The sequence below is a fragment of the Simochromis diagramma genome, unplaced genomic scaffold (genome assembly GCF_900408965.1).
Source record: "Simochromis diagramma unplaced genomic scaffold, fSimDia1.1 OVJJ01000302.1, whole genome shotgun sequence".
Classification (NCBI taxonomy): domain Eukaryota; kingdom Metazoa; phylum Chordata; class Actinopteri; order Cichliformes; family Cichlidae; genus Simochromis; species Simochromis diagramma.
Window position 1 is genome coordinate 4,244,478 of NW_024386792.1, and position 113,854 is coordinate 4,358,331.

At 41.8% G+C, this 113,854-nt stretch overlaps 5 protein-coding genes across 7 annotated transcripts; 3 read left to right on the forward strand and 2 right to left on the reverse strand.

Moving 5' to 3' along the window:
• Positions 1–18,781: 18,781 nt before the first annotated feature.
• On the forward strand, positions 18,782–50,398 carry si:dkey-27h10.2 (serine-rich adhesin for platelets). Of its 2 annotated transcripts, XM_040023892.1 has the most exons (11): positions 18,782–18,800; positions 18,959–19,013; positions 19,757–19,972; positions 20,121–20,270; positions 20,857–20,898; positions 21,795–21,874; positions 22,163–22,250; positions 22,365–22,475; positions 28,438–28,680; positions 30,828–30,912; positions 49,560–50,398. In XM_040023892.1, exons 2-10 carry the CDS (start codon positions 18,986–18,988, stop codon positions 30,887–30,889), a joined length of 1,020 nt encoding a protein of 339 aa, XP_039879826.1. In that variant the 5' UTR covers positions 18,782–18,800; positions 18,959–18,985; the 3' UTR covers positions 30,890–30,912; positions 49,560–50,398. The 2 variants fall into 2 exon arrangements, 1 of the variants encoding a protein (XP_039879826.1); XR_005694782.1 differs by lacking the exon at positions 18,782–18,800 and having other exon boundaries at positions 18,853–19,013; positions 28,438–28,684.
• On the reverse strand, positions 41,649–44,098 carry LOC120728766. The gene is made up of 2 exons (XM_040023891.1): positions 42,415–44,098; positions 41,649–42,188 (listed from the first exon to the last, which is right to left on the reverse strand). The coding sequence occupies exons 1-2, from the start codon at positions 43,810–43,812 to the stop codon at positions 41,799–41,801; spliced, it is 1,788 nt and encodes a 595-aa protein (XP_039879825.1). The 5' UTR covers positions 43,813–44,098; the 3' UTR covers positions 41,649–41,798.
• Positions 50,399–50,664: 266 nt separating the features above from the next.
• On the forward strand, positions 50,665–89,242 carry frem3 (Fras1 related extracellular matrix 3). Its single transcript, XM_040023889.1, has 24 exons — positions 50,665–61,413; positions 62,249–62,338; positions 73,088–73,234; positions 74,704–74,934; positions 75,010–75,135; positions 75,376–75,627; positions 79,318–79,467; positions 79,554–79,763; positions 80,176–80,373; positions 80,478–80,642; positions 81,019–81,201; positions 81,294–81,424; positions 83,304–83,462; positions 83,592–83,895; positions 83,976–84,107; positions 84,206–84,537; positions 85,148–85,340; positions 85,431–85,535; positions 85,856–85,983; positions 86,074–86,208; positions 86,303–86,429; positions 86,526–86,713; positions 86,812–86,958; positions 87,692–89,242. Exons 1-24 carry the CDS (start codon positions 56,397–56,399, stop codon positions 88,247–88,249), a joined length of 9,408 nt encoding a protein of 3,135 aa, XP_039879823.1. The 5' UTR covers positions 50,665–56,396; the 3' UTR covers positions 88,250–89,242.
• A 404-nt stretch (positions 89,243–89,646) lies between these two features.
• smarca5 (SWI/SNF related, matrix associated, actin dependent regulator of chromatin, subfamily a, member 5) lies at positions 89,647–99,732 on the reverse strand. Its single transcript, XM_040023890.1, has 24 exons — positions 99,462–99,732; positions 98,353–98,481; positions 98,100–98,266; positions 97,902–98,002; positions 97,462–97,562; positions 97,162–97,341; positions 96,512–96,667; positions 96,279–96,410; positions 96,091–96,159; positions 95,892–96,001; positions 95,546–95,772; positions 95,270–95,391; positions 95,008–95,160; positions 94,761–94,893; positions 94,464–94,612; positions 94,251–94,373; positions 94,043–94,150; positions 92,894–93,007; positions 92,682–92,804; positions 92,438–92,570; positions 92,229–92,347; positions 91,671–91,883; positions 89,830–89,940; positions 89,647–89,720 (listed from the first exon to the last, which is right to left on the reverse strand). Exons 1-24 carry the CDS (start codon positions 99,531–99,533, stop codon positions 89,655–89,657), a joined length of 3,111 nt encoding a protein of 1,036 aa, XP_039879824.1. The 5' UTR covers positions 99,534–99,732; the 3' UTR covers positions 89,647–89,654.
• Positions 99,733–101,615: 1,883 nt separating this feature from the next.
• Positions 101,616–112,216, forward strand: usp38 (ubiquitin specific peptidase 38). Of its 2 annotated transcripts, XM_040023893.1 has the most exons (11): positions 101,616–101,964; positions 103,154–103,844; positions 107,089–107,224; positions 107,602–107,731; positions 107,884–107,985; positions 108,388–108,546; positions 108,738–108,928; positions 109,017–109,110; positions 109,214–109,320; positions 109,515–110,847; positions 111,459–111,632. In XM_040023893.1, exons 2-11 carry the CDS (start codon positions 103,163–103,165, stop codon positions 111,630–111,632), a joined length of 3,108 nt encoding a protein of 1,035 aa, XP_039879827.1. In that variant the 5' UTR covers positions 101,616–101,964; positions 103,154–103,162. The 2 variants fall into 2 exon arrangements, with proteins under 2 accessions (XP_039879827.1, XP_039879828.1); XM_040023894.1 differs by lacking the exon at positions 101,616–101,964 and having other exon boundaries at positions 103,163–103,844; positions 111,459–112,216.
• Positions 112,217–113,854: the final 1,638 nt, after the last annotated feature.

Sequence of the window (113,854 nt, forward strand, 5' to 3'; positions counted from 1 at the left end):
ATAGCTACGCGTCCAAAAGTCTTGGATGTCCTTTGTATGCAACACAAACACACCAAAACAATGGAGGACATGGAGACGATGGTATACCTGGTGCTCGGTCCACAGCTTTTTGTGAGACAGGGTTTTTTTGTGTGGTGTGTTTTGTGCAGCCATTTCCCTCATTGCCAGGTTATAAAAAATGTGGTCTTGGTTGTTGTGAAGAAGTTGCTCGCGTGACTCATCAAGTGATGTAATTAACTGCCTAATCGGTGGCATGCAGTGTGTTGACACCACATTTTTGGGTCGACTCAATTGGCTTGGTTCTCCAACCGAGCAGGTACTAAAATAGTACCTGGTACCAAGTACTACCACCAAATGGAAAACCTTCCAAATTGAATCAAGTCGAGTCGAGCTGAGCCAAGTAGGTACTAGTGGAAAAGAGGCTTAACTGACCACCACCAGAGGTGTTCCCAAGTCAGCCGAGAGAGATAATATCTCTCCACTGTGTCCTTGATTTGCCCCGGGGCCTTGCTCCTGAAGGACATGCCTGGAGTCATCTCGGACACGTCCTTGTCAGATGCACCAAAACGGTATCCTTTAGATCAGGGGTCTGCAACCTTTCACATCCAAAGAGCCAATTGGACCCGGTTTCCACGCAAACGAAAACACTGGGAGCCGCAAATACTTTTTGACATCTAAAATGAAGATAACACTGTATATATTGTTTTTTACCTTTATGCTTTGTGTGAACAACTAAGGTGTGTTGCTTATGAAATCCTTGAAGTGCTAATGAGAAAATTACATTTTATTTATGTAATTAACACATTTTGAACTCTTAAAGAAATATAACATAAGGAAAGACACCCAGCTGAACTAAAATGATCCAGCAAACAACAACTGTTGTGAGCAGCCACCTTTATATCGCCTTTGGGCTTTTGGAGCCTTGACCTGACTTTTAAAAAATAATTGGAAAAAAAGCACTATGCTGCTAAAAGATGAAAAATAGATATTTGCAAAATTCTGCCTAAATATGTATTTTACCTGTTTAATGTGTGTGGCGGGGTGTGGTCTGCAGCACCGCTGCAGGGGAGGCAGACGCACCTGAGCGGCACCCGCAATCAGGCCTCGCCGCCTTTACGTCTATGCTCTCTATGCTGTTGTGTTGGTATGTGTCGGCTGTATGCGTACAGCAACTGTGTGTGAAAAGTGGTCAATAAAGAGATGCTGAAAAGCATGTTCATGCAAACATCGTTGGGTCTGCCGTGGTATGTTTACAATGGAACTTCTGCTCCTGAACCTCTGCGCACATCATCTGCAAATCGGGGCTGTACAAAGTCTCTTTCATCTTTACGCAGGATTGTAAGCTGTCAGCTGTGAGGCGTGAGCGGTGTTTGTTTTTAACATAGTTCACAGTGGAGAATAGCTGCTGACATAATGTGGATCCGAAGGTCCATAATTGGCCTACCTGGGGTCGAAAGTCTCGATAAATGCACGCCGTTTCGGCGGGTATATCGGCTTCCGCGAGTGTGACGCTTATTTTGAGCGATGAAAAAATAACAGAATATAATTGTATTTTTGTATTTCAATATGACAATAATCTTCCAATTTAGACATACAAGTTAAAAAAGAACTAACATAAATAAATTACACTTCAGCTAAATACTTCTAATTTATTTTCCCAAACCACGTGGAGCCGCACTATAAGAGCCGCTCCGGAGCCGCAGGTTGCCGACCCCTGCTTTAGGTGTAGATGAGTACCAGCTCTGGTCTGAGTCACCCCCAGATGATGAACTCTGTATCTTATCACTAAGGGAGAGATCAGCCACTCTTCACCTTCTTAAAACTATACAAGCAAATACATTTAATGTCATGTGTGCTTAATATTGCTATTTTTTTTTTTTTGTATTGTCACCAGTTACATACTCCTCATGATTCCCTCAGCTTGAGCTAGAAAACATTGCGCATTCAAAAGTGCAAGGCCATTTTAAACTTTTTTTTATTCTTGGAAAAAGCTAGGCTACGTTTTCTTTTTTTCTTCTCTTTGTTGTTTAATGTCCTCACCTGCCATTCAAGAGAAAGAAAGCTATTACACTGAGCAGCACTGAATTTGGTTGGCGTTATTCTGGTATGTTTTTCACTTTGAATCTGGGTTTTGGATAGCCGCTGTGTTGAAAATCACTCATTGTTGTGTGGTCTCTCTCTCATTTTCCATTGTGTGGTCAAGAGAATTGAGAGCGCCTCGTATAGTGCTACATCCTGCCCTGTCAACAGAACAGGGGGGCCTCTAACAGTAACCAACAGTCATTCGAAGATGAGGTTTGTGGCTAGTTTCCACCCACAACGCCAAGCTGTCTCTGATTAGACCTGGGATCTAATTTGAGAAGGGGGCTAAGAGTAAGGTTCGGGCGTGGGGGTTTGTGTGGCGTGGCCATCATCTCCAGGAGGACCTCAGCTCGAGGGCTCGTGTGCTTGACTTTCTCTCAAGAAATACACCCTGATGGCGTAAAAGATCTCCATCCTCAGTCTGCTCTTTTTTTGAAACCTCCCAGATATGATATTGAGGGCAATACCCTCCACCCAAAACACCCACCCACACACACATCACCACATACAAATGCAGGCTCACTTCGACCCTCTGACCCAAGTGCTGTATTTCTGTGCACTGTGTCACCTCCCCAAGTGTGTGTTCTGGCTCCAGTCTGGGTCATGCATTGTCAGGAATGTTGATGAAAAATGACAGACCATTATTACCACACCATGACTGTCCCCTCCTCTCTACCCCCTCGCCTCACCACTGATAGAGGGATACAGATGATGAAGGTTCATTTTGTCGAATATAGATTAAGTTTTGCATCTTTTTTCTGTTCAGCAGCCATTTCCTCCTGTCTCCTTCATCCTACTCCATTAGGTTTTTATGGACTCGAGTTTCTCTGTAGAGGTCATTGTAGTGTTAATGTTTTGCAGGGAGAGGAACAAAGGGCCGAGCGTGTAAAAGAAGCCCGGGTTCCTGAGGGAGGAGACCAAGCAGCTGCAGGCAGGGGGTGTGAAGGTTTAGGTTACCTGCTTACTGTCTGAATGCACTGACTCTTCTCCTCATGACTCGGGACCACCTGGGTAGCCCGTGCTGCTTCTGGAGAAATCAGATAGCATGCACACAAGCAAAGAGAGAGATAAAAGGGCTCGCACACACAAAAGATAAATGCCGGTCATACACTCTTTGAGTGATGAGTCCATGTATCTCAAGTCTCCACTGACCCATATGCGCTCATCACAACTCCCAGGGTCTTGGGTGGATGTCAAGAGGTGTGGTGGTTGTCAGAAGTGGTTGACCCTGCACCGATTCTCTGATATCTCCCGTCACACGTCGCTGCCCAGGAAGTGCTTTTCTTTCTCTTCAGCCTCCACACACTTCATCATGCTGTTTGACTACAACAAGCCTCTAACCACAGACCTCTGACCAGTGTGTGTGTGTGTGTGTGTGTGTGTGTGTGTGTGTGCACGTTCTCGTGGGCAAACCAGCACTTGGGTGAAATGTAAACTTTAATTTGCACCAGAAATAAGTATATTTCTGCTCATCTGACAGCAGCGTGTTTCAGGTTTTATGCTTACAGTAAGTGAAACAGTGGGTAAAAAAACCACTTATACATAAAACTTACAAATAATAAACACAAAAAAAGCCAAACAGTCCAGACAATCATAGAAGGGAAGAGCCCATAAGGAAGCACACATTTTATTTCATGCCAAACTAATCCATTCATTTTCCATTAAAGTCTCCACTCATCTTTTATCATCTGTTATTTAAAGTAGGTAAAACTATATTAAAGGTTAATCAAAGGACAATATGAAGACAATATAATAATGTGGAAGAAGTTATGCGTTGGATGCTGGGATTTTTCAGCTGAATTTGACAGTACAGTGAATTTCAGCTCCTCGTTATTATATTTTATTATGTTGCTTTTGCAGCTCCGTTTTGTGGAAAAACCCTTCAAAGATAACTGTACAGTACCCTCTCAGAACCATGCAACAGAATGGGGAGAGAAGCAAACAGCTGATGAGCACTGAGCCTCTAAAGACCAAGACCCGAGCACTTGGTGCAGACCAAAACCAGTTAAACAACAGCAACAATAATTAAATATTAAATGAGAAATTTGCCAAGAAATCCACTCTACAGGGCTTATTTAGCATGTTAAAATTCATGACAGTAAAATACAAAACATTGCATTATTAAACAAGTATGCCTCACTAGGAAGGGTTTCTAGTAGAAAGCCTCTGTTTTTCTTAAAAGGACATGGCAGCACAGCTTAGGTTTGCAAAGTTGAACAAACCACAAGACTTCCAACAAGACCAAGTCGCAATGTTTGGCCTTGGCAAAGCTCCTCAATTGGAGAAAACCAAACACTGCGCTAGCACAAACAGCTCACACCAACTGTGAAGCACGGTGGGGTGATGAAGGGGTGATGATTTGGATTTGTTTTTGCACTCACAGGGTCTGGGCACCTTGCAGTAAGTGAGCTGACCGTAAACTCCACTGTACACCAGAGTCAAATGTGAGGTCATCTGTCTGAAACTGGGTCATGCAGCAGGTCATTGGTCACTGACCTGCTGGGGGGGTATTTGCGTATAAATGCATCCCTCCAAACCTCAATAAACTGAAGCACTGCTTTGAAGTAAAATGGAACAAAATTCCTCCACAACAATGTGAGAGACTGATAAAGTCACACAGGAAACAATTACTCCAAGTTACTGTTGCTAAAAGTGGTTGTACAGGCTATTGAATCATTGTTGCTAAACAATAACAGAGTGTAACATGTGTTTAAGAACCTGGTAAGAACTAAACGATTCTTTATTACTCCATTATATCCCGATGTGTAAAACCTTAAACTCTTTTTTTAAAAATGTGCATACTATCCAATTGTTTATTAGGAGCCTGCATATTGGTGGTAACCAGGAAAAGTATAGAAATATAAATGGGTTGGAATGCCACAAAGATGGTATCTATCTATCTATCCTGTAGTGCATTTATAGCACACGTGTTCATACGAATTACTTTATTTCAGTCGGCCATAATTTCCAGCCATTAAAAAGAACAAGTAAGCTGAGAATAGGTCCTGTCTTAATATCTGGAAGCATTTAAATATTGTTTTAGCTCAGCAAACACTTCAAAGTGGAAAGAGTGCTGTGGTTGACCACAGGGGAATAAATATGGTTTGTGATCAACTCACTAATTACCTTCTGCAGAGTAAATATGAGTTAGAAAAAAGAAAAAAAAAAGACTTTGCAAGCCACCCTGGTGTAAATGGTAGCTGTTACAGATGAATGTGGTCTTCAGATGCTTTATCGTCTGAAGCGCGTGAGCACTGTTTGTGGATGACTACACTCTAGCGTTCATAATGCAATATCATCACAGCTCTGGCCTCCTCTCCTTGTTGACTAATGTCTCGCTGGACACACTTACATCGATGCAGCTTTTTTTGGTGTTTTACGCCATATCTGCAACCGAGGATCATCACAGCCTCTGTGCATGTGCTGATCTGCAGTGACCTTACAAACCTTTGTCCCTCCCACACACTTTAGTCCCATCTGCTGTTAAAGAGCTTCATTTCATGCTATATGACCTGCAAATGCTGTGCTACAGAAAGGAGGTGGTGACATTATGACAGGTTTTGTGGTGGTGCTACGCACACACACACACACACACACACACACACACACACACACACACACACACACACACACACACACTGCTGTGCCTGTCTGCCTGCTGTAGACAGTCACAATCTTGAAGTTTCCTGCCAAACCTCTGTTAATGTTTCCCTTGACCACGGTCCAGTTTGGAACATGTGGACTGTGGCTTGACATCCACTTGCGCACAGGATCATGGGTCAGGATCATGATGTGCCTTTCATGCACCTTCCTCTCTCTGCAATGTAATGTAAACAACTTCAAGTGTAGTACACTGGGCTGCTTCCTGCTGCTATGTGTGTGGCATGCTGCGTACGTCAGCTGATGGGACATAAAGTGAGTCTGTTTGCGCAGTTATAAATACATGGACTGTGGATGGAAGCAGCCAAATTACCAAGTAATTTGGCCTGTTTTGATTTAGCTGTCGAAGTGTGGCGTGGAAACTTTTGCAGAAATTGATTATGACACGAAGCTGACAATGACATGAAAATCTCTTTTTGGATGAGTGAATTTTTCTTTGAAAATGGAAGCCAGGACTGAATGTGTGTTGCAACATGTTTTGCCTGCAGATTGATGAAATCAACACAGCACAAGAGCTATGAGAGGAAAAAAAGCTCGTGTTTTCAGATACAGACGGACTTTAGGCATTCATAGTATGTCATGCTTGCTTGTTTTCTATATTTTATTGCACACAAAACATGCAAAAGACCATTTAAAAAAAATCCCAAAACAAACAAACCTCAGTGAGAACGTTTACCTGCCTCTCATTGTTACGCCTTATGTTTCAGACATCAAACCATCAAACACACAACCATATAATGCTTCACAGGCTGAATACCAAGCTGCAGTGTTTATGAGGGTTTGAACCAAGCAGCCAATGCACAGTCATGGTAAAAAGAAAGCACCCCCCTCTGTCAGTTCTAATGTTTTATACGTCCTTTACCAGGTCTTTGGTAAATGCAACCTGCATTAAGCCAGAATGCAGAGAAAAACTAAGTACACCCTATGATTCAACAGCTTGTAGAGCCACTTTTAACAACAATAACTTGAAGTAATCATCGTCATGTATGACTTTATCAGTCTCTCATATCATTGCAGAAGAATTTGTGCCCACTCTTCTGTATCGATACCATACAACAGCTGGGATAAGCTGGAGCCCCCCCACAACGCTGAAGTGGAAGGAAATGGTTGGTTTCACAACATTCCTTCATTTCATTGAGGTTTGTGATCATTTGTTTTTGCACAGTCTGGACTCATTACAACACCTTGATTCTTTTTTTTTTTCAGTGATTCTGCTCTAGATTTTCTGCTGTGCTTTTGATCACTTTGCCAAACTTTAGCTGTTGGACATGTGGCCTCACATTTCATTCGATTATTTTAGGATACAGAGGTCCTTGTGACTGCAAAGCAAACCCAAATCAACACTCCACCATCACTTCTTGATAAATGGTATGAGGTACTTGCATTTGGTTTTCACCAAATGTGGCCAAACATCCCAACTTTGGTATCATCTGTCCAAAGCACATTGTCCCAGAGGTCTTTTGGTTTGTTCAGATGCAGCTTTGCAAACCTATGTTGTCATGAACTTGGTGAGACCAGTAGAGTTTCTCTAAATGTTGCACAGTGTGACCTTGGGGTGAATTTGGAAAGATCTTGGCAAGATCGCAGCGTTGTGTTAATGCACACCTGGATGCTTCAGACCAGCAACCTGCTAAAACTTACCCTCTTAATTCCTACGGAAGCAGGGTGTACTTACTTTTTTCCCCCAAAGACAGTTTAATTTCTTACTTGGGTAAGAACGCTGGAAAAAGCCAAACTGTGGGTCACAAAAGACAAACATAAAAAAACCCAATATACATTTTACCTCAATCTTCACTGCGCATGTGCAGTACACATAAGTGTTGTGTCACACTTGCAGCAACGTGCTCTGAAATCTGAGGTTATTTACAGGTTTGATGCAATCCAGGTAAGTAAACATTTTCAGACTAGTGGCCTATGTAAGTAGTCTAGCTGCTGGACTGGGAGCGGCAAAATAAATGCAGATGCTTCAGTCATTTCCTGCATCCCTGTAATTTTAAGAGATACGGGGGAAAAATATGGAAACCTACTCATCCAGTTACCTGCTGCGCTCACAATTTGAGCAGCCAGCATCACTGATTATAGTTTATGCGCAGTGCCGAGACGTCTGCTCCATGAACGCTCTGCGTATGTTTCATGCTCAGTGTAGCCACAGCCTTACAAAGCTGAAGGCGATCTTCTTCCATCTGCATTGAATCCACATTTTTTGCTGCTAAGTCACAGTCATCATAGTGTCATCAGTCTCTCTCATCTACGGTGCAGGATAAGGGCCAAAATTAAGCTAAAATTAACCCAGCTGACTAATGTCATTTTTGATGTTGTTTTTAAAGATCTCCTAAAATCTCCTCCATCTGTGAATGTAACATCAAGACAACCTGAAACTGTGTCTGCATTTAGTCTACATTGTTTTTATTTCACTCTCAGCTGTCACTTTCCATGTGAGCAACCTTGTGCAACAACAGGAATTCCCCCTTCCAGAAGAGACTGTCTAATATTCTCTGTATTTAATAAACTCATTGCAGTTTAACTGAAATTACTGTATTCAATTCAAACAGCGAAGCTCAGAGAGGTGTGATGATCAGCAGCATCTCTGATTTGGAGTCAGCAAAGCCTTAAAACTCGCTGAAGTGTATCTGTGGCCAGACAAAGCCAACGCAAAGAGAGAAAGTGGCAGAGAGCACGGAGCCATGACCCGGAGGTCATTGGCAGTAGATAATCTGGTATGAGAACAACTGATAGCCTGTCAGTAATGATGGGGCCTAATACTGGAGAACAAAAAGGGAGGGGAGCCGCAGAAGAAAGAAAGAAACCTACTGAGAACTCCCCTACGTTTTTTGTCATCTGTGTGCCAAATTAGAGGGAGAGGGAAGAGTGGGGGGGCAAGGAGAGCGAAAGAGAGAGTGCAGATGGACCACACCGACTGACTGGTCGGACTAATGTGGACGTTTTCTCTCCAGGGTCAGATATATACTCTTAATTAGCCAGAGGAATGCGACGCATGAGAGCGGAACAAATACGTTACCGTTTTGGCCGGAATTTCCTTTCTTTCTGCGGCATGTGCTGCTTTAACCTGATTAGGTATGGCACTTATCAGCAGGAGATGAAAGCACACAGAACATCGGTGATGCATTGCTGGACACTCTACTCTGCTTCCACTTCACCCCCATTTCCAACCCGACCCTCCCCGAGGTCATTACTGGCTGCGCCGTGTGTCATGGAATGAGGGAAACTGGGTCGGTCATTTACTGTAAGGCTGACACCGCGCCCTCGTTGCAGGCTCTTGTTTTGGGAACGGATCAAAAGGAAGTTTCGAGGGCGATAAACAAGCGGGGAGACTTTCAATAAAAAATCATTTTTACTGAAAGAACTCAAAATCAGATAAACAAGTTTCACAAGGCGGTGACAGGGCCGCGCTTTTGTAAGGAAGCGAGACGATTTCCAGTTCGCTCGTATGCGGGAGATTACAGTTTACTGAACCTGGCAGCAGCGAGTCAGAGCAGATTTCGTGGTTGCACTCCAGCGCACAGAAAAGCTTGTGGCAAGGTTAGGCCTGGCTTCCTGCTAATGATGGATTAGAAGGCTTTAAATGGCAGATGAAGCTAGTTGGTATTGGCAGGCTCGGTGTGGTATAGCTTTAATCTGCCACATTTGTGGTTTTCTTAGGAAACAGGGCAATCCCAAGTTTAGCTGAAGCCAGGGGTATTTTTCCTGCATTCATCATCTTTGAGACCATTTGGCCTGAATTCACTCAGAGCTGTTTGTTGGTGGAATATAAGGGGAGTGGGGGGAGACTCACGCTCCATGGTGTTAGGTATCTACTCGGAAAGATGGCATCACTTTGATGGCATCAATCTTGCTCCTCGCAAGATTAAAAAAATCTTTATATTTTTATGCACTTTCTATCACAAAGAAGAAAAGTCCCACCCAACATATTTTTGAGTTGTTGCTTTGTGTAAAAGGATCTCAGCTTATTATGCAACAACGCGCTGAAGAACATGTATCTGTGTTTAAACTGTGTGAATGAATAGTTTCTGCATGAATCTAAAATTTCTGTTTTGTTAACCAAATATGGTTTTAATCTGCAAACAACTTTCCAACTGACCCTAGCAACAACACGAAAAGGTTTTTTTACTAGTTAATCAGAATTCTTTAAAAAAAACAAAAAAAACAACCCTTATTTAAACAGAACGTTAAGCTGTTGAGCTCTCGCATCACTAGCAGGACGTTGGTGGATGCCGTCACTTGCTCGCTTCTGCTTACTTTCCGCACTCTTGGCAGCGTCCCACTTGTGGATAGTTGTCCAACAACTCTGGCAACCACGAGCTGACAGATCAGGTGGTCCTTGTCTTTCGCTCGCTTCCCTCTTTTTATTCAAATTAACGTCAAACCTCAGCTTTTTTTTTTTTTTTTTGCTTTAGCAGCCAGGTTTCTCTCTTACAACAACAACATTATCGTCTCAACAATTCACTTTGAGGTAAATGTAGTCCTTTTAAAGATAAATGGGAACGTTGCACGAAGGAAAAAGCGGGCACACAGGTTAGAATAAGTTTGACTTAATCTTATTTGATTTTGTTATTTGATTGGTTATAATGTCTAACACCACTGCTTTGTGTTTTGTGGTTTAGAAATTGAAATTATTTTTAGTGCAGACATTAACAGAAAGGGTTACTTTAGTGATAGCATAGGAAACCCACTGGCTATCCAAGGTGTGCAGAGAACAGGTAATATAATAATAATATAGTGCAAGAATTTTTGATTCTGCATGTTCACATTCAGATATCTGTTTACAAAAACTGCTTCCAGTGTACTCTGCACATATCAGAATAACACAACAAAGATGGCTAATATAAAAAACCTTTACCGATATGGCATTTTGATAACACCTGACTCAAAGCATGACTTCATTCAAATGAAGCTTCAGATTCTCTTTAATGCTACAGTCACATTTGGAAAAACAGTGGCTGGAAACCCCAGCATGAGTAAAATTATTTGGACCTTGTGCGGTGAACTCATGATTTCGTTATTAGGCCTGTCCCCACTCGCAATCAGCTGCTGTCGTAAAAGTAACTTTGCATCAAGATGGCTATAAAATGGCAATAACATATAGTGAGTCTGCTAGGAGTTTGTAAATGAATGGGATTAGGTTGACAATTACGTGCAATCAGTTTGTAATATTCATACAGCGACATGTGATATGTGTCCAGCAAGTCTAGCAAGAACATCACTGATCTGGTAAAAGAATCATAAACAATGATGTTGTTTCTGCAGGAGGGCAATTCAACTACAACTTGACATAGGTGCTCATCAACCGGTATATAACCAGAACACAGCAAGTTGAGTCGAGTCCACTATTCTAAAGAGACTTGTTTCACTAATTGGTGCTTGATTGCAACATCTTGTCAACCTGAATCACAAGACAATTATTATTAGATCTTCCCCGATCTGTCTGAGAGTGATAACAGGCTCTACTTCTATAGTTTGGAGACCAGCAGTTGGCTTGCAATCGAGAGCGGTAGCTCAGAGTTTGAGGATGTTGCACGCTCCTCTGGGCGATCAGTTGGTCACCGCAGCTACTTGCAAATGTGGAAAATTTCTTCTGTTTCTGTTTTCCTGTTTTTTCTCCAGTGTGACTTAAACATAAAGGAAGTACTCGAGCTATTTTGTTTATGCGAACATGAGCGAACATGAGCAAACATGAAAACGTTATTTGCCCATTATTAAAACATGGGCATGCCAAGAATGAGAGTTTTTGAATTGTGTGTGTGTGTGTGTGTGTGTGTGTGTGTGTGTGTGTGTGTGTGTGTGTGTGGGACACAAATGTGTTAATCTTCATGTTGAGGAAGGAGACGATGGTCTTCCAATTGATGGGCTCCTGAATTCAGGCTAAACATGTATTTTTCAGAAAAACCTCAACACAAACAAAATCAATCACCAGCTGTCACACAAACCGGCAGCGAAGTGGAACGCCGTGATTATACGTTTTCCTTATCAGAGAGCACGCTTTCTTAACGTTCATGAATATTCCTTTCGTGCTAAATAGGTTTGCAGTCTGTCTCCCTTCTCCTTTTGTATATATCAGAATGTGAATGATGTCAGATTTTACTATTGCTGCCGTGTGCCATATGCGAGCTATCACTTCAGAATGCGAGACCAGCCTTTGCTTGTGGCCAGCAGCACATCTGCTCACCTTCTGTTGTGGGCTTCACTAAAGTGTGTGTGTGTTTGTGTGAAGCACATAATATACACACAAACACACGCGTGCACATGACACAGTCACAGGTGGAGCCTCAGCGTGAGTGCGACAGCGAACATATCTTTACATCTTCCATGAACAAAGTCTATCCGAAGTATATTCCCAGCTACTGATCCCCTGTACCACACATCTTGTACCTAAAAGTATAAGCATTAAAAGCGCCTCAGAGCTGATGGTTGCACTAATGACCTGGATGGATAATGTGTGTTACGGTAAATGAAAATGAGGTCATACCCCCTCATTTTGATTTCGTACCCCACACAGAGCATGTTCCCAGCTCCTCCTTGTACTACTACTACTAATGCGATTCTTTATCTTTCTCACACATGCTAACACTAACACACAGGAACACACACATCCTTATGATCTGTATTTGCTCAGGAGTTACTGGAACAGGCCACACTGAAGTCTGGAAACAGAAGGACATCCAGCCTCCAGGTCTCACGGTTCCACTGATTGACCTGATGAAGACCAAAGGCTTCCAATCACAGAGTCAATGTGTGCTGCGTGTCTGTATGAGTAGAGAATGTGTGTGGGCAGGCCCGTCATTGTATGTGTGTGTGTGTCGCCTCCTGACCACACACACGGTTTGGATGAACCATTATCATTTGCACATTAAACTCTTGGAAAACACTCCAGGAATTGGTCCTGGTCCTTCAGCTGGCGTCTTTCTTTAATCTCGGACATGAAGGCCAAAATCAGAAGCGCGTCACGTGTGTTTGTACGTGTGTTTGTACGTCTGCTTGTACGTCTGTTTGTACGTGTGTATCAGTGGTGATTTGCGCTTGTTCAAACTCTCTCCCTAGTGTCTGAGACACACAACACGGCCTCAGTCTTTCGATCATCACACCAACAAGAGGGAATTAAACCTCCTTTTCACATGGGCTCAACAAACTCACAGAGACCCATCAACAGATCACGCGTCCTGCAGTTGTGCACGTGTGTAAATGCACGCATGCACCAACAAGACCAAAAAAATGAAAGAAATGCAGTCAAAATGCATAAATCAGAAGACCATTTATCTACATATGCAGTACATAAGATATCCTTACGTGAGTCAGTGGGTGAGTAAGAAAAAAATGATGCATGAAGCAATTAATATTCATAAACACCACTTTTTCAACATGAGTAGAAGGGGCCTCTCTAGGAAAGTCTGAGAGAAAGATGACAGAGGAGTAAATGATGGGGCACAAGTGGGGAACAGATCTACGCAATTAACACTTAGGCTTTGCAGGAAAACATATTTTTCGAGAATATTAACATTTTATTGACCTTTCAGGCCACACGTAAGCTGAGAATTATTCTGACATATTTCAGATGTCAGAGGTTAAGGGTAGTGCAACGTCTGTAGCTTGAATGGATTCACAGTAAGGAGGGATAACTGTGTAGCTAATGGAAGGAGACGATCATATCTGAATATGTTTCTGACACAACAGCAGCACATCTCTGCTCCTATTCTCTGCAAGGGTGCTGTTCGAAGAACCACGTCCTTCCTCAAGATAAACAGTCATCAGTAAAGGCCACATGCCTGCCACATGGTTAAAAAGACAAATATCACCAGCTGTTGCCAAGGTTGACAAAAAATTCTTCAGTTGCATTAATTAAAAATGCCAAATCAAAGAGTCTATATGAAGAAGAACTCATCACACCTACCCATGACGTGTTCAGTGTGTATAAGTTTATTATTACAAGTCCTGATGTCTAATGAATAACTCAAAATTTATTTTAGTGCTCTGGGTTTTTCATTTACAATCACTGAATTAGGCACACCAGTTCCACTGCACTTTAACACAAATATCTAATCCAATATCCAATCACATGGCAGCACCTCATTGCATTTAGATACGCAGACATGGTCAAGCTGACCTGCTGAAGTTCAAACTGAGCATCAAAATGAGGAAGAAAGTTGGTTTAAGCGGCGCTGAACATGACATGGTTGTTGGCACTTGATGGACTGGTCTAGAAAAAGCTGATCTGCTGAGATTTTCCCCACAAAACCATCTCAAGGTTTTACAAACAATGGTCCAAAAAAGAGAAACCATCCAGCGAATGGCAATTCTCTGGGGCGGAAATGCCTTACTGATGTCAGAGGTCAGGGGAGAATGGCCAGACTGCTTCGAGCTGATAGGAAGGCAACAGTAACTCAAATAACCACTCATCACCACCAAAGCATGCAGAGGAGTGTCTCTGAAGGCACAACACGTCAAACCTTCAAAATCTGTGAGGAATGCTTCCAGCACCTTGTTGAAGCTGTGCCGCCAAGATTTAAGGCCGTTTTAAATGCAAAACTGGTCCAATCCGGTTCTAGCAAGGTGCAAGTAATAAAATGTCTGTTCACTGTGTGTTTTCAAATATTGAAATCCATCAGAAGTTAGACATAGTGCTGGAATGTAGTTTTAAAAGTGAATGGGAATTACTATGTGAGCAGGCATTAGCCGTATATTACAGTTGTCCCTGAATCTACACCACAAGTTCTTTTCACATTCTCAGATGCACTAGAGGCATTAAAACTTTTAAACCAGATGAAATGAATGAAAAGAAGCTAATACATTCATAAATCACAGCACCATATCAGATCTATTTATAAGAGAATCTTTCAATTGAATTCAGTTGAATTCAGGTTTATTTATATAGCGCCAAAACACAATATCAGTCTCCTCAAGGTGCTTTATATTGTAAGCTACCTCCAATAATAGAGAGAAAAACCCAACAATGAGGGGACTCCCTATGAGTAAGCACTTGGCAACAGTGGAAAGGAAAAACGTACGTTTAACAGGAAGAAACATCCAACGGAAAATGGCTCAGGGAGGGGCAGCCATCTGCTACAATCAAGTGGGGATAAAGGAGGTAGACAGGACAACAGACACCTAAACACATCATTGGTCAGGTCCAGTAGTTACCTGAACTAACCATGCCCACTCGCGTATCTGACATTAGGTATGGTTTGTTTCTGCCTCCATTCACTAATAAAGGGTTAACTTTTGAAAGAGAATGGCAGAGTGAGGGAAAGATTTCATTTAAAGTCTTTTTTTCCGTTAGCACCTCACAAGCTCTTATACTTATTTAAAACACACACACACAGTGTGAAAATATTAATCAGCCGTGGTGGCATTCATATCCTCTGGCTGGCACCGTTTACCCCTTATCTGTATAATCCTATGATGCTGCTTACTAACTGGAAGCCTGTATTAGACCTGCCTGTACCACACACTAACATTTCCACCTCAGCTCTTTTTTCTTTATTACAATATTGCACTAGAACCTTTTTTGGCAGTTACACTGCAATTGTTGCTGGCAGACAACACCTTTTCCTTTCAAATGCCTAATGCCTATTTATATAGGTGTTTCTGATGTTTCACTTCCCCATCAAACAAGGCAACAATGCCAATACTGTAAGCTGCTTTCATTCATCAGCTGAGTGATAAATCCACCCAATAGTGTGTGGGTGGTATGGGCTATGTTCTCTGGGTGGTCATATTTGGGAAACGTGAAGTCCAATAAAGGTGTATAATTTGGAGGGCATTTTTATCCACCCTCTACCAGATGTAAACAAAATGTCCTGAGGTAAGCAGCTGTTGCAACACTAGATGGATACATTTACAGGCATTGTCTTCATATTCCCGGTTGGCGTGGAAGTCTTACATTTAACGAATTCCTCTGGTAACTCTTCACAAACGGAGCTCAGTGCTCCCTGAAAATTTCCATTTGGCAGAAGATTCACTTTGTGGTGCTCGAGCTCAGGAGGTAGCCGAGCTTTTGCCACGATGAATTTGTCTCACGTCTCGTGTGCTCTTGTTGAAATCGCCATGCCGACGGTTTCCTGAGGGTTTCAGCGCTGGTGTAACTGTATGTAACCGGTTAAACGGCTCAGCGAGACCCTTTGAGTGAGATGACTGACAGAGGGCAGCAGGGAAGAAAGAAAGGAGCGAATGAGTGTTCTGGCTTCTTGACCTCTTAGCATAAGAAGTCTTCTAAGTTCAAACTCCAGCGATTACAAGCTGAGCTGGTATTTAAAGTGGGCCTAACCCCTCCCAAACCTACCCCCACCCCCCTCGCCCTCTCCCTCGCTCCATTCACTTCAGGCTCGTGTGACTTGTGTGTGTGTGAGACAATGTCTGCGACTTCAGTATGAGAGTACATGCCACATGAACCTCAGTGTGTGTGTGTGTGTGTGTGTGTGTGTGTGTGTGTGTGTGTGTGTTGTCGTTTAGTAGAGTAGGTGGGCAGGGTCAGGGGTTGCTTAGTGGGGTTCTGGAGCCAGTGGGCCTTCTTCATTGTTCAGGCTGGAGCAGCCAAAGGGGGGCAACGAGTATTGATGCTGAAGGTATTGCCTGCTTACGGTAGGGGGTTAGCAAGAAGTGTGTGTGTGTGTGTGTGTGTGTGTGTGTGTGTGTGTGTGTGTGTGTGTGTGTGTGTGTAGACCTTTTGCTGCAAGAGGAACCCACAAGGGGCGGGAAAGGGAAAGTAATTACAGATGATATAGGACCAAAGAGAGGAAATTGATTAAAGAAAATGGGTGACCAGGAAATAAGCGGGGATCTTTGTTTCCCCTTCAATTAAACTGAAATGTCTCAGTGGTCTCTCTCTTTGAGCTTCACATGGTGGAGCTGGACTGTGGGGAACCCAAGCAGAGTGTGTGTGTGTCAGGGGAGGCGGGGTGGACTGTGGGGGGATCTCCGTCAGGGGAGGAGGCCTTGCAGAGGTGATGCTGATGGATGCATGTACTTGCAGCATTCTCTGAGGAGAGCAAATATCCTCCATGCGTTACTGTAGTCACCATATTTATGAGAGGGAATTCTTTAAGTTGTCTTTTTTAATATCTATATTGCACAACAACAGTCACCTCAAGTGTATTACAAGGTAATATTAGATGGAGAACCTCCAGTCACACACAAAGGTATGCTACAACTCATAGACAGAAGCTGCTGTCCTTTTTTTATGTTGTTGGGTTTTTTTTAAAAGTAAAATATAATTACATACAAAAAACGACATCACGTGCTGCATCAAAAACATGTAAGAAAACTGCAAAAAAAAGAAAAAGAAAAAAAGAATTGACTTCATGTCCAACCAAACCTTCGGGCCACCGCTCACGCTCTCTTTCTCGTGTACTGTTACTTCTCTGTTACTTGCTTGGCAAATGCGAGTATACAGTATGAATAGTTTTACAAGGCCAAGGGAGAAATAACAGTGAGGGGAGGTGGTGGTGGTGTGTGTGTGCGTGTGTGTGTGTGTGTGTGTGTGTGTGTGTGTGTGTGTGTGTGGGAGGGAGGGGGGGGGGGGGGGGGCAAGAAAGAGAAAACAGGTTGTCAGTGTGGTTGAACAGCAAAATAGCATTTTCTCCCTCGGGCTCAGCCTCCACAGATGTTTCATTCAGGCCCCATGGCAGGGCCACTCTAAAAAGTGCTCCAGTCCGACACAATTCAGCCCCTTTGTGCGCTGAAGGAGAGAAGCTCAGCCCACTGTTTACTGCTCATCCACCCCCCCTCCTCTAACCCCCGTCCTCATGTTAGCAGGCGGAACAATTGGGGAGGGCCTTGCCCAGAGCTGGGGCGGTGTGGCAGGTCAACAGAATGGGCTGTGAATCCTGTGCCTCTGAATCCTCTGGGTGGGTGGTCCAGCTCTCTCCCCTCTCCGTGTCTCTCACACACACATGCCCTCTCCTCTCCTCCTCTCCTCTCCGCGATTAGCTCATCCACTAGGCCGGGCCTGATGCTGTTGCCTGGGCTCTGTGATGTGGCGATAGGTGGCCCAGAGAGGAAGCCAGACATGGGTTTTTCTGCAGGATTAGTGGGTCCAGAAGAGACCCGGTCGACGGGAGGGGGAGGGGGGCGCAGCGGCCCACGTGGAGCCTGCCAGTGACTGGGTGGCAGTTAACGCTAATCCTGCTGCTGATTACCGCTGGCATGGGGGGAAATAAACAGTAATAAATGAACCCACAAGGCTGAGCACACATACGCCTTCGCAACACAAGGCAAGTCAGGCTCACGCACTTGCACAATAGCGCACACATTCAGAAGCAACCAAAAACATGGTGGCATTACAGAAAGAAAAGATTGCTTTCGGTGATGGTATGGGTTGTCATCTGGTTGTTTGACGAATGGCAACAAATACAGTCACGAGCTTCCTGGAGCTCGTGGAGATTCAAACGTTAAGTTTTAAGTCACCAACAGACCGAAAACCTCGAAGACATTAACATAGGACAATGTTAAAGTGCGAAATCAATCTTTCATCTCTCTTAATCAGCAAATAACCCAATCTTCCACTCTCACTATAATCAAAAACATCACTGTCAGACCACTGGACTCTGCTATTACCACAAACATGCCTTTACCCCCTTGACAAACTGCAGGAAAAACCTAACTTTTTTTTTTTTTATTCATGCATTTTGTATGCCCTTTTACTACATAATTAAGCTTCCATCAGAAAAGATGCACCTTTTTCCTGCATTATCCCCTTAGTCACAGTGACATCTAGTGAGCATAAGCCAGAAGTGACAATAATGAACAATTGGTGAAAAGGCTTATATTTAGAAACACACAGTTTACCCAGAATAACACATGCAGGTGTTAACTGCTTGGAGAAAATACACCGAAACATAAGTTCACAGGTCTAAAGAGGTGAATCTGAAGTGAGATGTTCGCTCACAGTCGGCAACAGGTGTCACTCTGCTTTGTTGTTCACAGCTTTAGGTTTATGGGGAACAAACAGAGTTTTGTGGCAGCAGGTCTGCAAAGAGAGTCGCCTCTGAAGCAACAGAGCAACAACGTTTCTTCTCGTTTACGGCGTTTGAGCAACGCCGCTATCTCAAGTAATGTGGTCAGAGTTTTGGTTGATCCTCTTTTTTCTGTACAGGCATGCAATGCTCTGAAGCATTAAGGAAGAACCGCTGCATATGAAAGCACAACCTTTAGACAGGAGGCATATAAATACGGATATTTTATATTTATTTCTGTTTGGCTTTTCCAGCTGCTGCTGCCATCCAACAGACTTACAATGCCATCAAGTTTCTTCTTTATGCTGGGTAAGACTGTTCATATATATATATATATATATATATATATATATATATATATATATATATATAAATGTGTGTGTGTGTGTGTGTGTGTGAATGAGAATGGGGTGTCCCTCAATAGAAATTCTTCCATCTGGGTTCAGATCGTAATTTTTACAATGTGAATTTAATAAAATCACATAATCTGACAGAACATTGTTTTTGCAGATTAAATGTGAGAGTGTTGTACGTTGCACTTAAACCACTGTGTGCATAAAAAGGTTCTCAGGCACGCTGCCTTAACACACAGGAAGATTCAGTTCAATAAGGCTGCGCGTGTTTTATATAACGGGAACTAGGTCTTATATCCTGCTGTAGTGCTTTTGTGCACGATTTCACATATGGCTGTAGAAATGTGTAGAAATGAAAGTTTTTGTAACATCTGGGGAGTAATTTCCCAAGTTGTTAATGCATTGTATTAAAGTTATTTTCTTGCTATATATAGGTCGTATTTTTTTAAGATTATGAGCTGAAAGTGGACGTTTTATAGGTGTGTATTGTACTACCTGTGAGTTTCATACTGTGTTAAATGATAAGGCACTCTGAAACAGTGGGTCTAATGTGTGTTGGGTAAAAGGAACTGGGGAAAGACAAGAGGAAATGCATAGAAAGGCCAAAAAAGCTATGCTGAAACTGAATTTAATGATAAGGTGATCAGGTTTGATATATTGTTTTGACCTATTAGAACATTATATTTATTTTTTGTGTAGGTTTGGTTGTGGGGACCGCCATAGCAAACAAAACAACACTTGAGACAGATCGTATCACCTCCATCACCAACACCACCACCACCAGCACCTTCATCACCAACACCAGCACCTTCATTACCAACACCAGCACAATGAGCACGACCATCAACTATGATCGAACTACCATCAAGACAAGCAACTTAAGTACTGAAATGAACGTCAGCACTAAATCTTCTGGTGAGAGCTATTATCTGAACTCCTTTTACAATAAAGCCTATACTGTAAAGCAGTTCTTTCAGAGATTTTAACCCTTGTAAATGGTCCAAACTTCACAGTTTCTTATTTTTCTTAACATAAAAAAAATGTTTTGATTGTTTTGTTGTAGGAAACAGCGCAATAAGTGTTGCTACTACAGGTGGAGCAAAGCCCAGCAGTCAGACTGTCACTGAAACTACAAGGCCCACAAAGCCTCAAACCACACCTGCACCGGGTGGTTCTGTGACATCTCAAACCACAAAAGGCACATTCCCGAAGAGTAAGCTGGGACTGATTTCTTACATTACCAAAATCAGCATGATTATTCATAGCTCTCTGCATGCCAATAACTGTGTTGATTGTAATAAATCCTTCATCTGCAGATCAAACAGATGAAACAGTTGTTGCAACAATCCAATTGAAAAGGTTCGCACGATTTTGCAGTTCTCCTCATTTCGACAGGATTAGCTCACAGCCTCGTCATGCAACCGTTTTTAGTGGAAAACCTCAGATAAACCCTGGCGTGCTTGCATCGAGGCAGGTTTTGCAGCTAAACATCCAGATATTTTCTGCAGGAATAAAACAAGAATGATGGAGGCAAACATAAGTTCCAGAGGCCAGAATTGGCCTAGCAAAGATACGAATTTGGTCCACTGGACATCTTTGTGGCCCTTGATCTTAAATGAGTTTCCCTGAGCTAGAGGAAAGAGTTGCTTGAAATTGCTTGAAACAAAAGTGCAAATGATTATGAATATCCTTAATGTCAGCTGTGGGTGTTTTTCGATTGGATTATGGATAGACTAACGTTTTATGACAACTCATTGGCAGGTTTTTTATTTCATACAAGCGTCTTGTATATCTCACAGGTTCCACGTCCAGTCCAAAGACAGCTGGCTCTGACAAAACTGGTGAGTTAAACATACGTCAGCATGTCTGTGCCTCACAGAGGCTAGAACTTTTCTGTCAAATCTAGTGTGTAAATCTACAGTCACATGCCACTTCATTAAGTCCACCTGTTCTTCTGCTCATCGATCAAATATCTGCTCAGCCAATCACATGACAGCAACTCAATGCATTTAGGCATGTGCATGAACAAGAGAGCGTCAGAATGGGAAGAAAGTTTTATTTAAGTGACTTTAAATGTCACGTGATTGTTGGGGCAGGACTGAGTATTTGGGACAACTGCTGATCTGGTGGGATTTTCCCCACACGACCATCTCTAGGGTTTACATAGAATGATCTGAAAAACAGAAAATATCTAGTGAGCGGCAGTACTCTGGGAGAAGGAGAGGATAATAGATTGACTGCAGGGAAAAGCAACTCAAACTATCAGTTTGTACTCGACACAAGGTGTGCAGAAGAGCGTCTCTGAATGCACAACACATTAAATCTTGAAGCAGAAGGGCAACGGCAGCAGGAGGCCCCATCAGGTGCCACTCCTGTTGTATAAGAACAGGAAAGTGAAGTTACAGTTTGCACAACTCAACAAAACTCGAAAACTGAATTTGAAAAATGCTACCTGATCTGTGGCGTTCTGGTGGCAGGGTCAGCAATATGCTGTAAAAGCATGGATCCATCCTGCTTTGTATAAATGTCAGAATGGACCAGAAACTTCTGAGGAATGTTCTCAGCACCCTGTTGAATCTACGCCTCGGAGAATCAAGGCATCACTGATTGCATAGTGTAACTAATGAAGTGTCCTGTGAGTGTAGGTCTTTACTTGGAGGTCTGTGGGTCACAGTGCATAGCCACAGTGTTGGCAGATGTGCTTCACTCTAAACATGAATTGTATTTCCTCCTTCAGGTATCATCATTCTAGTCATTATCATCCTCGTGGTTGTGGCATTTTTACTTGTCTGTTACGTGACAAAGAAAAGAAGAAGAGTAAGTAAAGAAGCTCTACATTCAATACCCAACAAAGAATGGTTTGACTGGGTTTCATACTGTTTGCTAAACATGTAGGTACAGACAGCGATTTATTCATAAAGACTGGGAGTGTGCGGGGAACTGATATCCTTGTTTGGTCCAAAGATTTTTTCAAAATGTGTGGTATCATGGTCATATAACTGCAGCTTTTGTTGCTCAGTTTAAGCCAGGGATCTGTGTTGCATGTAAAGAAAAACATTTAAATAAAGGCACTAATGTGTTCCCCTGTGTTCTGGATCTCCTCAGCGCTACTCGGTTGATTTTTCCTCCAGACAAGATGAAGTCAACATCCCTCTCAGCACCGTGGAGCCTGTTGATACCGCACCTCAAAATGGTCAGTTATTAGCTGGAGACAATGTGTCGCCTTAAATATAACATTGTTCTGTTTTTTGAACCAGGTTCCTCCATCTGAATAAATAAACATTTTTCCTGTCTGAATATTTTTCAGGTCTGAAAACCTTCGAAAGTACAGAAACTACTGCGAAAGAGCCAGAAGAACTGGAGGCAAAGCCAGGAGGAGCAGATGAAGTTAAACCCGAAGCACAGGAGGAGCAGAAAGGTAAGAACAAACCTGTCTGGATCTTTTTCACAATATTTGACTTGTCACAATAGGAAACCCAGATTTTACTCATAACTTCAACAACGGTTTTTTTGATATTGTACCAATAATTCACTTTGAATTTTTCACACCAGCGCCTTTCCTGCTATGATGTGTTAAAGAAAATGGTTTCCGCGTGTGTGAAACTCAGATAAACAGCATGTGTTTGGTGGATTAAAAATGGTGTGCGTGTATAACGGTGTTTGCCACTTCCTCTTTCTTAAGATGTGTTAAGAGAGCAAAAAGGAAGTCCTGTTCGTGACACCGCTCCTCACACGTTACCGTAGCAACATCCACGGATGCTGTAAATATTGAAATAGTGAAATCTTTATGTGTACATGACTCAGACGTTGACTTAACTGTTAACACGAAACTTAAAATATGAAATGAAGTCAGTTTGTTTAGAGGGAAAATCTGATGCAATACACACCAGTCTGACTCACACAGTTCTCCAGTATTCTGAAATGTGTGTGTGCACAGCTAACAAAGTTTTCTAGTTTAAAAAAAGCTCCCACAACAGATGCCCTGCAGTACTTTAGCCCACCACTTGATGGAAATGGGAGCTAAGTTAAGAAACAAGGAGTATGGTTAGTTTCCCTTTACAGCAGCTGATACCCAAGTAGATGCAAGATCTAATAAATAAATAAATCCTGAGGTTGTGGAAAGCTGTATCCCTAAGCCTTTGTGCAGGGAATCATGGAGATGAGCTTTTGCTCTTCTGTGACTTTTATATACAACATTGTTCCCTTTTTGTCATGCACTTGCTCATTAAAATGTTGTTGCTTTAATATTTTCGTTTCCTTGTAAATGAATAAAGTTTGTCCGATCCTAGTATTCTCCTTGTGTGACATTGTGGCGTGTCTCTCTGCCTTCCCCAACAATGTCTTGTCCCAGTTGTTGTGAAAAGGGTCTGCTTTTTGTTTGTTTCCCCCTCTCGTGTGACAGTAAAAGTGAAATTTTGCCACCTGCGTTTGATACTAATGTTGTCTAATCTCTGTGACAAGAATCTGTAGCACCTACTAGAAATGTACACTCACTTGCAGACATTTGGGGAACTGCTACTGTTGGTTTTGTGGGCAAAAGAGGTGTCAAGACAGCAAGTTAGTTTCATTGTTTGTTTAATTTTTTTTTTTTTATATCTACTATTTTAGGGCTTGAAAAAATCATTTTAAATTTGAAGAAGGAAAAGTTGATTTGGGGGGGGGGGGGGGCAATAGTTGAATTCGGTGTGAGAGGAAACAAGCATATACGTCCTTTTCAGGCTTTGGAAATTGAAGCCTGCTAAACACATGTCATTTCCATATAGGTAGTTTATGACATAGTACTGTGTAAAAAATCTTGTGCCCGTCGTTGCTTCTTCTGTATTTTACTGGAAACAGGTGCAGCAATTTAATGAAAAATCCACAATCATAAATGGAAATACAGCATATGAGGCAAAAAAAAGACCTCTTGAAAGCAAATTTTAAACAAACTAGAAAAAGTTGCATTTCCTGCGAAAATGCAGTGTGAATGCCGTGTAGTGGAATCTGAAAACAGCAGAAGAAGGAGAGCTATCTGTTGAAAACACTGTGTAGAAGCTGAATTCTGCTGAAAACTGCTTTTTTTTGAAAGACTACACTGAAGAGTGTCAAGAAAGGAGATTACATGTAAGCAGGGAAGATGTGCAGCATCTGTCACATGTAGTACTCGAACCCTTGCCACCAGAACTCACGGCAGCTGTACTGCCCAGTGCGCCAAACCAGTTCTGGCCTCAAACATAGATATGATGAGAGAGAAAAAAAATGTGCACTGTGCAGAAGAAGAAGAAGCTGAAGTTTGTGCTAAAAACAGCTTAAGAAGCTGGAATTTGTGCTGAAAAGTAGTGAAAAACTGAAAATTTTGCAAAAAGAGGTGAAAAGCTGAAATTTGTGTGGAAAAGAGTTTAAACAGTGGAAGTGTTAACTGAAAAAAATGTTGCCATAAGCGGGATTCGAACCCGAGCCTCCTGGTCAGAGAACGACTGCCCCTCTCACTGAGCTAAAACGTGGCTCAGCCCGGCAAGCAAAACTAGTGATCACACTGATAATGTGGTCCCTGTTAGCAAAATGGGCCAAAAAATGGCATAAAAAGCTGAATATCTGAAAAAGTATAAAAGCTATCATCACCAAAAGATATAGCAGAAATAGCAGAACAGTTTAAAGTTTGAACAGTGAAAATCGACTGAAAACTGAGGGAGTAGTTAAGACATGGAGCAACTAGAATAATAAAGGATAAAGAATAAAGAGAAACAGGATCTCAATAGTGTGAATGCCTGTGAGGCATTCACACTATTGAGGTGTAGCTCAAGATCAGCCTATTTTCTTGCATGTCAGATAGAGTGGTGTATAATCTTGTGCAGAGCGGTGCACAGACACAGATCTAACACAGACCCTGAGTAGCAGAAAATAATGACTGTGCCTCACAATGACAGGCATCTTAAAGCCACACATTGAGATAAGCACATTGTTGTGACTTTTGCAAACTGCGTGTCGTGCAAAAGGGGTATGGGCTGACGTTTTTAGGAGACTTTTCACTTGTCTTGTCTTGCTGACCACTGAGAGAGCTTTGCACTTCCAGAAATATTGCATACTGATTCAAACGGTGCATTTGTTACAGTTTATTTTGGTTGGGTTTAATATTTTTCTTCAGGATCAAAATTGCTGTACAGCTATTTTATATAGAAAGATTTAACTAATGACACAAAAGCTGACTCTTATCACCCATTATGATCTTTTATCAGGACCGAGTACTCCTCTGGCCAGTGAGTTGGCAACATTTTTTATCATTTGTATTTGGACCGATCACAAATACTTCTCTTTTTTTCTCTGTACAGTGGCCATTTTTAAACAGAAAACTGTGTTTTAACCGTGGATACATCTCAAATATACAGATCAAATAACGCTCACACAGAAAGCCAGAAATAAGCAATAGTTACTCACGTGTTGTCGGTGTGTTTAAGCATCAAATCAAAGCAGGCAGGATTTACTCACAATTGACAGCAAAAGCAAGGAAAGCAGCTGTCCTGGCTCTCTCTGAAATGAACCAATCAAAGGTCAGTTTGATGGCAAGTTACTCTGCACAGCCCTTGACCTGAAAGGCAGCATGTATAAAAACTGCCATCAGTCTAGAAACGCACAATAATTTGCTCAAATGTGGGTATAATAGCTTGGGAAGTGTTTGAGGTGCTTTTTTCAGCCATCCCACTGAAGAATCGAACACATGTGCTTCTATTTTTCAGCATTTAGAATCAGACTATATGTGTTAACTTGACGAGAAGCACTTTTTTTCCCCCTTTTTTTATGTAAATATATAAATAGTGATTGTACTGTACTGTGAGTAAGTCAATACTGTGCTTGAATGGAAACACAAATCCAAGCTGCTGTTAACCAGCTGCTTTTGCTGCACTCAAAGAAATATTTATGCCCAAAATCCTACGTAAATGTCCCGTGTAACTTTGTAACATAACTACAATGCCAAATGGAATCTGGTCAAATGAAACCTAGTTGACTGGTATACATGTCAGCTAGGTTTCACATTTCACTGTGTTATTACATCTTCCAACAAACCGATGCATTCTCATAAACTTATAATAAATCTATTAAAAATACATAGCAGTGGGTTTGTGGTTTGTGGAAGCTGCCCCACCATATTTGAATTCAGTGGCCAGGAATGACTCCTCGCTTCTTACTAATGGCATTTTATATTTGTGGCTAAAAACCGGCCACATATGTAGTAAGTTGTGCCTCAAACTTTAAACTCAAGATATTAAGCATAATAACTATGGTTTATCATTAGAGGCGGGGTCTTTTGATCCTTTTCCTCCTCACCTAAAATCTCATCTACTGAACTGAAGTCAGGGCTCTAACACAAATGCTAATTAATTACAGATATTATTGCACGTTCTTATTCTCAGTAGATTAGACATGTAATCTTACTGTCTCCAGACAGCTGACAAGTTTGCTATATAAAAACACCAGCTGGCTATAGGCTAACATTATGTCAGTTAATATTAGGCTTGAGTGTCCTAAAAATCTCACCTTTCCTCTGATAAACAGTTACATACTCACGTCATATGAAATTTTATTTAATTAGTGGTGGAGTCCAGCAATTTTAGACCCACTTCAAAGGTTTCACTAATGCTGGCAAACAGCAGGTAACACAAGCTAACAACAGCTAACAGAGGCTAACAGTAGCTAAAACAGTAGCACTTACCAACAGCTCAGAATATCCCCAGCAACAATTCAACTCAGTATGGCTGTCATGGTCAAAAGTGAGCTGATTCACATTGCACTCCTTACACATAGTTTTAGAGTCCTTTTCCAGAGTGAATAAAGTTTCTCACCCAACATTGACAGCTGAGGTAAACAGTAGACCGACAGCCTTCCACAAGTAGGAAAAAACTGAGTTATAATTTTTTTTTGTTGTTGTTTTTATCGGAGAACTGTACATGTGCAGCTTTTTCAATAACAAGGTATTCCTCACTTTATACTATATTTTACTCTTAAGGCAAAGGCTTATGGTGAGCTGTATGTGGGGCTGAACAGAAATGAGAAAAAGGCTTGTAAAGATCGGCTAGGCAGAGCTCAAACTGGAAAGGATGTGCAGCAGATTAGGGTGGTTAAGGATAGACATTGAACTCTTATAAAAAGTGAAGAGAGTATGTTGAGAAAGAGTACTTTGAGGAGCTGATAATTAAGCGAAATGAGAGAAAAAGGACAACGGATGGAGGACAGTGAATCAGGAAGTGCAGAGGACTTGCAGAGGAGTGGAAGAGGCAGCTGGTCCAGATGGACGGTATGAAGATACGTTTAACCAGGACGTTTAATGTGTGTGAATGTGTGTGTGAATGGGTGGATGACTGGATATGTAAAGCGCTTTGGGGTCCTTAGGGACTAGTAAAGCGCTATATAAATACAGGCCATTTACCATTTAACACAGTTCTGGAGGGAGAGATCATGCCTGAGGAATGGAGAATGGATGTGCAGAGCTGCGTCACTACAGAAGATAAAACTGAAGAATCATACCATGAAGCTAGTTGTTGAAGCTAGGGTTAAGAAGAGAGGTGATGATCAGTGAGCAGCAGTATGGTTTCATGTCAAGAACGAGCTCTACAGACGTGATGTTTGCTTTGAGAGTGGTGATGAAGAAGTACTGAGAACGTTAGACCTGTTGTTTGCAAATAGATGTGTTGCCCCCTGGTGGCAGTTGAAAAAAAAGCAAAGAGTTGCGCATTGGCTTCATGTTTAAAACCCAAACGAAATAGTAGTTAGAGGCTGATTCATGCCAGGAATCCACCTGTGAAGAATAGTTTAGCAAAGGCTCGAATAACGACTGACCAGCCAGCTTAGTCATTCCACAATTACATCTTGAAGAACAGCCATCTTCCTCTTTCCTTAATTTCTCCTTTCCCTCTCCCTAAGACTGGGTCAGATAATAATGGGGCCGCCCTACTTTCCCACAGCCTCCAACAGCTGCATGGCTGTGGCTCATTAGGAAGTGATCACTAATCAGCTGCCTCATTACCAACATGGTGGCCCTCTCAAATGCTTTTGCCCAAGAAATATCATGCCTGAGGACAAACTACTTCAGGCTGTTTAAGTGGAAATGCTGTGATTATGGGGCACCTAAATAATTCAAACAGCGGTTCTGCAATGTCATCTAAATTTAAAGGAAAAAATGAAGAAATGTTTCAAGAATTTCACACAGTTAACTTATTGCAAAAGTTTAACATTCTGTCGAAAAGGTATGACACAAATACACGGGCATTCCAGTATTTTCAAACTCAGTCCGTGTGTTTATTCTACTTATCCACATTGTTTCAGTTTCCATTTATTTTAATCACTGTTTTTTATCTTGAGAACCACAAAAAAACAGCTGTGCTTTCTGCTTTTGTTGTCCTTTACAGCTGAGACTGATAAATCTGTTGCTGATCCCAGCACTGAGTCTGCAACTCCAGCTCCTGCTCCCGCTCCAGACAGCTCTGGGGACAAGCCCAAAGCGGATGTAGCTGAGCCTCCTGCACCTGTGGAGTCCACTGTGGAAGTCAAAACTGATGATGAGGCCGCTGTCTCCAACAAGACTTCAGTGGAGTCCCTGAAGGAGACAAATGAGAACAACAGCAACAACGCTGGCTTCATTCAGACGAGAAGTTGGTATTTAGATCATTTGTTCCCTCTAAACATTCATCACAGGTCCTTCACCTTCGGAAATCCTAAAATACAGTTTACAGAAACGCCCGTATAGTACACTGAGTATAATGCAGGCCTTCAAACACTCAGGTCTCATGGATTTGTCTTAACAAATCCCAAACTCGCTCACGAACTTACTGTTCTGCTATATGGGGTAAACGTTCAGCTCTTCCGCGTTCATATCCGAGTTACAACAAAATGCAACATTTCAACACACTGCCATCTAACAGAGAAACAACAAAAGCAGAACTTTCGTGCATATTGTGAATTCCTTCCTCTATTTACCCTGAAAATCTAGATTACTGTGAAACATTGGAAGGTAGATGAAGACTTTTTCTTTCAGCCTGATATGTGCACACAGTTCTTAGTCAGTGTAATTGTGTAAAGGATCTTCTCTAAAATGAGTGTGAAAGAATGCCCCTTCTAGTGGTTGGATAGTGTAAGTAATAGGGAATAACAGCATGTGTAGGTGTGATCTTTGCGATCAGCTGAACTCGAATCAAACTGATCTTCTAAAAATTGTCTTTTTGTGATAAATTTATTTAAGCAAAATCACTTAAAGAGTCCTGTGACAGACTAGAGGTGTGTCCAGGGTGTACCCCACTTCTTACTCTGTGGCATCTGGGATAGGCTCCCCCACTGTCAAAGTAAACCAGGAAACACAGGACAAGCACGGCGACCGAGAACTAACCACGAGACACGGCTGAGAGGGAAGACAGATGACTAAACATAGAAAGAACAAACCCTACACTAGAGATGTGACACACTAAACATGGAAGGCAAAGGGACAAAACCTAAGAACCAGGAATCCCAAAGACACAGACATGACACTGACTGAGGAGACAGGGGACGTGGGAACATGGAGCATAGAAGGCGCACAGAAGCAGACACCAAGAGAAAATCATAAATAATGAAATCAATGACTATAAATAACACAAAAACACTCTGTCAACAACCATGACACCATTCAAATTTGGCTTAAGTCCATCAAGGTCTTCAGTGTCAACTTAATTATTAATTTATTGGTTGGAAAATGACAAAAAGTCGTGTGTATAGTCAACTTAAATTACTGGAAAAAGATTAAAAATATCAAGAATGATTGATCGGTAAAGAGATAGAGCTATTTAAAACTATGTTTTTACTGCCATTGTTTGTATTGGCACCATATGGGCATACAGGCAATGATATGGATATGTGGATTTTTAATATCATGTTACTTCGGACCTCTAACCTGTTCTTCAAGGTCAAATAAGGTCAAACTTTCACAAAATGTCTTTAAACAGTTAAGAAATGACGCTGGCATACCCAGAAGAAAAAATGTTTAGATTTTATTTAGATAATATCTCTTAAATTTGTGTTTTAAAGTGACACGTTGCTGGTTTTTTCCCCAAAATTGTTATTTTATTTTTTTTATATCTTCTGGACATCAGGTCTTGTTTGATCACATAATGGCTTAGTGGGGCGGATAAATATTTTGTACATAACTGTGGAAGTGAACTCTAACCTCCAACCCATCACTGTCAGGTGATGGGTTGTCAGTTTAAGTATTTTTCAGTTTAAATACTGCAGCATTGTCCTGTTTTCATGTGTCATTAAAAACAAATCAACCCAGTTTCAGTATGGTATTAATGCTACTTTCAGTTCAGTGATGAGCACCACCTCCTTGTTTGTGAGCTCTGACTTTATTTTTCTAAAACCTGGTTGCCTGTTTTCTGTTCAATGTAATGAGAGGACGTCCTTTGTGGTGATTTTGGGTAGTAATGTCCTGTTTACTTAATCAATATCTACTCCTACGTAATGTTTGTGTGATCAAAGTAAACATCTGTCACGTCGCTCTTATCTGATTTTTGCTGCACTGCAAACTTCTTAAAGCGCATTTAAACAGAAAGGCGAAAACAAAATGAATATGTACTAAATACAGCGTTATTCCCTTAAAAGTAAATGCTCCCCAGAGAGTGAGTTGCCTCTGCAGAGGTGTGCGCTTCTTGTTTTATCCTTGATTTGACTTCTCCTCTAGTTTTGACCGTCAAGCAAGTGGTTTTTGACATGATACTGTGCATCCACAACGCACCCACAGCTACACCCTGTTTCTGTTTCTTTTGAATAGATTTGATCTTCTGGGAAGTTCCTCTCGACTGTCCGGTGGGAGATATTGTGGCAGCCTGGTAACCGTGCCGTTCCTCAGAAACTTGGTAAGACTACATAACACTACAAGACAAATGCTGTGCTGCAGCTGCTCCACCGCTCAGCCAGCTTAGGTGTTAATAAAAGGACAACTCCCGCCACCAGCTGAAAGTCAACCACATACGACCAGCGGGCGTGCAGTGTTACAGCTTCCTGTCCTGAAGTAACTTATTAAAAATAGAAATACCATAACCATAAAATCTAAATTTGTCTAATGTCCAAGTCCTGAAATTGTAAATCATCTTGACAGCCTGACATCCAGCGGCTTATAAATACTCATGATGGGAAACTGCAACCAAAACCGAGCATAAGTGAAACATGAAGTATTACATACACAAGTTAGTTAAGTTGATTGTTGAATCAAAGTCAATTTTGCAAGCTGCTGACTGGATCGCCATCATTTCCACAATTAGGCAATAACAGAGAGACACACCCAAGCCAAACACTTCTATCAAAATGTGTTTCTGCAAACTCTGAGTCATGCTTGACATCACTCCTTTATTCATCTGACGTCTCCCGCTCTGTCTTTCGCTGATGGATGACATCCTTCTCTCACACGAGTAGTAACACGGATCCTCTCGGTCTAATCATCACATGCTTTGGATGTAAGGCCCACATCTGCACCTGCAGTCCACCCTCTCTTCCTATCAGCTCAAAAATTCTCCGGGCTGCAGCCAGAGGCCTGAGGAATTCACACTGCTCTTAACAGCTGATGATAAGCTCACATCTGAGAGGCTAACTGCTCGGGAGCTCGGCGTTTTCAGTCACGGATCATTTCCGCTCTCACAGAAACAGCAGCTTCAGAAATGCCGGGAATGTCCATTTCTGCAAAGGCAATCGCTTCTAGTTCTGTCTCTGATACTTGCTCACATGTTTAGTGGGTCTTTAAGATAAGAAAAATGAAGGCAATCAGCATGACTGTGAAATCAGCTATGCATTTACACAATATTACAGTTAACTATTTGATCATTGGCATCCAAACCTCTGTTTCAAAACGTGCTTATTGTGCTCTCCGTAGGAAAAGTGCAGGTTTTCCCATTATCAATGATGAATGGGACTGAGACTGCTTTCATTTTGCTAACAGCAGCTGTGATTTTTCTAAAGTGTCACGTCAAAGTACATTCTGTTACAAATCTTTTCTTCAGTAGTTGGCAGGCAGCTTTGTTTGTGGATTTAGACTCTGTGGTGGCAATTAGTTTTTCTTTTCCTGTAACTGAAGTTCATTTTTTATATGCCTGGCTATGTTGGACCAATGAATTGCTGCTCTAATTATATTGCCGAAGGCAGGAGTGGGCAATTAATTTTCCTAAGGAGTCACATGAGAAACTGGGACTGTTGCGGAAAGCTGCGTAATAACAATAATAATGTCAATAACAATATTAATAGAAAAATGACATAAAGCATATAACTAGACACATACTAATACTTAATTCAGTTCAATACTGAATTCAGTTCAGCAGTGCAGCCCTCCACAACAGTCCCAGAAAATATACATGCAAGCTCTCTAACTCTGCATAATACACCAAGCATAAAAATGCAATCAGTTTGATGCCGTGTGCGTTCATTAGTCTGAGAAGCTTAGCTGGATGTGGTCTAGTGTTCTGAAATCAGCATTATTTTAGGCTTCAGAGTGAGTAATGAGCATGTTTAACAAAGCACTTACTAAAGCGCTTACGGAGTCTAAAACTCACAGAACCACTTTAGCGTGTGCCATCCATAGCACCTTACTTTATTCAAAGTGCAATGGAACAATGTAACTGTCTCTAGAAATATGTAAATTCTGCATAACAGGAAAGCCAAATATGACTATGTTTTATAGACAAAGTTTGCTTTTATAAGTTACCCTGCAGGATTCATTTACAATAAGCATGACATACAACATAAAAACATTGTTTTCTATCTTAGTCATGTCAAGAAGTAATTATTATTCTTTTTAATTCATGGTCCAAATGGATGGCATAGATCAAACAGCTAGCATGTGTTTGTGCAGAGGTGCCAAAGACTGCAGTTCATGGAATGGTCAGTCTTAGAGACACGTTAAAATACCCACCTGTACAGTAGAAGTGTACATGAAAATAATTTTAAAAAAGACCCTTTGGTTACTAATTTTCCCTCTTCTTACTCACCTGTTAAAACTGCCTAATCTGCACACGAGTGACAGGTCGATGTTACCAGCTGCTTGCGAGGCTTGATCTTTAATCCTCTAAGTTTTGAAGTTTGGAGGATTTTTATGCAGTTATGTGCCAAATAATATCACTTGCTGTGTTTTTAGTATCACTAGCAGTCTATATAGTTAGGCACAAAGGTGGCAGACATCAAAAGTTTCTCATCCAGAATGCTCTGTTTTATTTTGTTTTTTCATAAATCCAAAAAGTACTCAGCTCTAACCCAGCACGTTTTAAAGGTGTACTTGAAGAGAGATGAAAGGCTTCTAAGAAAGCAACTACATTTTTATACCTAACAAGTTGAGAGTGAGACATGATGCCTCAGATGCCAAAAGACACCCTGTGTGAATCTCTTAGCTGGCCTGGGAATGAGAACAGGCAGTCTGGAGAACCATCAGAAAAAAGAAAAGTGAAGACTGCACTGATCCCCACCTGGTTTGGGAAGTGATGAGCAAGGTGAAGTTTAAAGGCTGGAGGGGAAGATAATGGACATGAGCTGGCAGGTCATAAACTAAACCAGCATAATTAGACCTGAGACTTTGCTGTGTTATTTTCCAGTCAGAGCAAAGCTTTCATGTCTGATGGTTAATGTTGGTGGAAACTGCCGGTACCGCCTGGGAAGAATATTTCACGGTGAGGAAGAGGCAGAAGTGAAAGAAGGATAGACTCCGATTTTACTCTTTGAGACAAGCAAAGCTAGTAGTTAGCGGGAAGCAGCAGAGGCACTTACTGGAAAGGTGGTGGTTTAGAAACAGGTCATAAGAGATGAAGAGAGATGAAGATCTGTGGCTGAAGATGGTGGTTTGCCTTTCCTGAGCTTTTGTGTGTGGAACACAAAGTAACACAAACAGTACAGAAGAAAATAAAATATTAATACAACCTTTTTTCTGTTTTTTTAGAAGCTGTCTCTATTTTCTTACAATTTTCTTGGGAGACATATAAACATAAATTTGTGGCGGGCTGGATGACAATAGCGCAGTGCTGAACACAGGGTCTTTATCTCAGTAATAACAGTGAAGGAAAGCTTCCTGCTCGTGAGGTTTGATGTGGTTCAATCTGGCAGGTCAGCCGTTACACCTGGGAAGCTTTGCAGAAGGGAGGGACTGCTGGAAAACACCGACAAGCCCTTCACACTGCGAGAAGAAACAGCTGGCGGAGGCTGGATCAGGCCCTTTTTCCCCACATGTTGTGCTGCTAAGCACCAAGTTTTTGCTAAAACTTTTCAACTGCAAAGTCACAAGACAGCAATTACACCTGTGTTATTTGCACTGCGTTTGCAGAATGATCCTGTGCATGCAGCTTTGAGAGAATGGTGGAGTGAACGGTTTTACTGCAATGATTTATTATGAGATGAGAGAAGTTTCAGGAGCATTGAGTTTATGCGATTTAAGAAGGCATGTTTAAAGTATCTTGTGGTAAAATACATTCATCGTCTAAATGTCTGTAAGGGTTGATCGTATCTGCATAACATAATGGATTAAAATAGCAGTAAATGAGCATTAGTGGATGGATGGACTGATCACAGAGCAGGGGATTTTCTTTTTGTTTAATTATAGTCTTGCTAAATCATAAGTCATCTATATCAAAGTCTCTCACGATCGCCAAAATATCCTTAAATTAATTACTATATCAGATTTACATTACTGTGCAAAAGTTTTGAATCACTCATTTCTTTATATTTTGCTCGGAAAATGGGAAATAGTCAGAGTGAGTTATTGGAACGTGTGCAAAAATGGATGGAAATACAGTATGTTAAGGCAAAAACAGAGTTTGTACAATTGTAGCAATTTTTATTCTTCAACACAGCCTGAACTCTCTCAGGTGATCTTTCTTCTAATTTCTTTAAGTTGTCTTCAGGAATAGTTCTCCAGGCTTCTTGAAGGACATTCAAAGCTCTTCTTTGGATGTTGGCTGATTTTTGTTCTGTTCTCTGTCGAGATGATCCCACACTCTTTATTCATGTTGAGATGCCGGGCCTGGGGAGGCCAATCCGTGACTGATAAATGTTCCATTGTGTGTTTTTCTATCCAGGTATGCTTTTACTGCATTGGCAGTGTTTGGGATCATTGTCTTGCTGAAAAAGCCACTGCCAGTCAGATGCTTTCAACATGGTATTACATGGTGGATTAAAATCTGATGGCACATTTCTTTGTTCATATTTCCATAAATTTTGAAAGATCCCCAACACCACTGGTTCAAATATAGTCCCAAACAATGGAAGGAGCCAGCATCGTGTTTTACAGATGACTGTAGATACTCACTGTTGTACCTCTCTCCTGAGCTCATCCTTACTTACTGAACCAAAAACTTCACATTTGGATTCATCACTCCATCAGATCAGTTGCCACTAATTTTCAGTCTTGTGGGGAGGTTTTTTGGCACAACTCAGCTTTTTCTCCCAGTTCCCGTTCCTTAAGCATTGCTTCCTGACAGCTACCCATCCACTGGGACCATTTGTGATGAGGCTTTAATTAACAATAAATGGATCAACTGAATGACAGCTGTGTCTCTCAGGTCCTGTGTCAGGTCTTTGCTGGATTTTTTTCTTATCTCATAAGTTTGTTCGTTTTGGTCCATGATTTACTAGAATCGCCATTTCTCCTGGAGTATTGCTCAGAATTGAATCAAACTTCCAAACAATGATCACCAACTCACAGTTTTATTTTCAGATCGTCTTCATAAAATGATAGTTTACAAGTTAGCGCATCCAATATAGAAACAATCTGTAAAATGTGCTTCTAAAGTTATTAGGAATTGAACTCGTATTTTTAGGGACATTAAAGGAAATGAGACTGTGCTTTAGTTGAATTCTTTAAAATGCTTGGAAGGAACTGACCTATGGCAGAGGTCAAGGTCAACAAATCATTGACTAACCATTCCAGCATACAAGTGACTGACTCTTCCTGATGAAATGTAAAGAGGATAAATCTGTCAGTAGTGTTTGGCCTTTGACCTTTGGAGATGACATTTTCTGTAACACCTTTCAAATCTCTTAGAAAAATGTGCTCTAAACAAAACTGAGTGATGGGACATGTTTTTGTTTAGTGTGCTTGTTTGGAGTGAGCCTCTTTTGAGGTCATAATTTGATTTGGTAAGAAGGCTCAAACACTCGCAGACGAGGTCATCCAGACTTTTTCAACCTGAAATCAGGGCAAAACTTTAAAGCATGACGTTGCAACACTTACAGCAGATTAACACCATGTGCTGTGTTTTTATATGTAGAACTTCATCATTGATCTTTAACAAAACCACAGAGTTTACCCTCTTTCTTTGGCTGCTTGACTTTAGAGGTTCTGGGTTTAAATCCTTCACAAAGGTCATAGGTCACATAGTCCTTATTGCAGGGTACACAGTGACTGCAGAAGGATAATGTGGCCTCAGTGTCAGAATGAACTGGCTCACATTCTTTGCCTGTCACTGAGCAAGTCTCTGCAGAACTGTGTTCGCAGCACCCGTTGCGATGAGTCGTCCAACACACATTTAACAATTCATCTAGTCACTCTACTCTAAGTGGAGCTGTATTTCTCCATCATACACCTATTTTTTACTAAATGATATTAAACTGGAATCCTGCTGAAGAATATACAAAAGCAACAATGAGAGTGAGTGCTCTGTTAAGGTCAGGGCAGCTGCAGACACTACAGCCAAGTAGCTGCTCCTGTTATACTTTTCCTTGGAGGAGGCATGCATAACTGGTGGGAGTGCAGTCCACAGACAAACAGGCACACAGACGCCAATACAGAGCCTTGCATTGGCCCTTTGACGATGATATTAACATTGCACTGACCCAAGAGAACTTGTGCATACTCCCAGACATAGAAATTAAAAAATACTGGAAACGTCTCATTTGTACTTTACCTTTGGCCCCGACCTCAATCTTTTTATTTTAAGAGTTGTCAAAGAATGCCTGACCTTGACCTTCGCTATTTACACTTGAAGCATTTTACACAGTGTCACATTTTCTAGATTCTTCTTTTGTGCTTTGAAAGTGGAACCACAAAACATTTAAAGGAACTAATTTAGGAGTTTATGTATGTACCATGCTGCATTTCACTCAAAGGACAGGACAGTGGGGAAAGCACAGTGAAAACACTTTGTGGAGAAAGCAGAAATAATAGCTTAGAACTACTGTGAATTGAAGTATCCTTGGGCAAGATGCTGAACCCTGAGCTGCCTCCAATGCATTCATCAGAGTGGAAGTGAGAGTGTGTATAAGGTAAAAGCGCTGTATGAATGTGTGTGATTGGGTGAATGACACGAGTTACTAGCCCGTCACTAAAAATGTGGTGTCACAGTGGGTCAGTTTTTTGCAGTCTGTATCTGTATTGCCTTTACTCTGCCTGGTTACTAGTTTTTTAGCAATTTGATCAATGGCAGCTGAACGTAGTTCATGAACTTGGCATGATAATTGATTCACAGACTTATTCATGGGAGATTTTGTATATATGTAAAACATATGAGATTGTTAACTTGGATATACAGTGGGGCAAAAAAGTATTTAGTCAACCACCGATTGTGCAAGTTCCCCCACCTAAAATGATGACAGAGGTCAGTAATTTGCACCAGAGGTACACTTCAACTGTGAGAGACAGAATGTGAAAAAAAAATCCATGAATTCACATGGTAGGATTTGTAAAGAATTTATTCGTAAATTAGGGTGGAAAATAAGTATTTGGTCACCTCAAACAAGGAAAATCTCTGGCTCTCACAGACCTGTAACGTCTTCTGTAAGAAGCTTTTCTGTCCCCCACTCATTACCTGTATGAATGGCACCTGTTTGAACTCATCATCTGTATAAAAGACACCTGTCCACAGCCTCAAACAGTCAGACTCCAAACTCCGCCATGGCCAAGACCAAAGAGCTTTCGAAGGACACCAGGAAAAGTATTGTAGACCTGCACCAGACTGGGAAGAGTGAATCTACAATAGGCAAGCAGCTTGGTGTGAAAAAATCAACTGTGGGAGCAATCATCAGAAAATGGAAGACATACAAGACCACTGATAATCTCCCTCGATCTGGGGCTCCACGCAAGATCTCATCCCATGGGGTCAAAATGATCATGAGAACGGTGAGCAAAGATCCCAGAACCACATGGGGGGACCTGGTGAATGACCTGCAGAGAGCTGGGACCAAAGTAACAAAGGTCACCATCAGTAACACACTACAACGGCAGGGAATCAAATCCCGCAGTGCCAGACGTGTTCCGCTGCTGAAGCCAGTGCATGTCCAGGCCCGTCTGAAGTTTGCCAGAGAGCACATGGATGATACAGCAGAGGATTGGGAGAATGTCATTTGGTCAGATGAAACCAAAGTAGAACTTTTTGGTATAAACTCAACTCGTCGTGTTTGGAGGAAGAAGAATACTGAGTTGCATCCCAAGAACACCATACCTACTGTGAAGCATGGGGGTGGAAACATCATGCTATGGGGCTGTTTTTCTGCCAAGGGGACAGGACGACTGATCCGTGTTAAGGACAGAATGAATGGGGCCATGTATCGTGAGATTTTGAGCCAAAACCTCCTTCCATCAGTGAGAACTTTGAAGATGAAACGAGGCTGGGTCTTCCAACATGACAATGATCCAAAACACACCGCCCGGGCAACAAAGGAGTGGCTCCATAAGAAGCATTTGAAAGTCCTGGAGTGGCCTAGCCAGTCTCCAGACCTCAACCCCATAGAAAATCTGTGGCGGGAGTTGAAAGTCCGTGTTGCTCGGCGACAGCCCCAAAACATCACTGCTCTCGAGAAGATCTGCATGGAGGAATGGGCCAAAATACCAGCTACTGTGTGTGCAAACCTGGTAAAGACCTATAGTAAACGTTTGACCTCTGTTATTGCCAACAAAGGTTATGTTACAAAGTATTTTTGTTATTGACCAAATACTTATTTTCCACCCTGATTTACGAATAAATTCTTTACAAATCCTACCATGTGGATTCATGGATTTTTTTTTCACATTCTGTCTCTCACAGTTGAAGTGTACCTCTGGTGCAAATTACTGACCTCTGTCATCATTTTAAGTGGGGGAACTTGCACAATCGGTGGCTGACTAAATACTTTTTTGCCCCACTGTATATTAAAGAGTTTTGATTCATTTCACACTACTTTCTGTGCTGTATTCAGCTGCTGTACATTACAGCTCAGCCTGCATAGATAAACCCTGTATACTAGTCCCCTGGTATGACCATCCCTGCCCATGTCCTTTTCAATATTAAGGAATCAGAATCAGAAAGGGTTTTATTGCCAAATGTTGAGCGGGTTTACAACATTAGGAAATTGCTGCGGTGCTTCAGTGCAAACATACTGTTATAAATTAAGCTTAAATAGACATGAAAATAAAAATGAGAATAAGAATTAAAAGTGCTAAGTAGATAGATAGATATATACATGATATATACATGAGTGCAGGTGGTGATCAGTGCCAAACATGGAATGATGCAGTGAACACAGCGTAGGGTCATGTGTTAGTGGTGGGAACAGTCATACGGTTATTGTTCATGTGTTCAACAGCAGAGGGGAAGAAACTGTTCTTATGGCGAGAGGTTCTGGTGCGAATGGACCGGAGCCTCCTGCCTGAGGAGAGCAGGTCAAACAGACTGTGTCCAGGGTGAGAAGGGTCAGCTGTGATCCGAGCCAGTGTCCTGGAGGTGTACAGGTCCTGCAGAGATGGGAGTCTGCAGCCAATCACCTTCTCAGCAGAGCGCACAACACGCTGCAGTCTCTGTTTGTCCCTGATAGTGGCTCCAGCGTACCACATGGTGATGGAGGAGGTGAGGATGGACTCGATGATTGCAGTGTAGAATTGCATCATCGTCCGTGTTGGCAGGTTGAATTTCTTCAGCTGCCTCAGGAAGTACATCCTCTGCTGGGCTTTCTTAATGACGGAGGTGATGGTGGGCTCCCACTTCAGGTCCTGGGTGATGGTGGTACCCAGGAAGCGGAATGAGTCCACAGAGGTGATGGGGGTGTCAGTCAGGATGATGGGGGGGAGTGGAGCTGTGTGCTTCCTGAAGTCCACAATAATCTCCACTGTCTTCTGGGCATTCAGCACCAGGTTGTTGTGGCTGCACCAGGACACCAGACGTTCAACCTCCCTCCTGTAGGCAGACTCATCCCCGTCCGAGATGAGTCCAATAACGGTGGTGTCATCTGCAAACTTGATTAGCTTGACAGACTGGTGGGTGGAGGTGCAGCAGTTAGTATACAGGGAGAAGAGCAGGGGAGAAAGAACACAGCCCTGAGGGGAGCCGGTGCTGATGGTCCGGGAGTCCGAGACATTCTTTCCCAGCCTCACATGCTGCTTCCTGTCCGTCAGGAAGTCAGTGATCCACCGGCAGATGGGATCAGGCACATTCATCTGGGAAAGCTTGCCTCGGAGATGGTCTGGAAGGATGGTATTGAAGGCAGAGCTGAAGTCCACAAACAGGATCCTGGCGTAGGTTCCTGGGGAGTCCAGATGCTGCAGGATGAAGTGTAGGGCCATGTTGATGGCGTCATCTACAGACCTGTTGACTCTGTATGCAAACTGCAGGGGGTCCAGGAGGGGGGCCGTGAGGGTCTTGAGATAGGAGAGAACCAGGCGCTCAAAAGACTTCATGACCACAGATGTCAGAGCCACGGGTCTGTAGTCATTTAGTCCAGTGATCCTAGGTTTCTTGGGGACAGGGATTATGGTAGAGGACTTGAGGCAGGCAGGCACATGACATGCCTGCAGTGAGGAGTTGAAAATGCCAGAAAACACTGGGGCCAGCTCGTTTGCACAGTGTCTGAGGGTGGCAGGAGACACACCGTCTGGGCCGGGAGCTTTTTGAGCATTCAGACTCTTAAACTGCTTCCTCACATCTGCTTCATGAATATGAAGAGTTGTGGTGGGAGGAGGTGGTGTGAAATCCTCTTTTGTGTTGGGTGAGGAGGGGGGTGTTGTAGGCAGTGTTGCCACAGTTACTTTGAAAAAGTAATATATTACGGACTACTGATTACTCCTTCCAAAAGTAACTTAGTTACTTTACTGATTACTTTATTTTTAAAGTAACTAAGTTAGATTACTAGTTACTTTATTAGTTACTTTCAGAAGCTGCCAATAACACTCCCCACTGCCTCAACATAAAAACATCAACCGATTTTGCCAATACTCACTTTATTGGAAGTGTATTTTAACAGTAATGTCAACAATATATCTCCTGACATTTGAAGTTGAACTTAAAACTTTTTTCCTGACAGAAATACTTGTTTGTATGAAAATAAAGACAGTCTTGTTACTTCACTTAACATAAATACTTTTTATAAAAAAACAAACAAACAAACAAACAAAGAGTCTTTCTTGACTTCCCTTAAGATACTTTTTATACCATCCACATGTAAGCACTATTGTCCGCTTTTGTAACTTTGGACTAATCTTATGAAAAAAAAAAAAAAAGAGACTGCAGGTCCAACTTAAATTGCCTTACTTCCTTGCAGGTAATTGTTTTAAGTTAATCAACTTGAAAACTTTAATAAGTTTATTAAGTGACTTTGATAAACTTAATTCAATTACTTGTAAATAGTTATTTAAATTGGATTCCCCATTCTCTGTTTTTTCAGTATATGTTGTCATCGCATGTTATGGGGGAAACAGTAGAGTGGAGCGAGTAAACCAGTGGTTGTACCTCATTAACAGAAGCTTCTCAAACCTTTTGTCAGAAAGTCGATTTCTTTTAGGCGTGAACACCAAACCTCCCAGACTAAAAAGTCACTCCACAGGAGCACTTGATGGGGTTGGAGTGTTATACTTTAAAAAAATTGTCTTTATGCTTGAAAATTTATGCAGAATCTGAAGGTCGTAGCCTGACATCAGGTAGTCCATGACTTCTTTTTCTGCAGAATAGGTCTCCTCCTCTGGCTCTGCCTCAAAAGTGAAAAAGTCCATCTCACCTTGGCTGCTAGATGTAGTAGCACTGGGCACACTGGCAGGGTTTTTTGCCAGAGGAGCAGTGGTGCAACACTCTGCTGTCAGAAGCTGTTTTACTCGCTCCCTCCTTCCTGCATCTCTCAGCCATCGGAGTTTGAATTTTGGACAACTGGCAGCTGCAAGAAGGGCATCTTTGTCATCCAGCACACCGGCGAAACGAGTCTGAATAGCCTAAAAAACATAATTGATATTTTTATGCCTACAATTTATTATGTTATTGAATTATTTGCAAACCATGCCTAATATGAGATCAGTATTATGGATTTATTTTGTTTTAGGTTACTTGTAAACATTTTAATTGTTTTAATCTTATTTGTCAATGATAATTAATATTCTGTTCCATGTTTGTGAATTGTATGAAGCAAAAAAATCTGACTAATTTCAAGATAGAGCGTACCTGTACAATGGCATCTGGAAGGCCTGCAGTCATCCTGGAGAGGTCATCTTTCACAGCCTGGGTCTTCTGCATCAGAACTTCAAGTGTTGGTAGTAAAGTTCCATATGGACAGTCGCCTTGTAAAATGTCCAGTGCTGCAGTCAGAGGTTTCATGGCCATGCAGTACTCATGCAGGAACTGGTATTCTTGATCTTTGAAGCACTTCAGTCCTAGCTTTGTGCACAGAGTATTCAGCTCACCCATGGGGATTTCTGCAATTCTCTTTACAGCATCAAAAAAGGAATTCCACCTTGTGGATGTTGGTATTAGGAGCTTTCTTTTGCTGATTTCTTCCACTGTTTCTGATGCAAGTGTAGATCTACTCGATTTGGTCCAAAGAGCTGTGCATTTTGCTGTGCTGCTCCTATACACAGCCCTGCTCTCTGCATTGGTTGTTAAATGTTTCTCCACATCACGTGTGCAAATTATGTTGATGGTGTGCGAAGCACACCTGCGGTGCGGGGGAAGAGACAGCTGACCATCACTTTCATTCTCAGCCGAGAGGATTTCTGACAGATCAGAAAAAGTGACATCATCGTCTTTGGGGCTGGACTCTTCCTCCTCCGTCTCATCATCGGACTCCGTGACAGGATGATAAACTTGAAACGCCTTAACAAAGTTGGATCCATTATCAGTAACTGTTGCAACTACTTTGTTGAGTAATCCATAAGAGGAGTGGATGTTTTCGATTTCTGTACCAATGACATCATACGTGTGTCTACCACGAATTCGCCTACATGCTAATGCAACCTTGTGACGCTCTAATGTGGTTCTACTGATCCAGTGGAGCGTTACTCCCATATAGCTTCTGTTGTTAGCAGTCCAAATATCCGCGGTAGTTGAAACAAAGTCAATCTCATTCAGTGTGGCCTTCAAATTTCTCTCCATTTCTGTAAACTCCTTCTCCAAGTAAGAAGTAAAAGTCGTTCGGTGAGGCAGCTCGGCATTAACAGAAGTAGGGATCTTTTTTATTATGGCACGAAACGAGGGCGAGTCAACAGTGTTTATAGGTAGCATTTCTTCTACAATATACTGCGCGACCAACTTCTTCAATTCTTCATCACTTACTGGTTTTGCACCAAAGTCCAACTTTTGTTGTTTGGGGGGTGTAGGACCTTCTGCGGAAGTCACGGCTCTCTGCTTCGGACCACTTGGTGGGACTCTCTCTGTGAGTTTGACTGTGCTGTGCTGCGACTCCAAATGTTTCTTTAAGTTTGACGTAGTGTTTTTGAAGGTAGATAACACTTTTTCGCCAACACAGAGTGTACAACGAACCTTAATATTTAAATCTTTAGTTGACAGAAACTCAAAATAGTGACCATATTTCCAGCTAAAGAACGAACATCTCTCTCCCTCCATTGTTGTTTACACTTTTTTACGTCGCTGGCTGCTTGTGAGCGGGAAACGTGACCTGTCGCTTATGTGACGTTTCACGACACGTATGCGTTTGTCATCCGCTGAGACGAAAAGAAGAAACCAAATCTTTTTGCTTAAAAAAATAGTAACGCACAGTGGTTTGGACAAGTAACTTTAATCTGACTACTGTTATGGAAATAGTAACGCGTTAGATTAGTCGTTACTGAAAAAGTGGTCATATTCGGAGTAACGCGTTACTAAGCAACGCGTTACCGGCATCACTGGTTGTAGGTGAAGTGTTTGAAGGTGGTGATGGCTCTGTGGAGGGGGGAGAGGTGGGGGAATGAGTGTCCAAAGTGTCTCTATTGTTGGGGCCGTTGGAGGTGTGAAGGCTGCCTGATGGCTCGTCAAAACGGCAGTAAAAGTCGTTGAGGGTGTTGGCCAAGAGCAAGTCATCAGTGGAGTGGGGGGTTTTAGGCTTGTAGTTGGTGATATTCCTAAAACCTTTCCACACAGAGGCCGAGTCATTCTCTGAGATCTGCTGCTGCATCTTCTCAGAGTGCTGATGTTTAGCAACGTCCACTTCTTTAGTGAACCTGTACTTGGCCTCTCTGTAGCAGTCCCTGTCTCCGCTTCTGAACGCCTTTCTCTTTTCCAGCCACAGCTTTTTGAGTTTAGGAGTAAACCAGGGTTTGTCATTGTTATAACTCACCCTGGTGTGTGATGGCACAATGCTGTCCTCACAGAAGTGGATATAGGAGGTGACAGTGTCCGTAAACTCGTCCAAGCTGTTAGAAGCAGCCTTCATTGTGTCCCAGTCTGTAGACTCCAAACACGTGCGAAGCTCCTCCACAGCCTCGTTGCTCCACAGTTTTTTGGTCCTCACGACAGGTTTGGAGAGCTTCAGCCTCTGTCTGTACGCGGGGATTAGGTGGATCATAACGTGGATCATAACGTGGTCAGAAAGTCCGAGTGAATGATGAGGATACTATATCACATTGTTCAGCAGTCACTTCTTCAAGCATAGCTGTTATGAATCTTGAATGATGTAAGCATCTTTAGACACAATCAATAGTGTAACTGCTGGGAGGCGGGGACAGTCACACTCAGACACGATACAGTTCAAATTCAGCTAATCTGAAAGTGGCCATGCTAGCCTCTGTCTAAGGCTATAATTAGGTTAAGACCTATATGTTGACATACCGATGCTCCAAAGGTCACGTTTGTGATATTCATTATCTTAGTTTAGCTTGTTGCCATGGTAACATATATTAACTGATGCAGAAAACAAAGGTGAGGGCATGTATTAAGTTTTCCTGGCATTTACAAACTAAAGCGTTCTACAAATGTTAAACATGACTGATCAAAGTTATTATGGCTAATTTAGACTAGCTGGACTTTCAGGGATTCCAAACCCTGCATTAAATTTCTACAGGTGCAAAGAAGTAGAAGTAGAAACCAACACTGTGAGCCTGTCTTACTGAATGGAGGAAAAATAGAGTGTTATCTGGACCAAATCTGATATCTTCTGATCTGTGGACCAACAAAATTTACTCTAAAACAATGAAGGCAAGAGATGCAACCATTTTCATGTCCAAAACTTAATGTAGCTGACCTACGATTCCCCCAGAAAGCCTACAACATAATGCTTCCTCTCTGGTTGTCCTCTCCGGGCTGGTTTTTAAACATTCCTCTTCGGGCTTAGAGCAGTTGGCAGGGCTGCTGTGATCAGTAGGGCCTGCTGACAGATGGACATTCATCCACCTGCTGGTATCGCCTCCGGCATCAGCTTCACATTCCTCAGGCGGTGTCAAACTGTCAGAAACACACTGTGACTTTATTACATCTCTGTTTCTCATCAGTTAACACACGGTTTAAAGTGAACTTGGGTCACATGACAGATCCTAAAAAGTCGAAACTTTGTTTTGCTTTTATGTTGTGAAGTGAGTCAAGCTTTTAGTTCTTCTATATCGAAGCATTCAAATGGAAAAACTAGACTCTTTTAAAATCTATGCAGACCTGCAGACTATAATCTGCATATTACATTGACAGACACTAATGTTTAATTTATGTTGTTGTGGTTGTGCGCATTTGTGGAGATATTTGCCTACAGGGAGCCTAAAAAAGGGGCTTTCAACTGCCACAAACATGCTCAGTCTGTAAAAAAACTTACTGCGTGTCGCTTGTGCATCTGTCAAATGCTGACATTTTGAGTGGGCCAGAACAGAAAAGGAAGAAAAGCTGAAAAGAAAAGAAAACTCCAACACAGATTAAAAAAAATAAAAAAGACAGCATGAAGAGTATGTTATAATCAGTGTTGGGTAAGTTACTTTAAATTAGTAACTTAGTTACATTACTAGTAACTAGTAATCTAGTATCATAAGTAACTCAGTTACTTCAAGTTACTCGTTACTTTCAAAGTAACTAGTTACTAGGGAAAGTAACTTTGGTTTTACTCAGAATTCTCTTGTTAATGTGTTGCCTCCATAACTTTGCCAGTCTTTTGACTAGAGACCAGCCCGCCATTATAGGGAAAAATCATAAAGCCTTTGAATGAAAACAAACGCTGTTGTGACAGTGATATACACTGTTTTGATGGTATACAATCGTTTGTTGTAAGACTCAGATAATTATTTAATAAAAACTAGACATTTTAAATGAGAATAAGAGAGAAACGTATTTCCTTGTGCCCCCCTCTCCCTGTTAATGCCCTACCTGGCCCCCTGGCAACACTTTGCTAGACCCGCCCCTGCACAGTTACCAGCTGTCAGCTATGTAAAAAAGGATCCTGGTGTTATTTGTCTCTCAGAAACAGTTCATAACTTCCCTTCAACTCATTCATGTCACCTAAAAGGTAAACCTGTTTCTCCATCACCTGTTCAACTCTGATGATTCAGTAAGGACATCTCCTGGTTTCATCTTCATGTTTCCCTCTCACCAGATAACCAAACAGATATCATGACCAGCAGCTTTTACAGCTATGGCTCCTGCAAACATCAGCTGATACTAGAAATTAATATTAAATAAATTCTAACAACAGCTGATCAAGCTTAAACATGCTGCTGTTGTTTAGCGCAACATCCTCTGTGTTCCTTTTCACCTCAATACGAAACGCGTGATATTTTCTCTGAATACGAGACGATTCCGTTTTTTTGGCAACTCTAATAATTAACCTTATGAACAAAATAAAGTTCAACATCATTAACATCATAGCACCCACCCAGCTGTATAGAAACTCCATCATGCTAGCTAGTACGCAGTACGAAAAAGTCAGAATAACGAAAATAAACTCCACCTAAACTTGGGTTATATCTGACACAGATAGACTGCAGGTCATAACTTCTTACCTGAAGTTCAGTTCACACTCGGACCAGCGGCCGCCTCGGGTCTCTTTTCCTTGTGCGTCCCCTTTCTCTCATCCACCTGCTGGCCTCCACCACTTGCTAATGTTACTGAATCTGTGGAAGCTCCGCGATAGCTACCACATGAAGTAACGAGTAACGACCCTATCTAAATCCCAGTAACGACTAACGCGTTCCTGATTTTGGCATAATAACTAGTTACCGTGCTCGTTACCACAATAATAACGTAGTTACTGTAACGCGTTACTTAATAACGTGTTAGTCCCAACACTGGTTATAATTCAATCTTCTTCATGACAGGCCACAAGCAAGAGTAGAGACCGGCTATAGTACAGACTTCTGACACTTGCCCCATCTAAGGCAGACACTTTCTTTCAACAGGCTGCCAACACTCGACTACCACTGAACCATAATTTCACTATAATGGATACACACCACAAACTTGATGTGTAGCGACTACTAGCAGCACTAATTATTGACCAACTGGCAAATATGCTAGCTAGCCAGGAACCCCGCGCCTTTATAGCGCTAGTCAGCAGCAGCTCCTCGTGTCCCCAGGTGTTGTTTAAGTCACTAAAGACGTGTTCAAGAGGGAAAAAATCATTAAGCTAATCTAAGTAAAACTGTTGGTACCACAACACTAAAAAAGCAAAACATTAACTTCTAGAGCTGAAAAAATGAAGCAAATGTAGTCGTATAGATCCTTAAATGACAACTTGAAACCCAAAAATGAACATGCTTGCAGTCTGGTAAATAAATAAAAATGGTATCTTTGACTAATTTGTAACTAGTGTTTTTATAGCTGAACTTAGGTCACGTTTAAGTTTGGTTTAGGTCACGGGAAGCTTTAAAGGTTAAGGCAGAGTCATTAAGGTTGCACTTGCTTGTTTTTCTGCATGTACATGTGTTTTAAGCATGTTTTGTGCTAGCACCCCATCAAATATCACTGAATTACAGCTGCACCCTACTAATCAAATTAGCTAAAACTGCTAGCCACTTAGCAAACTGTCCAGCTCTACTCTTTCATCCAAAATATAATCATATCTGGCATAAATTCCAAACTGGAGGCTTCAAACCATTGATTCAAAAACCATGTTTGATGTCTGTCTTTTATAAACATATATTTAAATAGTTTCGTAGATGCTAAAAATCTACATTACTAAAAATTTCTGCTGTTTTAAGCTACCTTATGAGAGCAGCTCACCAACTTCAATAGTTCTACCATATGAGATAAGTTAGTGTTTCTTATCTTACCGCATCGTATTCCTGTACTGTAGTCATTGAATGTGTGTGTATTCTTCCATGAGTAACGATATTAAGATTACTATTACTATGACTTGCTGATTATGTTGTCTGGGTGGAGGCACTGCATTAAAAGTAACAGTGTGTTATAAAAGCCACAGAATACACAAAAGATGAAGGTGCTGCAGTTAGTCTGCAAGATGTGAACTGAAACTTTGTCTGAGGCTATTTTTATGAAAGCATAGTGTAAGTGTCCATAGATCTCTGTGATTATGAACCTCAAAGCCACAGATTGTAATATTTTTTGTCATTATATGAGGTGATGTTGTGATTATTTACAGGTAAACTATAAATCGCCATCATGTTCCTCTGTGAGCACCGTTTCTCTTGGTTCAGGAAAGTTAACCTTAGACTAATCAATCTGTCAGGTCTGAAGCATTTTATCATCCAGGTATTTTTGTGCAAGTCTGTATAAGTCAGTAGTCCTAATAAAAACTTCACAAAAAACACACAACTTAAGGTCATGACACATGGTGTAACCTTTTTAGCTGTTAATTGTGTGGGTGAGGTATCATGAGAGTCAATGAGCAGCAATTATACAAATGGGATTTTGAATGGATGGTCATTATCAGAAGAGAAAAGTAAAGTTGATGTATTTAAATTTGTTTTGTTCGAGTAGTCACGGTTCTTGTTTGAAACCAATTTTTTAATTGTTCTTTTGAAGCTAACCACCATAATTTGAAAATTGATGTATTCAAGTAAAGATTCTGAAAAGACCTTTTATAAAAATTAAAAGTCAGCTCATTATTTGGACAAAGATTTGTAAAAACTCTAAAAATGAGCCCTGCAGTGCTGGTGTCACTTGTACCTCCGGGACTTGGTTTGTTTCTGTTTAAACACTTACTAGTTAACCATAAAACACAGCAATAGATGTAGAGTTAGCATTATGTCAGTCATCCTTTCCCTCAAACAGATGGTTCTCCATAGGGATCAAAGGTCATGTCAAAGGCCACATAAACTTGGCCAAAGCAGAAGTTACAAGTGGAAAAAGCAGGTGATTGCAGAACACGTGACTGTGGGAAAGGATGCACTGTTTTCATTGCTCTGTTTCTTTTTTCTCACTCTCTCTCTTTATTTTTTTTGCAGACCAAAGAAAAAAAGAGGTCGTCGGGGAAAAGGATATTTCTATTCAAAGTGTATTCACTGATAACTGTGATACAAGCTTGTTTTTTTGTTTTTTTTGTAGCATATACAGTAATGTGGAAAAGTCTTGAGCCAACCAATATTTCTTTGTATTTTGCGAGACAGATCGGAAACATTTTTTATTTTTAAACATGTCCAAGCATACGTGGACATACAATATGTAATCAAATACTGAGTTTGCATAATTCTAGTGAGGTGTGAAGTTAATATTTGGTATGACAACGGAAAGCTTTCTTGTCATTTCTTAAAGTAGCCTTCAGGAATAGTTCTCCAGGCCTCTTGAAGGACATTCAAAGCTCTTCTTTGGATGTTGGCTCGGTACCAAACGACTGCGTTTGGGGACCGCTGGCATAGTGGATAAAAATCTGATAGATGTTTCTCTGAAAATGTCAGGTACTACGACTGGAGTGAAAAAACAGCCAATGTCCAAAGAAAAACTTTGAAAGACCTTCAGAAAGCCTGGAGAACTATTGATCAAGACCCTGCTACCAGAACGTCTGGCTTCTTGAAAGCAAAATACTTTTTAAATTGAGGTGTATCTCAAGACTTTTGGACAGTGCTGTAAGCTTTTTCAAAGTTAATTGTTCGCTTTTCGTTGTTTTAGTAATTACTGAACTTGTCTTCTGAATATGTATTGTGGCTTTTATTCATCACTGTTCAGGTCATAACCCCTACAATAGACTGGCGCTCTGTCCAAGTGTGTACTGCACCTCTTACCCAATGGCTGACAAACACCAATCAAACCATTTTGTTTGGTTTACACTTATTGTTAACCAATCAAACCATTTTGTTTGGTTTACACTTATTGTTAACCAATCAAAAACAAACAAACAAAAATGTAAATTTAATTTAAAACATTATACATAATCCATTTGAGAGGCACACAAAAGCACTTACTACACGTTTTTGCCATATTGTAAAAAAAAAAGTGTTATAAATTTACAAAGTGAGTGTGAAGCAGAGAATATGCATTCAGATTTGCTCACTTAATAAATACACTGGCTGTAAGTGGTAATCATTTCCAAAATGGTTGTTTAAGAATCACCCGTTTCAGGCATTCAGAAATAATGTAAAAGCACTCCTAACTAATGGATCTATTAACTAATCATTTAAGCACAATTTTAAACTAAAACATGCATATTAAGGTTTTCTACATTGGTATTACTGGCCTTTATATAAATAATGTAAATAAATCCATGCATAAGTGTGTATATATACAATGATTGGCTTGATATGGTCACTGCTACTTCACCAAACAAAGTTATTTGAATGCTGGCTCCAAAACTCTTTACTCATTTTTGGCATGTATTTGTAAAATATGAATAATATGAAAATGACAGAGGCTTGTCAGATCTGATCAAATTGTGCTTTCCTCAGTTTAAGATGAAGTGCTTTACAGAAGCTCCATTTTGCTGTTTTACGTTCTTCCTATAACAGTGTGAAGCTTCGTGTTGCACTACTTGTTATGACGTGACTTTCGTTTGAATTTCATTTCATTTGTATTAAATAAAAACTTTTTTTCTTTGTCCAGAAGCCTATTTTTCTTCCCCCACCGTTAGCAAACAGTAATTAACATTTGGTGAGGTGTAACACTGTGCTGCACATAGGTTGATACCTGCTTCTCCTTTTAGTGTAGTGAGGCCATGATTAGTACTAATTAAATCTGAACATATTGGCTGAAATGAGAATCATATTTAATGGTGCTGTACAGCAAATTTACATCTACATGAATACGATTACAGATGCGGCCGTGCAATTTAACAAACAATAAAGCCCAATTAACTGCCATGTCCATTTTCAGCTCATCGCTAATAGACTGGCCTATATTTATGTTTCCTGTCTAAATTCATGAGGCACATAATATTCTTATAATTTCCATCTACAGCAATGAGCTGCCCAGTGTTTGGGGCCGATCCAGCTGCTATATCCAGCCTGTTTCCATGGGCTTCCGCTCCCCTTTAATGACAAATGACAGCATCAGCCTATATCAATCTGCCCCACAGGATGCTTTAATCCGCCATTAAGCAGATGAAATGTTGCACTGAGCCCACAGAGCAGCAGTGACGGCAGGAGCGGTTCTAAAATTCATATGCACGCCCCTCCGGCCTGACCGCAGTCATGGACACCCTGCGTCAAACCACCCAGTGCAGCAAAACACAAACCTCTTCCTCCTCGGAACTGGATCCAAAGGTCTCAGTTATCCCCTATTTATACGCAGTGTATATTTACAACGGGCCGGATGATTAGGATGCTAGCGAGTAGCGCAAGAGCAAAGAGAATGTGGGGGAAATCTTCCTCGGCTATTCTGAGGAGACAAGGGGTTTATCAGGGGTGAGCCACCTCTCTGATGTCAAAGCTTGTTTTCAAAGAATCTGTCAGAGCTCCTTTACCAAGGTGCTTATCACCTCCTGCAGCTGATCCCTAACAGCTTTTTCTTTTATAACTTCTACATAATCAGATAATTTATGTGAGGCTGAGATCTAGACTGCAAAAGACACCAGGGAGAGAGAAAAGAAGAGAGTCGGTTACACTGAATCAGTGGACAAACAGCAAGAGCGTCATTCACAAATCTATGTGTAACCATAGTTTTTAAAACCACCTACGTTGAGATGTTCAGGACTCAACACCCTTGATCTTTCTTTCATCTATGTGAGATGAGAAGGTGGAAGGTTTTCCAACGTCTGTGTTCGTGTGGAGCAGTTAGAGCTGATCTGATCTGCAGCAACAGTGTGATGTGATCAAGTCAGAGTCTGTGCCACGAAGAATTGAGGCAGCTTTGACGGGAAAAGGTGGTTCATGCAGGTAGTAGCTTAATAAAGCCTGGTGAGTGTATGCTTGTATGCCAAGAGATGAGGAGAGAACCACGAGGCACAACCGCAATCTGATTCAGAACTAAATATACGGTTGGACAGGATGCAGCACATGATCGTCACCCACATAGCTGTCCTCAAACGGGAGCCTTGAATTATGCCAGAAAATCCAAAATGTGAAACAAATGATGCAGCAAAATGTGATCTGATGTTAATAATAATGTACTGAGATATCCAGTGTTTCTGAATATCTTCATACATCAGGTATTCTGGTAACTCCACAGACACTTACACATCAAAAGCTGGAGAGAGCTGTTTCATCTACTTTAAAAATAGTTGAGATGTTCATGCCTGAAAAGAGTTGCGGGCACGCTGAGAATCTGAAGAATGAGCACTAAAACTTTCAGCTTTCAAAAAAGCAAAACACCCATTAAGGCTTATGTCAGCGTGTTAAGCTGTGGAATGTTAAACTAGTTCCAGTTTACTAAGTCGCTTTCTTGACCCATTTTTTAAAACACTTCCCATCTTTCTTTCTTTTTAAAATCAAAGACAAACGCAGGCGAGGTTGATGCCAAATAAAAAGATACATAAATTTAAAAAAGAAATTCCCTACAGTTGTCAGACCTGTTGCAGTGTCTGGTGGTTCTCACACAAGTGAACAAATAAATAAATAAATAACTTGGGATCATCATACAAAACAAAAAACAAAATCCCAGCACTGCTATCACCTCCAGCTTCTGTGTACGGTGATTTTGTCAGCTATAAAATCACACACAGTCACCTCTTAACTGGATTACCATTGGAGCCAAGAAAACAGCATGCTATGATTTACTCGTGAAAGTGGCTCCTTTGACACTTTCCTCATGTTTAAGTCAGCCATGCTTAATGCTTATAATTATGTTTAGAGGGAAGAACGCAAAAAGGAGACACTTTTAAGTGTAAATCATGGTACGTGACACAAATTTAAAGTCAAGACATGAAAGACAAAATCATTTATTCATATATTTCATGTGAATCCATCCATTACTCGTTTGACTTAAAACCAAAAACGCCCTCCTCACGGTGGTGCTAGAGGGTTAGTCCGCAGAAGAAGACCTATCCTTTTCCCGGGGACCTTGAGCGTCTGCACAAACTTCCAAGGCAATCCTTCCAATAGTTGCTGAAGAGGTGTTTCATTTTGAACCAGCGAGCTAACAATGTGAGCCCTGGAGCGTGACTAAAACGAGGGGGTAAAGTCAACAGTTTGTGCTGAGAGCATGTCAAACTGTGAAACGTGTTTACTAAAGAGCTTTGCATTCCCTGTTCTCTGAACATGATGACGCAGACCAGGAATTGTGGGAAACTGAGGAAAATAATCAGCAAATCCTGGATTTTGCTATCGTTGCTGTTAGGGATAAAAGGACGAGGGCTTTGTTTTCCATTTATCACGATGTCATTAGTGCTGCTGTCATCACAGGCTTCCCCCTGGATGAAGAGATGATCCTGGGCACCAGAGGCTGGCATCACACCAGCTTCTTTCTCTGTTTATCTTAAACACTCATTAAAAGCATGTCGTGTCTTCAATGTATAATTTGGAGAAATGCAAGTTAACCAGTTAACCAGCTCGACAGACACCTTAAGCAGCTGTCATCGGGTGATTTATACACGCCTGTTTCATCAGTCATGCTTCCAGCCCAGCAATCAATATCAGGCTTTTCTAACTATCTGAATGGGAAGTTCTTGTTTTTAAGTCTTCACTTTTTTCCTCACTATGGGAGGAACGTGGAGAGTAACAGAATATAAAAAGCTTACTGTGTTTGTTTCTATAGTTACACCATTTGGTGCATGTCCCATTTTTATTCTTGGCCGGTCAAGCGAGGAGGGCAAGATTTATTTAGAGGATGCAATGAAAAGTGTGATACAGAATGCTGGGATGCTTATGGCATCTCTGCTATTTGACCCACACTTAGAGGAAGGTTGCTGAGTGGTTCACAGCGTTGTCCTAAAAGCTTTACCGCCACCGATAAAAAAGCAGCACTTTCACTGAATAATAATTCTAGCAGCTCTGAAGGTTCATTTTTCACTATATTGAAGCATAAATTGCACTGAAGTGTCCTACCTAGCAACAAATTCTTCCATACAAGCAACTCATTATCAGTCCTTAACTGGATAAATTTACTGGTGTGTTAAACTATTTAAAAAGAAGATTTTTCCTAGTATGTAGAAATGTCACAGTCAGCAGTTACAATAAAACGAAACTCAAACATTTCCAGCGTTGCAGCTGGAAGGAAAGTGTGAAAATGCTCGAGCGCTGCACATGGATCACTTCATCAAGTGTCAGGCTCAACTTAAAAGATGACCCATAAAAGGCTACTAGGTATTTTTATCTTAACATGACCTTGTGCAGCATACTGAATACACATTCTCACATTCTCGCTGCATCCAGTGTGAGTGCTCGATGTGTCCACGCTCTGCTTTGTCACTGCAGAAAAAGAACGTCAAATTTTCTTCACCTGCTTATTCTGCTGAAACTTTCTTTTGCGCACTCAGTTTGCCGAACACCAGTGTTCGGTTGCATGAAATATGCAGATGCTATAATCACAGACGAGGGGACTTTCCCTCATTTGAATCTTATTTAACCTCAAAACACGCAGCCATTCATTGCAGAGATTCGGTTATTACAAGCGCTTGCTCAGCAACTAAACTTTATGAGAAATGAAGCCAGAGATGTCCCGTGCTATATTTATGCGGCGTATTATATATTTATTTCCATCACAGGTGGCTTAGGTGGCATATTTTCAGCTGTATAATGTTTTCTCTGTGTGTGTGTGTGTGAGAGAGAGAGAGACCAAACAGTTTCCAACACCTGTTGTGCCAGCTGATGCCAGGTTATTGTCCCCATGTTTGGAACAAATGGCCCCTCCGGAGCCGAAAGTTGCCTGAACTTAGAGGCCCTTGACTCTAGAAAAGAACAGAAATATCTCCACACGTCATCATTCTGCACAGACACGCCTTTGGTTGAGATACTAAACTTTATTCTTCTGATACTCTAAGAATCCTGTTCAGTGTCTGAATCCCTGCTGACTGGCTCATCTTTGATATAATGATAGTTTGTTTGGGCATATTACATTGCCTTCTCTTAGTCCGCCCTCCATGGTAATATAAGGGATTGGTTGATAGGATAGGTTACACCCTTAATAATGAAGTTGCGTGTGATATCACACAGGTCAGTGATCAAACATCAGAAGACATTGTTCATTTTAAAGTAACTAAAAACAAATCGATTAAATAGCTAAAGAATCATTTTATCGCTGGGTAAAGGCTTTATTACTGTTTTTCTACTATTTCTTAGCTTTAACCCTTTTAAAGGGAACATTAACTGGGTTGCATTCTGACACATTTGCATATTCACACTTGTGTCTAAAAGAAAAAACTTGGAGGAACAAGATATCAAATTATATTCAGTTGATTTTTTAATTAAATGTATTTATAAAATGATGCATCATATGAAAAAACATGGATATCTATCTATAGTACATCACATTTCCCAACCTATACAGTATAGTGTCAGGGGTTTTAACTGTACAGATTCCATATAATCAAATAAGACTTGTTTTTTTGAATAGGATTTTATCCTCCAACCCCCACCCCAACACCCTTTTTTTAGTGAGAGAAGAGGAGAAGGGTAGGTGTTGTTTGGGGCAATCTTGTCCAATGGTCTTTCTTAAATTAGCTTTGGGGGCTGGAGGCTCCCCTCCCTGCACTGACAGAAGGAGGAGCCTGTGCAAGTCACAGACTACTGTTTCATTCACCTGCACAGCCCTGCAGCATTCACCACACTTGGGTCTGTGCAGCCACACAAGAAACACACAGAGGAGATTCCAGCCAGCCCAAAGTTTCTTTTTTATGCTTTTTTTCTCACTTAAGAAGCATCAGCCTCCTGCTGCTGCTCACTTGTTTTGACTAAATTACAAGGCAACTAGCAGCAGACATGGCTGCTTGTCTGCAAAGTTGCAAACTTTGTAAAAAGAGTTGCCTTCTTTTGGCTTTTTCTCTCAGCTTCTGTTTTGCCTCAGTATGTGCAGGGCCTTTTGATTCAGCTCACCTCTATCACCGCAGGGCCGGACCTAATGAAGATGATATCATTGTTGCTAACAATGGGATCAGAGTGCCTTTTGGGCGGTCCGTGTTTCTGGACCCTGTGAATGACCTGGTAACAGAAGTGCAGCCTGGTGACCGCTGCCAAATCACAGTCCTGGACAATGATCCACTGGCCCAGAAGCCTGGGATGCTAACCCCTAAAAAGTTTCCCTGTTCATTTGGATCTGAAGAAGTGAAATACACGCATTTTGGATCAAGGAGCCCCAGTAAGGATCGTGTGAAGCTGCAGCTTCGTTATGACTCTCACACAGACACAGTCATTGTCCCCTTCATGTTGGAAGTAGAGGTTGTTTTCCAGCAGCTTGAGATCCTCACCAGGAATATGCCCCTTAATGTTGAAAAGCTCAATGGAGAGAGCAATCCTATTGACAAAAAGGGCCTGGAGTTTTCCTATGAGGATGGTGTCACACAGTGTAAGATCAGCACTCTGGTCGGCGCTGGAGGTCTTCCCAGGTATGGCACTCTTTTGAACAACCCTTCCAATGGCCAAATGGTTGACTGTGATGAGTTTGTGAAGCAGGGTATTCGCTACAAGCACACGGCTAAAACCAACTCACCAAACAGAGACTATATTCCAATGATGGTAGAGCTGCAGGATAACGAAGGAAACACGATAATGCAAGAGCATTTCCAAATGATGGTTAGAATCAGAGAAGGTGCAGAGAACACTGCTCCCAAACCCAGCTTTGTAGCTATGATGATGATGGAGGTTGATCAGTTTGTGATGACAGCTATTACCAGTGACATGCTGTCGGCTGAAGATGTCGAATCTCACCCAGATGACTTAATCTTCAACATCACGTCTCCACTGAACCCTCAGCAGGGTTATATCATCAGCACAGATGATCAGAACCTGCCTATCACCTCCTTCTATCACAGGGACATCAAAGAGCTTAAAATAGCCTATAAGCCACCCTCAGATGACTCAGAACAAGAGAGGATTTTTCAGCTAGAGTTTGAAATTATAGACACCGATGGTGCAGTGTCAGATCCATTTGCTTTTATGATTGTGGTAAAGCCTATGAATACACTGGCTCCTGTTGCAACCAAAAATACAGGGCAGCTATTGTTTGAAGGGCAATCTCGAGCTCTCTCCAGCTCTCAGAATTTAGAGATTAGTGATGAGGATAACCTGGAAGACGTGAGAATCACAGTCATCGATGGTTTAAAGCACGGAGACCTTACCATGCTCGGCACACGCAGGAAATTCTTTACACCTGCCGATCTAGACGCTGGCATTGTTGTGTACCAGCATGACGGCAGCGACACCTATAGCGACAACATTATTTTTAGAATGACTGACGGCAGTAATGAAGTGGAATTTTTGTTCCCCATCACCATTGTCCCCACTGATGACGAGCCCCCTATTATTAATGCAAACACTGGCTTGGTGTTGTTCAAGAATGAAATCATGCAGATCTCTCCATTCATCCTAAGTGCAACAGACATCGATTCAGAAGACTCCACTATTAAGTTTGTCGTGGAGGCACCATACTCCACCATAGGGCAACTCCTGCTTAGGCAAGCAGAGCTACCGTCTGACCCATCTCTGTGGAAGTTCAGCGAGACAGATGAGATGTTTGAGCAGGTGGTGACTGAGTGGCTTCAGCAGGACATTCTGGATGGAAAGCTGTTCTATCGTCACATCGGGCCCCACAGCACCACCACTGTAACCGATCACTTTGTATTCCGGGTCCAGGACGATAACGATCCTCCCAATCAATCAGGCGAGCACACGTTCACTATCAAAATCCATCCCATTGATGACCTTGCCCCAGAGCTTTTCCCAGGCACCACCCTTCACATGACAGTGCAGGAATATGAGCTCACATACTTTAGGAAGAAATTCTTGTGTTATACTGATCTTGATTCAGATGACAGAGATTTGAAGTACACCATCACTAAGCCCCCGACTGACACAGATGAGAACAATCCAGCCCCCTTGGGTGAAATTGTACTGACTGACAGCCCTGACACTGTAATTACAGAGTTTACACAAGCCCAGGTTAATCACCACAAAGTAGCTTATAAGCCCCCAGACCAGGAATTGGGCATCACTCCAAAAGTGGCTCAGTTCACATTCACTGTGGAAGACACAGCTGGCAACACAGCAGATGGACTGTTCACCATTTTCCTACAGCCGGTTGACAACAAACCTCCACTTATCACCAACACAGGGTTCACTGTTTTGGAAAGAGGTACATATGTCATTACCAGGAAGGAGCTGCACGCCACTGACACAGATACAGATGATGACAATATCATCTTCACGGTGACCCAGATTCCCCAGTATGGTCAGCTGCAGTATTTGGGGATTGATATGTCAAATGGCGAAACATTTGTGCTCGAAGACATCACAACCGGTCGTCTAACTTACATGCACGGAGGAAAAGAATCTCTCACTGATGTCATCAAGCTCTCTGTAAGTGATGGTTTCCACAAGGTACCAATTGCCATCAGGATCACAATCGAGCCAGTTGATGACAAAAGGCCCACGATTATGCTCCCACCCGGCCTGCTCGGAGCCTCCATAGATGTACTGGAGAATGGAGCCACGGAGATTACAAGTAACGTCATTCAGGGCCACGATGAAGATACAGATGACCTCATGCTCACTTTTATTGTTGAAGAACCTCCGAGACTGGGTGAAATCCTGGTTAATGGTGCTCCTGCTGAGAGATTCACTCAGGAGGACATAATTAACGGAGTGGTTGTGTATGCTCACACATCTGGTGAAATAGGGCCAACCAAAGAGCACGACTCCTTCAATCTTACTTTGTCTGACATGTCAGAGCAGTGGGTCGTTGGTGGCAACAAGATCCAAGGTGTGACAGTCCATGTGACAATCCTTCCTGTTGACAGCATCCCACCTGTTGTCAGCGTCGGCGAGCAGTTTATAGTAGTGGAAGGGGAGAAGAACGTCATTACTCTGGAGCAAATTCATGCCGAGGATGTTGACACCAACAGCGAGGATATCTTGTGTACCATCATTGTCCAACCAACTTCTGGTTATGTGGAGAACATCTCACCGGCAGCAGGCTCAGAGAAATCAAGAGCTGGGACGGCCATCACCGCATTCGCCATTAAAGAAATTTCCCTTGGCCACATCTACTATGTCCAAAGCATTCACAAAGGGGTTGAACCTGTGGAAGATCGTTTCACGTTCCGCTGCTCAGATGGTATTAACTTCTCTGAGCGCCACTTCTTCCCCATAGTCATCATTCCAGCCAATGATGAGAAGCCTGAGATTTTTGTCCGTGAGTTTGTGGTAATGGAGGGAATGAGTCTGGTCATTGACACCCCAATTCTGAACGCAGCTGATGCTGACATCCCCAAGAATGAGCTGGACTTTGAGATCATCAAACCACCCAAGCATGGGACAATTGTTCAGCAGCTCAGCACTGGCACCATCCCTGTGGAGAAGTTCAACTTGGAGCAGCTCATAGAGGCATCCAACATTGTCTATGAACATGATGACTCTGAAACCAAGGAAGACAGCTTTGAAATCAGGCTATCTGATGGAAAACACAAAGTGGAAAAAACAGTTCCTATCGTGGTCATTCCTGTTGATGATGAGACACCAAGAATGGCCATTAACGATGGCCTCGATGTGGAGATCGGAGAAACAAAAGTGATTAGCAACAGCGTTTTAAAGGCAACAGATCTTGACTCCGACGACAAGGAATTAACTTATGTTGTGCGATACGGCCCTGGCCAAGGCTACCTGCAGCGTATCAGCAAATTTGGAGACGTTTTAGGAAATATCACCCTGGGAATGAATTTCACACAAGATGAAATTGACAGACAACTCATTCAGTATGTGCACACAGGCCAGGAAGGAATCCGTGACCTGCTGAAATTTGACGTCACAGATGGTATAAATCCACTTATTGACCGTTACTTTTACATCAGCATTGGAAGCATTGATATGGTTTTTCCAGATGTTGTTAACAAAGGTGTGACTCTCAAAGAAGGTGGAAAAGTAACTCTCACCACTGACCTCCTCAGCACCTCTGACATCAACAGCCCTGATGAATACCTCAGTTTTAGCATCACGAGAGCGCCTAGTAGAGGGCACTTAGAGTGCACTGACCTCCCAGGTGTTCCTATTTCCACCTTCACCCAGTTGCAGCTTGCTGGCAACAAGATCTACTACATCCACACCTCTGATGATGAAATTAAAATGGACAGCTTCGAGTTTGAGGTGACAGACGGCTACAATCCCGTCTTCCGAACCTTCAGAGTGTCCATCACCGATGTGGATAATAAGAAACCTGTCTTAACCATAACGAGGCTACTTGTGGAGGAGGGAGAATCCAAACTCATCACACCTTTTGAACTTACTGCTGAAGACCGGGACACTCCAGACCACCTGCTGCGCTTTATAATCACGCAAGTGCCAGTACACGGTTTGCTGCTTTTCAACAACACCCAGCCAATTACGACTTTTACCAAGCAGGACCTGAACGAGAACCTTATCAGCTATAAGCACGATGGCACTGAGACCAGTGAAGACAGCTTCTCTTTCACTGTCACCGATGGCACTCACACCGACTTTTATGTTTTCCCTAACACTGACTATGAGACACGCAAACCCCAAATGATGACTATTCACATCAATACGGTGGATAACGGTGTCCCCCAGATTTTGGTAAATAAGGCTGCCGCTTCACTGAAAGTCCTCCCAACTGGACACCTGGGCTTTGTGATCACCAGCAAGGTCCTTCGATCAGAGGACCGGGACAGTCCCCAGAAGGTGTTGAAGTACACGGTGTCCGAGGCTCCACTGCACGGCTTCATCATGAATACCGCCGTGGGCAATGACAGCATCAAGACATTCACACAAGGTAAGATGATGTCCCATTTTTAAACCTTGTAACAACGTTTTTCAAAGGTAAGTTTTACTCATCAGTGTTTTAGAGTTAATATTGGATTAGAGTGGATGTTTTGTGTGGCACAAAGGAAAGAATTGTTCTGAATTCATGATGCCAACAGCTTTGAGTTAGTATAAAGTTGACAGAACACCAGATATTCTCCCAGGATTTATTACAAAGACTTGTTATTATAGAATTTAATAAGATGCATAGAAGCACAAATCCAAATCCTGAATGTGTAAAACAGAAAGACAGCTTTTTATAACCGGTGAAAAAGCAAAGAATAAAAAATATTCAAATAAATAATATTCAGTTAAAACCAGTTGGCTGCATTCTTATACTAATATAATGTTTAACTGGTTACTACAGACCCCATAAAACAATTTTAACCTCCTAGGACCTGGCGTCCACATATGTGGACATCAAATTTTGGGTTGTCTAGACCAAAATACATAATTTTGCTCTACAAGGGCCTGATTTCCACTTATGAGGACGTTATGCTGCCACTGTTCTGTCAAAATTTTCAAGCGAATGTCCTCATATGTGGATCTCATTTTTCTCAGAAACAAAAATCAGGAAAAAAAAGTCACGTAACTCTTTGTTTTTGCATTCATCAGGTCCCAATCAGCCCAAATGGTAAAGACAAATTAAAATTGCATGCTCTGAAAGGGTTCAGGTCTTAGGAGGTTAAATATATCTCTGTAAACTATATTTTCTGACTTTGTATTTATACAACCTTATAAAAGTGGTTTAGTCGTCACAGTTATCATTTTAGCTAATTGTTTCTCCATATTTTTTATGCAAACAGCTGATATCAATGACATGAAGATCTGTTATGTGCTGTTGGATGGGAGCAACGCCACCAGTGATATCTTCTACTTCACAGTTGAAGACAACGGTAGGACCCCTCTAATATTTAACGTGCAGTGGCTTCAAGCCACTTTGAGTTTGACTTTTAATGGCTGCTTAAAATTTAAACTTCTTGCTCTCTGTCGGTCACCTAAGTGTTTGCATCACAAAGGCTTAAGGCAGTTGGCCATGACTGACACCCAGTACCGAGGCGCCGCCTCTGTTCGCCCCACTGGAAAGGGCAGCAGGTTTAAAGGACAGGGGTCAAAGGGGACTTAAGTCAAACACTGAATGTGGGTTAGTAAAAGTAAAAGACTACCACATGCTCTCAACTGTATTGTTATTGAACAATAGGGTCCTTTCCTTTGGGGCGCTTCTCTGGGCTTTCAAACGCCACCTTTCATCATCTGCCTGAAGTGACACAGTGAAATGTGCATAGGTATGCTGATATATCTGGTTCCTCTTACAACAAGTCTCACAAACATTTTCTTTTATCTTTCTAAGTATCCACTATTCAATGACATGACTTGTGAAATAAAATCTGCAGAATATTTTGACATTATGAAGATTTTCAAATTAAAAGATTCTTAAATTTCTTTTTAATAAATAACCAACTTTATCCAAAATATAAGAACTTCATATTTTTTGTTAGCTCAATTTCTTTCTCTCTCTGTTTTTACTCGCTTACTCTGACATAACATTGAAGCACTGAGGCTTTCTGTAACACTGCCTTACTATTAAAACATTATTTATATCCACCCCAAGCATAATGCGACAATCTGACAGCCGACATCGTTTACCCTAAAGAATTCTCTTAAATGAATCGGATATGCATGGTATATGATGGGTCAGGGTATAATAAAATCACTCGTTGCCTTGTCACATTCACCTCTAACAGCATTACATATTTATAGCAAATGCAAAGCGATAAAATGCAGCAGGTGGGTTTTACTATTTTAGCATTGGCTGTAAAATATGAAACAAGATTTAGAAAGGCAATCAATGCTGAAGGGAAAGTTTAGTCTATAATTATGCTGTTTGGAGGGACATGCTCCACCTCCTAACACCACCATCACACCCATTGAGAAAAAGGAGGACGTGAGTTTGTCTGTTTTTAGTTTAGCTTCGCCTTAATGCCTCCGTATTAACTCTTACCCTCAGACTGTGAGTGATATATTTATTTTTAATGAGAATCAGTAGCACTGACATTAATCAACATAGATTAGATAAAAGTGCCTTAATCCTATAATCTTCATTTAGGCCAACATTTTTCCACATGTGGTTTAATAAGATGCCAAAAGCTAAGAATTTCTGTCTTTAAGTGTGGGTTTTACCACAGGAAGGGAACACAAGGGCTTCAATTAGCTCAGCGCTCCCTTTTCTGTTTGCTTACACGCTTTATTTAAGCTTCCAGCCAACTCAGCTGAACCAGGTGCAGTGGAGCTTATACTGGGACATAAAACCAGACCTTGTTTCTACATGACCACGGCTGACACGTGTGGCAGCGCCACATCATCTGTGTGATGAACTGCATCTGTATCACTGCACTTAATGGATACACTTATCAGTAAAATCATCACCATACGTATACATAACTACACACACAAATACACAGACACGTCCAGGAAAAGATCAAAGAGATAATACATGAGAGCGAGTCGAGCCAGCTGGTGGCCCGCTAATGTGAAGTGTTGAAGAGGTGACCCCTGAGGGATGTGGCTTTATCCTGGACATGTAGGGGCATGTGAGTGGAGAGCACAGTGATGGTCAGGCTCTCTGATAACAAATCTCAGTGGGTGAGCTGCTTGTGTGAGAACCGATGGTGGGTCAGTAGAGATTAGCACCCAAGATAATCCATTTTTCACTGGCCTCAGGGAACAAACTTTTGTACTTAAAAAGAAAATCCAAATGCGACTTCATTAACCTAACCTAAGGTTAAATAGAAATCTGTGCTTAAACACCACAAAAACACTATTAAACTTCTTTATAATGAATTCTTATCTAATCAAAGTAGTTCTAGATCCAGACACATCCTTTCAAAATCAGTGGGTTTTAAACCTCCTTTGTAAACTCCAGTAATTCTTAATCCTGAATCGAGTGTAAACATACCACTTCTAAACCTAGTAAGTTTTACACAAATACACACAATCTGAATGTGGCCTCACGCTCCGGAAATACCCCTCAGATGCACTGATATGGGAAGCTCCCTAAGGGTCTTAGCAGCCTTTAAAAGATACCTGCCACTACATGCGCTCCAGTGATGCTTCTTCACGAGCAGGTCAAGAATACACACTCGGATAATTAACATATCCTCATGTGGAACTGAAGCAGTTTGGCATTCCTCTATAAGCCCTGCAGGCTCAAATGTTGCAAGCATACATGTACATATGTAACTGCGAGTCCGTGTATCTGCTGATACAGAAAATTAAGATCTTAATCAAACATAAACCAAGGATGTGCAGACCAGTGACATTGTGTGTGTGGGTATGTGTGTGTATGTGTGGCCAGGCAAAGCTGAAGTATGGCTCTTGTAAGAGCACGTGTGTCAGTAAGTTGGGTAAGTTACTTTAAAAAAGTAATTAATTACTAATTACTAATTACTTAGTCAATATTGTATTTAAAATACTTATCTAATTACTGTGTCAGAAAAGTAACTTAATTACTAAATAAGTAATTTAACTAAATACTTCTTAAAATCCCTATAAACCTTGAGTGGGCAAACAATAGAAATTAAACTCTTTAAATAATAAATACATTTTTTTAAAGATGGAGACTCTACAGTACGCAGCAGTAGCATCTCTTCCACAATGCAGCCTGCAATCATTTTTTTAAGCTCACCTTCAGACGCTTTCTGTGCTGCTGAAGTAAAATCGAGTTTTGCCTGCTTAGCAGGAGTTGCCGCGGTGTTACCCATGGATGATGAACAAGGATCACTCAGAAGTGTTCGTCTATGCTCTTGTGTCAGGCGCTTCAGTAGATTACTCCTGCTATTAACAGCAGCCGATAGTTTTTTCTCCCCAGGACATAGCTTACATATTACTGTAATAATAAGTGATCCGACCAGTTACCATGTAAGTGAAGAGACGGGAATATGTCCATTTCAAAAAACAGCCACTCGCTTCAGCCGAGTCCGACATCTTCCGCTTTAGAATACGACTATAAAGCAAACTGGTGCGAAATGACGTACAGCTGCACTACAGCGATGTTAAAGCGGCAGAGTTTACTTCTACGTTTAGGAGACAAATTATTGAAATTAAATAATGATATTCAGCGAGTTTAATTATTTTACAATGTAACGCAAATACATTGTAAGTAACTGTAATTAAAATACCTAAAAATGAACAGTAATTTGTTACTCTACTTTTTCAGTGGAAAAGTAATTTAATTACAGTAACGCGTTACTTAGTAACGCATTAAACCCAACACTGGTCTTAGTAAGAAGTCAGGAGCAGACACTCAGTTTGATTTCAGGGGTCTCTGTGAGGATCAGTCATTAGCATAGAGTTAGCATAGCAGTCAGTTGTTAGAAAAAAAAACCCTCCTCTGTAGCTAAAAAGTTTAAATCTACAGTGAAAAACATTAAATACTTAAAGGTGTAATGGTTTTTCAAGTCATTGGTTTACTTTTACAGCACCTCACCTTGCTACAAGTTTAACAATAAGAAAGATTTTCTCAAATGCTGATTTGAGCAATAAAAATATTTTAAAAACATGACAACGTCATCAGTACTGATTGTCCACACCACTGTCCAGCCTCACTGTCACTCTCCTTCTATGCATCTTCTGTGTTGTGGAAAGTTAAATAGGTGCAGAAAGTTGCTTTAAAGTCAGGTGGAGACTGGAGGCATAAAGAAAAATCTTTAATCGCAAAATTTTGAATATCTTATGATTATTTGCCAGCAAATCCCGTCTAAAGTAGAAAGAAAGCAGTATAATTATCATCTGCTACTGCGGTCATTTTAAAAAACTAATGGCTTCTTACTAAGTACTCAGAATACCAGACTTAACAGAACTGTGATGATGATCTTAGAAATAAACTAGGATTCAACTTGGGCCATCCTCACACCGTTTGCAAGCAGTAACTTGCACTCAAGTGACCAACTCTGGAATTTCTTACAGCCGTTCAAAGAGTGGGATACTGAAGCAGTAAATACCTGCTGTGACACAGCTCACATATATCCCCATCCATCAGGAATGGGTCCAGTGAGCCACGGGCTAAGAAAAGAAACCCTTTTGTGTCAGGCCTGTTAAACCTTGTAAATGTAAAGATTTTGGAGTGTTTTGGAACAATAATTTAAAAAAACAACAACAAAAAAAAACAAACATTTCATTCTTCTTAATCTTTGGTGCAAGTCAAAGTGCACCCCAAACAGAAGACAAAAACCAAAGACAGAACAAATAGCTTTGCATTCAGATAAGTCTCTGTGGGGTTTTTTCTAGTTGCAACAATATAGTCTCCCAGTTCTGCAGGGGGATCATGGGCCCTGGTGAGTTGAGTGTTATGTGATCATTCAGAGCCGGGGAGAGGAATGCACTTCCTATGGGACTCCAGACTCCAGGGCCACAGACAGAGCAGGGCCTAGAAGTGAGGTGGTATCCCAGGCAGACAGGTGTGTACGTGAGAGTGGAGGCTCCAGAGGGATCCCCTTTCAAAGCCTGTGGTCACCCCACTCCCAGCTCTGCAGAAATCTAACCCAATCTCAGATAGCCCGATAACCCACAGATTTCCAGCGTAAGAGTTGCCCGCTCTGGAGGGGGCAGCTCCCCAGAGGGGTGCAATGATATCAAGCCAGAAGAGAAAAGGGGAAATTGAGGAAAAGGAACTTGAAATATTTTTAAAAGGGCAGCATTTTGGTCACATTTCTTCAGTACTGTAAGGGTACCCTGCTGCATGTGGACTGCAGGCTGGCCGACATGGACATGCTAAACCTCTGCTCCCTAACAGTGTTTTGGGATCTTACATGTCACTCGTGTCAACAGTCACCGGGAGATTTACTGGCTAATGGTGCCACTGCCGGGGCCCCCGCGACTTAAAGAAGCTAAGGCCTCTCAGTCCTCCTCCACCGCACCCCGTCCTGTTCTCACTTACCCTCCTTCCCCTTTCCTCTTCTCTAAGAGCCCTTCAGGGTATTACTATTCTTTTTTCTTGTTTCTATCTCACGTTTCCCTCCGGCCCTTTCACTGAACACTGCTATTCCCTCATTCTTTGTCTCTATTTCTCTTTTTGTTCTTTATCTTGAGCCTTGATTTATGGCGACTGGTGGACTTCTGGGGTGCAGAGTTATGATGTATAGCTAGAGCGGTTATTCTTATCTGCTCCCACGTGGCAAAGCTGTCACTGAGTTACTTGAACTCTGTGCCATGTTTTTTTTTTTCAGCCGCACTAGTGACTTTGCTGCAGAGAAGGAAACACTGATTTGTTGGATTGTTGGTTTGTTTATACATGAATCACTGTGGTCTGAAGTGAAATGTCTCAACAGCTTTTGAATGGATTAGTTTTGGTACATTCATGACACACCAGGAAGAGTTTGAACTTCCTGGTTTCAGGCGAGGTGCCTCAAAAGATTAATCAGGTGCAGTTTTTCATAATTTTTTGACTCAGTTGTCTTAACCAGAGCCTCCTTATATTTCAGCATTACACCTGTAGCTGATGCTACACCTGATGCTAATTTTTCTGGTGCCACAAGGGACCATGTATGAACAACAGGGTGGAGGAAAATGATGTTCAATGCAGGGAAGCACTGACTGTATGTGCACGTTGCACCAATACGGGAAGCTGCTGATTAGTGCTAAGCAGCAGACCAATAAAGCGCTAAAAGTGTAGGTGACAAAGCAAGCCACATTATTTATCACATAATTGCGTAAATCAGCTAAATCACTAAAACCCCATATGCAATCAAGGTACGCCGTTCAATGTCATTCAGTTATTGTGATCACACCGAACAGGCATTTAGTATTTAATGCATTTAGTTAAAGAGACTGATTATGTATTAATACAATTTAAGTAGATATGTCCATGTCATCATAATAATGTTGGTCCACGATCAACAATCCAACTGACTAAGTCATGTTGTGTGAGCATTCGGTTAGCATTAGCAAAGAATTTGATGAATGCTATTAAAAACAATCACTAGCAAACCAAAATGTTAACCAATCCCCAATTATGGGCACTGAATAAGCCAGTCTACTGGTATTTTTCCGTGCTTTCACACTGGTTTTATTTTTTGTCCCCTGAGGCAGCGTTCCAACATTTTAGCCTGAAATATCCTTCAGTACAGCCTTAATCTAGATTTAGATTGATCAATAGTGTTGTTTTGTTCATTATTTTTGCTTTTGAACTTTTTGCATGATTTGACATCTACATGTGAGTGCTGTCTAAGTTTGCTTGTTTTCGTTTTGTTGTCCCCGCCTACTGGCACACATGGGTCAAAGCTATTTTCAACTTCCTGCAGAGATGTCCTTAATGTCCTGAACAGATGCTGTGATGCAGACACTTCGATTCGTTGAATCATAGCACACACTGAAACTGAACGATTAAAGTCATCATTGCATCTAAGAAACCTAAATTTTAGATGAATCTTACCTGATCTCCTTTTTTGTCTGTTTACCCAGATGTTTGACATCCTCTAGATTTAACAGACCACACTTAAAGCCAGTGATATTAAATGCTGAGCATAGCTGGCAGGAATCTCACCAGTATTCATATGAACTGGATGATTGATGACGAAATGCAATAACGTGACGCTTGTCACTCAATCAGGATATTCTTAGAAGGTTGCTCTTCCTTGCATCATGCTGGTGAGCTTCATATTGACCTTCCTCTCAAGTGATACCTCCAGCCTGACCCACTGTACCACTGCATCTATGTATGGTTCAGGCAGTGCCACTGTGTAAATATGAGCTGAGGGAGAATGCGCCGTTAAAGGACGCCTTTGCAGAGAAATTGTGAGGCTGCAATGTCCTGTAAATAAGCCATGATGTTGTGCTGAGTCATCCTGTTATTCTGTAACTGCTCTGTGTTTTCTGATGCACATTCTTAGTGCTTGTTAGGAGTTTGTGTCACTCGGCTCGTATAACAGAACACATTTCTTTAGCATTCTTTGCCGTCCAACTGGCATCAATCAAAGTGAAGCTAATTTATTAGATGGCTGCTAACAGGAAGGTTTGGAAATACATGGAGCCTATAAAACATTTCATCCCAGCAGAAATTATAATGATTGTCAGTTTAAAAAGCTAATGGAAATGTGAGCTTAGTGAGTCAGTCGCCGAGTGTATTGGATTTGATAGCCAGACTAATATAGCATGAGTGTCATAAAAATTGCAATAAATCAAAAGAATTAATCATAAAGCACAGCAATCTGGCTCCTATGTTTGCAGCTACTTTTTGTGCGGGTCTTTCTATTTTGGGCAAAGCTAAACCATTTTCATTTATTTCTGAAGTGCTATGTGCACGCCTGGCATCCCGACTCTTGGTTTGCTCAGCCTCATGCCAGCGCCGGCCTCAGCGTCTGACAGCACGCACAAAAGAATTCAGAGAAATGTGGAGGCAGGCAGGCAGGGAGGCACGCCATGGCGGCAGATCTGGCCCACCCAGACTGCGGCCTGCTGTCCTTCTCAGTTGTTCATCCCCTTTTTGCGAACAAAGCCGACACAGGGAGGAAGGGGAACACAGAGGGGGAGGAGGTTTGTGGAGTACATCTGTCACTCTGCTACACATAATCTGGGAGTCTGGCGGGAAGGAAGGTTTTGCGAGACAGGGAGGGACAGACTGACAGACTAAGGGAGATCTTCGCTTTGATGTTCTTAGCCAGAAAACAGTAGTGCTGCTTTCTGCTCCTCCTGAGCATATATTATAACAGCAAATCACATTCTTCGTACTGTAGGAGTGAGGTGCAACGGAAAAAGGAAGATGTGAAACAGCCATTTCAAACAGCAGTGACAGCTGTTATTTTGGATAAAAAGATTATTAAAAACAACCGTGGATCACGCTGTGGATAACAAGTAGGCAATGCCAGATGTAACTCTGTGGTGGTGTCTCTTTATGATTGTAAATGCAATCATAAAGAGACACCACTATACGTCCCCAGAGCAGGGCTGTGAAACACACAGCACGACCGTTATTCGGCTGTGTAATGGGGCCTGTTGTTTTAAAAGTACAGGATTTGCATTTATTCACTTCTGCAGGTTATTTACTGTTGGAAAAATGAAAACGTAAAATGTAAAAATGAAGCTAGAATGTTTGTTACTTATGATGGCAAACACATCATGTCAGCAGCAACATGTGTAGTGTGTTTCAGATAGTAATGTAATAAGATATAAAACATGTTACATTTGTCCCCAGCTTTCCCCATATATGTACAATTATATTTATATCTAGAAACAGTCACAGAGGTGTCGTAAAATGTAACTTTTCAGTGTCATTTGAATACTGTAGAAATATGTCGTTGCAATGTCGATGCTTGTTATTCAACAGCCTGTGAAATATCAGCCCAGCACACTTGGTCTGATTCATAAAAAGCCCTTTGTTTTACTCCTTGTAGTAATGCAGAAACCTAAAGCTGCCTGATTGCTTGGTGCCAAAACAATAGCAGTTTTTTGTCTTTGCTGTGTTCATTCAATAAGCCCTGATGAGAGACTCTGAATGAGCTTCTCCTCATATCAGCTCCAAATAGGGCCAACTGCCAGCAAGCACTTTTTTTTTCCAGCACAGAAACAATCTGATGATTCAAGTCTTTTTTCTGTGTGTGACTGTACATCAGGCTGGAAATGGTGCATTTTCCTTCTTGGGTGCTGAGAGCAAATGTTGTCTTTAAGAGTTTTGCTTGTTTAGCAGGTACTGAGTCGATTCTGCTCAGAACACAACAAAGTCGAATGTTTTCAAAAACCCGTTATTCTATTAACACTTGAAGAATTTGGGTCAAGCAAAAACAGACATGATACTTGTTTCCTGTATTTTTAGCCATGGCTGCGGGAAACCTGAGCACGAGCCTGGTGCAGAGTGCTCACCAGGCATTGCCGCTCCATTTTCGCAAGAGGATAGCCTGCATTCATGTATCCATCCGTGTACGCTAAACAGAATAAGACTCTTTCTTTAACTTGAACTCAGTTGTCCACAGTCTGTTTTCGAGAAAGAAACGAAAAGTGATTATTTATGTTTACTATCCCACATTTTCCAGACAGTCATCATTACTCAATCAAACATCAGCTGAATCTGATCATGCTTCTGCCTTTTGGTCCATGTGGATTGTTTCTATTGTGATACGACCTGGCTTGGCTTCAGCGCTGACATGTGGGTTCGAGGAAGCGGCCCCCTTCCCATCCTGAATACCCACACTCAGCTCCCCAGTGTTTTCATTCTCCCCGGTCACATAGCATAAAGACTGCAGCCCCTTTCTTCTTCACTGAGGCAAAAATGAGCTCAATGGTGGTTCAGTGTGAGGACAAGGAGAGGCTCCTTTCTATTATCCCGTTGTTTGTTTTTGTTCATGCTCCTTTGACTGGTGTAATGTCTAGTTCACATTTGTTTTATTTTTTCTGACACCTGTATCAAACCTTTAAAAAATCTTCCCAAAAACTTCTGCTTCTTCTCATTCAGTCAAGTCCTCTCACTCCTCTAAGCAACTTTTTTACAGAGTTAGGTCAGCGGGGCTGCTCTCAGTGTGACCAGCCGAGCAAAACTAAAGCGAGCCAGTTGTCTCTAACCTCTCTGATCCAGAGAATCCGCTGAGCCTGACCCATTTCAAAAGTCACAGGTCACCAGGCTCGCCTCACTCAAGGATAAAGCATTAAGCTATTTTACCGCCATTGCTAAAAAAAAATATTTCAAGTATGCAGCAGAACTTATTCGCTGACATATTTCTGAAGCTGTCTGCATTAAGTCAGTGATAAAAACCAAGCTGGCAGTTAGAGGGATTACATGAGTCATGAGATAGTGTGGATTAAAGACGGGATCTATGACTCTGACCTTTTGATATTTCATGTCAAATGTGTTTCACTTTTGGAGGATAGCCTCTTTCACTCAGTATTTACTCAGGCTCATATTGTGCGCATCCACACATTAAATCATCCTTAAAACAGGGGCAAGAAATTAATATTCCCCAAGGGGCCACATGAGAAACTGGGACTGTTGTGGATGGCCGCACCCATAAGTAGTTCTCCACAACAGTCCCAGTTTCTCATCTGGCCCCTTGGGGAATATTAATTGGCTGCCCCTGGCTTAATGTATGATAAAAAGTCAGAAATTAGTAGAAAGGGGTAATTGTGCTCACTTTTTTTAAAGCCAGAAACATGTAATCATTTGTATATGCTCTTTGAGGTCACTAATAATATCCGACTCATCTCTATGTCCTGGAAATGCCCCACTCCACTTCATTATTTTCACAAGGGAATGCTACAGAGCATGAACAGTGCATGGCAAGTTCAATAAAGATAAAACTCTATGAGTTTTTCAAAAGCAGACAATTTCCATTTTATCTGAGTTCGCAGGCATCCTACTGAGGCCTGAGAATAAGAGAGAGCTGTAGGTAGACGTGGATAAGAATCCATTGAAATAACAAGTAATGCAACTCCTCCTGGTGAAGTGAGCTTTAGAGAAGCCCTGGTATTAAGTTATCATGTTTCCCTTCCTAAATTAAAATATCCCTTTGATTCCTTTTATCCTTGAGCCCAGAGCAGATTGCAGTTTATATGCCTCAGTGAGTACCGATAGGAACAAACCAGATTATTGTAGTCTCCATCGGAAAGAAGTTTCAAATGAAATGCTAATGCGTTAGGTTCTTTTTCCCCCTGCCTCTCTTTAGGTGGAAATAAACTAAATCCCCAGCCATTCCGACTCAACTGGGCCTGGATCTCTCTGGAGAGGGAATACTATTTGGTGGATGAAGATGCCAAATTCCTGGAGGTGACGCTGAAACGCAGAGGCTACCTGGGAGAAACTTCTTTTGTCAGTAAGTGCTGACAAGTCATTTATTTAGCTTCTAATTAACTGCAGGAAACCTAATTAAATTTGTATGCTTTAGAAATGAGTGAGTTTTTTGTTTGTTTTTACAAACATAATGATTGCTTTTACTATAACCTGCAGACATAAACAGGTTTTTATGTGTTATGCTACTGTCTGCTTCATATTTTGGATGCAAATATTGTATTTTCTACTCCATAACATTTATTTTAAAGCTTCAGTAGCTTATTTTGGAGATACGTTGACTCAAGCTACCAATATATAAGTAATTAATATCAACAGCTGCAATGATCCAATAATATAATGGTAACAATATAATGGTAAATGGACGGGTTAATGCTTTTCTAGTCTGCTTGAGCATTCAAAACACAGCATGTCTCATTCACCCATTCACAAACATAAGAGCGTTTTTGTCTCAGTGCTTTCTATCCAACATTCACGCTCCAATGAACGCATCAGGAGCATGGCTCAGTATCTTGCCCATGGATACTTTGGCATGCAGACTGGAGCAGCCAGAGATCAAACCACCAACCGTCTGAGTAGTAGATGACATGCTCCACCTCCTGACCCACGTCCTCCCCAGTTATATGAAGTGCCATCCTCATAGTTACTTTAGCTTCTTTAAATATACAATAAATACATCATCAGCTACGTAAACTGGATTATAACTTTCACTTCATTAAAAAGTCCAGATACATTTTTTCCACATGACTAAATTTAAAATCTTTCCTGGAAATGATCCTGAGCATTGTGGGATTCACTCGTTTTTAGAGCCAGCTTCAAGTGGCCCTTCAAGAAAGTGCAGTTTTTGGTACTCCCATAATGGCCTTATTTTTTAGCTCCTAAGGGGCCACTTGCTTGTCACTCATAAAAAGATATGATGGATGATGATACCACACGACCCTTTATTAAACTGACATTTTAACAATGAATTATTACCCACTTTTAAAGTCTCTGTAGACTTTCATGTTATTTATGTGTTTTTAAAGGTCAGACCTGCAATAAAGCATGACCATAGCTGCCTTTAGTTAAAATCTCTAAACATTCCTTTTAAGGCTGCAGGGCTTATCCTCAGCTTATCCCTGCAGCCAAACCAAGAAAAACTCCACACTCACGCTGCAGACATGTCCCCAAAGGAGCAAAGCTTTTGTTTTCTTCTTTGACTGCTGCTCCATTTCCTGTCCTGTCTGTGACAGAGGTTCAGTTGAATTCATGTATGACATTTCCTAGTAAGGCTTGCATGCTGGCCACTCACTCGCTGTGCAAAGGAACGTAAAACTCGAACTATCTTTTTCTTATTCTGCGGTGTCAGCAGACAGAATATTCTACCTGTTATTGTTGCATCAGATTGAAATTATCATGTGTACTGTTCAAATATGAAAGCCTGTACTTTGACATAAGCCCCAGGAGGAAGCACTGGGGTAAAATATTGCTGCCACTGGCACTGCTTTTCCTCAGGTATTGCCACTAAGGACGGCACAGCAGAGAAGGACAAGGATTTCCGTGGTAAAGCCCAGAAGCAAGTTCAGTTCAACCCAGGCCAGACCACAGCAACCTGGAAAGTGAAAATCTTCACAGACCAGGACTTTGAGACCTCGGAAACATTTGAGATACAGCTGTCAGACCCTGTCATGGCTGTACTGGAGTTTCCTGACGTCGCGACGGTGGAGATTGTGGACCCTGGTGATGGTAAGAATCTGGTTATTTTGAGTTATTTGAACAAAATTGTTGTTCTTGGCCTTGATTTGTTTTTCTTCAAAACAGAATCGACCGTCTACATCCCTCAGTCAGAGTTCAAGATAGAGGAGGATGTTGGAGAGCTGTTGGTGCCAGTGCGACGTTCGGGAGATGCCAGCCAGGAGCTCCTGGTAGTTTGTTACACTCAGCAAGGTGAGATCAATCTGTTTTTATCAAAACATAAATAAATGAAATTTCAGGAGTGGAACCTTTTCTTTCATTACTTTTGACTATTGGTGATATATTAGAGCAAACATTTCTATGTTCATGTGTAGGGCTGATTATTTAATTAGTATTTATTTTGTGTTATTTTTTATTTTCCCTTTTTACTCCAATGACTTCCTGCTGTTAGTTTCCCTGCAAACTGATCTTTCTGTTCCCATAATTCCTCAGGAACAGCCACCGGCACCATACCCAGCACAGTCCTTTCCTACTCTGACTACATCACCCGGCCCGGGGACCACACCAGCGTGCTGCGCTTCGATAAGGATGAGCGCGAAAAAGCCTGTCGCGTCATTATCATCGATGACTCCCTTTACGAGGAAGAGGAGAGCTTTAACGTCAGCCTCAGCATGCCCATGGGGGGCCAGGTGGGCGCCAACTTCCCGTCTGCCAAAGTCACCATTTTGGCAGACAGCGATGACGGTGAGTGGGAGCGTTTGATCATTTGAGAAAAATAATGATGAACGTATGCTGAGCTGAGCTCGTTCTTTTTGGACCCGCATCAGACCCGGAGTTGAAGATGAAGAGAGGGATCTCCATCAATCATCTGTTTACAGACAGAAGGAGGGACCTCGTGAAACTATTGCACGTACAGTGTGGAAAATGATTATTTGATCCCCTGCTGAATTTGTAGTTTTACTCACAAACTCACAAATTTTACGCTAGTTTCATTTTAACTCAGAGAGACAGAATATCAAAATCAAAAATCCAGAAGAAAAACACACTACATAAAAGTTATGACCTGATTTGCATGTCATTGAGTGGAATAAGTATTTGACCCTGAGCAAAACACAGCAGTAAGATGCTTCTTGTAGTTGGTCACCAGGTTTGTTGGTGTACTGGTAAATATTATGAACAGTGAGTAAATACCATACGCTGACATCCTTTGCTGCAGTTAGAGAGCCACAGAGGGTGGCAGGTGTGCTTGATCCTGTTGCTTACAGAGTCTCTTTGCTCTGTGTTTGCATTTGCGTGTCTGCTCGCTATTAATCCACCAAAGGTGCGCAGACAGTCTGATCACCACAATCACCAAAGCCTAAAGACCTGGATGCTGCGCCTGCATCAGCGGCTCGACAGTATGGCTGTGTTTATGCTACAGTTATCCACTATACTCAGCCTGTCTGGGCGTCAGATACAAGATAACAACAGACAGGTGCTGAGCGGGGAAAAGGCGACCTCTGTGAATGTTATGCTACACTGTAGCCCGACAGATCAAAGGACTTTAAATCTCACCGTGCTCCGCGGGCGACCCTCACCGGCATTTAGGAAGGCCCAGGGGGAAACAGAGGGCACCCCTTTGTCTGAAGGGACCAAAAGGCAGGTGGTGGAGGGGGGGTGGGGGGAGGCTATTATGCAGGGAATCCAAAATGACTGGCATGTTTTCCAGCACTATGTGGTCTGTATCTCTAAGGAGTCTCAACATATTAGCTTGAGAAAGAATCACAATTCTAACATTCATTAGAGCCTCTTGTACTTTCTTTTCTGAATCATTGATGACAGATTTATTTTCCTTTCTCACATTCACCCCGTCTCTCGCGCCTTTCGCCCGTTTCTCGCACTTGCTTGGAGTTTAATTGATCTTTATATAAATATAACCATTGTGCATTCCCAGACACGTGAAGAGACAAGAGAAGAGTCTTTATTGTAAACCTCTATTGTGATCCTTCTTCTTCTTCTTGGTGGGTCCTGAAGTACCACCGCGCCACAAATCTGCTTCAGTGCCTGTAATGTGTGCGTCTCTGTTAAACAATCAGCCCCGCCTGAGTAAACTTGTGGTTTGGGACCTTGCCAACGACGAGCCTCTATTGTTACTGTTTGTCTGGATCTTCCTCCCACTGATTTTAAGGTTGCCATGTTGGCACTCACTTCACCCTCTCACCCTTATTTTGGTGCTAAATAGAAGCCGGAAGGCTCTGAATGCATCCCAGCAACCATTCCCTCAGCTTCAGTTGTCTCTCGCAGCATACATCGACTTCTAAGTAAACTTTAAGAGCAGATCTGCCGTTTCTCCTCAAGTAGTAATTACTGAGAGGGAAATTATTGAGACATCTGACATTCACTCATAGTGTCCCGAAATGTTTAACAGATACAGTGATAGATTTTTATTGACTTTTGTTACATATCAGCTCTGGTCAGATGTCTTCACTGAAAGCTGTGGGCTAAACTGCAAACACTAATTACACAAAAGCAAAGAAGACTGATTAAAGTACTTGTACTTCTTGACATGAAATTGTCCACTTGTAAAAATAAGAATATTTTACTGTTATAAATGTTTCTCGTGCAGTTTTGTCAGAAACCACTAGCACCCCAGATGCACCTACAAGATTTCTGATACCAGTGATGGAGCAGCCGAAGCAGTACTGAGAGCTCAAGGCAAAAGTTCCTCTTTAAAGCAAGTGACAAAGTCTCTGCAAGACAGCAGAGCATGTGGCAGTGGCATGAACCACAAGTTTGTCAGTGGGGAGACTGTAGCTCATGTCCCAACTTTGTGGCTTGGACCGTGTTTTTACTTTGTCTTTTGTTTTGTTTTTACTTACTGCCTGGGAGTTACACAACAAATCCCTTGGTTAGTTTCGGGTTACATTGACAATGCATACTGAAAAATGATGCTTGGGGTGGTAGACAAGCATGTGTAACGAACAGCTAGTGACACTTGTTCAATATCGCTACAACCTCATGTGGCAGAATGGAGGCATTGACGGTGAAAATGGGCTACATTTTTTTTTTTTAATTTAAAAGAGAAAAGAGTTTCACTTTAATAGTTAAATTCTTAGTTTTGGAAAACATGCAAGAATTTTCACTTATACTCCCTTCTTGGTGGGAAGTGAAGCCAGCAAGCACTTTGGTGACAGTGGGAAGGAAAAACCCCTTTAACAGGAAGAAACCTACAGCACAACCAGGTTCAGGGAAGGGCCACCAGTGAAGTGGGAGGTGAGACGGGACAAAAGACATGGTAGTGTGACAAGTGGTGTAAAACACAAGAAACACCCAGTGCATCATGGGATGCCTCCACAGGTCAAAGCAGCGTAACTAAAGGAGTAGTTCAGGGTCACCTGATCCAGGGCTAACTATAAGCTTTACCAAAAAGGAAAGTTTTAAAATGGGACAATTTCTGACAGGTGAAACAAAATGCTTTATTAATGCTTGAAATGTGTGTTAATAGTGTATAGATCAGTTAGAAGACATCGGTATGAAGATTTGACAAAACAAGCATTTAAGATTAACTAAACAAGTGGTACGACAAAACAGCTAACACATTAAATTATTGAAATCATGCAGCAGAAGAATATTAACAACTGCAGTATTACAAGATGCAACGCGATTTTTCACAAGCTGGCAACTTGACTTGGCTCTGTGAAGTGCATTTACGAATGTTTATGTCCTCGAGTTTCTGCTGAAAAGATGAACCTCTATATCTCCACGTCTATCTATAGGTCAGATCTCTAAGAGCGCTGGCCGGACGCAGTGTGTTGAAAACCTGCTTTATACACAAGTGAAGAGAGATGAATGTGTTCCAGCGGTCTGAATTCTTGCCCTCTGTCTTTACAAAGGAGACGGTTGCCTCTCTGTCTCTGCCACCACACCCCTCCCCTCCTTTACCATGCTTCTTATCAGCTTCTCTGTCATCAGACTCCAGGAACGTCCCTTCGCTTACCCATCATTGCCTGTGCACATACAAGCACACAGCTTATTCATCAGGTGTACCCTCAACCCTTTGGCGTTGAGTTCAGAGAGAGCTGTCGGGATTTAGATAAGTGGGGGCGGAAGGTTGAGGCAGGATAAGATGGATGACAGCTCTCTTCCTGTGCTGAGTAAAAAATGGGGGCATTTTGCTCAGCTATTCACTTCAATCTGTCCCTGAACCTGAACTACAAAACATGTAGTCTAAATATCCTCACAAATTAACTGCCAACATCCAAATGTCTGGGCTTATGCTGTGCCACAAAAAGATCTTTGTTTTAAGAGCCTGTAGAGAAAACACAGATTACTTCCTTCACTTTATGTGGTTTTGGAAACTACTTTGTCAGAATATTTCCATTAAGAAAATACTGACCGCTGATCATGGCTCAATTATTTACTAATTTTCCTTCCTAATATTCCCAACTCTCACAGAGCCTTCACTGTACTTCGGTGAGCCTGAGTATATCGTGGATGAGAGCTCAGGCTATGTCGAGGTAAAGGTTTGGAGGACAGGCACTGACCTGTCCAAAACCGCTACCGTCACCATCCGCTCCAGGAAAAGCGACCCCGTTTCTGCTGAAGGTAAAAATCAGACGTTTGACAGAATCCACAGCACTCAATCGCATTAAATAACACCATCATTTAATGGCTTCTTCTCTGTCTGCCAGCTGGACAGGACTACGTTGGCATTAGCCGCAACCTGGACTTTGCTCCAGGGGTGACAATGCAGACTTTTAGAGTAACCATCCTGGATGACTTGGGCCAGCCCGAACTAGAGGGACCCGAGACCTTTGACCTTGTGTTGCGGATGCCCATGAATGCGGTGCTAGGAGAACCAAGCAAGACGACCATCACCATCAATGATACTGTCACTGACTGTGAGTATCAGGTTTAGAAATCAAACCAAAGTACGGATTTATAAATCTGCTAAGCTTTTTTTTTGCACTCATAATCTTTTCAGAAGATATTCTATATTCATATTACTTATAAAAAAGTTCATTATCAGTAAATAAACAATGACTTAATGGCTACTCTGGCGCACTGTTATGTAGCTTTAAGGACAAATAAAGACTTTCTGAATACTTTTCATGTAAGATGTCATATGCTGGCTCTTAACTATTATACATATGTACATTATGAAGCATTTATTAAATGGTTTTACACATAAATTGTAGGACAAAAAATATCAGATCGCTTTAAAAAAAATATGGATTCTTCATAGCATGAAACACTATCTTCTTTTAAATTTGTGAAGACTTTCTTGTAATTGATTGCTTGTTGGCTTCTCAGTGCCTAAGGTTCAGTTTAAGGAAGGAAGCTACAAGGTGGATGAGTCTGATGGGGAGGTAACAGCCACAGTGTACCGCAGTGGAGACATCAGCCTCAGATCCACTGCACGCTGTTACACTCGCCAAGGCTCTGCTCAGGTCATGATGGACTATAACGAAAGGCCCAATACTGATGCATCAGTCATCACCTTTCTGCCAGGTGACACCCTCCCTCTGATTTGATCTTTCATGTATCATTTGAGGTGTATTTATACATATACATATATATAATATTTATTCTCTGTACCCTAATTTTCTCCCCAGGTGAGAGTGAAAAGCCGTGTGTGGTTACCCTGGTAGACGACTCCATCCATGAGGAGGATGAGGAATTCCGCTTGGTGCTGGGAACTCCTAAGAGCAAGTCTCCTTACGGAGCCTCTATCGGGGAGCAGAAGGAAGCACTGGTCACTATCACGGATGAGAAAGACAGTACGTGTTTTCTGGAACTAAATATATTGTAAATAATAAAACAACATTTGCACAAGTGGGAAAAAATGTATCAAATATCTTGGCTGAGGAAAAAAAAGATACCCCTGGCCCAAGCCAAAGAGTGTGTATTTGTACTAAGTTAGCTAAAACTGATGTAAATAACTACAATAGAATAGCTCAATTATTTTGCTGCGTCTCATAACATCTGCTAACAACAGAACACGAGAATCTCAGTACCTTTGCCTTTTTTAACACTTCTTATTCCCATAAACCACATTGTTATTTGGTAAAATCTGAGTTCAGATCAAAGATGTTCAAAAGAAAAAAATATGTTCATTTAAATGTTTATAGTACGTGAATACAATTTTTCTTCCAGAGCCGATCATCCGTTTCTCTGAGATCAAGTATAGTGTGCGTGAGCCCCAGGTGAAAGGCGAAGTGGCCACAGTGAAGATTCCTATTCTTCGTTTTGGTGACACTTCAAAGGTTTCAGTAGTGAGGGTGCACACAAAGGATGGGTCTGCAACCTCTGGAGAAGATTATAACCCGATGTCAGAGGGTGAGAACCTGGTTTTAGCGGCTACACAGTGACTAAGTAACTTGCATGCTGCCTCCTGATATGACTGCACACGTCACTGTTTGTGTTTTAAGATGTGGCGTTCAAGGAGGGCGAGAAGGAACACTTTGTGGAGATTGAGGTCCTGTATGACGGTCAGAGAGAGATGAGAGAGGCCTTCACTGTGCACATGAAGCCTGATGACAATATGGTGGCTGAAATACAGGTGAGACGACGGCCACGTGGGATGCACGAGCAGATGCGCATAAACAAATATAAACCCAGAAGAAGGTTGTGTATGTGCGGGGTACAGTACTGCAGATCTACACAGGAGCCCTGTCATGTCAGCCTGTGTTAAAATAAGCAGGCAGCAGCTGGCAATGCTGTCAGCACGCCTGAACCACAGATATATAAAAAGCAGGAATGAGATGCTGAGGGGAATGTCCCAGCAGAGCCAAACAGAAGACAAACCTATAAACAGAACGGCGACATTCTGCCCATATACTCTACAGCAGGCATGTACAGCTCACGTGACAGAAATAGGTGATTACAGTACAATTTGTGTGTTGAAATTACACTGTATCATTTAAAATGACAATGTTTTATTTCGGTGAAATTAAACTAATCTCGAGGGCTCCACAGCAGATATTATAATAGCAATGTTTTGAATTCACAACTAATTTGTTTATCAAGAGTTGATTGATAAACATGTTTAGGAGCAAATCAAAATCCATTGTGGCATAACTATTAATCTCCAGCACCCAGTGTATTTGCAGTATTACTCAGAGTGTATTTCTTTGTGAACAGTGCATTGAAAAGACAATTTTGTGAAAACAGATGAGAATTTCTTCGGGCTGGCTTCATTCAGATACACTCATCAGATATTTTAACAAATACACCCGTTCAACTGCTTTTTAACACAAATATCTAATCAGCCAATCACGTGGCAGCAACTCAATGCATTTAGGCATTTAGACATGGTCAAGACAAACTGCTGAAGTTTACACCGAGCATCAGAAAAAGGATGAAATTTGATTTAAATGACTTTTAATGCGGCATGGTTGTTGGTGCCAGGTGAGCTGGTCTGAGTATTTCGGAAACTGAAGAGCATCTTAGGTATGCAGAAGACCACACCAGGTGCCACTCCCGTTGGCTAAAAACAGGAAAGTAAGACTACAATTCATATAGACTCTCTTGAATGAGTGTAATGAGGACCCAAATGCAGACACAAAGGCAGACGAAGGGTTAAACAGAAAGCGAGCCCTTCGAGGCGTTGGAACAGATACAAACGAAGATGAAAACCCAAAACATAAACGGGAATCTACACTGAGAATAACAATAGGGAAACTGGAGCACAGAACAGGGATACACAATGGAGGACATCCAGGGACAGGAATTTAAAAGATACATGATTGGAACATAACAGATGTTCTGACAAGGGAGACTGACACTGTATACACACAGGAGGGTGATTAGGGGTGGAGACACATGGGAACACAGCTGGACTAAATACATCTAATGACAAGGGGAAGTGAAACAGAACTTAATACACACAGGGAAAGACTCACAATAAAACAGAAAACACACACAGAGACACACAAACTTGTACACGAGAGAGAGACATGACAGAGCTGAGAGAGAGGGAGAACGAGAGGCAATGACATGGAGAGGACTTACAGATGAGACCAAGACAACCTAAAAAGGGAACTGACTAAACATGTAACTAATAACTAGAAATACAAATGATTAAACACACATAGGGAAAGTTGCAAAGGACTAGGTGAAGAAGAATCGCAGTATAACTACATCATTCGATTTGCAAGGTGTACCTAATAAGGTGTCCAGTGACTGTACACCAAATTGTGGTAATGACTAATCACACTGCATTGTTTTGAACCAAAGCATTCAATGAGATAAATATGTTACTTCTAAACCTTTGCCACACTAGATTATGAGTTAGAGTATGTGCTTTTTACACATGGATACACATTAATGACACCCATAATCTAATAGTCTAAATGGCAGAGCTATAGGCTTATTTAAAGTGTTGGGTAGTTGTTTAGGATGACAGCCAGTTGACTCTGCGTTTTCTCTCTGTTTCCCAGATGAACAAGGCCATTGTATACATTGAGGAGATGGACAGTGTGGCAGATGTTACTTTCCCTGCCATCCCCCAAGTGGTTTCCCTTCTCATGTATGACGACACATCTAAAATGAAAGACAGACCCTACCCACCCAATGGATACCCTGTTGTTTGTGTGACGGTGAGTGAGACGCTGCTTTATTTACTCTAATATAAAATCAAACAAAGCACTTTTTCAGTAGTAATTATTATATAAAACATATTGGTAATGCTGTTTTTAAAAATGTAAGGTTTATCATATTGTTTCTAGGCCTGCAACCCTAAATATCATGACTTTGATAAAACGGGTTCCATCTGTGCCGCGGAGAACATCAACGACACGCTCACTCAGTACCGCTGGCTCATCAGTGCTCCCACCGGATCAGATGGAGTAACCAGCCCCATGAGGGAAGTGGACACTAACACTTTCTTCACCAACACCAAGTCCATCACCTTGGATTCAATCTACTTCCAAGCCGGCTCTAGGGTTCAGTGTGCAGCAAGGGCTTTCAATGCCAATGGAGATGCTGGCCTGGAGCTCGTCAGTTCTATAGTTGTGATCAGCAAAGAGGAGGGTAAGAAGAAGCCAGCAGAGATTTACAGACAAAATACTGGATGTAGAATTATCTGGTTTAGCTGACCCTACCTTTTGCAGGTATGTGTCAGCCTCGTATCCCGGGTACTGTTGGAGCTGAACCTTTCTCTGCAAAGATTCGCTACACGGGTCCAGATGATCCAGACTTTCCCAACCTCATCAAACTGACAGTCCACATGCCTCACATGGACGGTAAGCGGAAAATTTTGTTGCAAATCTCAATATATGCCCTTATATAGCCAATGTGTGTGACAAAAAAAAACAAAAACAATCTTTTGCCCGTTCATCAGGAATGCTGCCAGTGATCTCCACAAGACCTCTGTCCAACTTTGAGCTTACCCTGAGCCCGGATGGCACACGTGTGGGCAACCATCGCTGCTCCAATTTGCTGGACTTCAATGAGATCCAAACCGGCTACGGCTTCATCACAGACGCAACAAAGAACCCTGAAATAATTGGGGAGACATCGCCCTATCAATACAGCGTTGTCATGCGTTCAGCCAACTCTCTGCGCTTTTACAGGAATCTCAACTTAGAGGCCTGCCTCTGGGAGTTCACCAGCTACTATGACATGTCAGAGCTGCTGAACGACTGTGGAGGATCCATCGGAACCGATGGACAGGTAGGAAAAAAAGTTAAATAAGTGAAGACGGTAAAATGTGTTTTAAACTCACCACATTTTACTCAGTCTGAACATTTTTTTTAAGTTTGTAACATTTACAGGAGGGCCAGGATCCAAGGTTTTCCAGCAGAAAGCTAGATAGTAACATTATGAATGAGATATTGTGATTCAACTGGTATTAGCTGAATTGCCTGGTGAGCCTGTCACTAGCTAGCTTGCTAGCAGTACCCCATGAAGTTGATTGTGTTCATCTGGAGGTCGCGTTATTCATCCAAGTGACCGGCTGACTAGAGGTTTCTCCAACCTTATAAATGATACAGCTGCATAATGACTGAAGCTCGGGCTGTTAGCTCAGTTTTGTTAGCCAGTGGTGTTAGTTTTGGTCATTATTGCAACTGTAGCATTTGTAAGGTTGGAGAAACCTGCAGCCAGCTGAGATTGAAGAAGTCACTTGGATGAGGGACAAAAAGTGTGTTTCACTGAAAAAGTCCAGATGAGCAGAATCAACTTCCTGGGATTTTCTTACCTGGATGATTAAAGACACTCACTAGCATTAGTTCCCAAAGAAATAGTTATTATTCACGACGGTGCCTTTTCCCTGCCCATTTAGGTGCTGAACCTGGTCCAGTCTTATGTCACCCTGCGTGTTCCTCTCTTTGTGTCTTACGTCTTCCACTCTCCGGTGGCTGTCGGAGGCTGGCAGCACTTTGACCTGCAATCAGAGCTCAAGCTCACCTTTGTGTATGACACAGCTATTCTGTGGCAGGATGGCATTGGCAGCCCACCTGAAGCTGAACTACAAGGTATCTTCATAGCCAACGCTGTTAGTCTTTACTGAGGAAAAATGTAAATTGGTGACGCTCATTGGAAAACGTTCCCCTCTGTACTCGTAGGAGCCATGTACCCCACCAGTATGCGTATAAATGAGGAGGGCCGTCTCGTTGTCAACTTCAAGACCGAGGCACGCTTCAGGGGGCAGTTTGTCATGTCTCATCCAGGTATGCATGTACAGTGTACACACCCTAAACCCATCTTGTGGGGTCATTCTGTACAAGCCGCCTCCTATTGGATTACCCTGTGGTCCACATCCTGTCATTATCTATTTATGGAGTTCCACCTCAGGGGTCTTCCTGTTTGAAAGACCCAGAGGTCATTCAGCAAATGTCAAAATGACCCAACAGCGTTTACTTTTAGGCCGCAAGTAGCACAGGCAGTGTGAAAGGTCACTCTATAAATAAGGAGGTAGACACTGTTACTAGCTTAGGTTGGGCAAATTGCATTTGTGAAGATTTATGACTGTATACATGTTTGTTTTCAGGAACCAGCGTGTCATCTATGGTGATATGTGCTGACCACTCTGGGCTGACGTTCACTCTAGCCCTGGTCAGGACTGAGCCTACATACAACCAGCCCATGCAGCAGTGGAGCTTTGTCTCTGATTTTGCTGTGAGTCATTTAACTGTGAAAGCATCCTTCAACTGGTAAAGAAATAGCAAACCAAACAGCCCCATTCCTCAATGTCTGTCCAACCTCTAGGTACGAGACTACTCCGGGACTTATACAGTAAAGCTGGTCCCCTGCATTGCATCACCCAATGGGGAGTTCAGCATCCCTCCTGTCTGCCACCCAAGGGAGCCGCTTACTTTTGATATGGACATTCGCTTCCAGCAGGTTAGAGCTGATCGCTCTTAAAGGCTTTTTCAGTGTGTTGTATTTACACTTTGATGCATTATTTATTGCCTTTTTAATGATCCTTGCTCGGCAGGTGAGTGACCCGGTGGCAGCCGAGTTCAGCCTCAACACACAAATGTTCCTGCTGTCCAAGAAAGAGCTGTGGTTGTCCGATGGCTCCATGGGATTTGGAGAAGGAACCGATGCTGCTTTTTCAGAAGGTACTACACTACTGCCATCTAGTGGTGTTAAGTAACATCACAGTGGGAAACCATGACCCACAGGGAATGTCACATGTCATCTGTACTTCAATTCAGGCTCCATGATTTATGGCCGTGTGATGGTGGATCCAGTCCAGAACCTGGGTGACTCCTTCTCCTGCAGCATTGAGAAAGTCTTCCTCTGCACTGGAATGGATGGTTACGTTCCCAAATACAACCCCACTAACAAAGAGTATGGCTGCCTGGCAGATGCACCCTCTCTACTGCACAGATTCAAGATCCTGGTATGATGCAATAGATCACAAAGTATGATTGGATACTGTGGAAGTGAAAAAAGTAGATGGGGTTTCTGATTTTTCTGTGTGTGTGTGCCGTTCTGCAGGACAAAGCCCAGCCAGAGACTCAAGCTACATCATTTGGTGACGTTTCTTTTAAGGCCACACTGGCGCAGGACACACCAGGAGCTCTGTCTTTGATCAGACAGCCAGGCACTGACGGCTTCACACTGTCTTCCTCTCCACTTTTTCAGGTCTGCATTATTCTCAGATACGATATGTTCATATATGGAGGCCCAAAACTGGAAAAAAAAAAAAAAAAAAAACAATAAATAAATGAATAATTTAAGTAAATATGGTGAAAAACATAGACATGCTTTTCCATGTTGATCCTTTGAATGACAGCCCCCTCATGTTAAAGTAGAAATTGATCAAAAATAATGAGATAAAAATCAATAAATACACATAACGTAATAATACAAAACTGAATTTTAAGTGGTAATGATAATAAATATGGGAATTAATGCAAAAGCGATGGAATAAACTGGCACGGCCTGCAATATTTTTTCAAATTCTTCTTCTCAAAGTCTTTGTTTCGCATTTATGAAACAAAATTCAATCAAAGACACAAGCTTTGGTTACCATAAAGCTACAAGCAACATATGTTAAATGTGAAGGGTGAAATGAATTTAAATGGAAATATAAATGTTTTTAAAAATATTTTGATATTAATGATCGCTGTATGTGTGACAATGTTTGTGACAAAGTATTGTTGCGACTGGCCCACCCGTTAAGAACGAGGTATGTGCATACATATGCTACAAATATTATAGTAGGATTAATGGTTGTACATTTAATGATAAAATACTTTATTTATTATTATTATTAAATAGTTTTGGGTTTTTTTTTAATTTGGCACTTCTGGTCCTCCGTAGTTGTTTTGCACAGGCCCAGACTTACAGAGAATTACACATCTTGTGCTTTCAGGTGGCTGCTGGTCGAGAATGGTTCATCCACACCATCTACACTGTCCGCTCCAGAGAAAATGCCAACCGAAACATTGGCAAGCGCAGCGTAGAGTACCTCCATCACAGCATCTCCTCTGTTGAGCAGCCCCGCTCCTCCACCCGCCACCGCCGTGCCGCCCCCTCTTTCTCCGCTCCTGCTGTAGCCCAAGACATCGGTATCGAAAATAATCGGGGCACCAACATCCAGCACATCGCTCTGGACCGAAGAGACCGCATTGTGGTCAGCCAGCGCCAGCCTTGGCTCCCTAATCGTGACAGTTTCTTAGAGCGCCCCCTGCTGGAGAGTTCAGGCAGAGAGCCGAGTGATACTTCCACTATACCTTTGCTGGTGGGCGTCGCAGGCCTGATCCTCCTCATCTGCCTCATTGCCACCATCGTCATTCTCCTGCTCCGGCGCAAGAAGCGTGAAAAGAAGAGCCAGTACCCTCCTTACGCCACCTCCTCTTCTTCGGCCTACAACGGCTACAGTCACAGCCCAGCAGGCATGTGGGGTGGCTCAGACAGCTCAGAGGTGTAAATGTGGGCCCGGCTCCAGTTCAAACATCTGTCCCCTATTAAAGGGACTTTGATAAGTCTCCTCCACCAATGTGCCTTCGATGCCAAACTTGTGTAGCACTGAAAAGAGCCCAGAACAGTCTGTGGACAGCAAAGGATGTCAGTACTCGGGGCCCACAGGCGTAATTGCACCAGAATAATGAGGCTTGCTGATCTCTGATAATTGTTTGTCTTTAATTTACTGTACGTTCGTGCCTTTATTACAACCTATGCAGGATCATGGATATAAGTAGAAGCCCCTCAAAATATATCTGTTTCATTTAGGTTCCAAGTTGTAAAATATCGCTCTTTATCCAGTGTTTGCAAATGCATGTAATGTAACTCGTGAGTAAATGGCATCCTTGTTTAAATCTCATAAAAGCAATTATTTTCTATTCAGTCTTTTTTTTTTTGTTAATTGCTGTATTTCACCATGTTCATTATGTTTTTTTAGTGGAGAACAAAAAGGACTGAATGTTAGTCAAAACTGACCTTAATGAATGATGTGATTCTTTTTCCTTCTATAAGAAGCCTGCAATACTACTACTGAGAAGAGTACTACTGTGGTGTCACTGAAAGGGATTGTAAATGTTATTTTAGTCTTTTGAAAATGCAGAAATCCACTTTTTTTTTTACATTTTCTAGATAAATGTGGCTAAAATCAGATGCACACCTATCCGTGTACATATCAATGTAGGACTATGGGTAAAAGGAAAAAAAGTATTACTACACCCTGGTGAAACTTGAAAAAAGAAAAATCTGTCTGGTTTGTTGATCAAGGCCTGAAAACAAGTGCAGTATAAAAACTATACTTTTTCCTTCTACAAGTGACAGCATATTTTAATGTGCCAACTATTAGTAGACTTTTATGGCTTATTAACTTTGTGAAAATTTTCCAAATACTGGATGTATGTAAACTTAAACTGCCAAACTGAAAAGAAATATTTTATGAACGTGTCATTTATCAGCTTTTTTGTTTGTTTGTTTTTTAAAAAAGGGGGGAGATTTATTTGCGATGCTCAAAAAGACATTTTCTACAAGATACAAGAACAGATGTTTTCTTAAAAATAAAAAAGGGTACATATTGTTTGTTTCAAGCAATGGAATGTGGTACAACCAACAGGCATAAATACACATATTTCAATTAAGTACTAGTAAAAAATAAGGACTAGCGAACAAAATCTAACCCAGCACAGCTGCAGTGTTTAGGTAAGTGACAACAAGGCAGGCTTGTAAAGAAACACTTCCTAGAACCTAAAACAACCATATCAGTCCGTCAGGGATTTTACACAGTACATTATCACAGCCTGCAAACAAACACAGACACTAGGACTAATGATAGCTGGCTGCCGTCTTTAATTCTGTTAATGCGGGTTTTTCCAGCAGCTTCACAACTTGAGCTTTTTCCTTCGTCCTCGACCGTCTGGAGTTCCCTCTGACTTTCGTTTCTGCGCCTGGGAGGGAAAAAAATGGATTAAAAAAATAATAATAAAAGGATGTTGTCCTTAATAGACAGCTTAAAATAGTTTGAATTGTTTATTATGGGATGAATTTGTAGCTTACTGAGCCGGTCTTTGGGCCCCGTTTCTTCTTTTCCGCCTTCTCCCTCTCCTCCAGCTCCATGTTCTCTCTCTCTATCAGGGTGATCAGGGTGTTGCATCGCCTCTGGAGCTCCTACACGATAAATGGGGGGAGAAAATAAAAATTGCATTTTTAATTACAGTGGGGCAAAAAAGTATTTAGTCAGCCACCGATTGTGCAAGTTCCCCCACCTAAAATGATGACAGAGGTCAGTAATTTGCACCAGAGGTACACTTCAACTGTGAGAGACAGAATGTGAAAAAAAAAATCCATGAATCCACATGGTAGGATTTGTAAAGAATTTATTCGTAAATCGGGGTGGAAAATAAGTATTTGGTCAATAACAAAAATACAACTCAATACTTTGTAACATAACCTTTGTTGGCAATAACAGAGGTCAAACGTTTACTATAGGTCTTTACCAGGTTTGCACACACAGTAGCTGGTATTTTGGCCCATTCCTCCATGCAGATCTTCTCGAGAGCAGTGATGTTTTGGGGCTGTCGCCGAGCAACACGGACTTTCAACTCCCGCCACAGATTTTCTATGGGGTTGAGGTCTGGAGACGGGCTAGGCCACTCCAGGACTTTCAAATGCTTCTTACGGAGCCACTCCTTTGTTGCCCGGGCGATGTGTTTTGGATCATTGTCATGTTGGAAGACCCAGCCTCGTTTCATCTTCAAAGTTCTCACTGATGGAAGGAGGTTTTGGCTCAAAATCTCACGATACATGGCCCCATTCATTCTGTCCTTAACACGGATCAGTCGTCCTGTCCCCTTGGCAGAAAAACAGCCCCATAGCATGATGTTTCCACCCCCATGCTTCACAGTAGGTATGGTGTTCTTGGGATGCAACTCAGTATTCTTCTTCCTCCAAACACGACGAGTTGAGTTTATACCAAAAAGTTCTACTTTGGTTTCATCTGACCACATGACATTCTCCCAATCCTCTGCTGTATCATCCATGTGCTCTCTGGCAAACTTCAGACGGGCCTGGACATGCACTGGCTTCAGCAGCGGAACACGTCTGGCACTGCGGGATTTGATTCCCTGCTGTTGTAGTCTGTTACTGATGGTGACCTTTGTTACTTTGGTCCCAGCTCTCTGCAGGTCATTCACCAGGTCCCCCCGTGTGGTTCTGGGATCTTTGCTCACCGTTCTCATGATCATTTTGACCCCACGGGATGAGATCTTGCGTGGAGCCCCAGATCGAGGGAGATTATCAGTGGTCTTGTATGTCTTCCATTTTCTGATGATTGCTCCCACAGTTGATTTTTTCACACCAAGCTGCTTGCCTATTGTAGATTCACTCTTCCCAGTCTGGTGCAGGTCTACAATACTTTTCCTGGTGTCCTTCGAAAGCTCTTTGGTCTTGGCCATGGCGGAGTTTGGAGTCTGACTGTTTGAGGCTGTGGACAGGTGTCTTTTATACAGATGATGAGTTCAAGCAGGTGCCATTCATACAGGTAACGAGTGGGGGACAGGAAAGCTTCTTACAGAAGACGTTACAGGTCTGTGAGAGCCAGAGATTTTCCTTGTTTGAGGTGACCAAATACTTATTTTCCACCCTGATTTACGAATAAATTCTTTACAAATCCTACCATGTGAATTCATGGATTTTTTTTTCACATTCTGTCTCTCACAGTTGAAGTGTACCTCTGGTGCAAATTACTGACCTCTGTCATCATTTTAAGTGGGGGAACTTGCACAATCGGTGGCTGACTAAATACTTTTTTGCCCCACTGTATTAAGACAATTTTAAAAAAATGTTTAAATAACAGAAGAAAAAAACTGAGAAATAAGAGTGAAGTAATCCAAACTCACCATTGCAGTCCTAGATTTGAGGAACCAGTCGAAGCGGAACTGTGGTGAGTTGCGGATGCACTGGCGGAGCTCGTCGTACACGCTCTCCTTATCAAAGCCGAGCTTGTGAAGCATACAGATGAGGAAGCGGTCTTCCTCCTCTGTGTAGTTCTTGCCTTTGTTAGTCCCGTAGGAGATACGGAGCTGATGGAAAGGAGCCTTGTAGCGGCCAATCTAAAGGAGGATTTGAGAAACATATTGAAGGATAAACACAATGCTGAATGAGAAATCTACTCAGCAACTTGCACTACAAAAAGAATCTTTTTTGGGGTTTTTTAGAAAACATACTATATGATACGGGGCCGATGGCGCAATATGGCAGCCTCGCTTCTGTCAGTCTGCCCCAGGGCAGCTGTGGCTACAACTGTAGCTGCCTCCACCACAGTGTGTGAATGTGACAGTGAATGAATAGTGGAATTGTAAAGCGCTTTGAGTGTCTAGAAAAGCGCTATATAAATGCAATCCATCATTATTATCATTATTATTATTATTATTATTTCAAAGTTGACTGACTGCTACCTTTGAGTCCAGTGCTTTCTTGATGCTGATCCTCCTCTGAATCCTGGCCTCTCCTCTTTCTATCTGAGCCATGATCTTTTCAATATCCTGCAACTCATTGCAGCGCTCCCAGAATACAGCTGCAGGAAAGGACACGAACATGAAGTCACACAATAAATCAATTTCAATATCTGGGTTTGCTTTCCACAGAAGAAAAAAAAATCCATTACCAGAATATTCCATGACTTCCTCCGGAGTTTTCCCCTCAACCTCTCTGGCAATGTTCTCAATATCATCTCTCCCCCACTTCTCGTTTGCTTTGATGAATTGGTTGAAGTCACGTTTGTTCCAAATAGTAAATCCCTGCGACAAGCGTACAGTTGATCCGTTAATGCACAATTTAGAGAAATATGCAAACATTTCATTTCCTGTATATCAGCCACTGGCTGCAAGTCAACAAGAAAAATAATCCACCTGTTGCAGAAGGGTTTCCTTCTCCTCCAGTTCCTCCTCTGTGAGGGCCTCGGCCTCATCGATCTTAGCCTGCTCCTCCTTCTGGACCTGAGCAGAGTTTGGTATGTCTGGATTGCGAGGAACCTTAAGAGACAAAGCCACAGATCCAGTTAGAGTCTTCTCAAAAGACAACAAAATTTGGACAAATAGGAATGTGTCTGATCTCTTTGAACCTTATATCCAATGGTCTTTCTGTAGAAGAGAATTTCCTTTTCTAGAAGCTCAAAAAGACGTGGAGGGAAGAACTGGAAGTCCTGCACATTTGGCTGCTTAGGCGGACGAGGAGCCTGGCAAAAAAAAAAAAAAAAGGCAATCCAAAATAAGTAATAGGGACATGCACAACTAGTCACCTAATCATCGCTATTGTCACTAGTCTGTACCAAACGTATTCATTCAGTCTAACTGGTTTACAATTGATACTCAATGCAGTAAATCAGCGGTCCCCAACCCCTGGGCCTCGGACCGGTACCGGTCCGTGAGTCGTTTGGTCCGGGCCGCGAGAGTTGAGGCTCAGGTGGGAAATGTATAGTTTTCAGGGTTTTATCGGTTTTCAGCGTTATTTTGTTATCGTTTTTATCGTTTACTCGGTTTTCCTGGGTCTTTTCACGTGTGTTATGAATAAATTTTCTTTTTTCGGTACCGGTACTAGTTTTATTTTGTTGTATTTATCCGCGACACCTTCAAGGCCAGTCCATGAAAATATTGTCGGGCATAAACCAGTCCGTGGCGCAAAAAAGATTGGAGACCGCTGCAGTAAATGGTTGTTTCCTAAATGTTATGCCGCCACCTGCCACCAGTTGGCGCATCACTGCTGAGAAACGCCATAAATCGGTTAATCTAGGCCTGATTGTTTTGGTAATAGTATAATTGTTAGTTTTTCGTGTTAGTTCTTTAAAAAGGTGAAAGACTGAGATCACAGATAAAACAATGTTTTGTAATAACATGTTTTCATATCATATTTAACATCAGCTTATTATACGTGTTTTTCTTAGTTGCCTGTTTGGAGAATACAATGCAATGTCCATAATGCACAATGTAAGGTGGCACACAGTTAAGCGACATGATTCATTATTGAAGAATGTGATTAATGGTATCACATGGTTTTCTTTACAAGGCTTTTGACATTGTATATTAAACGGTTAACAAATTTAACTTAATAACCGAATGTTTCTTGGTTTTACACTAGTTCACTGGACTAATTTGAGTTTTTCCTTGTTTAGTCATCAAAGAACTTAGTCAAACCCCCAATAAATAAACATTAAACATCCTGATGCTTTAATAGATTCTGTCTGTATGATGTTTGTACAGTGATGGTTTCCTACCTTTGGTGCTTTGGGCTCACTGACTCGCAGAGCTTCTCTGAAGTAGGCATCCACCGCGTAATTGGCTTTCCTTTCTCTCTTGGGCGGCTCGATCCAGTTTGTAATGACCTGAACGGAAAAATGAAAATCACAAGCTAAGGATTTAAGTCTTTTCCCAAAAGAAAGGCAGTCCCAGATTATAAATACCGATGCTGGCCAACCTATTTACCTTCTTCTTCTCTCTGTAGTCCTCTCCTTCGAAGGTGTACACGCTGGTGTTCTCCGTGTCCATGGTGAAGTTTCTCAAAGAGCTCTCGCCCAGCGATGACATTCTCTCCTTCATCTCCATAGTCTGGTACACAATCATTTCAAAGTGTTTGATTTTTTAAATTCACACAGTAACTTTCGATTGATGCTTTTCAGCTAATGCAACCAGACTCACCTTCCTTTCACCTCTCTCCAGGATGGCATCGATGTCATCATCTGTGATCTCGCTCTCTTTGGAAGCAAACACATGTGTGGCACCGTGGCGGATGATAGAGAGCATCTCATCCTTACCCAGTTTGTTTGCACTCGGATCCACAAGTCTCCCTATTTTCAAAAAATAAATAAAATAAAGTTTAGTTTATTTCGCAATTTCCAACAAGTACCACTATGTGAACTTCATATTTTATTTCTTAACAGCATGCAGGACACTAAAACAAGTTTAAACAGGCTGACTTTAAGTGAGATGAGTTACCTTGCTGGATGACGATAGAGTCCAGGCGCAGTTTCATCTCGGCCCTCTCCACAATCCTCTCCTCCACTGTGTTTTCGGTGATGAAACGGAAAACTCGCACCTGCTTCTGCTGACCAATCCTGTGAGCTCGGTCCTAAGCAGAGGGAAAAAAAAACAAACAAACAAAAAAGTCAGGTAATCTGACCGAAACAATCAAGTTCATTGGTTACACTCATGCTCAGGTAGATCATCATATTAGACTACTAACCATGGCCTGAAGATCGACTTGAGGGTTCCAGTCTGAGTCGTAGAGGATGACTACATCTGCTGTTGCCAGGTTAATACCCAGCCCTCCAGCCCTGGTGCTCAACATGAAGATGAACTTTGAGCTGTTGGGCTCATTGAAAGCATTGATGGAGATCTGTAAATACACAAACACGTGAAAATTAAGTGCTTTTATAGTCACACTCTCAATACCAAACACTCAGGAATTGCTTTTGGTTATGGAAGATGACAAATCCACATCTCACCTGTCTCTCCTCGTGTGGAGTTTGCCCATCCAGGCGACAGTAACCGTAGTTCCTCCACATGCAGTAGTCCTCCAAGATGTCCAGCATCCTGGTCATCTGACTGAAGATGAGCACACGTGAACCTACAAAACAGGGATGTGGAGACGTTAAGAGACGTAATTAAAATAATTTTGCAATTCTACCAGCATTTAAAAATGTATATGCAAACGGGAGCGTGAGCCCTCCCGCCGGTAATAAAGAGATAACTAAAATACTGAACAAAAAGAATCCACACACCCTGCTCCTTTAGCTTGGGCAGCAGCTTGTCTAGCACCACCATCTTGCCGCTGTTCACTGCCAGGTGGATGTCTGTTGTGTATGGTGGGCCGGGCTCAGCCCCATCAAACAGGTAAGGATGGTTGCAGCATTTTCTCAGCTGCATGAGAACGTTCAGCAGACGCATCTTGTCCATTTTACCCGCCGAGTTCAGAATGTCGATGTCCTTCATCAGAATCTTTGTGTACCTGACGGGTAGTAGCACACAACAACTTAAGTTCAGCATCCACAAATACAGCAGGGGAAAAACACAAAAACAGCTCAGGTCTTGTTTTATAGCAAGTCCATTTTAACTGGGGATGCTTACCACTCCCGCTGCATCTTACTCAGGCCAACGTAAATCTTGATCTCCTTCTTGGGGAGCAGAGTTTTCTCCACGTCTGCTTTGATACGACGAAGCAAGAAAGGACGCAGCACCTACACGCAGGGAGCGCATTAACCCAACTGAAATATAACACACCTTACAACGTACAGCAGCGTGCTGGATAGTCGCATTAAATACATACAGTGTGAAGACGTTCAACCAACTTTTGATCACCCAGGCAGTTATTTGTGTCAAACCAGGAATCAAAGTCCTGAGAAAAAAGAAGAGAAATTAAATTGGCACCTTAATACAGAAACACCTCTTCTCTAAAGCGTTTTCAAGACTTCTTCTATAAACTACTGATTTTGTGGTTTTCTATAGAAATCCTACTTCTGATGAGTTGAAGACATCAGGCAGCAGGAAGTTCAGGAGAGCCCACAGCTCATGGAGGTTGTTTTGCAGGGGTGTTCCAGTCAACAGCAAACGATTGGTGGTCTTAAATTCACGCACAATTTCTGATAACTATGGAGAAGCAAAGAAAACATTAGCGATCTGACCATCTCACAGTACTAAAGGTTAGGTGGCTGACATGTGTAACTATTTTGTTTCAGCAGCTGTCTGACCTTTGACTTCTCGTTCTTGATCCTGTGAGCCTCATCAATGACCAGGTATCTCCAGTTGAATTTTTTGAACACCGCCTTTTCAATGATGAGCATCTCGTAGGATGTCACGCACACATCCCACTCTCCAGGCAGCAGCACATCTCGGATCAGGGCAGTCTGTCATTGAAGCAGAAAACTGTTTTTACCACCAGAGTTCTACAGATTAATCTCATAAATATGTGTCTACAATACAAAAAAAATAAAAATTTTAAACCAGAACAATACATGAGTGTTGTCGGTTACACAATCGTTTCCTGTGTCACAAACAACAAACAATAAATTATTCAAAAATAGATGTTACCTGTTATTTTAACAATCTAAATTGCAGTCATAAAAACCAACTACTAAGAGCCTACCTCCCACAACGTATGGCATAAGGACTTTTTAAAGACTGAATTAAGATATTAAACAACAATTAAGGCCTTATTGTTTAGATTGCAGTATTTAACACCTTTTAAAACTTTTTTAAGTGCCTGTGGGAGTCAAAACAAAAAAAACAAAAAAAAAACCCCAATATGGAGTCCACCAAATAGAACTGGTGAAGGACAACCAAAGCATCTGAAAAAATGCTTTGATTTTCACACCATTGATACATTTTTGACACAGCTTACCCGCTCATCTCTGTCTCCGATCAGGCAGACAGCACGAAGGGAAGGCACCCATCTCTTGAACTCATTCATCCAGTTGTAGAGGGTGGACTTGGGAACCAGCACCATGTGAGGACCAGGGATGTTTCTGTAGTGCTTCATATAACCCAGCAGTGCAATAGTTTGGAGAGTCTTACCCAATCCCTGACAATAAGAAAAGAAAACATGAATGAAAAAAAAAAAAAAAAAAAACAGCATTATGACACGATAAAAATATCTGTAATTTAACTCCATGAATAAGTAGAAACGTGAAAAAGTGCTGACCATTTCATCGGCGAGGATACCGTTGATTCCATTCTCGTACAAAGAAATGAGCCAGTTCAGACCACGGACCTGATAGTCCCTCATCTTCCCTGTTTTCACATCTACATTACAGACAAGAAAACAAAATTCTGTAAGAATTGTTTTAATTTTGTTTTGCCTAATAAAAACTCCCACCACTAGGGGGAGTGCTTCTGCTGCCTCTTATTAGGGCAGTAATAGATCAACAAGTGCAAGTCAAGTGAAATTTGCTTAGGAAGGCTCCTAACTGAGTGAAGTGACACAGATGAGCTGGCTGAATTCTGCTAAGTACAAAGACAATGTGCTTCAGTGCTTCCTTTATTGGCTGTATCAGGATCAGCCACATATATAACATATATATTTGTTATTTGCTCATGCTCAGTGTGTGCTTTGAGTCCCCATAAAAACAGGTCTTTACTTACAGGAGGGAGACTCGTCAAAGCGAGTGCACACATTTGTGGTCTTTGTGCTCTCGTTAAGAAGCTCTTCATCCTCTTCTTGTTCCGTGCGACGGTGGCGGTTGCTTTTAAAAAAATAAAAGACACAGCGTTATAAATCACAATGGGAGAAAACTTTCTAAATGGAGGAAAAGAAACTGTTCTGTAGGGATAGATACTCACTCTCCAGCTGAAAGCAAATTCTGTTTCTCGTCCTTCTTGATACGAGGACGTCCCGGTTTCATCTTGAGCGGTGAGGTGGGGGTCTTCTGTGCAGCTGGTTGGATGAAATGAGCAAACAGCTCTGTTTGCTTCAGCAGATACTCAAATCTGTTGGTCCGGTCTGTTTGCTGCATTACACAGAAAGAAAGTCCCATTCATCTTCCGACCCAGGAGTACAGTGGTGAGCCATGTAATGATGGAAGAGAGGACTTACCACTTTCTCCTCATAACCTGGAGTAGAGTCTTTAGTTTTGGAGGAAGATGAGGAGGAGGAGGCATCTTGTCCATCAGCACCTGCATCTGAAGAGGACTCTTTTCCAGCATCTGAAGAGTCAGACTTCTCCTAAGGGAGTGTATGGTGAAAACAAACCAGTCTTAGTGGATGTCGTCCTTATGTTTACAACTACAACAACAACAACTGATAGGAAGAGATGAGCTCATTGGCTCAAAAACAAGCCAAAGGGCAAACCAAAATTTCAAGGTGCATCGGTATTCACATTTGCAGAAAACAGGGCATGTATTGACTGAAATACCGTCAGTTCTTCTTGTAATCATATACTGTCACGGGAAGGTACTTTTGATAGCACATTTGCGTCACAGAATAAATCAGTCTCTTTTACCCCTCTGCTATCAGACGTGCTGAGAAGTACCAGTAAATTTGTGAATTTAAATCTCTATTAAAAGAAGAAGAGGTGATAATGATAAGACTTTTTGTGGAGAAAATGCTTCCAATACAAAGCAAGGACGGTGTTTTGGAATTTCAGCTTTCTTTATGTGGGATTTTTATATTGATAGAATTTTCAAATCATTTTTTGGCCGAGCTGTAGGCAGCCAGCGAAGCAGCATCCTTCCCCAGTCACAACAGCCATTGCTACGCGGTCTGCTCCGAAAACAAAGGGGCAGACGGTACAGCTGAGAGGACTGCTTCTGCCCCCCCTCAAATTTGTTTTCACGGGGTTTTCTAAAAGCCGACTCACTGTTATAAGCGTCCCATTGAGTGAACCAGGTCTGAGAGCAAGCATAGAACAAGTAAGGACTTCTAGAGCGATATGAGACAGGCAGCTAGCGGGGCTAAGCTAGTAGAGTGGGCGCTCATGAAAACGGCTGGCCTCGCTGCTGCGCTGGTGGATCTGGCTGCTGTCGTCGGGAGCTAATGGTAGCGCAGCGGCTAGCTAACTGACAAACTGAAAGTTTCACACAGTCGATTTCGAAAAATGCCTGAACAAGAGATGGACCTTTTCAGAGTTATACATCTGTGTGTCGGCTTTGTGAGAAACGAAGTCAGCGTCGAAAGGACATAATTCCCATTTTGAAACATCTTACCTCCGCTCCTCCGGCGTCTTCAACTTCAGCCTGCTCTTCCCGCTGTTCCACGCAGTTTGCGCTTTCGGACATTTTTGTCGATTTTCCTTTTCCGTTCAGGTATATCGTTTGTTATTAGGTGACTTGTGTGATCCCGTTTAAGAGACGTTGAGAATTTTCGGAACTTCCTCGAGGTAAATAAGGACAATCCTGTTGTTTTTAATGAAAGACACACCGGTTGGTCGCAGGCAGCACGTTCGCGCTAGCAAGATTTTTCTCGCGCACCCGCGTTCACATAGTTACCGGGTCTGAGCGCGCTATCGCGAGATTTTGTTATGCTGCCTTCGCAGACTGTCGAAAGTATTTGTTTTTGTTATGGCTCATATGACAGCTTCCAGTCATCTCCAAGGTTACTATAGTTAACTAAATCTAAACTAAAGCCTTTAAAAAATTAAACTGAACTGAAACGATTTTTAAACTGCAACAATGTATAGGTTAATATGATTAGTTTTAGTATTTGCTGGTTTAGTAAAACACTTTTATTATAACTTGATGGTTTTGCTGCTTATTGAATCTCTGGATGTCAGCAAGACCGGGACTCACCTTCTTTTAAAAGTTTTCTTTTTTATTGAAATACCTTTACTTATTGTTCTGAATCTAGCATCTGACATATGCCCTCCATGCAATGAATAATTAAAAAGACTAACACAAAAACTATTAAAAACAAAAATAAATAATGCATTTTCAAATTTTTTTTAACCAGACCTGACATATATATGGATACATTGATATGTTTCTTGCACTTCCAAAGTTACATGCTTTAATATTATAACTCATTTCTGAAGTCAATGACACTAGCATCACCCCTCTAGGAAGTTTGATGGGTTTCACTGATTAGAGAAAAGACATAGCCAAGTCAATATTTGTGATTGATAGGGTGAAATATTATAGTAAAGTAATATTTCAGTCCCACTTGTGTTTCCTAAAGTAACACGTTTTCTGGGAGTGGATGATGCAGTCATCTATGTGCTGTAGAGAGCTTACTCCCCATCTATAGAGTAAGAGCTGCACTGTGAGGATAAGCTTCTTTGATTTATCAAGTGCATTTCATACAACTCAGCTGCTGCTGCTGAGGGAAAAGTTAGAGGAAATGTCAGCAAACACATCAACCATCTCATTGATTACTGACTGCTTGACAGAGAGACAGAGAGGCTGCGGTATGTAAGACTGGGCAGTGCTCAGTCTGATTTGTTGATGTGCAGTACAGGAGCTCCACAGGAGACTGTGCTGTCTCCACACCTGTTCACTTTGTACACCTCAGACTTTCAGTACAATTCTAGGTCATGGAACCTTTAGAAATCCTCTGACAGCTCTGCAGTGAGTAGATGTATTAGTAATGGGCAGTAGGAAGACTAGTGAGCACTATAGTGGATGCCTTTGTGGAGTGGTCTGGGAGCAATCATTTGCTTCTGTATGTGAAAAAGACCAGGGAGGTGTCCCTTGGAAGAAGATGGCTACACAGACATACATGCACTGTACCTGGGTGTCAACATGGACAACAGGCTGAAATGAAAGACCAACACAGAGGCTGGGGATGAGCAGGCTCTATTTACTAATGGAGTCAATGTGTGCACCAAATGATGGAAATTCTATGTTACTCTGCTATGGGAAGCACAGTGTACTCAGGAGTCTGCTGGGAGAATCATTAAGGCTCAGGGACTGTCTGTAAACTGGACACATTGAAGCTGAGGTGGAGAACAAACTGTTAATACCCTTACTGGAAAGGCATTTAATCTATTATTATTATTAGTAGTAGTAGTAGTATTAAAAAAACGCTAAAAAAAAAAAAAAAAAAAAAAAAAGATGTACAAACAAGATTACATATCCTACTGGGCCGAGAAGAAAATGCCCCTATCTCTTGTTAAATTACACATGCCTAACTCTTCCATTCGTATAACAAACAACATCTCCTTAATTCAGTGTGAAAGTGCAGGTGGATGCAAAAATTTGAAAATAAAGTCTTTGATAATCACAATTCCAAGATGCAGATCAATCTGGATGTTAGGTGGAAGCTGGGAGGTTTCCATCTTTTCATGATTTTTTTTTAATCGTAGCGTTATCCCCAAAAGGGCAGATGAACGAGTAGTGGTTGAACGCAACACACGAAGTGTACAATAAAAGGATAAAGGTTCTCGAAAATGCTCGCGGAAACGCAGCTTCGTTTAATTGGAAGCGTGTCAAACGGCCAGCAGCGCCATCCGTGGAAACCCACACGACTGACCGTTACACAAATGTAACAAAAGCGGAACAGGCAAAGTTAAGAGAAAAATAGCTTCACCACAAGGGTCCTACTACCGTCTCTGTCCATAGGAATGACGTCGCTGTACGGTTAATCAGCTGTTTCCGAGCGAGGAAATAAACCAAAATAAATACACATAAAACTGTTTTATCTCTCTGAAGACATTTAGCTCTGACCGACGGCAGAAGCTACTCTGGTCGGACGCTGTTGACATGCTTTATTTGGGTAAGCACACATGTTGGATTATTTGAGTTACATGATGGCATTTATGCTAAGTCAGTTTGTAGGCTAACGGCAGGCCTCTTCGGCTGTTTCTTTCTTCTTCCTCTAATTTTTTTTTAAAAATTCTTTTAATTTTATTTTTGTTGGGGGCAGTTTGTTAGTAAAAACTGCCGCTATGGAGAGGTCAGCACTGTTTCTCAGGTTTCGTTTTAACGCTCATTCTAGCCGTACTTTAGTTTCTAGACATGTAGAAATATCTGCTAACTTTACAGCTAGCTTTAGCAAACTAGTCGGCTATCTGTGTGTATCCCCCACAGCAGCAGCAACACAGAGCGGCAGGAGTCAGAGATCATAGGCAAAACACGTGTGAAATAGTAATGTAATGTGCAGTCTTCAAGGCAGATGGACACTACATTAAATTTGTTTTATTACGCTGAACTTGAAAAAAGAAATGTATAGCAAAGTCGTGCGTTATATTTAGTGACAGATCCACTGAAACCACCTTAAATGCCCCCCTTCCCGTTAAGGTGAATAAATTCAACTACACCTTTTAATCCGAGAGGTATCTTAACAGCTATATCGATATCTACATCGATATCTTAAAATAAGTGTCTTTCGTTTTTACTACACGCTAAAGAAATGCTACGGTAGTAAATGAAAGAAATCTGTCAGCGCCGCTCTTTGGGCGTAAATTTTAAGAAATTTGTAAAATTACGGAAAAAGTCACGGGATGTCACGTAGATCGCGAAAAAGCAACCGTTCTGTCATTTAATTGTTAACTACAGTATTACTTAATTATTTTGGTGTAAAGTTGTAAAACCTGTAAAAATACAGTTAAATGTCCAAAATGCACGCCTTCAATCCCACTTCCCAGAGCCATCCAAGGGGCCCCATTGGAGTCTGTGCCTGGCCAATTGTAACCTTGCATTTCTAATTTTGTCTCCCAAACTGCTCAACATGAGCGGTGTCGCTGATATTGTGATTTCTAATCTAATAATTTTACTGTTTACACCTTTGCTTTATAGTCATAAGTCATAAGTCAAAATGTTTTCTGTGACGTGTGTGATCACAAACAAAAACTGTGACAGAACAAATGTTCAGTGCACCATTTAGTGTGACTGCAGATGTTTTCTGACTCTTTTTTTTTTTTTTTAATGGTTCACCTAATTACTTTTTCAATTTTCCTCTACAGATCGACATCATGGACAAGATTTTGGAGGGCCTGGTGAGCTCCAATCACTCTGTTCCAGTGAAGAAGGCCATTGTGAAGAAGGTAGTGGAAGCAGCTGAGAGAGAAGTGACAGAGGATCAGTGTCAGGCACTATTCACACTCACCACCCGCCTCATCTTGCTCGGTGAAGATGCCTTCCAGAAGCAAATTGGCTCCCAGGTTCTTGAAGCCTATGCACGCTACCACCGCCCAGAGTTTGAGCGTTTCTTCAGCAAAGACTTCGTCCTCAGTCTGCTCCAGCAGGGCTACGGCCAGCTGGACCGCAAAGACCCCGCCATAGTAGAATACATTCACTGCTGCCTGCGGCTGCTCATCAGCTGCCCATCGGTGCTGGAGACTTTTAGTGTGATCCAGGTGGAGGTTTTAAGGATGGTGTGTGAACGACCTGATACCGCTTTCTGTGCCCGCCTGAGCACTTTGCTGTCAGACTTTGTGCAGTGCATCCCAAGAGATAAGTCGGGTATTCTGTTCTGCCAGCAGCTGGTGAGGACCATCAGTTCCTTCCACTGCTTTTCTAGCCAAGAGCAGGAACTGAGAGAGTATGTTGGTCAGGTGACGAAAGTTAGCGCGCTGCTACAAAACATCTGGAAGGCTGACCCAGCCACACTGCTGCCCTCACTCCAGGAGGTCTTTGCTATTATCGCCTCTACAGGTAAGACTCTTTGATTCCATATAAATTGTGCCTTAAAGGAACAAGAAAGTCATTTCATACGTGATTACATTTTTTTTAAATGGGTTCAGTTTTGAGACATTTGTTGTTATAGATGCCATTAAAAAAAAAAGAAATACTCAACATAAAGAGCAAATTTGGATTTTGTTAATAGTAGCGTTAAGGATGGGCATTTCAAACAGAAATATTATTTGATATTTACATCTCTTCCTCAGAGATTGCCCACAGCTCAAATGCTCTTAAATGACTTTGAATTCAGCTGTTTATATTTTCGACACACATTTATTTGAGTGGGCTTCCCTGGCATACTGCCATCCACCAATTAATGATGCTGTTGGGTAATGCCCGTACTCTTATTCTGAAAGTTCAGTCACAGCAAACACGCTAGCACCAGCCCTTCCTGTCTTCTACCACCTCCTGAGAGGTTCATCAGGCTACTGTTGTGATACCCATCCCCCAGTTTGATAGACTAATGATGTGCTCCTGAATAAGCCTGAATTTCTGAGTTCCCAGTCAAAGTTTGAATCTCAAACTCCCCCTTTGATTTGCTTTTGCCACTTGCAAAGTCAGAGTAGTAACCTGGAGTTAACAAACATGGTGGCACTAAATGTAAATAGCAGGAAAATCATAAAACTTTTCATTTGTACTGCCACTGTTATGTATTTGTGACTTACTAAGTAAGCTAAGCACAGACCAGGCTCTAACATGATTGTGCAGTGGTGTTTTAAGGTAGAAAAGAGCAAGCCTTTTGCTCTATTGCTATTGATTCCTGAATAGCTTTACGTTGCTAAGAAGCCAAACAAATCCTGGTTTGTTTGTTTGTTTGGTTTTTTTTTTTTGTTTTAAGTTGTTGTTCTTTCTCACTCTTTCTGGAACACGCTAATAGCTGGGTTTCATTTGACGTAGACGTGACGTCGACGTAAAGCGCGAAATTTGACTGGAGGGCGGAAGTGAAAAAGATCAGCGCAAAATCACAGACAGACAGTACGCAAAATGCCTTTGTCCTGTTGTGTTTACGGATGCTCCAGTAGGTCGACCCGAGAAACTGATAAACGGTATTTTAGGGTACCAAAAATAGCCCAACGAAGAGGAGAAAAATGGAAAATTCTAACCGAAAAACGTAGGAAAAAATGGATTTTAAATTTACGTTTACAGTCGGGAGGAGCAGAGTCTGCCAATGCCCGTGTCTGCAGCGACCACTTCGTCAGAGGTAATGTTATGTTTGCAAACGAACTTATTAGCATTATGTTGTCGTTAAATTCTCGTTTACTTAGTGCTTTTAAGTTAGTAGTCTAATATTGACTTGATTGGGACTATAGGCTGCCCAAGTGCTTTGCAATCACTTCTCCATCCTCCTTTGCAATTACCCAAGTCTTCAGAGGTGTCTCGTTAGACCTCTGAGAATGGTTTACCTTGAAACAAACAACTGTCACTCTAACGAAGTCCTAAGGATTTGGCATGTTTGTTGACGTTAAAGCCGCTAACGCTAACTGTTAGCGTGTTTAAGATAAAGCAATATAAGAACAAACACTCACCCTTGCAAACACCAAACTGTATCCATCACGGAGACGTTTTGTTCCAAGGTTGTGGACCCACCCGCTGACAAAAAAATTGTACGCCTCCAGACTCTTGAAAGCTTTCATTTGCTGCCTAGTGTAGTAAGAAGTCTGGAGGACCAAGTAGTTGGTGATATCCACAGCGTCGATAGTAGGCAAATCCTTTACTTCTGTGGTGTATTCGGACATTTTCAAAGAATACGGATCACGTCCGATATATTATTTAACTATCTGTTTATATCTCTCCCGAGAAACGGGGTCTAAAGTTGCACAATAGCTGCTCTCCTGACTCTCCACAGTGTCCTCCATGTTTACTTCCGCCCTCCACTCAAAAATCGCGCTGCCTCCGCACGTCATCAGAACCACGTGACTGCAACCCAAGTATTAGGGAGGGACTTTTGAGTTGCAAGGTATGTGAAGGGCAGTATAACTGTCTTGTCTTGGACTTCAGCTAGTAATGATACTCTTTGATCTGCTCTGGATTTTTTATTGAGAGCTGGAGGGGAACTCCAACCAGAATCTGCAGCTGGTTGAGTGCTGGTTCATTTGCTGCTACACTGTTACCTCATCTAGGCTCCAGAGCAGAATTAGGAGTGCACTTCAGATGGGTGGAGTATGAGCCCATCCAACTGAAGAGAAGCTCAGTGGAGAGACAGCTAATACTTACTGTCATTTATTCTCACAGTCTGTTTAGCGTGATTTATTCTTGTTTTTAAGAAAATGTGTGTGCGCCTCCTTGAAGACGCACACCCACTCTGCTGAAGCTACAGCTCTTAATCATTTCTGGAGTTGGTGGGTACAATGACCTAGCCACACAAAGTATTTGTTTTAGTTTATTTAATAATTTACATCTTACATTGTAAAATCATGGTTAGTCCTAATTTATGCACTCATATCAACTGATTCATTTATTTTTTTGAAGTATGGAAGATCAAAACCATCTCCAACCCTAATAAATAAGAGTGATTTACAAAATGCATGAAAAGTATATTGATTTTTTTTTTTTTTAAGTCACAGAAATTTTTGTTTTAACTTGCTTATGTGATGATGGTTTTTAAGTTTTTCAGTTCCCCACTTCCCACTATTCCTTTGTGTATTTGAGATATATGAGACTTTTAGAAGAGTGAAACTGCCCAAAAAGTATAAAGAAAAAAAAAGACTGAGTGTATGTGTGTGTATATATATATACACACACACACACAGTCTTTTTTTTTCTTGGGCAGTTTCACTCTTCTAATAGTTGAGAGAGTTTCAGCTGAAGTCAAAGTTGCAGTAGTTGATGGTAAATGTTATTGATGTTCTGGGTTTGAAGCAGGAAATTGTTTCAAATATTATATGGACAGTATGTGTTTGAGCTCTGTGAGCAGATCCGCTTTGGATTGAAAGGTCCCTCGGCCTCCATTTTATTGATATTGTTCAGGCGAACAGTGCCCCTGGAATGCTTTCCTAATATCCGCAGAGCATCCCTCCTCTTCATAGAGGATGCATAAAGCACCATAGATGATTGTGATCATGTTTTCATGATGATAAACCTCTACTTTCATATTGTTCAACCTTAGTGTTTGTTTCTTTTTCTATTTTCTCTTACAGACTGTAAGTGTAATTTGTATCCCAACACGTGTCCGCTGGAACACAAAGAAAAACTAACATTATGTATTTGATTATCGCAGACCCTTCCTTTGACCCAGCCATTGCACTGGCCAGCCTGGTCCAGCATATCCCTGTCCAGATGATCACAGTGCTTATCAAGAGCCTCACCACAGACCAGAACGTCAGAGACGCAAACATGACTAAAGCACTCTGCAGGTGAAATTGCACACTGAGCTATTTGAGTTCAAAAGAAGTGCCACAGTATTTAAATACAAGAATAGAATAATCCTTTAATTGTCCCACAAGGGGAAATTTGGTTGTAACAGCAGCCAGAAAGACACATATACAAACAAACAGGACACAGAACAGAAACATACACAATTTTTCTTACATATTTACATATGGACAATTGTTACTATAAACAGAGTACTGTAAAACAGAGTACTGTACAACTGGAGAAGTACAGTTTTTAGGACGCATGTATAAATGGCTTGAACATTATCTTAACTGAAAATCTGTGGATCTATTTAATAAGAGTGGGTGGGTTTGTTCCAGTCATTTGCTGTTAACATATCCTTTTTCTGTCCATCTAGGATGATTGACTGGTTATCTTGGCCTCTTGCCCAACATGTAGATACCTGGGTCATCGCTCTGCTGAAAGGCCTGGCTGCTGTTCAGAAGTTCACTATCCTCATAGATGTCACTCTGCTTAAAATTGAACTGGTTTGTAATTGGAACTCTTCAATGAGTTTCTAATAGATGGAAATTGTGTGCATTTTACTGAAGCACCTCTATAAATAAACATGTTCGCAACAGATGATTTTTTTTTTTTTTTTTATTTACTTTTTTTTTTTTTTTTTAAACTCCACCCATAGGTATTCAGTCGTCTGTGGTACCCCATTGTGCGTCAGGGGGCGCTGGCCGTGCTCTCTCACATGCTGCTGAGTTTCCAGCACTCTCCCGAGGCCTTCCATTTGGTAAGGGGGTCTCTTGTGTCCTCACAGCCCATTTCCCTCTCGTATGGCCACTTTATTGGTTTTCTCATTTTCGTCTCTTCTGGCTTAAATTACTTCAAAGCTGCATAGACGTCTTTTCCCAGAACTCTGGGCTTGGCACCACACTCTCACTAATGATGTGTGAAGCACTTAAATGCAGAGCAATAGCCCTTGAATTGGCCAATTTCATTAGATTCTAAAAACATGAATAGGCTCAAAAATACTCTGCAAATGAGACCTCTGTGGGGTTTCTGATGTGCAACCACCCCGTGGCTCACCGCACCACAGATATTTATGATTAATGTTAGCTGTACCTTCTGCTGTTTTCAGCGCTACGGTGTAGTCAACATTTTTCTCTTCTCTTTATTCCCTTCTCTCTCTTAGGTTGTTCCACATGTAGTAGATCTAGTTCAGTCCTTAAGGACAGATGGGCTTCCCACTAGCAAAGCGTTCCTGCTGCAGTTCACTGAGCTCATACACTGCATGATGTACCAGTACTCTGGCTTCCCTGACCTTTATGACAACATACTGGAGGCCATCAAGGTAACCAAGTGGGGAGAACGCTTCTTTCTGTAGTTGGATATTTCAACGATAACAAAACACATCAGGTCCATGTTTTATTTATTTGGATCATTATAAATGAAACATGATATGCAATGAGGAGCTTCAGTTAGACTTTCTGTTACTTTTACTTTGCATTTTTACTGTGTTAAAAACGTCTCTTTTCTTTTCAGGATCTACCAAAATCTGCAGAAGAGAAGATCAAGCTGGTGTTGAATCAAAGTGCCTGGACGTCTCAGTCCAACTCGTTTGCCTCTGGTCTGCTGAGGCAAGCTAAGTCTGAGACAGGCAAAACAGGCTTAGTCAACTTGGGGAACACCTGCTACATGAACAGCATCATCCAGACCCTTTTTATGGCCACAGAGTGAGTCTTTTAGACATAAAATCTGTAAAAGCAGGTGTTCTTGTTGTGAAATGAAATATGAAACCAACTTTTCTTTCTCTTTCTTCAGTTTCAGGAGGCATGTTTTATCATTGCATCTAAACGGTTCCAACACACTAATGAAAAAGCTTCAGCTTCTCTTTGCTTTCCTCGCACACACTCAGGTTAGTGTTGCCCTGTTAAGTAGCAATTACAAGCATTGTTAGTGGAGAACTACAGCAGCAGATATTAACGTGTTTCATTCATTTGTGTTTATCTGTCCTACAGAGGGCGGCCTATGCTCCCAGAAACTTCTTGGAAGCGTCCCGCCCCCCCTGGTTCAACGTGGGTTCTCAGCAGGACTGTTCAGAGTACCTCAGATTTCTTTTAGACAGGTATTTTAAATTAATAGCTTGTCAATCATTTGCATTACTGAAAGCGGAATGGAATAAATGTTAATGAATATAAAGCATTGTGAGTGCTAACTGCGTATGAATACTGTTTATAAACTGTGTTTAAACAAAGACATAGCCGTTGCACTAATTTGTTTGATTTTTCAATAAAAAGCTGAGTGTTTTCTGATCCCAAGGTTACACGAGGAGGAGAAAACCCTTCAGGCACTGGATTCAGCTGAACCAAAAGCTGCCTCCCCAGCTGACACGAGCTCCAAAGACTCTGCAACAACGTCTGCTCAGGAAGACAATGAACAGACCATTTTGCCTCTAGCAGAGGCCAAACCTGGAGATGACACAAGGACTTTGATAGAAAAGATGTTTGGAGGGAAGCTAATCACAAGCATTTGCTGTATGCTGTGCAACTGCATCTCTGAGAAAGAAGAACCTTTTACAGACCTCTCTTTGGCCTTTTGTCCAGGTACCACTTTACAGGATGGCCCTCAAACACAGAGGCAATCAGAAGAGCCCAAAGCTCTCTGTCAGGGATCTGTCAATGGTGGCAGCGAAGCTCCTGAGCCAAGCTCGGCCAAAGCTCCAGCTAGCAATGCCCATTTTGTGCCAGTAGCAAATGAGCCTCCTCTCTCCGTGCCTGACCTGGTGAATTATTTTCTGGCTCCGGAAATCCTCGACGGAGACAACGCCTATTTCTGCGAGAAGTGTAGCTCCCTCCAGCGGGCAGAGAAGACCATTAAAGTGGTGTCTGCCCCTGAATACTTGATTCTCACTCTGCTGCGATTTTCATATGACGCCAAATGCCATGTCCGTAGGAAGATTCTTGATAATGTCACCATCCCACCGCTGATCAGACTTCCTGTACATGACCCTTCCGTACCTACACAGTGTTCTTCTTCTACCTCGTCTCCTTTGCAAGTGGATTCTCCTGAGAGCAGCGAGAATCTGGCCAAGAAACTCAAATCATCGCAACACGATGAGGAAGAGGAGAAGGCAAGGATAGATGGAGCAGAGGAGATGAGCAGGGCGATTCAGTCGGTCCCCTATGTCCTCAGCTCGGTCGTAATACATTCTGGTATATCGTCAGAGAGCGGCCACTATTACTCTTATGGTCGTAATATTAATGGAACAGATGGGGCACAGCATCCAGACAACCAGTACAGCATCAAAGAGGATTTAGGGAACGCCCAGGCCGAGACCAACCTCTACACCTGCTCAGCTCCCTCGCTTCCACGTGAACAAAGCGAAACGCTGCCTAATAGTAGCCAGGAGGCAAAAGATTGGCTGCTCTTCAATGATAGCAGAGTAACGTTCACATCTTTCCAATCAGTGCAAAACATTACTAATCGCTTCCCCAAGGACACCGCTTATGTGCTCATGTACAGGAAACAGGAGCTACCAGGGCAAAGCTTAAATGGGGGACTAATGGCAAATGGAATGAGACTGAGTGCCGAGCCTCCTCTGCAGAAAGAACTACTGGATGCTATTATCAAAGACAACAAGCTCTATTTACAGGTACGTTGGGTTGAACACATGAAATGCACTTCCATATACTGGTGTTCAGTTACCCTTTAAAACTGTCACTGCCTATAAATTCAAGTGTGAAGCGATTAGCTCGTAATAAATCTGTGGTTTAAGAACTCTGAGGGTATTTGGATAGAAATGGTGCTTATTTTGCCTGTTTTACACAAACATGACTTAAAGCCTCATTAACACTAACACTTCTAAGAATCGAGGTTATAAAAGTCAGAGAGTCACCGAGGTGGAAAGAGGTGAAGGGAAAGCAGGCCGTGCTTTTACGGATAACTTGGAGATGTAGTGTGTAGGAGTTTTTTATTTGGACTGCACATCTGAACTGTCCTGTTACAAGATGTGAAGAGTAATTTCACGAGTCATTGAACTGTGCTCCATCGAGTTGACATTCCACCACACTTTTTTTTTTCATTACAACTGCAGTAAATCTCCTCTAGGGGGTGCTATAATTACATGCAGCGAAAGCTCTGATGGGCTTTCAAGCACACGCAAACTAGCGTTGCTTCTTTGTCACAGCAAAGTTGAGTGCTGTTTAAGCTTAAATATAATCTCGCTTGGAAATAACACTTCTCTCCCCTGCTTGCTGTCGTTAGGAGCAGGAGCTCAGCGCTCGGACCCAGGCTCTTCAGGCCCCATCATCCTCCTGCTCATTCAGGCCCAACGGTTCAGATGACAATAACCCACCGGGGAGCTGCGGCCCATCTGGAGGAGGAGGAGGAGGAGGAGGAGGCGGAGGCTTCAATACCATTAGTAGACTGGTCTTCTGAAAGAGAGAGAGAGAGAGAGGCATAAAAATGCTGCAGGAAATCCAGATGAACTGGTGCTAAGGGAGTTCTGGGCTCATCCCACAGGACGCTGAATCTTCTCACTATGTATAGCAAAGGAGGAGCACTGAAATGATCTAGCAACACACATCAAAACTGGCTCTGATTCTTGATTTGATTTTCTTTAAATCTAAAAGTTTTGGTTAGTCCTCATCTATGATTTTTCTTTATTTATTTTTGTGATTTGAAAACATAGTAATCTCCTGTTAATCCTACAAATGTCAAAACTTGGGGTGGCTATTACTCACTGGTGCAAATATATTTCTGTCTCAAATGAAAGCATTTTGGCAGGATATTATACAAACGACTTCAGATTAATCTTCTAATAAACAGACAGAAGGCATTCATCTGTTGGAAATACAGATTTGTTTAATTTTTATTTATCATTCTTTTAGTTTTTACTTGCAGCTTATTGTGAGCTGTGGTATTTTATTATTGGGGATATTGTGCCTGGGATCTGTACTCTGTTTCATACAAGACATGCAATAAATGTACATATGACTTCAAATAAAAGAACTTCAAATTGATTACAGTATTGACGTGTGTGTGTGTGTGTGTGTGTGTGTGTGTGTGTGTGTGTGTGTGTGTGTAGCCAGTCTTGTTAATGATCTCACTGAGGGGGTTCAGGCCTATGCAGAACAGCAGTGGGGAAAGAGCATCTCCTTGGTAGATCCCGCACTTGATGGTGACTTGTGCTATGGGCTTGGAGTTGGCCTCTAGTGTTGCACGCCACATCCCCATTGAGTTCCTGATGAAGGCTCTTAGGGTCCCATTGATCTTGTACAATTCTAGGCATTCCAGTATCCAGCTGTGGGGCATTGAGTCATAGGCCTTCTTGTAATCAATCCAGGCAGTGCACAGGTTGGTCAGTCTGGTCTTGCAGTCTCGGCTGACTGTTCTGTCTACCAGTAGCTGGTGTTTTGCGCCTCTGGTATTCTTGCCAATTCCTTTCTGTGTCCCACTCATGAGGAGTCGCCAATTCTGGATTTCTTTGGCTTTAAACTGGATGAAAGAGGTGAACCTAAGGATGTAACCAAAGCGGTGTGGTGCCTGTGCAGACCTATAGTGCGAGCAAAGGAGTCAAACACAACTAACTTGCATGAGCATTTGATCACAGATAAAAGAGGCTGCTGTTAAAACAGCGCTATTATTTTTTTTTTTAATGTTGACTGCTTCTATTAGCTCCATCATTATTAGCAAGCGTACTCATGGGCAAATAAACAAATAAATCGCCCTTGTAAAAACAATCCCTAATAGTCAGGACAAAATAATCTTGTTTTACTAAAATCTCCAATGCTCCAAGAGGAGTAGTGATTTTGTGACTTGTGGTCAGATGGACAGATGCCTCTACATTGCACAAGCTCATCAGCTCATCCAGCTGAATGAGCTGAAGCTTCAGTCACACAAACCTAGAGACAGGGTGCCGACCACCTGGTAACGACCAGTTGTTGGGGGAAAACGTGTATTCCCTGACCAGTTGGCGATCACTCAAGGCTGCTTTCTGTCACTAGGTGAAACTGGACACAATTTTTTGGGGGTTTTTTTTTTTAAACAACAACAACAAAAAAAACACAAGTAGAAACAGAGGCTTCAGCCTTACTGCTTATCTGTTTGTTACCTGATAAGGTTCAGTGGCTAGCTTAGCGTTAGCATGTTGTCTGTGCAGGTACTTGCAAAGAGCTGAAGTTGTGTTACCAGCATGATGCAGCCATTTCTGTCCTGCATAAAATTTGCACTTTACCATCATGCTCTTGTCCTTTTGTGCAATGCAAATAAAAATTATGTCCATATCCACACTGTAAACGTGCCTACTAATTTCCTCCTCCAACAACTGAAATCAGCTGATTGTAGCGCAAGTACAAGAACTGATAAGCGGGATAGACAGGCAAGCAGACAAACAATTCCAAGGAATTCAACTAAGAACCGGTTATTTTAGAGAACCTGTTCTTATCCTTAGCTGCACCACCGTACAATTGCTTTGGTTGTGCGTTTGCATGGAAGACACCAACCTGTGTGCAAACAGTCACTAACCAACCACTAAGCCACACTGAAACTTGAGACACAAACTGGAAATATTAATATTAAAACCCCAAAACTTAAAAGAAACCAATCCCCACCCACCAACTTTTGTTTTTTTGCAAAAGGACGCAGCTTTTTCGTTGAGA

What these genes read in the sequence shown, in the direction of transcription:
- si:dkey-27h10.2 (XM_040023892.1), top strand. Translation starts at nt 18,986, where the DNA reads ATGCCATCAAGTTTCTTCTTTATGCTGG. An exon ending in CGTCAGCACTAAATCTTCTG is followed by an intron (nt 19,973 to 20,120) that starts GTGAGAGCTATT and finishes GTTTTGTTGTAG; the next exon opens with GAAACAGCGCAATAAGTGTT. An exon ending in AAAAGGCACATTCCCGAAGA is followed by an intron (nt 20,271 to 20,856) that starts GTAAGCTGGGAC and finishes TATATCTCACAG; the next exon opens with GTTCCACGTCCAGTCCAAAG.
- LOC120728766 (XM_040023891.1), bottom strand. Translation starts at nt 43,812, where the DNA reads ATGGAGGGAGAGAGATGTTCGTTCTTTAGCTGGAAATATGGTCACTAT. An exon ending in TTCCAGATGCCATTGTACAG is followed by an intron (nt 42,189 to 42,414) that starts GTACGCTCTATC and finishes TATGTTTTTTAG; the next exon opens with GCTATTCAGACTCGTTTCGC.
- frem3 (XM_040023889.1), top strand. Translation starts at nt 56,397, where the DNA reads ATGGCTGCTTGTCTGCAAAGTTGCAAACTTTGTAAAAAGAGTTGCCTT. An exon ending in CAATGATACTGTCACTGACT is followed by an intron (nt 79,764 to 80,175) that starts GTGAGTATCAGG and finishes TTGGCTTCTCAG; the next exon opens with TGCCTAAGGTTCAGTTTAAG. An exon ending in TGTGATCAGCAAAGAGGAGG is followed by an intron (nt 83,896 to 83,975) that starts GTAAGAAGAAGC and finishes TACCTTTTGCAG; the next exon opens with GTATGTGTCAGCCTCGTATC.
- smarca5 (XM_040023890.1), bottom strand. Translation starts at nt 99,533, where the DNA reads ATGTCCGAAAGCGCAAACTGCGTGGAACAGCGGGAAGAGCAGGCTGAA. An exon ending in CTCTATCGTCATCCAGCAAG is followed by an intron (nt 94,613 to 94,760) that starts GTAACTCATCTC and finishes TTTTGAAAATAG; the next exon opens with GGAGACTTGTGGATCCGAGT. An exon ending in AGGAAACCCTTCTGCAACAG is followed by an intron (nt 92,571 to 92,681) that starts GTGGATTATTTT and finishes CGCTTGTCGCAG; the next exon opens with GGATTTACTATTTGGAACAA.
- usp38 (XM_040023893.1), top strand. Translation starts at nt 103,163, where the DNA reads ATGGACAAGATTTTGGAGGGCCTGGTGAGCTCCAATCACTCTGTTCCA. An exon ending in TGCTATTATCGCCTCTACAG is followed by an intron (nt 103,845 to 107,088) that starts GTAAGACTCTTT and finishes TGATTATCGCAG; the next exon opens with ACCCTTCCTTTGACCCAGCC. An exon ending in CTCTGCTTAAAATTGAACTG is followed by an intron (nt 107,732 to 107,883) that starts GTTTGTAATTGG and finishes CTCCACCCATAG; the next exon opens with GTATTCAGTCGTCTGTGGTA.